The following is a 102,266-nucleotide window of genomic DNA, read 5'->3' on the forward strand; positions in this document are numbered from 1 at the left end:
CCACGCCTTTGTTGCCGCTGGACTTCACATCTGCGTCCGCCATCCTTGTGCCGACATCTCGCTTCACAGGTCCCGACATTGTGCGGCCTTGGAAGCGACGGGGGATACAGGACCGGGTCTGGCGGCTGCAACAGAGGATCGGACCAGAGCTCAGAAGCAGGCTCTGCATATCTTTTTGCTCATTTTTCGGAGTCTCACCCATTGCAATGATCCATCCTCTCCGTCCAATAAACTGCAATTTCCAGACCAATTTTCTATTCCAAATTCTAGGAAAGCTGGAAGACAATTGTAAGGGATGCGATGGTGTCCATGATGGTTGTCACCCAGCTTTCCCAGGAAGAGACAGAACTAAGAAATGGCAATGTGGTCACACAGCATCAGCCTCACCACATCCGGGCCGTGCTGACATTATACTGATTTACATCAGGTTTGTGTAATAACTCAGTCATCGGCTGAAACTAAGGTTTATTTTCTTACCTGTATTATTGTCCCATGTTCTCCGATTCTGTACAGATATTCTTCTGCTTTATTTAACGCCACAAGGAAAATAATTTTGTATATACGATATATAGAGTATACATGGCTTCCATCTTGCTTTATTATATTATGTCGCTTTGTTACGGCTTCCATCTTGCTTTATCACAGTATGTCGCTTTGTTACGGCTTCCATCTTGCTTTATCACAGTATGTCGCTTTGTTACGGCTTCCATCTTGCTTTATTATATTATGTCGCTTTGTTTCTGTTGTTGACTATTGCACATGGGAAGGTTTTCTTTACTGTTGCACCTTTTTGTAGTTTACAGAACATTTACACCTTTCCCCCTGGGTCTGAGGCTTGTACCTGGTGGCATATCTGGGTCTATGCCCGATGCCCTCGCGTAGGAGGAGCCGCAGTACCAGGCACATTTATATATACAGCACTGGAGGGCCACAGCCCCTCCATTCTGCTTATTGGTTTAGGCCACCAATGAAACAAAAACTTTAAATTGAATTAGTCACCATATTTTGTCTTATAAAGTTCATATACTATTAAATAAACCTGATGAGGCTGGTGTACTTACTAAGAAAATCCTTATCAGAATGGCTGTGTAATCTTGATAATAGGATGAGTCCAAGATGGACCTAGAGAGCTGGTCTCAGCTTATGAGGCCATTTAGATGTGGATTTTCTTAGTAAGCACACCAGCCTCATCCGGTCTTAAAGATCCACTTAAAGGGAACCGGTCACTAGATTTTTCCCTATTAAACTAAAAGAATTACCTGATGAGTTACCAGACTTTTCACTACAAACTGCATTCGTTAAGTAGAGTTTTGATCAGACTGGTGTACTTACACTAAGAAAATCCAGACCTGAATGGCTTTATAATCCCGAAAATAAGGTAAACTCCAGCTCTCTTCTTCGCCTTGTCTAGCTGAATTATACATACAGCTACTCTATGGCTTGTGTTAGTAAGTACACCAGCCTCATCAAGTCCAGGGGATAACTTAGTATTGTGAAATCTGGTAACAGATCCACTTTGACTTGTCTTATTCTGCCACGGCGTTGAAAAATATATTGTTTTCTAGGAAAGTTGGGTGACAGGCAATTTGTTTAGTTGGGCACAAATTTAGGAGTAGGGGGGATACACCAGTCCCTGGGATTAGGCCAGGTGCCGATGGTGCATTTCACGGACCATATACAGACTGCCATGAGCGGATTGACTAGGGGTCTCGGAGGTTGTCGGCCATGAATATGGCAATCTAGATACGGATTTCCACGGTCTGAAGAGGCCTGGATATCCTCAGTAGCTGCAGTAATGGGGACATAGCGGTCATCAGCCAGGAAACAGCCAAAGAGGACGGCAAGATGACAAAAGAAGACGACGCAAGAGTTATTTTTTTTGTTTCTCTTTCCTGTCCGTTATGGCCATTTTGTCTGCCGCTTAGCGGGTGATGGATGACCGATGATTGTTACCGCACTCGCCGGGATTGAAGCGTTGCTTTATCCGGATTGTTTTATTGTTTCTACTCTTAGTTTCTGTTCCTCCTGAGATGTTTGCTTTACGTTTTGTGTTTTGTAATTATTGTACATCTTAGATTGCTAAAAAATAAAGAGTTAACAAAAAAAAAATAACAAATGAAAGCCGCGCAGTGTTTGTCCAGATGTGGCGTTAATTTACTCCATTCTCACGTCTGGCACAAAATGGGGGAAAAGTGTCCAGAGATTGTCAGCAGCCGAGCTGCAGAGCATGGCTTCTCCCTACAGATCAGGTGTTGAACAAGGAGCTATTCTCTGTTTTTATTGAAAACCCCCTTTAAGAGGGGGAGGGGCTTACAGTTGGCAAACTCTGGGCCAGGATGCTGTGAATGTAGCAGACACTGCTTGTGACCGCTGGGCTGTAATACAGCAAAGTCACATGGAAATACAGACCCCCCCCCCCCCCAATGTGCACAGCAGACTGGGGTAACGGGATTGCACTGCTGCAGCGTCACTTTCTCACTATAAGGCCCGTTTCACACGTCAGTGAAAAACAGTGAAGAACGTCTGACGTGTAAAACACGCACATGTCCCTCCGTGATTCACGGCACACGTGGGTTGTCCATGTGCAATCCGTGATGTGTGATTGCATATGGACATTACTCACCTATCTTCACTACTGCTGTCCATGGTGCTGATCTCCTCGGGTCTGCAGCCTCCGCCCACCGCTCTCTGCACCTACTTCCTGGTCGGCTGTTCCTGCTTTCATGAATATTCATAAGCCAGGCAGGAGCTGCCGAGAGCGGAGGCTGCAGAGCGAATCGCAGGCAAAGTAAGTTGAAAATATTTAATATGTCCGTGATTTGCTGGTACGTGTTTCACTGATCACACACGGATCACACCATAGTGTGGTCCGTGGGTCATCAGTGATGCCATAAAAAAACTGACTTGTCTCCGTGCAGAATCACGGACACGCCTGTACGCTGCACGGAGACACGTTCAGTGAAAAATCACTAATGTGTGAGCAGACCCATTGATTAGAATGGGTTTGCGTATGTCAGCGATTCTGGTACATATAAAAAAAAAACAAAAAAAAACACATACGTACCAGAATCACTGACGTCTGAAAAAGGCCTAAAGAGCAATGACTTCTGGAGGCAAATCCAGAGTTACAGCCTGTACTACACTCCAGAGCTGCATTCATAATTCTGCATACTTTAGAACCAACATCTCAATGTTCCACACACTTTTTGATGTGATTTCTGGAAAGCAGCTTTTACTCTACAGTGAGGTAAACCTGTCTGTACTACTGTAATATAGGAGCTTAGAGTGTGGGGAATTTGTGTCTGATAACCATGAATACTAGCAAAATTACAAATACAGCTATAATTCAGTTTTAACACTAGAACTACTGAGGTAGTCATTTTGACTACTTTGCACCATGTATTTCTATATAGGTGTCACGAGTCCAGTAGTTCTAGTGTTAAAGGGAACCTGTCACTATATTTGGGGCCTATAAGCTGTGGTCACTACCACTCGGGTTTTATATACAGCATTCCAGAATAGTGTATATAAGAGCCCAGGCCGCTGTGTAGAACGTAAAAATCACGTTATAATACTCACCTAGAGGGGTGGGGCTGTGCCGACTGGTTGGATGGGTGTCTCCATTCTCTGGTACTGGCACCGTCTCTTTCTTTATCGTTCCTATGGGAGACCCAGACATTGGGGTGTATAGCTTCTGCCTCCGGAGGACACACAAAGTACTACACTAAAAAGTGTAGCTCCTCCCTCTGAGCATATACACTCCCCGGATAACCAAATCTAGCCAGTTCATTGCTTTGTGTTCAGGAGGCATACATCCACACATGCATTCTCATCTGATTTTTCATTTTTGGAAAGTTTTTGAAGAAAAGCGGGTCCAAGCCTGGACTCCCGGCATGTCCCTTCTCACCCCACTGTGTCGGCGGTGTTGTTAAGGTTGATTCCAGGGCTGGAGCCTTACATGCCGCGCTCCTTCACCATCCCTCTGGGCTCTGGCTTGAAGTGGGAGCCAGCACGGTTCTCCCTGCTTTGCAGGAGGCCGGTCTCCATCCGCAGCCCTTCAGGATCCTGCTGGACGGAGCACTCATCCCCAGGGACTTGAAACCCTGCGTCTCACAAGCTAAGTATCTGAGACGTTTATTTCTTTATCGCTCCTAATTGGGAGACCCAGACGATTGGGTGTATAGCTACTGCCTCCGGAGGCCACACAAAGCACTACACTTAAAAGTGTAAGGCCCCTCCCCTTCTGCCTATACACCCCCCGTGGGATCACGGGCTCCTCAGTTTTCATGCTTTGTGCGAAGGAGGTCAGACATCCACGCATAGCTCCACTGTTTAGTCAGCAGCAGCTGCTGACTATGTCGGATGGAAGAAAAGAGGGCCCATATAGGGCCCCCAGCATGCTCCCTTCTCACCCCACTTTTGTCGGCGGTGTTTGTTAAGGTTGAGGTACCCATTGCGGGTACGGAGGCTGGAGCCCACATGCTGCATCCTTCCCCATCCCTCTTAGGGCTCTGGGTGAAGTGGGATTTTACCGGTCTCCAGGCACTGAGACCGTGCTCCATCCACAGCCCCTGAAAGGAACTGCTGCATATGGAGCTGAGTATCGTCAGGGACAGGACCCTGCTTCATCAAGGTACTCTGTGTCCCCACACAGACGCAGACACACTGCAGCATTGCTGGGTGTGTTAGTGCGCCGGGGACAACAGCGCGCACGCTTGTGCCACTGCTCACTACAGCTCTGCTGAAGGAGTATATGTATTTGGAACTGCCGCGCCGGCCGCTGCTGTCAGTTTGCTGCGGCGCGACTGGGACTTGTGGTGCGCCGGGGACTTCCGCGCTGGCCGTGCATGTATGACGGCCGCGCTTATTACTCGAGTCCCCGGCTTTTGCGGCCTAGTTTCGTTTCGTTCCCGCCCCCAGGCCTGCCAGTCAGGGGAAGGGCGGGACGCTGTGCAGAATGTCAGCACAGAGGGCTGGAATCTACTTTACATACTCCAGCCCTCACACTGGGCACAGTGGGACACCAGTTTCCCGCACTTTGTCTGAGGCACGCCCACGGTCCGCCCCTCTTCACAGAACGCCGGCAGCCATTCCTGTGTGCAGTCTGAGCTGGAGAGGGGAGACAAGTTTTGGGAGACCCAGACACGGGATTCTGGCGACCACACACCCGCGTTTGAGCGGGCGGTAAGCGGCGCCTCTGGTGCTGAACCCACTAGTGCCGAAGTGTACATTTGTATTTTTATGCTTGTACGCTATACATTGCACTGTACGGTCGCTGGTGTTTCCTGGCTATATACCCTCCTAGATTGCGACAACAGCATGTCATCCGCAAAAAGCAAGGGTGCCAAGGCACAGGCTTTCTATGCTGCTTGTACCGCATGTGAGGCTTCTTTACCGGCAGGTTCCACTGACCCCCACTGTGTGCAGTGCTCGGCCCCTGTGGCAACTGCTCGGCCGGGGCCTCTGCTAGAGGTGACCCAGGGAGAACCACCTGTGAATACTGTCCAGGTGACTGGGACAGAGTTTGCAGCTTTCGCTGATAGATTGTCTGTGACTATGACTAGAATTCTAGAAACGTTGCAGTCTAGACCAGTAACTCAGACCATGGGCACTGTTCAATCATTGCCCCCTGGTCCCCCTCTGTTGGAACTGCCCCGGGCTCCGGGGGTGTCCCATGCATCCCAGTGTGACGGTTCGGACACGGACGACAGTCCCAGACAGCCTAAGCGAGCTCGCTATGAGCGGCCCTCGACTTCATCACACTGGTCAGGGTCCCAGCAGGAAGGCTCTCTGTGTGATGAGACGGAGGTGGCTGATCAGGATTCTGATCCTGAGACCGCTCTCAACTTGGATACACCTGATGGGGACGCCATAGTGAATGATCTGATAGCGTCCATCAATGGAATGCTGGATATTTCTCCCCCAGCTCCTCCGGTGGAGGAATCAGCTTCACAGCAGGAGAAATTCCATTTCAGATATCCCAAGCGTAAATTGAGTTCTTTTCTGGACCACTCTGACTTTAGAGAGTCAGTCCAGAAACACCACGCTTATCCAGATAAACGTTTCTCCAAACGACTTAAGGACACACGTTATCCCTTTCCTCCTGACGTGGTCAAAGGCTGGACCCAGTGTCCCAAGGTGGATCCCCCAATCTCCAGACTTGCGGCTAGATCCATAGTTGCAGTGGAGGATGGGGCTGAACTTAAAGATGCCACTGACAGACAGATGGAGCTCTGGTTGAAATCCATCTATGAAGCTATCGGCGCGTCGTTTGCTCCAGCATTCGCTGCCGTATGGGCACTCCAAGCTATTTCAGCTGGTCTTACACAGGTTGACACTGTCACACGTGCATCTGTGCCGCAGGTGGCATCCTTAACCTCTCAAATGTCTGCATTTGCGTCTTACGCGATTAATGCTGTTCTGGACTCTACGAGCCGTACGGCAGTGGCGTCCGCCAACTCCGTGGTTTTACGCAGAGCCTTGTGGTTAAGGGAATGGAAGGCAGATTCTGCTTCCAAAAAGTGCTTAACCAGTTTGCCATTCTCTGGTGACCGACTGTTTGGTGAGCGGTTGGATGAGATCATTAAACAGTCCAAGGGTAAGGATTCATCCTTACCTCAGCCCAGACAAACCAAACCCCAGCAGAGGAGGGGACAGTCGGGGTTTCGGTCCTTTCGAGGCTCCGGCAGGTCCCAATTCTCCTCGTCCAAAAGGATTCAAAAGAATCAGAGGAACTCAGATTCTTGGCGGGCTCAGTCACGCCCAAAAAAGACAGCCGGAAGACCCGCTACCAAGGCGGCTTCCTCATGACTTTCGGCCTCCTCTCTCCGCATCCTCGGTCAGTGGCAGGCTCTCCCGCTTTGGCGACATTTGGCTGCCACAGGTCCAAGACCGTTGGGTGAGAGACATTCTGTCTCACGGGTACAGGATAGAGTTCAGTTCTCGTCCCCCAACTCGATTCTTCAGAACGTCTCCGCCTCCCGACCGAGCCGATGCTCTTCTGCAGGCGGAGTGCACTCTAAAGGCAGAAGGTGTGGTGATCCCTGTCCCTCTTCAGGAGCAAGGTCACGGTTTTTACTCCAATTTGTTTGTGGTGCCAAAAAAGGACGGATCCTTCCGTCCCGTTCTGGACCTAAAACTTCTCAACAAGTACGTAAAAACCAGACGGTTCCGGATGGAATCCCTCCGCTCCGTCATCGCCTCAATGTCTCAAGGAGATTTCCTAGCATCAATAGACATCAAGGATGCTTATCTCCACGTGCCGATTTGCTCCAGAGCATCAGCGTTTTCTACGGTTCGTTATAGGAGACGAACACCTTCAGTTCGTAGCTCTGCCTTTCGTTCTGGCGACAGCCCCACGGGCCTTCACCAAGGTCATGGCAGCAGTAGTAGCAGTCCTGCACTCTCAGGGACACTCTGTGATCCCTTACTTAGACGATCTGCTTGTCAAGGCTCCCTCTCAAGAGGCATGCCAACACAGCCTGAATGTTGCACTGGAGACTCTCCAGAGTTTCGGGTGGATCATCAACTTTTCCAAGTCAAATCTGACCCCGACCCAATCGCTAACATATCTTGGCATGGAGTTTCATACTCTATCAGCGATAGTGAAGCTTCCGCTGGACAAACAGCGTTCACTACAGACAGGGGTGCGATCCCTCCTTCAAGACCAGTCACACCCCTTGAGACGCCTCATGCACTTCCTAGGGAAGATGGTAGCAGCAATGGAGGCAGTCCCTTTCGCGCAGTTTCATCTGCGTCCACTACAGTGGGACATTCTACGCCAATGGGACGGGAAGTCGACGTCCCTCGACAGGAACGTCTCCCTTTCTCAGGCGGCAAAGGAATCTCTTCAGTGGTGGCTTCTTCCCACCTCATTGTCAAAGGGAAAGTCCTTCCTACCCCCATCCTGGGCGGTGGTCACGACGGACGCGAGTCTGTCAGGGTGGGGAGCGGTTTTTCTCCACCACAGGGCTCAGGGTACGTGGACTCAGCAAGAGTCCACCCTTCAGATCAATGTTCTGGAAATCAGAGCAGTGTATCTTGCCCTACAAGCCTTCCAGCAGTGGCTGGAAGGGAAGCAGATCCGAATTCAGTCGGACAACTCCACAGCGGTGGCATACATCAACCACCAAGGAGGAACACGCAGTCGGCAAGCCTTCCAGGAAGTCCGGCGGATTCTGACGTGGGTGGAAGACACGGCATCCACCATATCAGCAGTTCACATCCCAGGCGTGGACAACTGGGAAGCAGATTTTCTCAGTCGCCAGGGTATGGACGCAGGGGAATGGTCTCTTCACCCGGACGTGTTTCAAGAGATCTGTCGCCGCTGGGGGATGCCGGACGTCGACCTAATGGCGTCCCGGCACAACAACAAGGTCCCAGCTTTCATGGCGAGGTCTCACGATCACCGAGCTCTGGCGGCAGACGCCTTAGTTCAAAATTGGTCGCAGTTCCGGCTCCCTTATGTGTTCCCACCTCTGGCACTGTTGCCCAGAGTGCTGCACAAGATCAGGTCCGACTGCCGCCGCGCCATCCTCGTCGCTCCAGACTGGCCGAGGAGGTCGTGGTACCCGGATCTGTGGCATCTCACGGTAGGCCAACCGTGGGCGCTACCAGACCGACCAGACTTGCTGTCTCAAGGGCCGTTTTTCCATCGGAATTCTGCTGCCCTGAACCTGACTGTGTGGCCATTGAGTCCTGGATCCTAGCGTATTCAGGATTATCTCAAGACGTCATTGCCACCATGAGACAAGTTAGAATACCAACCTCCGCCAAGATCTACCACAGGACGTGGAAGATATTCTTATCTTGGTGTTCTGCGCAGGGAGTTTCTCCCTGGCCATTTGCATTGCCTACTTTTCTTTCCTTTCTACAATCCGGTTTGGAAAAAGGTTTGTCTCTCAGCTCCCTTAAAGGACAAGTCTCAGCGCTATCTGTATTTTTTCAGAAGCGACTAGCACGGCTTCCTCAGGTACGCACGTTCCTGCAGGGGGTTTGTCATATCGTCCCTCCTTACAAGCGGCCGTTAGAGCCCTGGGATCTGAACAGGGTTCTACTTGCTCTCCAGAAGCTGCCTTTCGAGCCTATGAGGGATGTTTCCCTTTCTCGACTTTCACAGAAAGTGACTTTTCTAGTAGCGGTCACCTCGCTTCGGAGAGTGTCCGAGCTAGCAGCGCTCTCATGCAAATCTCCCTTCCTGGTGATTCACCAGGACAAGGTGGTTCTGCGCCCGATTCCGGAGTTTCTCCCTAAGGTGGTATCCCCCTTTCATCTCAATCAGGATATCTCCTTACCGTCTTTGTGTCCTTATCCAATTCATCAATGTGAGAAGGATTTGCATTTGTTGGATCTGGTGAGAGCACTCAGAATCTACATTTCCCGCACGGCGCCCCTGCGCCGCGCGGATGCACTCTTTGTCCTTGTCGCTGGTCAGCGTAAAGGGTTGCAAGCTTCCAAATCCACCTTGGCTCGGTGGATCAAGGAACCAATTCTTGAAGCCTACCGTTCTGCTGGGCTTCCGGTTCCCTCAGGGCTGAAGGCCCATTCTACCAGAGCCGTGGGTGCGTCCTGGGCATTACGGCACCAGGCTACGGCTCAGCAGGTGTGCCAGGCGGCTACCTGGTCGAGTCTGCACACTTTCACCAAGCATTATCAGGTGCATACCTACGCTTCGGCGGACGCCAGCCTAGGTAGACAAGTCCTTCAGGCGGCGGTTGCCCACCTGTAGGAAAGGACTGTTTTTACGGTCCTGTCACGAGGTGTTATTTTACCCACCCAGGGACTGCTTTTGGACGTCCCAATCGTCTGGATCTCCCAATTAGGAGCGATAAAGAAGAAGGGAATTTTGTTACTTACCGTAAATTCCTTTTCTTCTAGCTCCAATTGGGAGACCCAGCACCCGCCCTGTTTTCTTAGGGATTTTTGTTTTTTCGGGTACACATGTTGTTCATGTTAAATGGTTCAGTTCTCCGATGTTTCTTCGGATTGAATTTGTTTTTAAACCAGTTATTGGCTTTCCTCCTTCTTGCTTTTGCACTAAAACTGAGGAGCCCGTGATCCCACGGGGGGTGTATAGGCAGAAGGGGAGGGGCCTTACACTTTTAAGTGTAGTGCTTTGTGTGGCCTCCGGAGGCAGTAGCTATACACCCAATCGTCTGGGTCTCCCAATTGGAGCTAGAAGAAAAGGAATTTACGGTAAGTAACAAAATTCCCTTCATTCCGGGGGTTCCTTGTACTTTATTGTTGGGGAGAGTATGCTGTGTGACTGTTCTGACATTTCCGGCCGGTTCTCTGGTTGTCACCTGAGAACCGCGCCGATGGTGCCTGCGCGCCGGCCGCATCGCTTAAATTTAGGCCCCGGCTTCGCCTGAGGCCTAGTTTCGATTTCACTGCCCTTGCATGTCAATCATGCAGAGGGACAGTGCGGCTCCGCCCAGCGGCCGTTCGGCACAGGGGAGGGACACTCCTCTCTGAGTAAATGTCCCCTCCCCTGTAAATCTCATTGGCCCTCCAGATCCCGCTCTCAGAGTAGGCCCCGCCCCCTCTCCTCGCTCCAGCGCCATTTTATCAGCGTTCTCTCAGCGATCGGCGCTGACTGCAGCATCCCTGCTACCACTCCAGTTTTCAGGCCACTGTGACCAAGCCTAGGGCCTGTCCTGACAAACGCTTCCCAAAGCGTGGTTCTGATGACCATTTTCCCTTTCCACCTGAGGTGGTCAAGGAGTGGGCTCATTCACCAAAGGTAGACCCTCCGGTGTCTAGACTCTCAGCCCGGACCGTTGTATCAGTGGCTGATGGCACCTCTCTTAAGGATTCCACTGACCGCCAGGTTGACCTTCTGGCCAAATCTGTATATGAGGCGGCTGGGGCCTCGTTCTCCCCATCTTTTGCAGCAGTGTGGGCTCTCAAGGCCATCTCTGCTTCTCTAGAGGAGATGCATTCCCTCACCAGGGAATCTATGCCCGAAATGGTTGCCTTAACTTCCCAAGCTTCAGCTTTTTCATCCTATGCCATGTCTGCCATGCTGGAGGCTTCTCACCGCACTGCGGTGGCTTCGGCTAATTCCCTCACTATCCGCAGGATCTTGTGGCTTCGAGAGTGGAAGGCAGATGCTTCTTCAAAGAAGTACCTTGCTGGCCTCCCTTTTGCTGGATCCAGGCTATTCGGCGAACAACTGGATGAAATTATTAAGGAAGCTACTGGCGGGAAGAGTACTTCCATGCCACAAACTAAAACCAGGAAACCTGCCCAGGGTAGGAACCAGTCGAGGTTTCGTTCCTTTCGTACCTCCAACTGGTCATCCTCTAAGCCCTCGGCCTCGTCCACTAACTCAGCCAAGAACCAAAAACCCAACTGGCGCACGAAGCCGCGTCCTCAGAAGACCGCAGGAGCTGCTGCCACTAAGGCAGCCTCCTCTTGACTATCTGGCCGCGCCAGCAACGTCCTTAGTCAGTGGCAGGCTCTCCCACTTTGGCGACGTGTGGTTTCAACACGTCTCCGATCAGTGGGTGCGGGATATCATCTCCCACGGCTACAGGATAGAATTCTCTTCCAGCCCGCCAAACAGATTTTTTCTGTCAACTCCCCCCTGCTCCAAGGCCGCCGCCTTCTCTCAGGCCGTGGCATCCTTGCAGGCCAACGGAGTAATTGTACCGGTTCCCGCCCGGGAACGGTTCAGAGGTTTCTACTCAAATCTCTTCCTAGTCCCCAAAAAGGACGGTTCCTTCCGGCCCATCCTGGATCTCAAGCTTCTCAACAAGCATGTTCAGGTGCGGCATTTTCGCATGGAGTCTCTGCGATCAGTCATTTCCTCAATGACCCAAGGAGATTTCCTGGCATCCACCGACATCAGAGATGCCTATCTGCATGTGCCAATTGCAGTTTCACACCAGCGTTGGCTACGTTTTGCAATCGGAGAGGAACATTTCCAATTCGTGGCTCTCCCCTTCAGGTTAGCCACGGCCCCTCGAGTATTCACCAAGGTCATGGCAGCGGTGGTTGCGGTTCTGCACCTCCAGGGGTTGGCAGTGATTCCTTACCTGGACGACCTTCTAGTCAAGGCTTCATCCAGCGCAGACTGTCAGCGGAGTGTCTCGCTCACTCTCGCCACTCTAGTCCAATTCGGGTGGCTTGTCAATCTGCCCAAATCCACTCTGACTCCGACCCAGAGGCTCACGTACCTAGGGATGCAATTCGAGACTCTGCTGGCACTTGTGAAGCTGCCCTTAGTCAAACAGCAGTCCCTCCATCTGGCGGTGCGCTCTTTGCTGAGGCCCCGCCGTCATTCCATCAGGCACCTAATGCAGGTGCTGGGTCAGATGGTGGCGTCAATGGAGGCGGTTCCCTTTGCCCAGTTCCATCAGCGTCCTCTGCAGCTGGACATTCTCCGCTGTTGGGACAAGCGGACTTCCTCCTTGCACAGGTTAGTGGCTCTGTCGCCACAGACCAGGGGCTCCCTTCAGTGGTGGCTTCGGCCCCTCTCTCTGTCTCAGGGACGCTCCTTCCTGGCCCCGTCCTGGGTGATCTTCACCACGGATGCCAGTCTATCCGGCTGGGGAGCGGTATATCTCCACCACAGAGCGCAGGGCACTTGGACTCCGTCCGAATCAGCCCTCTCGATCAATGTGCTGGAAACCAGAGCTGTGCTTCTAGCTCTCTTAGCCTTTCACCACCTGTTGGCGGGCAAGCACATCCGAGTCCAGTCAGACAACGCGACAGCGGTTGCCTACATCAATCACCAAGGCGGGACACGCAGCCGTCTGGCAATGTTGGAGGTACAACGCATCCTTCAATGGGCGGAGGACTCCAAGTCCACCATATCTGCAGTCCACATCCCAGGCGTGGAAAACTGGGAAGCAGATTATCTCAGCCGTCAAACCGTGGACAGTGGCGAGTGGTCCCTGCATCCGGCAGTGTTTCGGTCAATCTGCCGCAAGTGGGGCACTCCGGAAGTGGATCTAATGGCATCCCGGCACAACAACAAGGTTCCGGGTTACGTGGCTCGCTCCCACGATCCTCAGGCCTTTGCAGCGGACGCTCTGGTTCAAGATTGGTCCCAGTTTCGTCTGTCCTACGTGTTTCCCCCTCTAGCTCTCTTACCCAGAGTCCTGTGCAAGATCAGAATGGAGTGCCGTCGGGTCATCCTCATTGCTCCGGACTGGCCCAGGCGAGCTTGGTACCCAGACCTGCTCCATCTGTCCGTAGAGGTGCCGTGGCATCTCCCGGACCGTCCAGACCTTCTCTCACAAGGTCCGTTTTTCCGCCAGAATTCTGCGGCTCTCAGATTGACGGCGTGGCTCTTGAGTCCTGGATCTTGAAGACTTCTGGTATTCCTCCTGAAGGCATCTCAACTATGACTCGGGCTCGGAAGTCTTCCTCGGCCAAAATCTATCACAGGACCTGGAGAATTTTCCTGTCCTGGTGTCGCTCTTCCGGCCATGCTCCTTGGCCTTTTTCCTTGCCGACCCTCCTGTCCTTTCTACAGTCCGGTCTGCAGCTAGGACTATCCCTCAATTCCCTCAATGGACAAGTCTCGGCTCTGTCGGTGTTGTTCCAGCGGCGTATCGCCCGGCTGGCTCAGGTGCGCACCTTCATGCAGGGCACGTCTCACATCATTCCGCCTTACCGGCGGCCCTTGGATCCCTGGGACCTTAATCTGGTCCTCACGGCCTTGCAGAAACCCCCCTTTGAGCCTCTTAGGGATGTTTCTTTGTCTAGTCTTTCACAGAAGGTGGTCTTTCTAGTGGCCATAACTTCCCTCAGGAGAGTCTCTGATTTGGCTGCGCTCTCTTCGGAGTCACCTTTTTTGGTTTTTCATCAAGACAAGGTGGTTCTCCGTCAGACTCCGGACTTTCTCCCTAAGGTGGTTTCTCCTTTCCACCTTAACCAGGACATTTCCCTGCCTTCCTTTTGTCCGGCTCCTGTTCATCGCTTTGAAAAAGCGTTGCATACTCTGGCTCTGGTGCGGGCGCTCCGGATCTATGTGTCTCGCACCGCTGTTCTTAGGCGGTGCATTTCTCTTTTTGTGCTGACCACAGGTCGGCGTAAGGGTATGTGCGCACGTTGCTTTTTACCTGCCTTTTTGCTGCTTTTTCTTCTGCGCTGTTTAATGCCAAAATGGATGTGTTCTTCTATTCAAGCAAAGTCTATGGGAATTTGGGTTTCTTGTTCACACTATGTTGTTCAAAATGCTGCCTTTTTGTGGCAGAACTTTGGTCAAAAACTCAGCTTTGCAGTGCAAAACCCAAATGGCAAAAACAATTGACATATTGCTTCTTTGAAAAGCTGAGTTTTTGACCAAAGTTCTGCCTCAAAAAGGCAGCATTTTGAACAACATAGTGTGAACAAGAAACCCAAATTCCCATAGACTTTGCTTGAATAGAAGAACACATCCATTTTGGCATTAAACAGCGCAGAAGAAAAAGCAGCAAAAAAGCAGGTAAAAAGCAACGTGCGCACATACCCTAAGGGCCTCTCGGCTTCTAAGCCGACCTTAGCTCGTTGGATTAGGTCGGCCATTTCCGATGCCTACCAGTGTACTCAGGTGCCTCCCCCGCCGGGGATCAAGGCACACTCGACCAGAGCTGTCGGTGCCTCTTGGGCTTTCAGGCACCAGGCTACGGCTCAGCAGGTCTGTCAGGCTGCCACTTGGACTAGTCTGCATACCTTTTCAAAGCACTACCAAGTGCATGCTCATGCTTCGGCAGATGCGAGCTTGGGCAGACGCATCCTTCAGGCGGCTGTCGCCCATTTGTGAAGTTAGGTATCGCCTACTTCTCAGTTTTCTGTTTATTCCCACCCATGGACTGCTTTGAGACATCCCAATGTCTGGGTCTCCCATAGGAACGATAAAGAAAAAGAGAATTTTGTTTACTTACCGTAAATTCTTTTTCTTATAGTTCCATAATGGGAGACCCAGCACCCTCCCTGTTGCCTGTTGGCAGTTTCTTGTTCCGCGTGTTATCACCGGCTGTTGTAGACAGAGGCTCCAGTTCTGGTTCTTGCTCTATCTCTACTTGTGGGTGGCTATTCTCCTTCAGCTTTTGCACTAAACTGGCTAAATTTGGTTATCCAGGGGGTGTATATGCTCAGAGGGAGGAGCTACACTTTTTAGTGTAGTACTTTGTGTGTCCTCCGGAGGCAGAAGCTATACACCCCAATGTCTGGGTCTCCCAATACGGAACTATAAGAGAAAGAATTTACGGTAAGTAAACAAAATTCTCTTTTTTTGGCCATCTTTGTCCCTCTTCTGAAGCCTGGGTGCATGATACGACTTACGTCATCCACACTCGCCAGCATTGAGGTCCTGCGCAGGTGCACTACAATACTTTGGTCTGATCTGACCAGGGCAGATCAAAGTGCGCCTGCGCAGGACCTCAATGCCGGCGAGTGTCAATGTCATAGGATGCGTCCTGCACCCCGGCTACAGGAGGACAAAGATGGCCAAAAGAGGAGGCGCTGGTATCTGAGAACAGAGACACCCATCCGACCAGTCTGCACCGCACCTTAGGTGAGTATTATAAAGTATTTTTTACATTCTACACAGCGGTCTGAGCTCTTATATGCAGCAATCTAGAATAGTGTATATAAGAGCCCACTGCTGGTGGCCGCAGCTTATAGGCCCCAAATCTGGTGACAGGTTCCCTTTAACAGCTCTGAATTGTGTTTTGAGTTTAATAAATTGAGGTCAGTGAGCCTGGATGAGAACCTTTTATTAATCAATAAAAAAAAGTGGGTGTAGGAGTTTTCTCTTTGACATTCCATATTGCTAAGTGCCTCATTTTAAGATTGTGGAGTAGTGACCTTTAAGGGGAATCAGTCAACGGAGATCCTGATTCCAGCGATGTCTCGCTTCCTGAGCTGTCTGCTGTCATTTTGATAAAATCAATGTTTCCTCTGCTGCAGATCTAGCAGTTATAAGGAGGTCATGAATATGCTGGACTATCTGAAGGATACCAAGTAGTCCTGTAATTATAATTACTGCTGATTATTAATCAGTTGATTGTATCAAAATTACACTAAGGCCCTGTGCGCACTCAAAAAAGGAATTTTCTTAAGAAAATTCCACAGGCACTGAAAGATTATCGCACCAGCGGAAAAAAAAAAAACCGCACCAAAATCCACTTGCGTTTTGGTGCGGTTTTTCTGCGGGTTCGTACATGTGTTAATGCAATAAAGCACTTAAAAGGAAATTTATTTATTTATTTTTTTTTAGATATAGAGAAATGGATAGATAATCAATAGCTTGATCTGTCCTCTATCAATCAATTGAGTCCATGTCAGCACACACTGCAGTTCTCACGGTCGGTAGGGTGTTCACATTACCGACCGTGGGAAATGACCTGTAGTTACATTTCTGCAGGTTCCTTACAAGGCTGCATTCAGTACAGTGTGTCAGTCGCAGCTGGATGCAAACGTCGTGGACCTGTGTGGATTACGCCGGAGCTGTGTGTTGGGAGGGGTTAATAAAAGGGTGAAAGAGGGGCTTTTTTTGTCTTTTATTTAAAATAAAGGATTTCTCATTGTGTGTTTATTCACTTCACTTACGAGTTAATCATGACAGCTGTATCATAGACGCTGCCATGATTAAGCCTGGACTTAAATGGCAGTGGATCGTTGCCGTTTAACTCCTTATTACCTGGATTGCTACCGCATCACGGCAATCTGAAAGAGCCAGGGACACTCCGGTACTGCCGCATAATGGATGCGACAGTCACTGGGGCAGCTGCGGGAGGAAGGGGGGGAGTGGATTAACCCTGGCCCTCGCCCTCCCCCTCCCCAGCCTGTGAATACCGGGCCGCCGCTGTGTGCTTACCTCGGCTGGACGGTAAAAATACAACGGAGCCCGCATGTGTTTTTTTTTTTTATATGTACGGTTGATTTCTATGTGTATTATGTCTGTTTTCTCACGGCTCCGCTTCCTGTCATAATGACATCACTTCCCTGCAAAACGCAGGCAGTGATGAACATTATGTCGTGAAATACTGGAGGGAATAACGCAGAAAGATGCAATGAACTGCACAGAATTTGCTGCCTGCGTTATTCCCTGTGGGATTTCACGATTACATTGCAGTCAATGGAGTGAAATCCCGCAGCTACCTGCGGAAAAGAAGTGACATGCAATTTTTTTTGCTGCGGGAATCCCACAGCAAAACATGCAGCTGTCAAAATCCGCATAGTGCGCACAGCATTTTTTTCCCCCCATAGGTTTTGCTGGTGAATCACTGCAGAGATCTTCTGAACATTTTCTGCAGCGAAACATGCAGCAAATCTGCAGGAAAAACGGCAAGTGCGCACAGGGCCTAAAGCAGGTCAGTAAGTGACACATTGCTGGAAACAGGATCTCTGCCTCTACATTATGCTGTTCTGAGATTAGGTGGCAAAAACCTGGTGACTGATTCTCTTTAAGCAGCCCCTTCTTAGGGTATGTGCGCACGTTGCTTTTTACCTGCTTTTTTGCTGCTTTTTCTTCTGCGCTGTTGAATGCCAAAATGGATGTGTTCTTCTATTCAAGCAAAGTCTATGGGAATTTGGGTTTCTTGTCCGCACTATGCTGTTCAAAATGCTGCCTTTTTGTGGCAGAACTTTGGTCAAAAACTCAGCTTTTCAAAGAAGCAACATGTCAATTGTTTTTGCCATTTGGGTTTTGCACTGCAAAGCTGAGTTTTTGACCAAAGTTCTGCCACAAAAAGGCAGCATTTTGAACAGCATAGTGTGAACAAGAAACCCAAATTCCCATAGACTTTGCTTGAATAGAAGAACACATCCATTTTGGCATTCAACAGCGCAGAAGAAAAAGCAGCAAAAAAGCAGGTAAAAAGCAGGTAAAAAGCAACGTGCGCACATACCCTTAGACTTTGAAGATGATTCCATGCACTGGCAGCAGGGACACCTATAGTTGCCTGCACAGCTGGCCCACCAGGATGATGCGGAGCAAGGAAAAGAATGTGAAAGGGCCACAGTGCTGAAGCAGCCCCATCAGGCAAGCACCCAAACGTGGGACCCCAGATCATACTGTGGTGGCCTGGACTAGCAATCTGCAACAACTTTATTTTACAGGAATGTTTTTTGTTGTTTGTTTTTTTTTAAGACATGGACAGTCAAGCTCTAGGGTGGTCTTCAGCCTATATCCAAGACTCTGCTGTGAACCCCTCCAATGGTTGTAATAGATCATTCCACACCTATGAAAATATCCTAGATTATTCACATCTGTACCCTCCTTCCAGGGACTAGCCCAAAATATGAAGCTATTCCCTATCCAAAGATAACTTAATCACTGGGGGCCCCACTGCTAAGATTCTCCCCTCCTCTCCCCCACATGATCCCAAGCATAGGGCTCTGCCATGTACAGTCTTGAATGGAGCAGAGGTTTCCACACACAATGTCCCCTGGAGTCATGATTAGTGTTGAGCGGACCCGGATCTGAAAAATCCGGATCCGCACGGTTCAAGGTTCCGATCCGAGTCTGACCAGTACCTGGGTGCACAATTTCTCATTCTCATTCATTTGCATAGGTGCGGATTCCGGATCGGATCCGGACTTCGGTGGCAACCAGATCCGGATCCGTCGGACCTGGATTATAGCCGATCCGCTCAACTCTAGTCATGATGGAAATTACTGTTCTGCTTTCTCCAGGAATCCCAATGAATGAAATAGCCTTGTTCCTGAGGTCAATGGGGACGGGGGGGGGGGATTGGGGTCCCAGCATTCAAACTGTGGCGCCCCTGACCTGGTCAGGCACCACTGAGTACTGCACCCATGCTGGGGACAGTACAATACAGGTAATCCAGAAGGCTGACAGGGGTGTGGAACACAGGCGCATAGTGACCAGGTCTCACACATGTACCCATGAGAGGACCCCTGGGGATCCCAGGAGGGGGCAAAGCCTATACCTCCACTGGAATAGTGGCAGGGGGTTAAAAAGCCTCCATCTCCTCTCAAGGGGTGTGGTGGAGAGTCTGGTTGCTAGGTGGCGTAGGCAAGAACAGGAGAGGAGGAGCAGTGAGTCAGTTAGAAGGAGAACTCCAGAGGGCTCAGTGAGGAGCAGACCTGTGGGGTTGATGCTGTCTAACAGCGCCCGCGCAGTGGCTACAGACGGGGGAGAACGGTCACCTAGGAGTGCTGCCTGAAAGCCAGCTTCAGCTAGCGAGTGCAACGGAGTGGGAAGTAAGGAGACTTCTAGAGAGCACCAGGCCCAACCGGGCGGCAGATCCCGAAGCGAGGATAGATTCACCTTTCCCTGCTAAACCTGCCGGTGTGGGGCTCTTACAGCCCACACCACAACAACCAAAAGCCGCAGCCACGTAACCGCAAGTAGGGCCCATAGGTCACAGGAGGCAAGAGGCTGGAGTGGCCTGGCCCGGGGAACAAGCACACGGCAAAACAAGAAGGGGAGAGAGGCTTGGAGCATCTTCCCTGGGTGACCCCCATAGGGACTCAAAGTCGGGGTCACCCCAAACCACCAAGGGCTAAGGAAGGCGAGTTTGTAGTCACCCTCATACAGTCAGCCGGAAGGATACCTGGTTCCCACCTGGTTCATCCCAGCTACGCCCGGGTTACTCACCCTGCCACCTGAAGTGAGTAAAAACCCTGAAAGACACTCTGCCTGTGTGTGGTCATTCTGCGACTTGTGGTACTACAGCTTTACAAAGGGCCCTGGGGCTTGCCTCACTCTCAGGAGGCTACTACACCCGACTGCACCCACCATCAGCCCCAGGTGTCCCCTAACCTGCAGTGGCGGTCCCCACTGACCGCAAATCTGAGAGTGGCGTCACGATCAAAACTGAAGATTCCCTACCTGTGACCAGCACCAGCTACGTGGAGTCCCTGAAGGTATGCACTGATACAACACCAGCGGGGCTTCACAAAACCACTAACAATCAGGAAGTAATATAGTGGGTGGGATGGTTGCACTTACATGGGGGGGGTCCAATAGGTTCTTTTAGCCCATGAAGCTTTATGCTTCTCAAGGACCAATAACAGGTAAGGGGAGCACGCTCTAACCTTGGCTCATCCAGTCCTGGCAAGAAACAGCCCAAGCCCCTGCAACATCTTGCATTCTACAGAATAAAGACATTCACAGTAAAGCAGACATTTGTGTTCCAGGTTCCGTGCCGGGTGCTAATCTTTTAGATTTCCTTGCTTGTAGAGTTGAGCGAGTATCTAACTCTTCGTACTCGCTATACTCATAACGAGTACTGTCTAAGGCCGGAATCACACTTATGCGTGTAAAATCTGTCCGAGTAGCAGGAAAAAAAGTCGACCGATTTCAGTTCAGTTTATGATCAGTGTGCAATATGTGTTTGATGCATATGGGATTTTTTTTTACTATGTCATCTGCCATTCAGCTCTGCTACATGGCCGCTGACAGCAGACACAGACAGCCATGTAGCAGAGCTGAATGGCCGCTGACAGCAGAGACAGACAGAGCCGCACGATCAGAATTAAGTCAGATAAACGTCACCCGACTTCATTGTCATCCCGCGGCTGTGTGTGGCATGGCCTGATTTTCGGTCACCAGTGAAGGTCTCACCGGTGACCGCAAAGAGCTGCGCTATCAGCGGTGCCGTCACTGAGGTTATCCGCGGCCACAGCTGAAGTCCTCCCGCTGAGATTTGTGACCGCGGATAACCTGAGTGATGCATTCTCTGATAGCGCGACTCACTTCAGTCGCTGCGGGGAGCTCACAGAGAGCGGTTGTGGTTTGTGACCGCTCTGTCAGCTTCCGATGTAGCAGAGCTGACAGCGTCAAGGGACCTCTGTGGATTACGTCGGACATGGAAGGGTATTTGGGGACTTGAATAAAGTGGTGAAAGAGGGTGGGTTTTTTGTTATTTCAAATAAAGGATTTTTTGGTGTATGTCTTCATTTGCTTAACCCCTTCACGGCCGGCCGATTTTTCGCTTTCCATTTTTTTTTTCACCATTCTTTTTCTGAGAGACATAACTTTTTTATTTTTCAGTCAATATGGTCATGTGAGGGCTCATTTTTTGCGGAACGAGCTGTACTTTTAAATGAAACAATCAGTTTTACCATATAGTGTACTGGAAAACGGCAAAAAAATTCCAAATGCAGAAAAATTGCAAAAAAAGTGCGATAGCACTATGGTTTTTGAGATATTTTATTCAGTGTTCACTATATGGTAAAACTGATGTGTGGGTGTGATGCCTCAGGTCAGTGCGAGTTCGTAGACACCAAACATGTATAGGTTTACTTTTATATAAGGGGTTAAAAAAAAAATCGGAAGTTTGTCCGCAAAAAGTGGCGCACGTTTTACACCATATTCCGTTGCCCGTAGCGTTCTCATTTTTCAGGATGTATGGCTCAGTGACGGCTTATTTTTTGCGTCTCGAGCTGACGTTTTTAACGGTACCATTTTTGCGCAGATACTACGTTTTGATTGCCTCTTATTGCATTTTGCGCAAACGTTGTGGCGACAAAAAAACGTTTCTTTGGCGCTCCATTGGGAGACCCAGACAATTGGGTGTATAGCTATGCCTCCGGAGGCCACACAAAGTATTACACTAAAAGTGTAAAGCCCCTCCCCTTCAGCCTATACACCCCCCGTGCTGCCACGGGCTCCTCAGTTTTTATGCTTTGTGCGAAGGAGGCAGACATCCACGCATAGCTCCACAGCTTAGTCAGCAGCAGCTGCTGACTATGTCGGATGGAAGAAAAGAGGGCCCATAACAGGGCCCCCAGCATGCTCCCTTCTCACCCCACTCTTGTCGGCGGTGTGGTTAAGGTTGAGGTATCCATTGCGGGTACGGAGACTGGAGCCCACATGCTGCTTTCCTTCCCCATCCCCCTTAGGGCTCTGGGTGAAGTGGGATCCTATCGGTCTCCAGGCACATGAGACCGTGCTCCAGCCACAGCTCCTGAGGACTCTGCTGGATAGGAGCCGAGTATCGTTCAGGGACATGGCCCTGCTACTTTGAGGTACTCTGTGTCCCCGTGGGGACCGCGCACAGCAACACTCCAGCATTACTGGGTGTGCTAGTGCACCGGGGACCGCGGCGCTGACTGTGTTTGTGCCTTTACACACTGCAGCGTCGCTGAGTGTGTTAGTGTATGGGGACTGCCGCGCTGACCGCCGCTGCCATTGTTATCACTGCGGCGCGGCTGGGACTGTTAGTGCGCCGGGGACTTCCGCGCCGACCGCGCTTATACGGCGGCCGCGCTTATAACTTTAGTCCCCGGCTTTTGCGGCCTAGTCTCATTCTTTTCCCGCCCCCAGGCCTGCCAGTCAGGGGAAGGGCGGGACGCTGTAAAGGACGTCAGCAACTGAGGCTGGAGCATGCTTTGCATACTCCACCCCCCTCACTGTGCACAGTGGGGCACCAGATTCCCGCACTTTCTAGGGCATGCCCACGGCCCCCTCCTCTCCTCAGGACGCCGGCAGCCATTCCTGTCAGCTCTGCTAACGCTGGAGAAGGGAGACAAGCTCAGGGAAACCCAGGCAGGAATTCTGGTGACCACACAACTGCATTGCGCGGGCGGTAAGCAGCACCTAGGTGCTGGCCCCACTGGTGCAGAAGTGTACTTATAGATTATATGATTATAGGCTATACTTTACACTGTATGGTGCACGGTTGTTTTTGGCTATATACCCTCCTGTATTGCTCAGAGGAGACAACAGCATGTCGTCCACAAATAGCAAGGGTGCCAAAGCACAGACTTACTATGGTGCCTGTGCAGCATGTACGGCTATACTGCCGGCAGGTTCCACTGACCCTCATTGTGTGCAATGCTCGGCCCCTGTGGCACTTACTCAGCCGGAGCCTCTGCTAAGGGTGGCCCAGGTGGAACCACCTGCTACCACTGTCCAGGTGACAGGGACGGAGTTTGCAGTTTTTACTGAAAGACTTTCTGAGACTATGGCTAAGATATTAGAAGCCTTGCAGTCCAGGCCGGCATCTCAAGCCATGGGCACTGTGGAATCATTGCCCCCTGGTTCCCCTCAGTTGGAACAACAATGTTCTCCCGGGGTGTCTCATAGATCCCAGGGTGAGGTCTCTGACACGGACCGCAGCCCCAGACCGACTAAGCGAGCTCGCTATGATATCCCCTCGACATCATCACATTGTTCAGGGTCTCAGCGAGAGGACTCTCTGTATGATGAAGCGGAGGTAGCTGATCAGGATTCTGATCCTGAAGCCGCTCTCAACCTTGATACTCCTGATGGGGACGCCATAGTGAATGATCTTATTGCGTCCATCAATCAAATGTTGGATATTTCTCCCTCAGCTCCTCCAGTGGAGGAGTCAGCTTCTCAGCAGGAGAAATTCCGTTTCAGGTTTCCTAAGCGTACAATGAGTATGTTTCTGGACCACTCTGACTTCAGAGAGGCAGTCCAGAAACACCGAGCTTGTCCAGATAAGCGTTTTTCCAAGCGCCTTAAGGATACACGTTACCCCTTCCCCCCTGACGTGGTCAAGGGCTGGACTCAGTGTCCCAAGGTGGATCCTCCAATCTCCAGACTGGCGGCTAGATCCATAGTTGCAGTGGAAGATGGAGCTTCACTCAAGGATGCCACTGACAGACAGATGGAGCTCTGGTTGAAATCCATCTATGAAGCTATCGGCGCGTCTTTTGCTCCAGCATTCGCAGCCGTATGGGCACTCCAAGCTATCTCAGCTGGTCAGGCGCAAATTGACGCACTCACACGTACGTCTGCGCCGCAGGTGGCGTCCATAACCTCTCAAACGTCGGCATTTGCGTCCTACGCTATTAATGCTGTCCTGGACTCTGCGAGCCGTACGGCGGTTGCAGCCGACAATTCGGTGGCAATACGCAGGGCCTTGTGGCTACGGGAATGGAAGGCAGATTCGGCTTCCAAAAAGTGCTTAACTGGTTTGCCATTTTCCGGCGACCGCTGGTTTGGTGAGAGATTGGATGAAATCATCAAACAATCCAAGGGAAAGGAAACATCCTTACCCCAGGCCAAACCAAAAACACCCCAACAGAGGAGGGGACAGTCGAGGTTTCGGTCCTTTCGGGGGGCGGGCAGGTCCCAATTCTCCTCGTCCAAAAGGCCTCAGAAGGATCAGAGGAACTCCGACGCATGGCGGTCCAAATCACGCCCTAAAAAGACCGCCGGAGGTGCCGCTACCAAGGCGGCTTCCTCATGACTTACGGCCTCCTCACACCGCATCCTCGGTCGGTGGCAGGCTCTCCCGCTTTTGCGACACCTGGCTGCCACAAGTAAAAGACCGTTGGGTGAGAGACATATTGTCTCACGGTTACAGGATAGAGTTCAGCTCTCGTCCTCCGACTCGATTCTTCAGAACATCTCCGCCTCCCGAGCGAGCCGAGGCTCTTCTGCAGGCGGTGGGCATTCTGAAGGCAGAAGGAGTGGTGGTCCCGGTTCCTCTTCAGCAACAGGGTCACGGTTTCTACTCCAACCTGTTTGTGGTTCCAAAGAAGGACGGGTCTTTCCGTCCTGTTTTGGATCTAAAACTGCTCAACAAACACGTAATGACCAGGCGGTTCCGGATGGAATCCCTCCGCTCCGTCATCGCCTCAATGTCCCAAGGAGATTTCCTAGCATCGATCGATATCAAAGATGCTTATCTCCACGTACCGATTGCTCCAGAGCATCAGCGCTTCCTGCGCTTCGCCATAGGAGACAAACACCTTCAGTTCGCGGCACTGCCGTTCGGCCTGGCGACAGCCCCAAGGGTTTTCACCAAGGTCATGGCTACAGTAGTTGCGGTCCTCCACTCTCAGGGTCACTCGGTGATACCTTACTTAGACGATCTGCTGGTCAAGGCACCCTCTCAAGAGGCATGCCAACACAGCCTCAACGTTACTCTGGAGACTCTCCAGAGTTTCGGGTGGATCATCAATTTTCCAAAGTCAAATCTGACACCGGTCCAATCGCTGACATATCTTGGCATGGAGTTTCATACTCTTCCAGCGATAGTGAAGCTTCCGCTGGACAAACAGCGTTCACTACAGACAGAGGTGCAATCTCTCCTTCAAGGTCGGTCACACCCCTTGAGGCGCCTCATGCACTTCCTGGGGAAGATGGTGGCAGCAATGGAGGCAGTTCCTTTCGCGCAGTTTCACCTGCGTCCTCTTCAATGGGACATCCTACGCAAATGGGACAGAATGCCGACGTCCCTAGACAGGAACGTCTCCCTCTCTCAGGCAACCAAAGCTTCCCTTCGGTGGTGGCTTCTTCCCACCTCATTATCGAAGGGGAAATCCTTCCTACCCCCATCCTGGGCGGTGGTCACGACGGACGCGAGTCTGTCAGGGTGGGGAGCAGTTTTTCTCCACCACAGGGCTCAGGGTACGTGGACTCAGCAAGAGTCCTCACTTCAGATCAATATTCTGGAGATCAGGGCAGTGTATCTTGCCCTAAAAGCGTTCCAGCAGTGGCTGGAAGGCAAGCAGATCCGAATTCAGTCGGACAACTCCACAGCGGTGGCTTACATCAACCACCAAGGTGGGACACGCAGTCGGCAAGCCTTCCAAGAAGTCCGGCGGATTTTGATGTGGGTGGAAGCCACGGCCTCCACCATCTCCGCAGTTCACATCCCGGGCGTAGAAAACTGGGAAGCAGACTTTCTCAGTCGCCAGGGCATGGACGCAGGGGAATGGTCCCTTCACCCGGACGTGTTTCAGGAGATCTGTTGCCGCTGGGGGATGCCGGACGTCGACCTAATGGCGTCACAGCACAACAACAAGGTCCCAACATTCATGGCTCGATCTCAAGATCACAGAGCTCTGGCGGCAGACGCCTTAGTTCAGGATTGGTCGCAGTTTCAGCTTCCTTATGTGTTTCCCCCTCTGGCACTGTTGCCCAGAGTGTTACGCAAGATCAGGGCCGACTGCCGCCGCGCCATCCTCGTCGCTCCAGACTGGCCGAGGAGGTCGTGGTACCCGGATCTGTAGCATCTCACGGTCGGCCAACCGTGGGCACTGCCAGACCGACCAGACTTGTTGTCTCAAGGGCCGTTTTTCCATCTGAATTCTGCGGCCCTCAACCTGACTGTGTGGCCATTGAGTCCTGGATCTTAGCGTCTTCAGGATTATCTCAAGAGGTCATTGCCACCATGAGACAGGCTAGGCAACCATCGTCCGCCAAGATCTACCACAGGACGTGGAAAATATTCCTGTCGTGGTGCTCTGCTCAGGGTTTCTCTCCCTGGCCCTTTGCCTTGCCCACTTTTCTGTCCTTTCTTCAATCCGGATTGGAAAAGGGTTTGTCGCTAGGCTCCCTTAAAGGACAAGTCTCTGCGCTCTCTGTGTTTTTTCAGAAGCGCCTGGCCAGACTCCCACAGGTACGCACGTTCCTGCAAGGGGTTTGTCACATCGTCCCTCCTTACAAGCGTCCGTTAGAACCCTGGGATCTGAACAGGGTGCTGATGGTCCTTCAGAAACCACCGTTCGAGCCAATGAGTGATATTTCGCTCGCACGCCTTTCGCAGAAAGTGGTTTTTCTAGTAGCAGTCACTTCACTTCGGAGAGTGTCTGAGCTAGCAGCGTTGTCATGCAAAGCTCCTTTCCTGGTGTTTCACCAGGACAAGGTGGTTCTGCGTCCGGTTCCGGAATTCCTCCCTAAGGTGGTATCCCCCTTTCATCTCAATCAGGATATCTCCTTACCTTCTTTTTGCCCTCATCCAGTTCACCAGTGTGAAAAGGATTTGCACTTGTTAGATCTGGTGAGAGCACTCAGGCTCTACATTTCTCGTACGGCGCCCCTGCGCCGCTCGGATGCACTCTTTGTCCTTGTCGCTGGCCAGCGTAAGGGGACACAAGCTTCCAAATCAACCCTGGCTCGGTGGATCAAGGAACCAATTCTCGAAGCTTATCGTTCCTCGGGGCTTCCGGTTCCCTCAGGGCTGAAGGCCCATTCTACCAGGGCCGTGGGAGCGTCCTGGGCCTTGCGACACCAGGCTACGGCTCAGCAGGTGTGTCAGGCAGCTACCTGGTCGAGCCTGCACACTTTCACGAAACACTATCAGGTGCATACCTATGCTTCGGCAGATGCCAGCCTAGGTAGGCAAGTCCTTCAGGCGGCGGTTGCCCACCTGTAGGACGGAGCCGTTACGGCTCTATTATGAGGTATTATTTACCCACCCAGGGACTGCTTTTGGACGTCCCAATTGTCTGGGTCTCCCAATGGAGCGCCAAAGAAGAAGGGAATTTTGTTTACTTACCGTAAATTCCTTTTCTTCTAGCTCCAATTGGGAGACCCAGCACCCGCCCCTGTTTTTGTGTACACATGTTGTTCACGTTGAATGGTTTCAGTTCTCCGATATTCCTTCGGATTGAATTTACTTTAAACCAGTTTATAATTTTTTCCTCCTTCTTGCTTTTGCACCAAAACTGAGGAGCCCGTGGCAGCACGGGGGGTGTATAGGCTGAAGGGGAGAGGCTTTACACTTTTAGTGTAATACTTTGTGTGGCCTCCGGAGGCAGTAGCTATACACCCAATTGTCTGGGTCTCCCAATTGGAGCTAGAAGAAAAGGAATTTACGGTAAGTAAACAAAATTCCCTTCTTTGGCGTTTGGAATTTTTTTTGCCGCTACGCCGTTTACTGACCAGATTAATTGATTTTATATTTTGATAGATTGGGCGTTTCTGGACGCGGCGATACCAAAAGTGTGTATATTTTTTTAACCCTTTCATTTTCAATGGGGGGTGATTTGAACTTAGGTTTTTTGTTTTTTTTAATTTTTTAAACTTTATTTTACTAGTCCCCCTAGGGGGCTATAGCAATCAGCAATCCGATCGCTCTGCAGTATTTGCTGATCACAGCTGCACAGCTGTAAACAGCAGATACGCTCTCTCTCTTTTGCTGTGCCGCGGGCACAGCGAAAGTGAAAGCAAGTCATCTGTAGTACAGGAGTCATCACATGACCCTGTGCTACCATGACAACTATAGGAAGTCACGTGATCGCATCACGTGACTTCCGGTATCGGGCAGTAAGTAAAAGTTTACCGCGACCGTGCTTATAATGGCGCTGTCACATATTGACAGCGCCATATAAGGGGTTAATCAGCACGAGCAGATAACGATTCTGCTCGTGCCTAGCAGGCACACATCTCAGCTGTGAAAAATCAGCTGAGTTGTGTGCCGATCGCGGCATGCTGCCGCCGGAGAACCGCGGGCAGTAACATTATGACATTTAGGACGTAATTTTACTGCCCGCGGTTGTTAAGGGGTTAAACTTACCCTGTATCTCAGGGAGACGCCTGATATGATTAATCTAGGACTTATTGGCAGCTGCCATTAACTCCATATTACCTCGATTGACACCGCACCAGGGCAATTTGGGATGAGCCGGGTACAGTGCTGGCTGATCTTGTTAGGGTGGGGGGGCTCTCCATCCTGACAATACTAGCCTTCAGCCATGTGGCTTTACCCTGGCTGGTATTAAAAATGGGGTGAACTGCACGCTGTTTTTTTTTTTTTAATTAATTTATTTATTTTACTGCAGCTGTCTCACTGCAACCAATCATCAGCGCTGGTGGGCAGTGAAAGCAGGAATGAGATTGAATAATGAGCGTCCGGGAGTGGAGATTGACAGACATTTTGAGACCTCACTCATTTCCAGTGTTTTGTGAAACATGCAATAAATGTATTTAGAAAAACGGATGTCACTAGGATGGTGTGAGTGCCGGTCCGTGTGACATCCATTTACTCGCTCCCATAGAGTTGCATTGGAGACACTAGCACGAGAAACTCTCCAAAACGCAGCATAGTGCGATTTTTCTCGCAGTCCAATTTTGACTGAGAAAAAAAATAGCAGATGGGAGCTGCCTCATTGATTAACATGTGTCCGAGAGCAATGCGAGAATTTCTCATATTGCACTACTGTGAGAAAATCGCAAGTGAGAAGCCGGCCTAATACTCGCGTATTCATTCCGAATAGTGTGTGCAATGCAAGTCAATGGGGAATACTCAAAGTAACAAGTAACCAGAATTCTGCACTATTCGCACGAATAGTACGGCATTCGGGTTACCCATTACTTTGCAAGATTTCCCCATTGACTTGCATTGCACACACTATTCAGAATGCAGTGAGTATTAGACAATACTCATTATGTGTATACCAAGTACGAATAGTTAGATACTCTCTCAACTCTACTTCCTTAGAATTAAGAGGGCAGCTGCATTAATATCCCCCCCCCAAAAAATTGGCTTGGCAGATTACACACACACACACACACACACACACAGTTTCCCCAAAAATAAGACCTAGCAGGAGTTTTCAGGGAGGCTTAAATATAAGACATCCCCTGAAAATAAGACCTAGCCACAGTCAATCAAGTGTTCGTGCAGCGGTAAAAAGTTAAAGATACTAAAGGACACTTCATTATAGACAGCAGACACCCCCTAAAGAAAGAAGAGAGAAGACCCCCGATCATACTCACTAGACACGGACCAGGAGAGCGCATCAACGACCTGCAGCAGAACACACACACACACACACACACACACCAGATCGCATATACACACTCACCACATCCAGCGATATCGCTTGCTTCTCGGCAAGTGTAAGACCCCATGACCCCGTGCAGTGAACTTCTGCTTTTTGTGGGGGGTTAAATTTACCCCCCAACCATGTCTCCTAGAGACTAAGACACCCCCTGAAAATAAGACTTTTTTTTTACACCGAAAAAGGCACTAAGACAGTGTCTTATTTTTGGGGTAACAGGGTATATATAAAAATAATTTTTTTGTGGGACAATCTGTGGTTATTGGTAGTAGGTACCATCCATTTTGGCCCATCATGTTCGGACATTACACAGACGAGATACCCAATAAGCTAACAATTTTCCTGTATTTTGGAGATCATGGAGGTAATCAACATTAATTTTTTATTTTAGTTAAAAAAAAAAACAAAACTCTCAACATGTTCATATTAGTCTCCACTTCCTCCCCCCTTAGGGGACACAAGTGACTGCTTATATAATACTGCAGTATAGCTGTCACATTGCTGCAGATTCAACCAGCCCCCTCCAAATTTATCACTGACATTTCTATTTTCCATCTGGAGAGCCCCTGTAATTCCCACCTGCACCACTAGAGGGAGCCAGCTGCCTGCTATGAACAAATTTAATGCTCAGCAGTTGCTCCCTCTAGTGGTGACTGCAGGAAAGCCGCATGATGTATCCTAAATGTATGAAGAGGTTTTGAGCAATGGATAAAAAAAAAAAACAAAAAAAAAAACCACACTACACAGTCAGAAAAAAAGCGCACAACGCAATGTACATTTCTCCATTTACTGAGAGGTTGTCAAGCAGGAAATCATAGTGTGACGTTCCACAAAACAGTCTCTTCTACACAATGCAACTAAATCCACTTTATAGAACCACACAAATATTGTGCACAGTCGTCGTTTGTGATTACTAGGCCGGGGTCCTTGTGGCGGGTGGGGGGGGAAGGGAATCCAGTGACTTCATCTCAATAGATCTATGTATATACAGATATTCACACATTTAACCGCTTCAAGTCCACGACGTTAAAAACTTGCAGATGAAAAAACAAAACAATCTCTGCTTTGGAAGTAGAAAAAAAAAAAATACAAAAATGTTTCGAGTCCTCTGAATGGGCAAAGAACAGAAAACCATAGAAAATGTTAAGACCGTCTAAGTCACAGCGTGATCTTCAGGAACGGACCGGGCAGCGCCACGTCTGCACATGTCGGAGGTTGTGGTTGCATTTTTTGGGCTAAAATTAAAAAAAAAAAAAGAGATTCAGCAGCTGCTAAAATACACAAAAGTAATATACCGAACAGCCACTAAGGCTATGTGCGCACGGTGCGTTTTTTCACGTTTTTCGGGTGCGTTTTTGGGCTCAAAACTGCATGACTTCATTTTTGTTGTCCGCAAACAACTTTTTTTTTGTTGCGTTTTTGAGCTGAAAAGAAAAAAAAACGGTCATGTCAATGCTTTTCTGCGTTTTCCACCCATGCAATGCATTGGACAAACGCATCAAAACGCGTGCGTTTTTTGCCATGGGTGCGTTTTTTGCCACAAAAACGCAGCGTCCAAAAAAAAAAAAAAAAAACGCAGTGTGCGCACATAGGCCAGTGCTTGTCTAACATCACGTGTCAAAGAGTGGAGCAAAAACATTCACAGCACCCCAGAGCAGCGACCACGGCAGTAGTCCACGGCCACCAGAGCAGAGCCCGGCCAGCCTCCCCGGCACCATGGCGCGCACACAATGTCAGTAGAGGTGACGGGAAGTTCCCAATGCTCTGATCTGGCGGTCATGGACGGCTGCACCAGGGTCGAGAAGCTTTTTCACACACCTCTATTCGCCATGTATCCAAGCCATTCTCCCTTAAAGTGACCTGCGGCCATTTAAACGTCTATGTTTGTTAGATACTTGTACCCATTATATGATCATGTCCTTGAAAACAGACATGTTGGATTTGCAGGTCAAAAACGTATTTTTTTTTCTATTTTACACCAAAAAACAAATTGCCACACCAATGGTAGAAAAAATGGATGAAATTCCGATCCAATATCCTGATGACAACACACTGACGTCTAAATGGAGCCAGAGCCTGAGCCGCCCGCAGTGGGAATGACACGGTCACCATCTCATCAGGAGCGATGTATGATCACAAGCACTGGCTCTGTCGCGGGTATTAGTAAACGCTTTATTTAAAGGGATTGTCCAGTCATAGAAAAGTCTCCAGCCGCCTGTGTAGTCATGAGTTCCCTGTGTGGGTGGGTGGTCTCGTGGCTATACCTGTGGTCACAGGCCAATTAGTCTCATCTGGCTTCGCTCAACAGCAGCTCAGGAGACCAGTTGGCTCGTGACCGCAGGTATGGAAGTCACCTAAAAGCATGAGCACCCCCTGTACGGGGAAATAGGGGGGACTAGTCACAGTGCACAAATCACACAGTCATGATTCAGCAGTCTGTAGTCACAAAGTAGCTGCAGACAATTATTCTGAGACCGGACGACCCTTTTAGATATATTGTTGGGTATTTTAAAGTGGCTGAAAAAAGAAAAAAAAAACTAAATTAGGAGGAAATAGAAGTGACCCATCGATCACCTGGCGTGGTGCCGGACTGGTCTAGTCTCTGGTTATGCACCTTGGCCAGATCTTCAAATTATATTTTTACTGAAACCACCAGAGTATACAGAAAAATATACTTTACTATGCTCAAGCAGTCAGTGGTTTGGGCACCATGATAAGATCCCTTTAAAGTTGGCCTTACACATTCGATGGCCGACATCTGGCCGACATCACCATGCACAGGAACATGGGCCAGTGTATATGTGATCCCAGAGGAGATCAGCTCCACAGAGAACACAAGGATCAGGCATGCCAACTCAACATGTCCGATCCTAACCTCCTCCATCATCATCATCACAGTGTCTTTTAGTGTGACCACACGAAATCCCAATCCCACCATAACTACTCTCCAAGCCCGGATATTGTGCACAGAGGCAGGTATACGGTCCGGGCAGCCCTGTGCACACGGTCCATCAGGAAGATTTGGGTGAAAATATACTTTCTTCTTAAATTATTGTCTCCCCTTGACATGTGTAGACGGAGCTGGAACAGCAATAGTGCAAAAATGTCCAATGACACGAATAGAGATTTTTTTGTTTTTGTCCTTCTGAAACCGAGCGGCTCAGAATGGTGAGATAAATTCATTGTCTACAACAAGCAACAAACACAAGAACTGCGGAAAAGAGTCAGAACCGAAGATCCGGAACGTAAACTACAGCAAAAACACAAAATGGGTCCTCAGATCCTGGAGACGGGAAAGGGTCTCCCTGTTTATTTCCCACCGCCCCCTCTAAAATATTTCGGTCCAGCCCGCTGGACCAGTCTGAACAGAAGAAAGAAAAAGAAAAAGTTCCTCGTCTTTGGGGTGATTTAATAGCATCCTTCTTTCCACGAGTCGTCATTGTCCAGAGGATTCGTCCGTGAAGAGAGGGATCTGCAGAAAAGAGAAGGAAGGAGTCAGGGTTTTAGAGGATAATATATATGTGTCAATATGGCACATGACTTATTTCTTCCAAAGACAATACTAAGGACCAGGGGGCATTCACTGCGAGTGGAAGAAAAGCGATTCTGATAGTTAAATAGGAAAGGGTTCTTTACAGTTAGAGCGGTCAGACTGTGGAATACCGACCACAAGAGGTAGTAACGACAGATACTATAACAGCTTTTATATCAGGGCTTTCCTCAGTACACACAACATTGTCGGTTATATATGACAAAATGTATCATTGGTGGAGGAGGGATGAACTAGATGGACCGAGGGCTTTTTTTCCACCTATGTAACCATCTGTTTTTGGGATTGTGATGTCCAATATCTGATTTTTCCAGCAGTTGAAACACTACAAGTCCCAGCATGCCCTGGCGAGTTGGTAGGTTTGCAACAGGCCACAGATTAGGAAGTGCTGGTTGTATAAGACCAAAACAGACCATCACTTAATGATGTTGGTCCATACCCTCAAGAGGCCAACAGTTATTCATTCTCTGTGTGTCCACCGCCATTAACTTGAGAGCGGCGGCAGCTATAGGCATAGAAGTGGTGTCTACGTATAGTAAAGTAGCCATGCGCTACGCAATGAAACCACCTATAGCGCCACCTGGTGGAAAACAACGGCATTAGCATTTTTATCTCAAAAAGAAACGAGATAGAGAAAAAAAGTGAATTACAAAGTTGTAGGGCATCATCAATTCAATACGGAGCGACACCTTGCATACAGAAATACTATGATTAGAACATGTAAACCTCACAAGGCTGTGGACGTGAAGCGATACCTCATGGAGACCTTCCTACAAGTCATTGGGTATGGTGGCTGTGTGGAGTGGCCTCCACGCTCACTTGACCCCATAGGACTTCTTTCTGTGAGGTCACATCAAACAGCAGGTGTATGCGACCCCTCCACCAACATTGCAGGACCTACGACGACGTATCACAGATGCTTGTGCAAACGTGTCACCTACCATATTGCACAACGTGCAGCAAGATACAGCATGCTGTGCAGAGCCCAGATGTGCATTGCAGCCGACGATAACCACTATGAGCATCAAAGTTATATGAGCGCCATATGTGTGACCATCATTCAATGTTTCCGGGGGGGGGGGTCATGGGTTTCATATCATAGCATTTCTGTATGCAAGGTGTCGATTCATATTGAATTGATGATGACCTACAACTTTGTAATTCACTTTTTTTCTCTAGCTCGTTCCGTTTGAGTTAAAAATGTTAACTCCGTTGTTTTCCACCAGGTGGCGCTATAGGTGGTTTCATTGCTTAGTGCATGGCTACTTTACTATACCTAGACACCACTTCTAAGCCTATAGCTGCCGCCGTTCTCAAGTTAATGGCGGTGGACACACTGTATATAAACACATACATATACCTCTTTTCTTTGTCGCTCCATTGGGAGACCCAGACAATTGGGGTGTATAGCTTCTGCCTCCGGAGGCCACACAAAGTATTACACTTTAAAAAGTGTAACCCCTCCCCTCTGCCTATACACCCTCCCGTGCATCACGGGCTCCTCAGTTTTATGCTTTGTGTGGAAGGAGGCACACATCCACTCATGCATTCTCATATTAGTTATGTCGGTTGGAAGAAAAGAGGGCCCCCACGGGGCCCCCGGCATGTTCCCTTCTCACCCCACTACGTCGGCGGTGTTGTTAAGGTTGAAGTACCCATTGCGGGTACAGAGGCTGGAGCCACATGCCGTCTCCTTCACCATCCCTTAAGCGGCTCTGGGAGAAGTGGGATCCTAAGCGGTCATCCATTTACTGGGACCGTGCTCCATCCGCAGCCCCTGTGGGAACCTGCCGGACCGGAGCCTCTTCAACCTCAGGGACCGGGCCCTGCAACTCAAAGGTACTCTGTGTCCCCATTGGGGACTGTGCAGGGAGCGCACCTTCTTCCCGGAAGCCGCGGCGGCTGCTGAATTCAGGAGGCCGGTGGACTTCCGCGCCGACCGTGCTTGCTTGTCGGGCGCGGTCTCAAATTTAGTCCCCGGCTTCATCGCGGCCTAGTCGCAAAAATCCCATCCCCGGGCCTGCCTGTCAGGGGTAAGGGCAGGATTACCGACCTGACGTCGGATGTGAGGGCTGGAGCATCCTGCATGTTTCCTCCCCCCTCACTGATCACTGTGGGGACCCCAGATTCCCGCACTTTCCTGGCGCCGCCCACGGCTCCACTCCTCCCCTGAGAGCTCCGGCAGCCATTTTTTGGAATTCTGCCGGTGGAGGATTCTCAGTGAACAGCTCTGCAGCTCCGGGGGATCCAAGGCAGGGAATCTGGAGGACACACTCCGCTCGTTAGCAGTCGGTAAGCCACACCGGTCACCCGGTGCTGGTCCCCCTAGGGTGCCGGATTAGATACGTATATATCTATATCTATCTGTTTGGTGGGCTGTATACCCCTTTCCCATATACCCTCAGTGATCACTCTCCTAGGAGACAACAGCATGTCGTCCACAAGGAGCAAAGCTGCTAAGGCACAGAGTTTTTTTGCGGCCTGTACCTCTTGTGGGGCTAGGTTACCTGCGGGTTCCACCTACCCTCACTGTGAGCAATGCTCGACCCCTGTTTCGCTTGCTCAGCCGGAGCCTCGGACACTGGTGGGCCCCTCGGCTCATGTAGATCCCCCTGCTCCCCCTGACCAGGCTGCAGGGACAGAGTTCGCCTCTTTTGCTGAGAAACTCTCTGAGTCACTTTCACAATCCATGGCTCAGTCTATGGACAAATGGTCTGCCAAGCTGCTAGAGGCTTTGCAGTCCAGACCGGACCTTTCACAGGCCCCGGCCCCTGTGGGCTCGTCGCCTCCAGGCCCCTCGCGGTCCGCGCCACAGCGCGCTCATAGGATGGCCCCTCGGTCTCAGGCGGAGGACTCCTGCCCGGACCGTAGTCCTAGACCGGCTAAGCGGCCTCGCTGGGACTCTTCCCCGACTTCCTCTCGCTGCTCGGGATCCCAGCTTGGGGACTCTCTGGAGGACGAGGCGGACGTCGCAGCTCAGGGCTCTGACCCTGATGTCGCCCTTAACCTTGATACACCTGAGGGGGACGCCTTAGTAAATGATCTTATCTCGTCCATCAACCAGGTGTTAGATCTCTCTCCCCCGCCGCCACCTGTAGAGGAGTCGGCGTCTCAGCAGGAGAAACACCAGTTTCGGTTCCCCAAACGTACACGCAATACGTTTTTTGATCACTAACTTCAGGGACGCTGTCCAGAAGCCCAGAGCGGTCCCGGACAAGCGCTTTACTAAGCGCCTCACTGACACGCGTTACCCCTTCCCCTCTGAAGTCGTTAAGGGTTGGGCTCAATGTCCCAAGGTGGATCCTCCAGTCTCTAGATTGGCGGCTAGATCCGTGGTGTCGGTTGCAGATGGCTCATCGCTAAAGGATGCCACTGACAGACAGATTGAACTCCTGGTGAAGTCCATCTATGAGGCCACGGGCGCGTCTTTCGCCCCGGCCTTTGCAGCCGTGTGGGCACTCCAAGCTATCTCAGCTTGTCTAACCGAGATTAATGCTGTCACACGTAATTCTGCTCCGCAAGTTGCGGCTTTGACCTCTCAGGCGTCAGCCTTTTCATCCTACGCCATGAACGCCGTCCTGGACTCTGCTAGCCGTACAGCTGTAGCGTCCGCTAACTCTGTGGCAGTCCGCAGGGCCATGTGGCTGCGCGAATGGAAGGCAGATTCGGCTTCCAAGAGGTTCTTAACCGGTTTGCCGTTTTCTGGCGACCGTTTGTTTGGCGAACTATTGGATGAGATTATTAAGGAGTCCAAGGGAAAGGATTCCTCCTTACCCCAGGCCAAACCTAAGAGACCTCAACAGAGAAAGGTTCAATCGAGATTTCGGTCCTTTCGTCCCTCCGCCAAGTCCCAATCCTCTTCGTCCAACAGGCCGGAGAAAGGCCAGAGGAACTCCTATGTGTGGCGATCCAAGTCTCGCCCACAAAAGGCCGCAGGAGGCACTGCCTCCAAGACGGCTTCCTCATGACTCGCGGCCTCCCCTGACCGCATCCTCGGTCGGTGGCAGGCTCTCCCGCTTTGGCGACGCCTGGTGGCCACATGTTCAAGACCGATGGGTGAGAGACATTCTGTCTCATGGTTACAGGATAGAGTTCAGCTCTCGTCCTGCGGCTCGCTTCTTCAGAACCTCTCCGCCCCCCGCTCAGGCCGACGCACTTTTTCAGGCAGTAGCCGCTCTAAAGATGGAAGGAGTTGTGATCCCCGTTCCCCTTCAGGAACGTGGTCGCGGATTTTACTCCAACTTGTTCGTGGTGCCAAAAAAGGACGGGTCATTCCGTCCCGTTCTGGACCTCAAGCTACTCAGACATGTGAGAACCAGACTGTTCCGGATGGAATCTCTCCGCTCGGTCATCGCCTCAATGTCACAAGGAGACTTCCTAGCTTCGATCGACATCAAGGATGCTTATCTCCATGTGCCGATCGCACCCGAACATCAACGTTTCCTGCGTTTCGCCATCGGGGACGAACACCTCCAGTTCGTGGCATTGCCTTTCGGCTTGGCGACAGCACCACGGGTTTTCACCAAAGTCATGGCATCCGTTGTGGCGGTCCTGCATTCTCAGGGCCACTCGGTGATTCCCTACTTGGACGATCTCCTAGTCAGGGCCCCGTCTCGGGTGGCGTGTCAACAAAGTCTGTCGCTCTGGCGACTCTCCAGCGGTTCGGGTGGATCATCAACTTCCCGAAATCCAAGTTGACACCGACCCAATCACTGACGTACCTTGGGATGTAGTTTCATACCCAGCAAGCGTTAGTCAAGCTTCCGAGCGACAAAAAGCTTTCTCTGCAGACAGGGGTGCAATCCCTTCTTCGGAGTCAGTCACACCCCTTAAGGCGCCTCATGCACTTCCTGGGGAAGATGGTGGCAGCGATGGAGGCAGTCCCGTTTGCGCAATTCCATCTGCGGCCACTCCAATGGGACATTCTCCGCAAATGGGACAGGAGGTCGGCTTCCCTCGACAGGAACGTCTCTCTTTCCCTTGCAACCAAGACGTCACTTCAATGGTGGCTCCTTCCCAACTCTGTCGCGGGGAAAATCCTTCCTACCCCCAGCCTGGGCTGTGGTCACCACGGACGCGAGCCTGTCAGGGTGGGGGGCGGTTTTTCTCCACCACAGGGCTCAGGGAACCTGGACTCCGATAGAGTCATCCCTTCAGATCAATATTCTGGAGATGAAGGGAATTTTGTTACTTACCGTAAATTCCTTTTCTTCTAGCTCTTATTGGGAGACCCAGACGATTGGGTGTATAGCACTGCCTCCGGAGGCCACACAAAGCAATTACACTAAAAAGTGTAAGGCCCCTCCCCTTCTGGCTATACACCCCCAGTGGGATCACTGGCTCACCAGTTTTAGTGCAAAAGCAAGAAGGAGGAAAGCCAATAACTGGTTTAAACAAATTCACTCCGAGTAACATCGGAGAACTGAAAACCGTTCAACATGAACAACATGTGTACCCGCAAACAAACCAACAATCCCGAAGGACAACAGGGCGGGTGCTGGGTCTCCCAATAAGAGCTAGAAGAAAAGGAATTTACGGTAAGTAACAAAATTCCCTTCTTCGGCGCTCTATTGGGAGACCCAGACGATTGGGACGTCCAAAAGCTGTCCCTGGGTGGGTAAAGAAATACCTTATGTTAGAGCTGCGAAGACAGCCCTCCCCTACGGGGAGGCAACTGCCGCCTGCAGGACTCTTCTACCTAGGCTGGCGTCCGCCGAAGCATAGGTATGCACCTGATAATGTTTGGTGAAAGTGTGCAGACTCGACCAGGTAGCTGCCTGGCACACCTGTTGAGCCGTAGCCTGGTGTCGCAATGCCCAGGACGCACCCACGGCTCTGGTAGAATGGGCCTTCAGCCCTGATGGAACCGGAAGCCCAGCAGAACGGTAGGCTTCAAGAATTGGTTCTTTGATCCATCGAGCCAGGGTGGCCTTAGAAGCCTGCGACCCTTTGCGCTGACCAGCGACAAGGACAAAGAGTGCATCCGAACGGCGCAAGGGCGCCGTGCGGGAAATGTAGATTCTGAGTGCTCTCACCAGATCTAACAAATGTAAATCCTTCTCATACCGATGAACTGCATGAGGACAAAACGAAGGCAAAAAGATATCCTGATTAAGATGAAAAGAGGATACCACCTTCGGGAGAAACTCCTGAATGGGGCGCAGCACTACCTTGTCCTGGTGGAAGACCAGGAAGGGAGCCTTGGAAGACAACGCTGCTAGCTCAGACACTCTCCGAAGAGATGTGATCGCTACCAGAAAAGCCACTTTCTGTGAAAGTCTAGAAAGTGAAACCTCCTTCAGAGGCTCGAAGGGCGGCTTCTGGAGGGCAACTAGTACCCTGTTCAGATCCCATGGATCTAACGGCCGCTTGTACGGGGGAACTATATGGCAAACCCCCTGTAGGAACGTGCGCACCTTAGAAAGTCGTGCTAGACGCTTCTGAAAAAAGACGGATAGCGCCGAGACTTGCCCTTTAAGGGAGCCGAGCGACAAACCTTTTTCTAACCCAGATTGGAGGAAAGAAAGAAGGGTAGGTAATGCAAATGGCCAGGGGGACACTCCCTGAGCAGAGCACCAGGATAAGAATATCCTCCACGTTCTGTGGTAGATCTTAGCAGACGTGGGCTTCCTAGCCTGTCTCATGGTGGCAACGACCCCTTGGGATAAGCCTGAAGACGCTAGGATCCAGGACTCAATGGCCACGCAGTCAGGTTGAGGGCCGCAGAATTCCGATGGAAAAACGGCCCTTGGAACAGTAAGTCTGGTCGGTCTGGTAGTGCCCACGGTTGGCCGACCGTGAGATGCCACAGATCCGGATACCACGCCCTCCTCGGCCAGTCTGGAGCGACGAGTATGACGCGGCTGCAGTCGGATCTGATCTTGCGTAGCACTCTGGGCAAGAGTGCCAGAGGTGGAAACACATAAGGGAGCCGGAACTGCGACCAATCTTGCACTAGGGCGTCTGCTGCTAGAGCTCTTTGATCGCGAGACCGTGCCATGAATGTTGGGACCTTGTTGTTGTGCCGGGACGCCATTAGGTCGACGTCCGGCCTTCCCCATCGGCGACAGATTTCCTGAAACACGTCCGGGTGAAGGGACCATTCCCCTGCGTCCATGCCCTGGCGACTGAGGAAGTCTGCTTCCCAGTTTTCTACGCCGGGGATGTGAACTGCGGATATGGTGGAGGCCGTGGCTTCCACCCACATCATAATGCGCCGGACTTCCTGGAAGGCTTGCCGACTGCGAGTCCCTCCTTGGTGATTGATGTATGCCACCGCTGTGGAGTTGTCCGATTGAATTCGGATCTGCTTCCCTTCCAGCCACTGCTGGAAGGCTAGTAGGGCAAGAAACACTGCTCTGATGTCCAGAACATTGATCTGAAGGGTGGACTCCTGCTGAGTCCACGTACCCTGAGCCCTGTGGTGAAGAAACACTGCTCCCCACCCTGACAGACTCGCGTCTGTCGTGACCACCGCCCAGGACGGTGGTAGGAAGGATCTTCCCTGTGATAATGAGGTGGACAGGAGCCACCACTGCAGAGAGTCCTTGGCCGTCTGGGAAAGGAAGACTTTCCTGTCCAGGGATGTCGACTTCCCGTCCCATTGGCGGAGAATGTCCCATTGAAGTGGACGCAGATGAAACTGCGCAAACGGAACCGCCTCTATTGCCGCCACCATCTTCCCGAGGAAGTGCATGAGGCGTCTTAAGGAGTGCGACTGACCTTGAAGGAGAGCCTGCACCCCTGTCTGTAGTGACCGCTGCTTGCTCAGCGGAAGCTTCACTATCGCTGAGAGAGTATGAAACTCCATGCCAAGATACGTTAGTGATTGGGTCGGTGACAGATTTGACTTTGGGAAGTTGATGATCCACCCGAACGCCTGGAGAGTCTCCAGTGCAAAATTCAGGCTGAGTTGGCATGCCTCCTGAGAGGGTGCCTTGACTAGTAGATCGTCCAAGTAAGGGATCACAGAGTGTCCGTGAGAGTGCAAGACTGCTACCACTGCTGCCATGATCTTGGTGAACACCCGGGGGGCTGTCGCCAGACCAAATGGCAGAGCCACGAACTGAAGATGTTCGTCTCCTATGACGAAGCGCAGAAAGCGTTGGTGTTCCGTAGCAATCGGCACGTGGAGATAAGCATCTTTGATGTCTATTGATGCTAGGAAATCTCCTTGGGACATTGAGGCAATGACTGAGCGGAGGGATTCCATCCGGAACCGCCTGGCGTTCACATGCTTGTTGAGCAGTTTTAGGTCCAGAACAGGACGGAAGGAGCCGTCCTTTTTTGGAACCACAAAGAGATTGGAGTAAAATCCTCGCCCCCCGTTCTAGAGGGGGGACAGGGATCACGACTCCTTCTGCTCTTAGAGAGTCCACCGCCTGCAGCAGGGCATCTGCTCGGTTGGGGTGTGGGGAGGTTCTGAAGAACCGAAGTGGAGGCCGAGAACTGAACTCGATTCTGTACCCGCGAGACAAAATGTCTGTTACCCACCGGTCTTTGACCTGAGACAGCCAAATGTCGCAAAAGCGGGAGAGCCTGCCACCGACCGAGGATGCGGAGGGAGGAGGCCGAAAGTCATGAGGTAGCCGCCTTGGAAGCGGTTCCTCCATTTGCTTTCCTGGGGCGTGAGTGAGCCCGCCAGGAATCTGAGCTCCCTTGTCCTTTCTGAGTCCCTTTGGACGAGGAGAATTGGGGCTTGCCCGAGCCTCGAAAGGACCGAAACCTCGACTGCCACTTTTTCTGTTGAGGTTTACTTGCTCTGGGCTGTGGTAAGGAAGAGTCCTTACCCTTGGACTGTTTTATGATTTCAGCCAATGGCTCACCAAACAGTCTGTCTCTAGATAATGGCAAGCTGGTTAAGCATTTTTTGGAACCAGCATCTGCTTTCCAGTCCTTTAACCATAAGGCTCTGCGCAAAACCACAGAATTGGCGGCCGCCATAGAGGTACGGCTCGTAGATTCTAGGACAGCATTGATAGCATAAGTCGCAAACGCAGACATTTGCGAAGTTAGGGACGCCACCTGCGGTACTGCTGGATGCATGATAGCATCCACCTGTGCCAGACCAGCTGAAATAGCTTGGAGTGCCCACACGGCCGCGAATGCTGGAGCAAACGACGCGCCGATAGCTTCATAGACAGATTTCAACCAAAGGTCCATCTGTCTGTCGTTGGCATCTTTAAGTGAAGCGCCATCCTCTACTGCGACTATAGATCTAGCCGCAAGCTTGGAAATTGGGGGATCCACCTTTGGACACTGGGTCCAGCGTTTGGCCACTTCAGAGGGAAAAGGATAACGGGTATCCTTAGAACGTTTAGAGAAACGCTTGTCTGGATGAGCGTCGTGCTTCTGGATTGATTCTCTGAAGTCAGAGTGGTCCAAAAAAGCACTTAATTTACGCTTGGGATATAGGAAATGGAACTTCTCCTGCTGTGCAGCTGCCTCCTCTGCAGAAGGGGCTGGGGGAGAAATATCCAACAGTCTATTAATCGCCGATATAAGGTCATTAACCATGGCGTCACCATCAGGGGCATCCAGATTGAGAGGGGCCTCAGGATTAGAATCCTGATCACCGTCCTCAGTCTCATCACAGAGAGATTCTTCTCGCTGAGACCCTGAGCAGTGTGATGACGTGAAGGGTCTTTCCCAGCGAGCTCGCTTAGGCTGCCTGGGACTGTCATCTGAGTCAGAGACTTCAGCTTGTGATGCTTGAGACCCCCTTGAAGTACGGATTAGTTCCAACTGAGGGGGACCAGAGAGCATAGCCACAGCATTGTCCATGGTCTGAGGAACTGGCCTGGCCTGCAAGGTCTCCAGGATTTTTGTCATAGCCTCAGACATTTTATCAGCAAACACTGCAAAGTCTGTCCCCGTCACCGGGGCAGGGTTCACAGGCGTCTCTGCCTGGGCTACCACCACAATAGGCTCTGGCTGACGAAGTGCCACTGGGACTGAACATTGCACACAATGTGAGTCTTTGGAGCCTGCCGGTAGATCAGCCCCACATGCAGCACAAACAGTGCACACAGCCCGTGCCTTGGCAGCCTTGCGTTTTGCGGATGACATGTTGCTGCCTCCTCAGAGCAGTACAGGGTGTCCAGCCAAGAAGCGACCTACAGTGCAACTATATATATATATATATATATATATATATATATATGGTACCAAGACAAAAGTACACTATATATCACTGATGCACTAGTGGGGCCAGCACTACTGTGCAGCTTACCGCCCGCTTAGGAGCGGTGTGTGGACGCCAGAAATCCCTCTAGTCTGGGTCTCCCAGAGCCTGCTGCCTCTCCCTAGCCAGATCGCATGTGTAATGGCTGCCGGCGTCCTTGTGGAGAGGGGGGGCGGGCCCTGGGCGTACACCGACGAAGAGCGGGAAGTCTGCTTCCCCTTGTGCCTAGTGAGAGGGCTGGAGCATGTAAATAAAGCTCCAGCCCTCGGCGCTGCCTATTGAGCAGCGTCTCTCCCCTACCCTGATTGACAGGGTGGGGGCGGGAACGAAGCGGCGCTAGGCCGCAGAAGCCGGGGGCTAAAGTTAGAAGCGCCGCCGCCGTAAAAGCGCGGTCGGCGCAAAGCCCCCGGCGCACCACAAGTCGCAGCTGCGCCGCCGCTCCAGGAGCGGTCGGCGCAGTAGTTCCCAATACACAACGTCACTCAGCAAAGCTGCAGTGACCTAACCCCCAGCGTACAGCGCCACTGTCCCCGGCGCACTACAACGCTCAGCAAGCCCTGAGAGTGTCCGTGCCTGCCGGGGACACAGAGTACCTGACAGTTGCAGGGCCTTGTCCCTGAACGGCACTCCCGCTCCACATCCAGCAGGTTCTATGGGTCTGTGGATGGAGCCCGGCCCCAGGGCTTGGGGGCCGGCAAGATCCCACTTCCACAGAGCCCTCCAGGGGATGTGGAAGGAAAACAGCATGTGGGCTCCAGCCTCCGTACCAGCAATAGGTACCTCAACCTTACAAGCACCAACCGCGGGTGAGAAGGGAGCATGCTGGGGGCCCTATATGGGCCCTCTTTTCTTCCATCCGATAGAGCCAGCAGCTACTGCTGACTACAAACAGTGGAGCTATGCGTGGATGTCTGACCTCCTTCGCACAAAGCAGAAAACTGGTGAGCCAGTGATCCCACTGGGGGTGTATAGCCAGAAGGGGAGGGGCCTTACACTTTTTAGTGTAATTGCTTTGTGTGGCCTCCGGAGGCAGTGCTATACACCCAATCGTCTGGGTCTCCCAATAGAGCGCCGAAGGGCAGTGTATCTAGCCCTATTGGCTTTTCATCGGTGGCTGGAGGGCAGGCAGATCCGTATCCAGTCGGACAACGCCACTGCCGTCGCATACATCAACCACCAAGGCGGCACTCGCAGTCGTCAAGCCTTCCAGGAAGTCCGGCGGATTCTGCAGTGGGTGGAAGCCACAGCTTCCACCATCTCCGCAGTTCACATCCCGGGCGTAGAAAACTGGGAAGCAGATTTTCTCAGTCGTCAGGGCATGGACGCGGGGGAATGGTCTCTGCACCCAGAAGCGTTTCGAGAGATCTGTCGCCGCTGGGGAACGCCGGACGTCGATCTCATGGCGTCACGGCACAACAACAAAGTCCCGGCATTCATGGCACGGTCTCAGGATCACAGAGCTCTGGCGGCGGACGCGTTAGTTCAGGATTGGTCGCAGTTTCGACTGCCCTATGTGTTTCCTCCTCTGGCGATGCTGCCCAGAGTGTTACGCAAGATCAGGTCCGACTGCCGTCGCGCCATTCTCGTCGCTCCAGACTGGCCGAGGCGATCGTGGTACCCGGATCTGTGGCATCTCACGGTGGGTCAACCGTGGGCGCTTCCAGACTGCCCAGACTTGCTGTCACAAGGCCCGTTTTTCCACCTGAATTCTGTGGCCCTCAACCTGACTGTGTGGCCATTGAGTCCTGGCTCCTAGCGTCTTCAGGGTTATCTCAGGATGTCATTGCCACCATGAGACAAGCCAGGAAACCAGCGTCCGCCAAGATCTATTACAGGTCTTGGCAAATCTTCCTATCCTGGTGCGCTAATAACGGTTTTACTCCCTGGCCTTTTGCCTTACCCACTTTTCTTTCATTCCTTCAATCCGGAATGGACAAGGGTTTGTCTCTCGGCTCTCTCAAGGGACAAGTATCGGCGCTCTCCGTGTTTTTTCAAAAGCGCCTAGCCAGGCTTCCGCAGGTCCGCACGTTCCTGCAGGGAGTTTGCCACATAGTCCCACCTTACAAGCGTCCACTGGAACCCTGGGACCTTAACAGGGTCCTGACGGCTCTTCAGAAACCACCTTTTGAGCCGCTGCGGGATGTCTCTCTCTCTCTATCACGTCTTTCGCAGAAGGTGGCCTTCCTAGTGGCAGTCACATCACTTCGGAGAGTGTCTGAGCTAGCAGCGCTGTCATGCAAGGCCCCCTTCCTGGTGTTTCACCAGGATAAGGTGGTTCTGCGTCCGGTCCCGGAATTTCTCCCTAAGGTGGTATCCCCTTTTCATCTCAATCAGGATATCTCCTTGCCTTCATTTTGCCCTAATCCAATTCACCAGTGTGAAAAGGATTTGCACTCTTTGGATCTTGTGAGAGCACTCCGGCTCTACGTGTCTCGCACGGCGCCCCTGCGCCGTTCAGATGCGCTCTTAGTCCTTGTCGCTGGCCAGCGTAAGGGTTCGCAGGCTTCCAAGTCAACCTTGGCTCGGTGGATCGAGGAACCGATTCTCGAAGCCTACCGTTCTTCTGGGCTTCCGCTTCCTTCAGGGCTGAAAGCCCATTTTACCAGAGCAGTGGGTGCATCCTGGGCATTGCGGCACCGGGCTACGGCTCAGCATGTGTGTCAGGCAGCTACGTGGTCTAGTCTGCACACTTTCACGAAACACTATCAGGTGCATACCTATGCTTCGGCAGACGCCAGTCTAGGTAGGCGAGTCCTTCAGGCGGCGGTTGCCCACCTGTAAGAGGGGGCCGTTTTTTCGGCTCTTTTTATTGAGGTATTCTTTTACCCACCCAGGGACTGCTCTTGGACGTCCCAATTGTCTGGGTCTCCCAATGGAGCGACAAAGAAGAAGGGAATTTTGTTTACTTACCGTAAATTCCTTTTCTTCTAGCTCCTATTGGGAGACCCAGCACCCGCCCCTGTTCCCTTTGGGCTGGTTGTTTTTTTGTGTACACATGTTGTTCATGTTAAATTGTTCTTTTGGTTCATGGTTTGCAGTTCTCCGAACATCCTTCGGATTGCATTTACCCTAGACCAATTTATAAGTTTTCTCCTTCCTGCTTTTGCACCAAAACTGAGGAGCCCGTGATGCACGGGAGGGTGTATAGGCAGAGGGGAGGGGTTACACTTTTTAAAGTGTAATACTTTGTGTGGCCTCCGGAGGCAGAAGCTATACACCCAATTGTCTGGGTCTCCCAATAGGAGCTAGAAGAAAAGGAATTTACGGTAAGTAAACAAAATTCCCTTCTTCAATCGCCCATCAGATCTGCTGTGGTTTTGTTTGTGTCTCAGCTCAGTAGTTTGAGCACACTACCCTCCAAACATGGCCCCGACCCTGGACTCTCACCTCCTGGAAGGCTGCACCATCTTGCTTTTCGGAGCAGCGTTTCCTGAAGACGTCTGAGATTTTGCCCCTGAGTGTTTCATGGATGGCGGAAGGTTACTGGTTCTTGAAGCCCCGGGAATCACTGGAGCTAAACCGGGTGAAGACATCTTACGGATCCCGCCTGATCCATTATAACCAGAGGATTTCATTGGCTGCCTGGAGTTCATAAGGGAGCTTGTGCTTAAACCAGTTTTCATGGGCTGGCGGACGCCGGCTGGATGGCTGGAGCCCGAACTGTACCGCATCTTATTCTGGGGGACACCTGCAATGAGAAGAAACCTCAACATTCTAGAACACAAGGAAAAAATATGTACAAAAACCTAAAGCTGTGCATGGCAAACAACGTAATGCAGCGCCTGCAGGGGGCGTCTGGTCACCCCCTCCAGGGAAAGAAAAAGCGGTCACCCTGCATTTCTGGCGTGCTCAGCTTCTCAGAGCAGGTTTCTGTCCGATCCAGCGTCACATGGCTTTACTCTGGTCACCCCTTTGCTGTATAACCCATGTGAGGAACTATTCCTGGTGTCCAGCCACCAATCCTCAGGCACTTGGTGGCTCCACTAACCTGGGCTATGACATTGAGACCCTACAAAGAACTACAAAATGAAAATGCAAGACACCTTCAGGCACCAACAGCGCATTCTCTGCCGTCTCTTCTCCACCCTCAGTATTTAGAGAATTTCTCTTGATCTGCACCAATAAATCCAAGTTATCCTCTGGATAGGGGGGGTAACTTTGCAACCACTGGGTGGGGGGCGGGGGGAGGGAGGGTGTCACCAGCGATCCTGAGATCGTGGCTTTGAAATGCCGAGAATGGGATTTGCGGCCACATCTTGATTGGAGAAGACGTGCGCAAGCTCGACCTCGGCTGCATTGATAGTGTATGAGACTGAAGGAAAAAGTCCCATACTTTGCACCCCGATAGCCAATGAATGGAGCGGAGGCCGAACATGTGCATTTCTGTTCCATTTAAAACAGGTTATCCACTACTTATACATTGATGGCCTGTCCTTAGGATAGGTCAATGTCTGATCAGCCGGAGTCAGACACCCCGGCACCCCGCCGATCAGCTGTTCTCGGTCCCCGTGGCGGCAGCAGCAAGCAGCTGGAAATGCTTTGTATAGCAGCCGAGGCCGAGTACTGCACATCCGCCTCCCATTTAAATCAATAGGCAGCGGATGTGCAGCACCCGGCCGCTATCAGAAGAAGGGGCAGCTCAAAAACTGAGCATTTCCAGCTGCTGCCACTGGCACCAAGAACAGCTGATGGGCTGGACCCCGGACTATCAGACATTGATGACCTATCCTAAGAATTGGCCATCAATGTACAAGTAGTGGCCAACCCCTTTAATCCAATGGGTACCACTTTTAGGTTTACATGACCACGTCACCTTTGCCGGATTATTGAAAGTTCAGTATAATCCTGGCATAAAAACGGAGCAGATTGCAATTTTTGTTTTCCCCCATATGCAGCTGCAGAGCCCCATTCTCATCATTTCAGATCCCCAATGTCGAGATCACCGGTCAGACCACAGCGTTCAGCAACATTTTTCATTTTTCCTATCCTAAGGCGATAAGGAGGGTGGGACCTTTTAACCCCTTCACGACCGCGGGGCCGTAAAATTACGTCCTATTTTAACGTGACTTAACGACCAGGGACGTAATTTTACGGCCTAAACTTCATTTGATTGCCGTGGCCATAGCAACGGCTTTCAAATGATGTCCCCTGCTGTTTCTTACAGCAGGGGACCTTTGCTTGACCCCAGGGGGGGTGGCATCGCCACCCCCTATCGACGATCGATGTGATTGGCTGTTCAAATCTGAACCGCCAACCACATCGATCGCACTAATTTCAGCAAAAATTATGCCCGAATTAGTGCGATCCTGTGAGATCCAGCTATGAGATGCCGCAGCTGCAGCAGCATATCATAGGTGGACCTCAAACATGCCGCCCCCAGCCCCTGCAGCACTGATTGGAGCGATCGTGCTATGACGCGCAATCGCTCCAATCAGTGTGCAGTGGGGCAGTCTGATCTGCCGGTGGCCGCCCTCCCCAGGCCTGTGCTGGCCTGCGAGCCCTCCCCCAACATGTCTGCAGCGTGGAGTGGCTGGTACTTTTGGTACCACGCCACCGCTGCTGCTGCCGCCGCCGCCCTCTGATGTCTCCGCCGCTGCAGCTCTAATGGTAAGTATTCCGCTCCCTGCGCGCTCCCGTGAAGGCCCCTGCGCGCTCCCGTGAAGGCCCCTGCCCGTGCCCCCCCCCGATCTGCCCCCCCTACGCCCCGATCTGCCACCCACCGCTGCTGCTGAGGTCACCGCTGCTGCTGCAAAGTGAGTACTGTGCTCACTTTGCAGCCCGTGCGCGCTCCCGCGGTGCCCCTGCGCGCTGCCGTGATAGCCCCTGCCGTGCCCCCCCCCCCCCCGTGATCTGCTCCCCCCCAACCACCCCCCCCCCCCGACATCCCGATCCGCCCCCCCCCGCGATCTGACTGCCTCCCCCATTATTTCTATTCTGCTTCTGCAGCTCCCTCTCCGGTCTCCCCCTCTGCTCTCCCCCCTCCCCCCTCTGCTCTCACCCCCCCCCCTCTGCTCACCCCCCCCCCTCTGCTCTCACCCCCCCCCCTCTGCTCTCACCCCCCCCCCCTCTCCCCCTCTGCTCTCACCCCCCCCCCTCTCCCCCTCTGCTCTCACCCCCCCCCTCCCCCTCTGCTCTCACCCCCCCCCCCTCTCCCCCTCTGCTCTCCCCCGACGTCCTCTTACCTGTCTTCACCGGCCTGATCACATCTGCGTCCATCGCTGGGTCCTTCCTGGGCATTCTGCTGATCTGCCTGCTGCTCCTGTAAAGCTGTCCATCTCTCTGCCATCTGTTCCTCTGCAGCTCTTCTGGTCAGTGATCCTCCTGCTAGTCCTCTGGGTACTGTGAGTATAACTTTTTTTTTTTTTTTTCCGTATCCCCTGTCCATTTTTACACCTCATCCGTCCGTGCGTCCCGCCAAGCGCTGATCAGGGATGCAGATAACGGATCGGCATCCCTGCTCAATTTTTGGCGTGACTTTTTTTTCCGTATCCCCGACGCTTTTTGTATCGCATCCGTCCGTGCGTCCCGCCGAGCGCTGATCAGGGATGCAGATAACGGATCGGCATCCATGGTCAATTTTTGGCGTGACTTTTTTTTCCGTATTCACGACGCTTTTTGTATCGCATCCGTCCGTGCGTCCCGCCAAGCGCTGATCAGGGATGCACATAACGGATCGGCATCCATGGTCAATTTTTGGCGTGACTTTTTTCCGTATTTGCGACGCTTTTTGTATCGCATCCGTCCGTGCGTCCCGCCAAGCGCTGATCAGGGATGCACATAACGGATCGGCATCCATGGTCAATTTTTGGCGTGACTTTTTTTTTTACGTATCCCCGACGCTTTTTTTTATCGCATCAGACCGTGCGTCCTGCAGCGGCCGATCAGTGCACTGCGTCTGTGCGTTTGAAAAGTCAAATGGCGCTCCTTCTCTTCTGAGCCCCGCCATGCGCTCAAACAATTACTTTCCACCACATGTGAGGTGTCTGTGTACTCAGGAGAAATTGCACAATACGTTTTATGGTGCATTTTTTCCTGTTACCCTTGTGAAAAAAAAAGCTACCTAGTTGAAGCAACCGTTTTGTGGTAAAAAAAAAAATTTTTCTTTTCACGGCTCAACGCTATAAACTTCTGTGAAGCCCCCAGGTGTTCAAAGTGCTCACCAAACATCTAGAAAAATTATTTGAGGGCTCTAGTTTCCAAAATGGTGTCACTTGTGGGGGAGCTCCACTGTTTAGGCACCATAGGGGGTCTCCAAACGTGACATGGCGTCCGCTAATGATTCCCACCAATTTTGCTGTCAAATGGCGCTCCTTCTCTTCTGAGCCCCGCCATGCGCCCAAACAATTACTTTCCACCACATATGAGGTATCTGCGTACTCAGGAGAAAATGCACAATACATTTTATGGTGCATTTTTTCCTGTTACCCTTGTGAAAAAAAAAGCTACCTAGTTGAAGCAACCGTTTTGTGGTAAAAAAAAATTTTTTTCTTTTCACGGCTCAACGCTATAAACTTTTGTGAAGCCCCCAGGGGTTCAAAGTGCTCACCAAACATCTAGAAAAATTATTTGAGGCCTCTAGTTTCCAAAATGGGGTCACTTGTGGGGGAGCTCCATTGTTTAGGCACCTCAGGGGGTCTTCAAACCCGACATGGCGTCCGCTAATGAGTGCAGCTAATTTTGCGTTCAAAAATTCAAATGGCGCTCCTTCCCTTCCGAGCTCTGCCGTGCGCCCAAACAATTGATTTTTACCACATATGGGGTATCAGCGTACTCAGGAGAACATGCACAATAAATTGTATTGTGTACTTTCTCTTTTCTCCCTTGTAAAAATGAAAATTTTATGGCTAAAGTAACATTTTTGTGTTAAAAAGTAAAATTTTCATTTTTTCCTTCCACATTGCTTTGGTTCCTGTGAAACACCTAAAGGGTTAATAATCTTATTGGATGTGGTTTTGAGCAGTGTGAGGGGTGTAGTTTTTAGAATGGGGTCACTTTTGGGTATTTTCTGTCACCTAGGCCTCTCAAAGTCACTTCAAATGTGATGTGGTCCCTAAAAAAATTATTTTGTAAATTTTGTTGGAAAAATGAGAATTTGCTGATGACCTTTGACCCCTTCTAACTTCCTAACGGAAAAAAAATTTGTTTCGAAAATTGCGCTGATGTAAAGTAGACAAGTGGGAAATGTTATTTAGTAACTATTTTGTGTGACATATCTCTCAGATTTATGGGCATAAATTTTCAAAGTTTGAAATTTGCGAAATTTTCAAAATTTTCGCCAAATTTCCTAAATTTTCACAAATAAACGCAAAACATATCGGCCTAAATTTACCACTGACATGAAGTACAATATGTCACGAAAAAACAATCTCAGAATCGCCAGGGTCCGTTGAAGCGTTCCAGAGTTATAACCTGTCAAAGTGACACTGGTCAAAATTGCAAAAAATGGCCCGGTCATTAGGGTGTTTTAGTGGCCGGGGGTGAAGGGGTTAAGAATCTTCAGGAAAATGCCAGTCACGACTTGCTGCAGTAATTAGTCTCTTCCGCTAGTGACGCCTTAATGTATATAGTTGCCTTATGTACAGCACCTCTGTCCCCCTACATAACCCCATGCTCAGTACATACTGCTTGTGGACGGCTGGATCCGGGTTAGTCTTCCACTCGGCCCCTGGAGATCAGACTCCAAACTGCGGCTGCTTCTCACGGCTTCCAAGGAACGGAGACTTGTTTTTGCAAGATTGGGCATGCTGTGTCTCAGGTCATCTTAAAAAAAAGAAAAAAATTAAATAAATTAATTATTCATAAATTAAATGATATACAATTAAGGCAACAGTTCTAAACCACATGAAAGAACATCTTACTTTTTTTTTTTTTTCTTCCTTGTTCAAATGATTTTTATTAGGTTTTGTAGTTAACAAATCTTGAAATCATGCGTTAAAATTTAAGGACATATAGATATTAATAACAAGGTTAAGAAAATTCACATATTTTGACCCCCCAGTTTGTTAGTGTTGATACATCAAGCAGTATATTTTGTTGGTCAAAACAATTGCTTATGAATTAACTTTTTGCAAAACATAACTAAACAAATAAAATCATCATCTTACTTTCTTATCCCTACGGGGGCAGTATTAGGCTAGTTTCAGACTTGCGTTCAGCGCATTCTGTCACTATGGAGAATAGCGCAGTCCGTTAACGCACTGCGCTATTCTCCATAGACTTGTATGGACGACGCACTGTAACGCAAGTGTCTGCGTTGCATCCGCTGGACGACGCAGCGTCGTTATTTTGACGCTGCGTCGGGCGGATGGAACGCAGCATGTAACGTTTTTCTGCGCTTGGCGGAGTGTCAAAAAAACGCAACCTGCAGGAATCCGTTAGGCGTCCGTTGTTTTTATAATGGACGCCTATGGTGGCGGATTCCGTTAGAATGCGTCATTTGACGGATTCCGTTAGCGCAGCTGTCTTTACACAACTGCGCATGCCCAGATGTGTAAAGTCAAGGAAAAAAACTATAACGGATTGCGTTATTTTGTACGATCTGTAGCATGCGTTGTGTCACTATATGCAACGCATCCATTGCATGCGTCACACAACGCAATGCTACGGATCCCGTCCAACGCAAGTGTGAAACTAGCCTTTCCGCGGTGAAAACAAGCATCGGGTGTCTGGTATGGTCGGATGGAGCAAGAGTAAAACCATACACAGTGGAACCTTGGATTAAGAGTAACTTGGTTTGAGAGCGTTTTGCAAGACAGTAAAGCTTTTTACAAACTTGTAACTTGGTTTAAGAGCAATGATTTGCAAAAAGAGCAAATCCTCACCGTGCACACGTCCGGTTCTGTCCTTTCACCGCGCTCTGATCCGCTCTGGAGGTAGCTTTCTGTACATTTGTACTGTATATTGTACACAGTATACCACTGCACAGTACAGTATATACTATATAGCATGTCTATCAGTTTGCATTAGTGGATACAGTATTGTACTTTCTTTCTGATAACCAGTGCAGCACATTGCTTATACTGTACCTCCCGCACACCAAAGAAGGGAATTTTGTTTACCGTAAATTCCTTTTCTTCTAGCTCCTATTGGGAGACCCAGACAATTGGGTGTATAGCTTCTGCCTCCGGAGGCCACACAAAGTATTACACTTTAAAAAGTGTAACCCCTCCCCTCTGCCTATACACCCCCCCGCGCATCACGGGCTCCTCAGTTTTGGTGCAAAAGCAGGAAGGAGGATACTTCTAAATTGGTCTAAGGTAAATTCAATCCGAAGGATGTTCGGAGAACTGAAGACCATGAACCAAAAGAACAATTCAACATGAACAACATGTGTACACAAAAGAACAACAGCCCGAAGGGAACAGGGGCGGGTGCTGGGTCTCCCAATAGGAGCTAGAAGAAAAGGAATTTACGGTAAACAAAATTCCCTTCTTCTTTGTCGCTCCATTGGGAGACCCAGACAATTGGGACGTCCAAAAGCAGTCCCTGGGTGGGTAAAAGAATACCCTGAGAAAAAGAGCCAACAACGGCCCTCCTCTTACAGGTGGGCAACCGCCGCCTGAAGGACTAGCCTACCTAGACTGGCATCCGCCGAAGCATAGGCATGCACCTGATAGTGTTTCGTGAAAGTGTGCAGACTAGACCAGGTAGCTGCCTGACACACCTGCTGAGCAGTCGCCCGGTGCCGCAATGCCCAGGACGCACCCACGGCTCTGGTAGAATGGGCTTTCAGCCCTGAAGGAATCGGAAGCCCAGAAGAACGGTAGGCTTCAAAAATCGGTTCCTTGATCCACCGAGCCAAGGTTGACTTGGAAGCCTGCGACCCCTTACGCTGGCCAGCGACAAGGACAAAGAGCGCATCAGAACGGCGCAGTGGCGTCGTGTGAGACACGTAGATCCGGAGTGCTCTCACTAGATCTAACAAATGCAAATCCTTTTCACATTGGTGAATTGGATGAGGGCAAAATGAAGGTAAGGAAATATCCTGATTGAGATGAAAAGGGGACACCACTTTGGGGAGAAAGTCCGGGACCGGACGCAGAACCACCTTATCCTGGTGAAATACCAGGAAGGGGGCTTTGCATGACAGCGCTGCAAGCTCTGACACTCTTCGGAGTGATGTGACTGCCACTAGAAATGCCACCTTCTGCGAAAGACGTGATAGAGAGACATCCTTCAGCGGCTCGAAAGGTGGTTTCTGAAGAGCCCGTAGAACCCTGTTGAGATCCCAGGGTTCCAGTGGACGCTTGTAAGGTGGAACTATGTGGCAAGCTCCCTGCAGGAACGTGCGGACCTGCGGAAGCCTGGCTAGACGCTTTTGAAAAAACACGGAAAGCGCCGAAACTTGTCCCTTGAGAGAGCCGAGAGACAAACCCTTGTCCATTCCGGATTGAAGGAAGGAAAGAAACGTGGGTAAGGCAAACGGCCAGGGGGTAAACCCCTTATCAGAGCACCAGGCTAAGAAGATCCTCCAAGCCCTGTGATAGATCTTGGCTGACGTTGGTTTCCTGGCCTGTCTCATAGTGGCAATGACCTCTTGAGATAACCCTGAGGACGCTAGGAGCCAGGACTCAATGGCCACACAGTCAGGTTGAGGGCCGCAGAATTCAGATGGAAAAATGGCCCTTGAGACAGCAAGTCTGGTCGGTCTGGGAGCGCCCACGGTTGACCCACCGTGAGGTGCCACAAGTCCGGGTACCACGACCTCCTCGGCCAGTCTGGAGCGACGAGGATGGCGCGGCAGTCGGACCTGATCTTGCGCAACACTCTGGGCAGCATTGCCAGAGGAGGGAATACATAAGGCAGTCGAAACTGCGACCAATCCTGAACTAAGGCATCCGCCGCCAGAGCTCTGTGATCCTGAGACCGTGCCATGAATGCCGGGACTTTGTTGTTGTGCCGAGACGCCATTAGATCGACGTCCGGCGTTCCCCAGCGGCAACAGATCTCTTGAAACACGTCCGGGTGAAGAGACCATTGCCCTGCGTCCATGCCCTGGCGACTGAGAAAGTCTGCTTCCCAGTTTTCTACGCCTGGGATGTGAACCGCGGAGATGGTGGAGGCTGTGGCCTCCGCCCACAGCAGAATCCGCCGAACTTCTTGGAAGGCTTGACGACTGCGAGTGCCGCCCTGGTGGTTGATGTACGCGACCGCCGTGGCGTTGTCAGACTGTATGCGGATCTGCCTGCCCTCCAGCCACCGATGGAACGCTTTTAGGGCTAGATACACTGCCCTTATCTCCAGAACATTGATCTGAAGGGAGGACTCTGTCGGAGACCAGGTTCCCTGAGCCTTGTGGTGGAGAAAAACCGCTCCCCACCCTGACAGACTCGCGTCCGTCGTGACCACAGCCCAGGATGGGGGCAGGAATGATTTTCCCTTCGACAGGGAAGTGGGAAGAAGCCACCACTGAAGAGAGGTCTTGGCTGCAAGGGAAAGAGAGACGTTCCTGTCTAAGGATGTCGACCTCTTGTCCCATTTGCTGAGAATGTCCCATTGGAGTGGACGCAGATGAAACTGCGCAAAGGGAACTGCCTCCATTGCTGCCACCATCTTCCCCAGGAAGTGCATGAGGCGCCTCAAGGGGTGTGACTGGGCCCGAAGGAGAGATTGCACCCCTGTTTGCAGCGAACGCTGTTTGTCCAGCGGTAGCTTGACTATCGCTGAGAGAGTATGAAACTCCATCCCGAGGTAAGTCAGTGATTGGGTCGGAGTCAATTTTGACTTTGGGAAATTGATGATCCACCCGAACCTCTGGAGCGTCTCCAGAGCCACGGTCAGACTGTGTTGACATGCCACCCGGGAGGGTGCCTTGACTAGGAGATCGTCTAAGTAAGGGATCACTGAGTGGCCCTGAGAATGTAGGACCGCCACCACGGATGCCATGACCTTGGTGAAGACCCGTGGGGCTGTCGCCAGGCCGAAATGCAGTGCCACAAACTGAAGGTGTTCGTCCCCAATGGCGAAACGCAGGAAGCGTTGATGCTCTGGAGCGATCGGCACGTGGAGATAGGCATCCCTGATGTCGATTGATGCCAGGAAGTCTCCTTGGGACATCGAGGCGATGACAGAGCGGAGGGATTCCATGCGAAACCGCCTGGTTCTCACGTGTCTGTTGAGTAGTTTGAGGTCCAGAACGGGACGGAACGAACCGTCCTTTTTTGGTACCACGAACAGGTTCGAGTAAAAGCCGCAACCACGTTCCTGAAGGGGAACGGGGATCACAACTCCTTCTGTCTTCAGAGTGTCCACCGCCTGAAAAAGTGCAACGGTTCGCTCGGGGGGCGGAGATGTTCTGAAAAAACGAGTCGGAGGACGAGAGCTGAACTCTATCCTGTAACCGTGAGACAGAATGTCCCTCACCCATCGGTCTTGGACATGTGGCCACCAGGCATCGCAAAAGCGAGAGAGCCTGCCACCGACCGAGGATGCGGTTTGGGGAGGCCGAAAGTCATGAGGAGGCCGCCTTGGAGACGGTGCCTCCGGCGGTCTTTGGAGGACGTGACTTAGACCGCCATGCAGAAGAGTTTCTCTGGCTCTTCTGTGGCCTGTTGGACGATGAGGATTGGGACCTGGCTGAGGGCCGAAAGGACCGAAACCTCGCTTGAATTTTTCGTTGCTGAGGTCTCTTTGGTTTGGGCTGGGGTAAGGACGAGTCCTTTCCCTTGGATTGCTTAATAATTTCATCCAATTGTTCGCCAAACAATCGGTCGCCAGAAAAGGGCAAACCGGTCAAGAACTTCTTGGAAGCAGAGTCTGCCTTCCATTCGCGTAGCCACATGGCCCTGCGGACTGCCACCGAATTGGCGGATGCTACCGCTGTACGGCTAGCCGAGTCCAGGACAGCATTCATGGCGTAGGATGAAAATACCGACGCCTGAGACGTTAAAGACGCTACTTGCGGAGCAGAGGTACGGGTGACTGCATTAATCTCAGACAGACAAGCTGAGATAGCCTGGAGTGCCCACACTGCTGCAAAGGCTGGGGCAAAGGACGCGCCTATGGCTTCATAGATGGATCTCATTAGGAGCTCTATCTGCCTGTCCGTGGCATCCTTGAGCGTTGAACCGTCAGCCACTGCTACTACGGATCTAGCCGCCAGTCTAGAGACTGGAGGATCCACCTTGGGACATTGAGCCCAACCCTTAACTACGTCAGAGGGGAAGGGGTAACGTGTGTCATTAAGGCGCTTAGTAAAGCGCTTGTCCGGAAATGCTCTGTGCTTCTGGACAGCATCTTTGAAGTTCGAGTGATCGAAGAAAAAACTCTAGTACGTTTGGGAAACCTAAATTGGTGTTTCTCCTGCTGTGCTGCCGACCCCTCTATAGGTGGAGGTGGGGGAGAAAGATCTAGCACCTGGTTGATGGACGCTATAAGGTCATTTACTATGGCGTCCCCTTCAGGTGTATCAAGATTGAGAGCAACGTCAGGGTCAGAGTCCTGGGCTGCGACCTCCGCCTCATCCTCTAGAGAGTCCTCAAGCTGAGACCCCGAACAGCGTGATGAAGTCGGGGAAGATTCTAAGCGAGCCCGCTTAGCCGGTCTGGGACTGCGGTCCGTGCCGGAGTCCTCCACGTAATAACTAGAGGCCACCCCAGGAGCACGCTTCGTCGCAGACCGAGAGGGGCCTGGGGGCGATCCCGCAGTGCCCGGGGCCTGTGTAAGGGCCGGTCTGGGCTGCAAAGCTTCTAGTATCTTAGCAGACCATTTGTCCATAGACTGAGCCATGGATTGTGAAAGTGACTCAGAGTTTCTCAGCAAAAGCTGCAAACTCTGTCCCTGCCGCCTGGACAGGGGAAGCCGGCGGTTCTACCTGGGCCGAGGGTCCCACCAGTGCCCCAGGCTCCGGCTGAGCGAGTGCCACATGGCCCGAGCATTGCTCACAGTGAGGGTAGGTGGAACCTGCAGGTAGCATAGCCGCACAAGAGGTACAGGTTGCAAAATAACCCTGTGTCTTGGCACCCTTGCTCCTTGTGAACGACATGCTGTAGTCTCCCAGGAGAGTGATCACTGAGGGATATAGCCACAAGCTAACAGTACAGCCGAACCGAGAAAATGTATACAAATTATATATATATATATATATATATATATATATATACACATACATATATACATACATACATATATACATACATATACATATATACATACATATATACATACATATATATACATATACATATATATACATATATATACACAGTTCAGCACTCTAGGGGGCCCAGCACCGGTGGGAAGAAGCCACCTGGCTTACCGACCGCTCAAGCAGTGTGTAGCCACCAGATTCCCTGCCTCGGGTCTCCCAGAGGTGCTGCCAGAAGTCCTCCACTGGCAGAATGTGCTTAAAACATGGCCGTCGGCGTTCACAGGGGAGGAGGGAGCCGTGGGCGTAACCACAAAAGTGCAGGAATCTGGTGCCCCAGAGTGAATAGTGAGGGGGGCGGAGGACAGCCAAGTGTGCTCCAGCCCTCACTGTCTGCGTCAGACCGACCGTCCCGCCCTTCCCCCTGACTGGCAGGCCTGGGGGCGGGAGTTTAAGGCACTAGGCCGCAAAAGCCGGGGACTAAAGTTAAAAACCGCGGCCGGCAAGCAGGCGCGGTCGGCGCGGTAGTCCCGGTCTCATACCAACAGCGCAGTCGCTGCAGCGTCTGAGGTCAAGGTGTTCCATGCACCGTCCCCAAGGGGACACAGAGTACCTGTAGATGCAGGGCCCTGTCCCTGATGATACTCAGTCTCCTGTCCGACAGAATCCCACAGGGGCTGCGGAGGGAGCCCGGTCCCAGTGCCTGGATGACCGGATAGGATCCCACTTCTCCCAGAGCCCCTAAGGGATGGGGAAGGAAAACGGCATGTGGCTCCGGCCTGTGTACCCGCAATGGGTACCTCAACCTTAACAACACCGCCGACTTAGTGGGGTGAGAAGGGAGCATGCCGGGGGCCCTGTTAGGGCCCTCTTTTCTTCCATCCGATACAATCAGCAGCTGCTGCTGACTAAAATGGGAGCATGAGTGCATGTGTGCCTCCTTCAACACAAAGCAAAAAACTGAGGAGCCCGTGATGCACGGGGGGGTGTATAGGCAGAGGGGAGGGGTTACACTTTTTAAAGTGTAATACTTTGTGTGGCCTCCGGAGGCAGAAGCTATACACCCAATTGTCTGGGTCTCCCAATGGAGCGACAAAGAAAAATCTATTGTAAGCTAAAGTGCAGTTTAATTTTCTATGTTTTTACTGTACAGTATTTTGTATTAGTGACTGTAATAATTTTATATGGATACAGGACATTATTTTGTATTACCGTAATAAGTTTATATAAATACAGTAAATATTTTTGGGTTGTGGAACGAATTGTCTACATTTCAATTATTTCCTATGGGAAAATTTGCTTTGATATAAGAGTAACTTTTTTTTTTATGAGCACACTCCCGGAAACCATTATGCTCCGAATCCAAGGTTCCACTGTATAAACTATACTAATGTAATTATTAGTCAAAGCGTCTGGGATAATAAATTGCAAAACCTGACTAGACATCCAATAATTTTGATCTCCATACAACATTTTAAAATGTTCTCACCCCCTACCAAGATCAGAGGTAGGCACACTCCCTGGCACGGCCTATATAGTATTACCTTCATATCCAGGGTATTTCATCCGCTCCTGCCCTTGATTTTGCATAGATCTGCGAGGAGGACGAATGCGGGAAGCTGCTGCTCTGCTGCTTTCACCTGTGGCTGAAGGCGACTGGCAACGTGGTGAGCTGAGGGGTGACGGGGAATAGCGGTGGGCACTGCGATAGGACAGAGAACAGTCGCAGTCGTCGTCGTCCTCCAGGCTGTAGGTGTCGAACTCCTGGTCACTGAATGTTCCTCTCCGCAGAGAATTGAGGGAGGCGCTAGAACTGCGACGGGAAACCGAGGCCGAGCTGGAAGCGTAGTCCTGCCGGAGACCTGCAAAGGCGCAAAGGTTAGACTCGCCTTGTAAAAAGCCCAAATATGCACAGCAGCATTGCCCCAATATACCGTATTTTTTTGATTATAAGACGCAGTTTTCCTCTCAAAAATTTGGGAGGGAAATTAGGGATGCGTCTTATAATCCGAATGTAGCTTACCGGGAGGTGGTGGAGAGGTGTAGCAGGTGGCAAGGGCAATGCTGCAGGCGCTGTTCTGGGTCTATCTTTAGGTTGGCGGTGCAGCTTCAAATAATGGTGCCCGGAGTCGGCGCATTAGCAGATGAAGCTCTCGGCTCAAGATCTCATCTGCGCATGCACCACCTCCAGCCCAGCAGCGGACTTCTGAAAAATGGCGCCATTCTCCTTAAGTCCGCTGCTGGGCTGGAGGTGGTGCATGCGCAGATGAGATCTTGAGCCGAGAGCTTCATCTGCGCATGCGCCGACTCCGGGCGCCATTATTTGAAGCCGCACCGCCGACCTAAAGATAGCACCAGCCGCCAGCATTACCCTGCCTCCTGCGACCCCTCTCTACCACCTCACGGTAAGCTACATTCGTGTTATAAGACACACCCCTCATTTTCCTCCCAAATTTTTGTGAGGAAAACTGCGTCTTATAATCCAAAAAATGCGTGCGCAGATGAAATCTCGGCTTGTCATTGAGCCAACAGTTCAATCTGCACACGCGCCGATTGAGGGAGCCATTTCTTTGAAGCACCGCCGACCTAAGGATGGCCCCTGCCTCACCTCACAGCACAGTGGCCCAGAACGGTTTTTGGATCTTGCCTGCCTCAAGCCGCTCGCAGCGAGCATCTGGGACACCTGCCGCACCATCGCCCCTGCAACCCTGCTCCACCACCTCTGCCGCCCCCCCTCTCAGATAAGACACCACCGTATTATAAAAAGAAAATCCCCTTTTTTTCTCTAAATTTGGGGTACGTCTTCAAATCCGTTGCACCTTATAAACCTAACAATACGGTAAGTCTTGTACAAGAACACTTCATCCAGTTTATGTCTGCAGAATACAGCCACCATGAGAGGCCGCCCCAGCAGCATCAACGCTTTTGGTGACCAGTTGATTGCTGCTAGTAACACTAATGGAGGGGGGTCCTGTTGGGTCCAAATCTTTAAGACAAGCCTACGTTCTGCAGCCAGGAGTTCCAGAACATGTGGCTTTCCAGCTATTGCAGAACCACAACTCCCATTATATGCGAGACTCAGGGTGGGACGCTACACAATATAGACCATACAGGTCCTACCGCGATAACGGGCCTCAATACACGGCCTTGTCATCTGTGAGCCAATGACAGGAGCTAGTCATCGTATTGTTAATAAAATGTGAGGTGTTCGACTTCTGATCCACCAGCTGATATAGTGTCATGGCGGCGTGCAGGCCTCATACTGTATAATACGGCAGCTATGGACTCACTTTCCTCCTGCAGTCTGGCCATAACCTGGACATCGGTCAGATCCTGGAGCTTGTACCCCATAGAGATGGAGTCATCGGATGTGCTTAATTCACTGTCCACAGAGGACTGAGAGCTGAGGGCAGAATGGACGCTCATGTAACCTGGAAGGAAAAAAAAAAATACAGAACTGATCATCAGCATATAAATGTGTATAAGGAGCGTACATGGCAGAGACCACCATAGGAGGAGGACCTGCACCGCTCACACGGAGGAGGGCAACCATCACTACCCAGTTGCCTGCAGCCATGGTGCGTTATGGAGAATATGTATGTGGACCCTGATACGTGATAATGGTGACCATAAGTGACACAAAACATCTCACAAACACGTGTCCACCACACCTGATCAGTGCACAGTAAACCGCACCAGAATCAACAGTACAACAGGGATCAGCAAACATCGGCACCAGCTGCTGCGACAGACTGTGACCGCCGGGAGCTGTAACAGCCGGATGTGTGACCTCCGGCGGTGGAAAAAGAAGCCATAACATCTGGCAATCACCTACAGGATCCTCTGACCTCATATGTTATCACATTTTCTACCTTTCACCTGCCTCTCGATTTTTCCCCCTTTTTAGGTTCAAATGTAGGTTTCATTTATTCAGGGTCAATGTGTTCTCCAGAAGATAAAAATAAAATAAAAAAATAAATAAATAAATAAATAAAATATAGCCCGTGTAATCCTCCCCCACTTTGCTGGTCAGCAATGTTCTGTTCATATGTCGTTTACACAGGACTGCCTTATGTATCCCTGGCCTTTACTCCTTAAATTTGATGATATTTCCTGCTCTCAGTAAGTGTAATCTTACTACTTGATACATGGGCAGGCTCCTCCTTGTGTGATCCTCCGATCAATAAGATTAAACCCCCAGGCTGCAGTACACATCATAGACACTGAGAAACTGCAGCTGCATCTCCCTCCTCCATTACACTTCACAGATTTTAGGGAAGAGCAAGTTTATGAATATATACAGAAAAGGGAGTGACCGGAAAGAGTTAATGGAAGAAGGAAGAGAAGGAAAGGAGGTGAGGAAAGAGAGGTGGTGGAAGGGAGGAAAAAAGGGGGAAAGGATGAGGGGAGGGAGAAAAAGGGGACAAGAGAAAGGAAGGAAAAAAGGGGGAAAGGATGAGGGGAGGGAGATAAAAGGGGAAAAGGGGACAAGCGAAAGGGATGAAAAAGAAGGGAATTTTGTTACTTACCGTAAATTCCTTTTCTTCTAGCTCCTATTGGGAGACCCAGACGATTGGGTGTATAGCACTGCCTCCGGAGGCCACACAAAGCATTACACTAAAAAAAGTGTAAGGCCCCTCCCCTTCTGGCTATACACCCCCAGTGAGATCACTGGCTGCTCAGTTTTAGTGCTAAAGCAAGAAGGAGGAAAGCCAATAACTGGTTTAAACAAATTCACTCCGAAGTAACATCGGAGAACTGAAAACCGTTCAACATGAACAACATGTGTACCCGAAAAAACCAACAATCCCGAAGGACAACAGGGCGGGTGCTGGGTCTCCCAATAGGAGCTAGAAGAAAAGGAATTTACGGTAAGTAACAAAATTCCCTTCTTCTTCGGCGCTCCATTGGGAGACCCAGACGATTGGGACGTCCAAAAGCAGTCCCTGGGTGGGTAAAGAAATACCTCATGTTAGAGCTGCGAAGACAGCCTTCCCCTACGGGGAGGCAACTGCCGCCTGCAGGACTCTTCTACCTAGGCTGGCGTCCGCCGAAGCATAGGTATGCACCTGATAATGTTTGGTGAAAGTGTGCAGACTCGACCAGGTAGCTGCCTGGCACACCTGTTGAGCCGTAGCCTGGTGTCGTAATGCCCAGGACGCACCCACGGCTCTGGTAGAGTGGGCCTTCAGCCCTGATGGAACCGGAAGCCCCGCAGAACGGTAGGCTTCAAGAATTGGTTCTTTGATCCATCGAGCCAGGGTGGCTTTTGAAGCCTGCGACCCTTTGCGCTTACCAGCGACAAGGACAAAGAGTGCATCCGAGCGGCGCAGGGGCGCCGTGCGGGAAATGTAGATTCTGAGTGCTCTCACCAGATCTAACAAATGTAAATCCTTTTCATACCGAAGAACTGGATGAGGACAAAAGGAAGGCAAGGAGATATCCTGATTAAGATGAAAAGAGGATACCACCTTAGGGAGAAACTCCTGAATGGGGCGCAGCACTACCTTGTCCTGGTGGAACACCAGGAAGGGAGCCTTGGATGACAGCGCTGCTAGCTCAGACACTCTCCGAAGAGACGTGACCGCCACTAGAAAGACCACTTTCTGTGAGACGAGAAAGTGAAACATCCCTCAGAGGCTCGAAGGGCGGCTTCTGGAGAGCAACTAGTACCCTGTTTAGATCCCATGGATCTAACGGCCGCTTGTACGGAGGGACGATATGACAAACCCCCTGCAGGAACGTGCGCACCTGAGAAAGTCGTGCTAGACGCTTCTGAAAAAACACGGATAGTGCCGAGACTTGCCCTTTAAGGGAGCCGAGCGACAAGCCCTTTTCCAACCCAGATTGCAGGAAGGAAAGAAAAGTAGGTAACGCGAATGGCCAGGGGGATACTCCTTGTGCAGAGCACCAGGATAAGAAGAAGGGAATTTTGTTACTTACCGTAAATTCCTTTTCTTCTAGCTCTTATTGGGAGACCCAGACGATTGGGGTATAGCTACTGCCTCCGGAGGCCACACAAAGCACTACACTAAAAAGTGCAAGGCCCCTCCCCTTCTGGCTATACCCCCCCGTGGTATCACGGGTTCTCCAGTTTTAGTGCCAAAGCAAGAAGGAGGAAAGCCAATAACTGGTTTAAACAAATTAACTCCGAGTAACATCGGAGAACTGAAAAACCGTTCAACATGAAGAACATGTGTACCCGCAAACAACAAAAACATCCCGAAGGACAACAGGGCGGGTGCTGGGTCTCCCAATAAGAGCTAGAAGAAAAGGAATTTACGGTAAGTAACAAAATTCCCTTCTTCTTCAGCGCTCTATTGGGAGACCCAGACGATTGGGACGTCCAAAAGCTGTCCCTGGGTGGGTAAAGAAATACCTCATGTTAGGGCTGCAAAACAGCCCTCCCCTACGGGGGTGTCACTGCCGCCTGCAGGACTCTTCTACCTAAGCTGGCATCCGCCGAAGCATAGGTATGCACCTGATAATGCTTGGTGAAAGTGTGCAGACTGTACCAGGTAGCTGCCTGGCACACTTGTTGAGCCGAAGCCTGGTGTCGTAATGCCCAGGACGCACCCACGGCTCTGGTTGAGTGGGCTTTTAGCCCTGAAGGAACCGGAAGCCCCGCAGAACGGTAGGCCTCTAGAATTGGTTCTTTGATCCATCGAGCCAGGGTGGCTTTAGAAGCCTGCAACCCCTTGCGCGGACAAGCGACAAGGACAAAAAGTGCATCGGAACGGCGCATGGGCGCCGTGCGGGAAATGTAGATTCTGAGTGCTCTCACCAGATCTAACAAACGTAAGTCCTTTTCATACCGGTGAACCGGATGAGGACAAAAGGAAGGCAAGGATATATCCTGATTAAGATGAAATGAGGATACGACCTTAGGGAGAAACTCCGGAATGGGGCGCAGCACTACCTTGTCCTGGTGGAACACCAGGAAGGGAGCCTTGGATGACAGAGCTGCCAGCTCAGACACTCGCCGAAGCGATGTGATCGCAACGAGAAACGCCACCTTCTGTGACAGGCGAGAAAGGAAACTTCCTTCAGAGGCTCGAAAGGCGGCTTCTGGAGAGCAACTAATACCCTGTTGAGATCCCATGGATCTAACGGCCGCTTGTACGGGGGTACGATATGACAGACCCCCTGTAGGAACGTGCGCACCTTAGAAAGACGTGCTAGACGCTTCTGAAAAAACACGGATAGTGCCGAGACTTCCCCCTTAAGGGAGCCGAGCGACAAGCCCTTTTCTAACCCCGATTGCAGGAAGGAAAGAAAAGTAGGCAATGCAAATGGCCAGGGAGACACTCCCTGAGCCGAGCACCAGGTTAAGAAAATCTTCCACGTTCTGTGGTAGATCGTAGCAGAGGTGGACTTCCTAGCCTGTTTCATGGTGGCAACGACCCCTTGGGATAATCCTGAAGACGCTAGGATCCAGGACTCAATGGCCACACAGTCAGGTTCAGGGCCGCAGAATTCCGATGGAAAAACGGCCCTTGGGACAGTAAGTCTGGCCGGCCTGGTAGTGACCACGGTCGGCCGACCGTGAGATGCCACAGATCCGGGTACCACGATCTCCTCGGCCAGTCTGGGGCGACGAGTATGACGCGGCTGCAATCGGATCTGATTTTTTGCGCAGTACTCTGGGCAAGAGTGCCAGAGGTGGAAACACATATGTGAGCCGGAACTGCGACCAATCTTGCACTAAGGCGTCTGCCGCCAGAGCTCTGTGATCGCGCGATCGTGCCATAAATGCCGGGACCTTGTTGTTGTGCCGAGACGCCATTAGGTCGACGTCCGGCACCCCCCAGCGGCGACAGATTTCCTGAAACACGTCCGGGTGAAGGGACCATTCCCCTGCATCCATACCCTGGCGACTGAGGAAGTCTGCTTCCCAGTTTTCTACGCCCGGGATGTGAACTGCGGATATGGTGGATGCTGTGTCCTCCACCCACATGAGGATTCGCCGAACTTCCTGGAAGGCTTGCCGACTGCGCGTCCCTCCTTGGTGGTTGATGTATGCCACCGCTGTGGAGTTGTCCGACTGGATTCGGATCTGCTCTCTTTCTAGCCACTGCTGGAAAGCTAGTAGGGTAAGATACCCTGCCCCGATTTCCAGAACATTGATCTGAAGGGTGGACTCCTGCTGAGTCCACGTCCCCTGAGCCCTGTGGCGGAGACAAACTGCTCCCCACCCTGACAGACTCGTATCTGTCGTGACCACTGCCCAGGATGGGGGTAGGAAGGATCTTCACTGTGACAATGAGGTGGGAATAAGCCACCATTGCAGAGAGTCCTTGGCCGTCTGGGAAAGGGAGACTTTCCTGTCCAGGGAGGTTGACTGCCCGTCCCATTGGCGGAGAATGTCCCCTTGCAGTTGGCGCAGATGAAACTGCGCAAAGGGAACTGCCACCATGGCTGCCACCATCTTCCCTAGGAAGTGCATGAGGCGCCTTAAGGGGTGCGACTGGCCTTGAAGGAGAGACTGCACCTCTGTTTGCAGTGAACGCTGCTTGTTCAGCGGAAGCTTCACTATCGCTGATAGAGTGTGAAACTCCATGCCGAGATACGTTAGTGATTGAGTCGGTGACAGATTTAACCTTGCCAAATTGATGATCCACCCGAAAGTCTGGAGAGTCTCCAGCGTAACATTCAGGCTGCGTTGTCATGCCTCTTGAGAGGGTGCTTTGACGAGTAGATCGTCCAAGTAAGGGATCACCGGGTGTCCCTGAGAGTGCAAGACTGCTACCACTGCTGCCATGACCTTGGTGAACACCCGTGGGGCTGTCGCCAGACCGAATGGCAGGGCTACGAACTGAAGATGGTCGTCTCCTATCACAAAACGTAGAAAACGTTGGTGCTCCGTAGCAATTGGCACGTGGAGATAGGCATCTTTGATGTCTGTTGAGGCAAGGAAATCTCCTCGAGACATTGAAGTAATGACGGATCGGAGGGATTCCATCCGGAACCGCCTGGCGTTCGCATGCTTGTTGAGCAGTTTTAGGTCCAGAACAGGACGGAAGGAGCCGTCCTTTTTTGGAGCCACAAAGAGATTGGAGTACAAACCCTCGCCCTCGTTCCTGAGGGGGGACAGGGATCACCACTCCTTCTGCTCTTAGAGCGTCCACCGCCTGCAGCAGGGCATCTGCTCGGAGGGGAGGTGGGGCCGTTCTGAAGGATGGAGTCGGAGGACGAGAACAGAACACTGTCCTGTGCACGTGAGCACAATGTCCGTCACCCACCGGTCTGTGACCTGTGGCAGCTAAATGTCGCCAAAGGCGGGGGAGTCTGCCATCAACCGCGGATGCGGAGAGAGAGAGAGAGCTGAGAGACATGAGGAGACCGCCTTGGTAGCGGTTCCTCCGGCTGCCTTCCTTGGGCGTGATTGAGCCCGGCCGGAATCTGAGCCCGTCTGAGGTTTTGTAGCCCTTTTGCACGAGGACAATTGGGACCTGCCCGAGCTTGGGAAGGACCGAAACCTCGACTGTACTTTTAGGACAGCATTAATAGGGTAAGTCGCAGTGCACACATTACGGGGTTACGGACGCCTCTGCGGTACAGATGTACATGTGCTCAAGGCCAGCTGCGCAAGAACAGCTGAAAAGGTTAGGTTGCCTATACGGCTGTGAATGCCGGAGCAACCGACACGCCGATAGCCTCCTAGACAGATTTCAACCAGAGTCCATCTGTCTGTGAATGGCATCTTTAATTGAAGCCCCATCTCCAGTGCAACTATGGCTCTAGACGCAAGCCTGGAGAGTGGAGAATCCACCTTTGGACCCTAGGTCCAGCGCTTGACCACGTCAGGGGAAAAGGGATAACGTGTATCTTAAAACACGTTTGGAGAAGACGCTTATCTGGTAAGCGTGGTGTTTCTGGACTGCTTCTCTGAAGTCAGCGTGGCCAGAAAAATACTCAATATCCGTTTGAGATACTGAAAAGGGACTTCTCCTGCTGTGAAGCTGACTCCTCCACTGGGGGAGCTGAGGGAGAAAGATCCAACCCTCCATTGATGGACGCTATAGGATCATTCCGTATGGCGTTACCATCCGGTGTATCCGGATCGATAGCGATGTCAGGATCAAAGTCCTGGAGAGCTGCCTTATCATACAGAGAGTCCTCCTGGGACCCCCCCCGTTCCAAATGAGGTTGGTCAGGAAGATTGCCCATGGCCTGTCTGGACTGCAAATCTCTATCTTATGACAATATATCTGTCGAAACTGCAACTCCGTCCCTGTCCTTGGACAGGGATGACAGGTGGTTTCTTTGGCCACGACTAGTAGAGACCCCGGCAGACGAAGTGCTAGAGACCCCGGCAGACGAAGTGCTACAGGGGAGCATGCACACAATGGGACGGTGTCATGAACAGCATCCCATGTAGTAAAAACAGCACTGAAAATCTGTGTTGCTTTTTTGCCGCTGCCGACTAGCCATCTAGAAGTATATAGCCAAGATTGGTGACCGTACAGTGCAATGTATAGCATACAAGCATAAAGTACAAATGGACACTGCAGCACAAGCAATACAAGCAGCATAGAAGCCTGTGCCCTGGCACCTCTGCTCTTCTGCTGCTGTAGACTAGTCATCTAGGGGAATATAGCCCAGAAGAGTGACCATACAGTGCAATGTATAGCATACAAGCACAAGTACAAATGCACACTGCAGCCCATGCAATACAAGCAGCATAGAAAAAAACCTGTGCCCCAGCACCCTTGGTTTTCAGCTGCTGTAGTCTAGCCATTCCAGGAGAATATAGCTAAGACTAGCGACTGTACAGTGCAATGTATAGCATACAAGTATAAACACAAATGAACACTTCAGTACGTGCAATACAAGCAGCCTAGAAAGCCTGTGCCTTAGCACACCTGCTTTCCTGCTGCTGATGTGTCGCTCTCCAAGCGGGCATATAGCGACCTATGCAGTTAAAATACACATGTACACACTGCAGTATATATTGGGGTCAGCACTATGTGTGCCGCTTACCGCCCGCCTATAAGCGGGTGTATGGTCGCCACCGTCCTGCCTGGTTGCCGAAAGTCCGAGCTCGGACTGCAGTAATGGCTGCCGGCGTCTTCCCCAGCTCGTGTGAGTAGGGGCGGGCCGTGGGTGTGCCCCAAGTCAGAGCGGGAATCCGGCGCCCGACAGTGTGCAGTGAGAGGGCTGGAGCATGTAAATAAAGCTCCAGCCCTCGGCGCTGCTGATTGCTCAGCGTCTGTCTCCTTCCCTGAGTGACAGGGAGGGGGCGGGAACGAAGCGGCACTAGGCCGCAGAAGCCGGGGACTGGATTTATAAGCGCCGCCGCCGTAAAAGCGCGGTCGGCGCCCAGTCCCCGGCGAACTACAAGTCCCAGCCGCGCCGCCGCTCCCGGAGCGTCCGGCGCGGTAGTTCCCAATACACAAAGTCACTCAGCAAAGCTGCAGTGACTGTAACCCTTTACTGTCCCCGGCGCACTAGCACACCCAGCAAGTCTGGAGTGTGCTGTGCCTGTGTGTCCGGGGACACAGAGTACCTGTAATGGTGCAGGGCCATGTCCCTGAACGGTACTCCAGCTCCGTATCCATCAGGTTCAAATGGGTCTGTGGATGGAGCCCGGCGTCAGAGCTTTGAGGCCGGCAGGATCCCACTTCCTCAGAGCCCCCCAGGGGGATGTGGAAGGAAAGCAGCATGTGGGCTCCAGCCTCCGTACCAGCAATAGGTACCTCAACCTTACAACACCATCAACGGGTGAGAAGGGAGCATGCTGGGAGCCCTATATGGGCCCTCTTTTCTTCCATCCGAAATAGTCAGCAGCTACTGCTGACTAAAATCTGTGGAGCTATGCATGGATGTCTGACCTCCTTCGCACAAAGCTTGAAAACTGGAGAACCCGTGATACCACGGGGGGGTATAGCCAGAAGGGGAGGGGCCTTGCACTTTTTAGTGTAGTGCTTTGTGTGGCCTCCGGAGGCAGTAGCTATACCCCAATCGTCTGGGTCTCCCAATAGAGCGCTGAAGAAAATCCTCCACGTTCTGTGGTAGATCTTAGCAGAAGTGGACTTCCTAGCCTGTCTCATGGTGGCAACGACTCCTTGGGATAATCCTGAAGACGCTAGGATCCAGGACTCAATGGCCACACAGTCAGGTTCAGGGCCGCAGAATTCCGATGGAAAAACGGCCCTTGGGACAGTAAGTCTGGACGGTCTGGTAGTGCCCACGGTTGGCCGACCGTGAGATGCCACAGATCCGGGTACCACGACCTCCTCGGCCAGTCTGGGGCGACGAGTATGACGCGGCTGCAATCGGATCTGATCTTGCGTAGCACTCTGGGCAAGAGTGCCAGAGGTGGGAACACATAAGGGAGCCGGAACTGCGACCAATCTTGCACTAAGGCGTCTGCCGCCAGAGCTCTTTGATCGCGAGACCGCGCCATGAACGTCGGGACCTTGTTGTTGTGCCGCGACGCCATTAGGTCGACGTCCGGCACCCCCCAGCGGCGACAGATTTCCTGAAACACGTCCGGGTGAAGGGACCATTCCCCTGCGTCCATACCCTGGCGACTGAGGAAGTCTGCTTCCCAGTTTTCTACGCCCGGGATGTGAACCGCTGATATGGTGGATGCTCTGTCCTCCACCCACAGCAGAATCCGCCGGACTTCCTGGAAGGCTTGCCGACTGCGTGTCCCTCCCTGGTGGTTGATGTATGCCACCGCTGTGGAGTTGTCCGACTGAATTCGGATCTGCTTTCCTTCCAGCCACTGCTGTAAGGCTAGTAGGGCTAGATACACTGCCCTGATTTCCAGAACATTGATCTGAAGGGTGGACTCCTGCTGAGTCCACGTCCCTTGAGCCCTGTGGTGGAGAAAAACTGCTCCCCACCCTGACAGACTTGCGTCTGTCGTGACCACTGCCCAGGATGGGGGCAGGAATGATCTTCCCTGTGATAATGAGGTGGGAAGAAGCCACCATTGCAGAGAGTCCTTGGCCGTCTGGGAAAGGGAGACTTTCCTGTCCAGGGAAGTTGACTTCCCGTCCCATTGGCGGAGAATGTCCCATTGAAGTGGGCGCAGATGAAACTGTGCAAACGGGACTGCTTCCATTGCTGCCACCATCTTCCCTAGGAAGTGCATGAGGCGCCTTAAGGAGTGCGACTGACCGTGAAGGAGAGACTGTACCCCTGTCTGTAGTGACCGCTGCTTGTCCAGCGGAAGCTTCACTATCGCTGGCAGAGTATGAAACTCCATGCCAAGATACGTTAGTGATTGAGTCGGTGACAGATTTGACTTTGAAAAGTTGATGATCCACCCGAAAGTCTGGAGAGTCTCCAGCGCAACATTCAGGCTGTGTTGGCACGCCTCTTGAGAGGGTGCTTTGACAAGTAGATCGTCCAAGTAAGGGATCACCGAGTGTCCCTGGGAGTGCAAGACTGCTACCACTGCCGCCATGACCTTGGTGAAAACCCGTGGGGCTGTCGCCAGACCAAATGGCAGAGCTACGAACTGGAGATGTTCGTGACCTATCACAAAACGTAGAAAACGTTGGTGCTCTGTAGCAATCGGCACGTGGAGATAAGCATCTTTGATGTCTATTGATGCAAGGAAATCTCCTTGAGACATTGAGGCAATGACGGAGCGGAGGGATTCCATCCGGAACCGCCTGGCGTTCACATGCTTGTTGAGCAGCTTTAGGTCCAGAACAGGACGGAACGAGCCGTCCTTTTTTGGAACCACGAAGAGATTGGAGTAAAAACCTTGCCCTTGTTCCTGAAGAGGAACAGGGATCACCACTCCTTCTGCTCTTAGTGAGCCCACCGCCTGCAGAAGAGCCTCTGCTCGGTCGGGATGTGGGGAAGTTCTGAAGAACCGAGGCGGAGGACGAGAACTGAACTCTATCCTGTACCCGTGAGACAAAATGTCTGTTACCCACCGGTCCTTGACCTGTGGCAGCCAAATGTCGCAAAAGCGGGAGAGCCTGCCACCGACCGAGGATGCGGAGGGAGGAGGCCGAAAGTCATGAGGCAGCCGCCTTGGAAGCGGTTCCTCCGGTTGCTTTCTTGGGGCGTGAGTGAGCCCGCCAGGAATCTGAGCCCTTTTGCTCTGAGTCCCTTTGGACGAGGAGAATTGGGCCTTGCCAGAGCCTCGAAAGGACCGAAACCTCGACTGCCACCTCCTTTGTTGAGGTTTGCTTGATCTGGGCTGGGGTAAGGAGGAGTCTTTACCCTTGGACTGTTTAATGATTTCAGCCAATTGCTCACCAAACAGTCTGTCTACAGATAGTGGCAAGCTGGTTAAACATTTTTTGGAAGCAGAATCCGCTTTCCATTCTTTTAACCACAAGGCTCTGCGCAAAACCACCGAGTTGGCAGACGCCATTGAGGTACGGCTCGTAGAGTCCAGGACAGCGTTGATAGCATAAGTCGCAAACGCAGACATTTGCGAAGTTAAGGACTTCACTTGCGGCACTGCTGGACGTATGATAGAGTCCACCTGTGCCAGACCAGCTGAAATGGCTTGGAGTGCCCACACGGCCGCGAATGCTGGAGCAAATGACGCGCCGATAGCTTCATAGACAGATTTCAACCAAAGGTCCATCTGTCTGTCATTGGCATCTTTAAGTGAAGCCCCATCCTCCACTGCAACTATGGATCTAGCCGCAAGCCTGGAGATTGGGGGATCCACCTTTGGACACTGGGTCCAGCGTTTGACCACGTCAGGGGGAAAGGGATAATGTGTATCCTTAAGACGTTTGGAGAAACGCTTGTCTGGATAAGCGTGGTGTTTCTGGACTGATTCTCTGAAGTCAGCGTGGTCCAGAAAAGTACTCAGTTTACGCTTGGGATACCTGAAATGGAACTTCTCCTGCTCTGCAGCTGCCTCTTCTGCTGAAGGGGCTGGGGGAGAAATATCCAACAGTCTATTGATGGCCGCTATAAGGTCATTTACCATGGCGTCACCATCAGGAGTATCCAGATTGAGAGCGGTGTCAGGATTAGACTCCTGATCACCCTCCTCTGTCTCATCACGCAGAGACTCTTCTCCCTGAGACCCTGATCCGCGTGATGACGTGGAGGGTCTCTCCCAGCGAGCTCGCTTAGGCTGCCTGGGACTGTCATCTGAGTCAGAGCCTTCAGCCTGAGATGCCTGGGACCCCCTTGAAGCACGGATTAACTCCAACTGAGGGGGACCGGGGAACATTGACGCAGCAGTGTCCATGGTCTGAGTGACCGGCCTGGCCTGCAAGGTCTCTAGGATTTTTGTCATAGTGACAGACATCTTGTCAGCAAAAACTGCAAACTCTGTCCCCGTCACCGGGACAGGGTTCACCGGTGACTCTGCCTGGGCCACTACCACCATAGACTCCGGCTGACGAAGTGGCACAGGGACCGAACATTGCACACAATGGGGGTCTTTGGAACCTGCCAGTAGATCAGCCCCACAAGCGGCACAAGCAGCGTATACAGCCTGTGTCTTGGCACCCTTGCGTTTTGCGGATGACATGTTGTCGTCTCCTCAGAGCAATATAGGGTATACAGCCAAGAAGCGACCTTACAGTGCAATATATATATATATATGGTATAGAGAAAAAAATACACAAATATCACACTGTGGCACTAGTGGGGCCAGCACTAATGTGCAGCTTACCGCCCGCTTAACGCGGGTGTGTGGTCGCCAGAAATCCCTTGTCTGGGTCTCCCAGAGCCTGTGTCCGTTCTCCAGCCAGACTGCATGTAGGAATGGCTGCCGGCGTCCTGTGGAGAGGGGCGGGCCCTGGGCGTGCTGCCGACAAAGAGCGGGAACTGGCGTCCCACTGTGCCCAGTGAGAGGGCTGGAGTATGTAAAACAGACTCCAGCCCTCGGCGCTGACTACCGTACAGCGTCTCTCCCTTGCCCTGATTGACAGGGTGGGGGCGGGAACGAAGCGGAGCTAGGCCGCAAAAGCCGGGGACTAGATTTATAAGCGCCGCCGTCGTAAAAGCACGGTCGGCGCTAAGTCCCCGGCGCACCACAAGTCTCAGCCGCGCCGCCGCTCCAGGGGCGGCCGGCGCGGTAGTCCCCAACACATAAAGTCCCTCAGAGAAACTGCAGTGACTGTAACCCCAGCGCGCAGCGCTACTGTCCCCGGCGCACTAGCACACCCAGCAAGTCTGGAGTGTGCGCGGCCTGTCCCTACGGGGACACAGAGTACCTGAAAGTCGCAGGACCTTGTCCCTGAACGGTACCCAGCTCCGTATCCAGCAGGTTCTACGGGTCTGTGGATGGAGCCCGGCCTCAGGGCTTGGGGGCCGGTAAGATCCCACTTCCTCAGTGCCCTCAGGGGGATGGGGAAGGAAAGCAGCATGTGGGCTCCAGCCTCCGTACCCACAATGGGTACCTCAACCTTAACAAACACCGCCAATAGGAATGGGGTGAGAAGGGAGCATGCTGGGGGCCCTAGTATGGGCCCTCTTTTCTTCCATCCGATATAGTCAGCAGCTACTGCTGACTAAACAGTGGAGCTATGCGTGGATGTCTGACCTCCTTCGCACAAAGCTTGAAAACTGAGCAGCCAGTGATCTCACTGGGGGTGTATAGCCAGAAGGGGAGGGGCCTTACACTTTTTAGTGTAATGCTTTGTGTTGCCTCCGGAGGCAGTGCTATACACCCAATCGGCTGGGTCTCCCAATGGAGCGCCGAAGAAAAAGAGGGGTGAGGACAACAGGAGTGAGAAAAAAAAGAAAGAAAGAAAGAAAAAGGGAGTGGAGGGAGAGAGAAAAGAGGGAGAAGGGGGAAGGGTTGGAGAAGAGAGAAAAGTGGGTGAAGAGGAACGGAGGGTGAAAAGAGAAAGGGTGAGGAGAATAGGAGGGAGATAAAAAGAAAAAGGGGGAGTGGACGGGGGAGAAAAAAAAGGGGGGAGAAGAGGAAGGATTGGAGAAAAGAGAAAAAAGGGGGCAAGGAGGAAGGAAGGGAGGGAGGAAGGGAAGGAGAAAAGTGAGAAGGGGGGAGAAGGAAGGGAGGGAAAATAGAAAAAGTGGATGGGAGGAAGGGAAAAGAACGGAGGAAGGGATAAAAGCGTGAGGGGAGGAAGGGAGAAACGGGAAAGGGGGTAGAAATGGGAGAAAAAAAAAGGGGGGGTGGGTTGGGACGACCAAAATGATATTTATAGGCATACTTTATTGTTCAATTCAGCTTTGTGAGTCCAGATAAATGGACATTATGGAGAGTATGGCCTGTGACTTCAGGGATGACAGTGTCTCCTGAGACAAACACACCGGCCTCAGAGGCATATATGAGGCTTTGATTCCAGATCAGGAGACCGACTGTCAGGATTTGCTCACACGAGCGCTACCTAATGTTTCATCGGATACACTCACACCTATAGCGCACTGCCGACTAGCTCCATGCTGTAATTGGCAGCATACTGTATATCGGACATGTACAAACAGTCATCACAGTGTGAGGCTGACACAGACAATGGAGAAGATGGAGAAATTATTCTCTCCCTATTCTCAGCACCGGTGCTCCAATTCTCACATGCGAGAGAATCAGAGCACAGTAGAGGACACTCCGCTCACACTCACAGCAGAGTCTGAGCCAAGGTCGTTTGTATTTAGCGCCCGATCCTTGCGCATTAGCGAATCATCGGACGCTATATGCCAGTGTGAGCGGACGCTATATGCCAGTGTGAGCGGACACTCAGCCCTGAAGTCGCGGGACGTACGCTGACACTTGGATTCAACCTAAGATGCAGCAAATGCAATAAAATACAAAATGCGACCGTACTCACCAGCCCCACTCTGGTGGTCCAGTACCTGCGATACTTCTCTGGTGGGGTTTGTGTAGATGCTGCACCAGCATGTGTCCCCCCCTCCCACACCCTCCTCCCCCCGTAGCCGAGGACGACCATCAGATGGCATCCCCACAGCCTCTATTAATCTGTTATTTTATTACATTTGCTGCCAGGTGTTATTTTTATGATTTATACACTATATGGTGTAAAGCCTAACACACGATAACAGTCCGTCCTGTGAGTTTTTGGATTCTGTGCAGACATTATAAACAATTAGGCGGTGTATGTTAGGAAACGTGCCATTCACAACATGCCGTACCTGAGCTGCCACAGGTTAGTAGTGCTTTGTTAGTGGATTTCAGGCACCCCGGTGAGTTTAGTGTATTGCTACAACAGCTGCTCTCGTGGTTGGCGTTATATGCGCTCGGCGATGCCAGCGGGCTGCAGTACAGGCTTTTCCATCTACTCGCTACAATGACAGATTGAAAAGCATAACAGTATTAGAAGAAAGGAGAGAAGAGGTGCAACGCCGCGACACAGGACAGACAGCTGCCGGGAAACGGAGGATGCCGGGGGTCTTACCTGCTGCTGCCTGATCATACTGCAAAGAAAGAAGGTTTACATGGATGGAGATCAGGTGTGTACAGTGACCTACACATGGATACATTGCGGTGCACTATGGTGGTCAGGAGCCAGACCGAGCACCCCAAGGGACAAGCCGTCACAATGAGAAGAAAAAAAAAAAAAAAAAAAACACAAGCCGAAAATGTAGATGGCACTGGCTAATTTGTAGGCACATTTGTCCCACAGCTCCTGGGATTTATTGTGTACAGATATAATCCAGATTAATCTCCTTCATACGTCTACATGAGGACGTTAAGGAGGGGATGTGAGTCTCCTATAACCCTGCACAACAAACCCTTATGGAAGAAAACATCTACATAGTGTTCCCTGTCAGTGATACCCTGCAGGCGAGGAGAGGGTATCCAAAATTAACCCGCTAAGAAGGACCGGTCTGCTCTCCACACCAAATAATACTTGTAATAACTCTGCACTGTGGTGATATATATATATGCATTGCCCACCTTGATCAAGCTTTCCAATCAATGTCCTGCAGGCGGCTTCCGTCTCTGGGCTGTGGTGGTCCAAAACTTGCCTGCACCATTTTAAAGGAGAATCTGGCTTCTGTTCGGCACTCGCCAGCTTGTTTGGCGACACGTAAAGCCTATTAAAATAAAATAAAATAAAATAAAAAAAAAAAAAACACAAGTCTATAATCCATGCACGCTGGATAAAGGGATATCAGACAGTGTTCCTACGTACTCTGAGGCCACCCATTGGATGGATGTGGGGAGAAACTGTCAGACACAGCCAGACTCCCCACAGAGAAGACAATCGTTTATTACAGCCTCTGCCTGCCTCATGGCTATATACACTGTTGGATCCTGGAAGACCCAGTCAGCTCTGCAGCCCGAAAGCGGTATTTCCAATGTAACTGGAGCTAATATACGAAAATATTAACCAACATCTTATGTAATTCATACATCTGGTTTTTCCCTTTTATTGCACATTTTTCCATTTTTATGCAGACAGGCCTTTTTAGTTTCGGACAGGTAAATTGGGGCGTCTGTCCTTGTGCGGTGCACTTATATAGTGCCAATCGAATAGTATGGATGTCACTAACAGGCTGTAAGCCAGACACTGTGCACCACGTCTTTTTAATGCGTTTATTTACATTTTCTAAAAAGATTAAATATGCACATGTGAGATCTCTCTCTCTCTCTCTTAAATGACTGATAAATATAAGCCCCTGTGTGTAACCAAGTCTCCGTATAAATGCTCCTGCTCTGTGATAGTCTCAGTGTTCTGTATAAAGCACATAGAGCATCATGAAGACCAAGGAACACAACAGGCAGGTCCGTGATACTGTTGTGGAGACGTTTAAAGCTGGATTTGGTTACAAAAAGATTTCCACAACTTTAAACATCCCACGAGGCACTGTGCAAGCGATCATATGGAAATGGAAGGAATATCATACCACTGCAAATCTACCAAGACCCGGCCGTCCATCCAAACTTTCATCTCAGACAAGGAGAAGACTGATCAGAGATGCAGCCAAGAGGCCCATGATCACTCAGGATGAACTGCAGAGATCTACAGCTGAGGTGGGAGAGTCTGTCCATAGGACAACAATCAGTCGTACACTGCACAAATCTGGCCTTTATGGAAGAGTGGCAAGGAGAAAGCCATTTCTCAAAGATATCCATAAAAGTTTCATCTAAAGTTTGCCACAAGCCACCTGGGAGACACCAAACATGTGGAAGAAGGTGCTGTGGTCAGATGAAACCAAAATCAAACTATTTGGGCACAATGCCAAACGATATGTTTGGCGTAAAAGCAACACAGCTCATCCCCCTGAACACACCATCCCCACTGTCAAACATGGTGGTGGCAGCATCATGGTTTGACCTGCTTTTCTTCAGCTGGGACAGGGAAGATTGTTAAAATTGATGGAAAGATGGAGCCAAATACAGGAGCATTCTTGAAGAAAACCTGTTGGGAGTCTGCAAAAAACCCGTGACTGGGATGGAGATTTGTCTTCCAACAAGACAATGATCCCAAACAGAAAGCAAAATCTACAATGGAATGGTTCACAAATAAACGTATCAAGGTGTTAGAATGGCCAAGTCACAGTCCAGACCTGAACCCAATCGAGAATCTGTGGAAAGAGCTGAAATCTGCTGTTCACAAACACTCTCCATCCAACCTCACTCAGCTCCAGCTGTTTACAAAGAAAGAATGGGCAAGAATTTCAGCCTCTCGATGTGCAAAACCGATAGACACATACCCCAAGCGACTGCAGCTGTAATCACAGCAAAAGGTGGCGCTACAAAGTATTAACGTAAAGGGGATGAATAATATTGCACGCCCCAATTTTCAGTTTATTATTTTTTTAAAAAGTTTAAAATAAGCAATAAATTTTGTTCAATTTCACACTTGTGTCCCACTTGTTGTTGATTCTTCACCAGAACATTAACATTTTTATCTTTATGTTTGAAGCCTGAAATGTGTGAAAAGGTTGAAAAATTCAAGGGGCTGAATACTTTCACAAGGCACTGTATGTCTTAGAATATAATACATTTATTATTGTACTAAACACAGACACAATTATATACATTTAGTATGTATTACAATATTTAAATATTAAAAAAAACTCTTCAAATATTTACTTTTGAAATATTGTATGTATATGTATAAGTATTAAAAAAAAAAAAAAAAAAAAAACATCCCTGTGTATCATTGAAAAAATAAAATAAATAAATAAGTTTCAATACCTGAAAAAAAAAAAATAAAAATTAAAAACCGCTAAAAGTTTATGTACAACTAACAAAATAAAGTGCCAATAGACCCCAGTGATGAATTTGCAATCACCTTTACTTGGTGGAACCACTTAAGGGGTTGTATGAGGTTTGACAAATACCTATTTTTTCCCCTAGATTACACCTCTCCTCTATGGGCTGTATCTGGTAGAAGGCTCAGGTCCATGTGAAAGAATAAGGCTAGGCTGCAATACCCCCACCGGCCATTGGGAAGGAGTGGCGCTGTTTCCCAAACATATGAGCCTTTTTTATGCACCCCCTTTAATAATCTTATAGGGACTTAGGTCTTTGCCTTCCTATTGGCCAGACATGATAAATGTTTCCTTCTACAAAAGGGATGTATAAAGCAATCCATACTGCAATACAGGTTTACAAGCAAACTATACACTACCCAGGAATGCAGCCCAAGAAAAAGACAGAACTATGTAGGTCGCGGCTGTTTATCCCCGCGCTGCGCAGGAGCGGCTTAAATATTTCAGAGCAGTAAATTGCTTCTGCATACTGGATATTTCCAGCCTCAATATTAGTCGGTCTACTCAGAGCTTTGGTTAATCTGTCCGGTGACATGTAAAGGGTCAGGCGCCCGATATGCCCCCGTACACATGCACATACCAGCAGTCCTCGTCGTCCTCGCTGCACGAGCCCAGCTCCAGGACCTCCACCTCATCGAGAGCCGTCTCATCCAAGAGCCCCACTAGATCTGCGCTGGAGCTCCCCTCCGACATCTTGCCCACACCGTCCTCTGTTCTCCCGCTGAGGTCCAGGCTGAAGAAGGCGCTGTCGTCGGGGTCACAGTGATTGCCGTCCTTACTGCTCGGCTTGGCGTCGGGACACACCTTGTCATACTGCACCTGTGCGTCCACCCGCAGCCGGGGGATGTTCTCCTTCTCGGAGTGGATCTGCTCCAGCTTACTGTGCAGGTCCGGGATGATTTGCAGATCTCCCATCTCCGGATGGATGTTCATGCTGTTCATGACCCCGGAGGCGTGCAGAGCGGAGAGGTGCGGGTCCACGCCGGGCTCATGGCTTGTGCCCTGCAGGTTCTTCTTCACACGTAACTGCTGGTTCTGGATCTCCAGCCTTCTCACCAATTCATGCAGTTTGCGGACTTCTTTCAGGTCGGAACTAGCGTCGGCTTTGCTTTCTCCGTCCATCATACCATCGCTTCTCATTCGCTCATGCTGAATGCCAGGGGAACTGTCAGGGACCACCATTGTCAAATGGGCTCTGCAAAGAGAAGGAAGAATATTCAGAGGGAAGACTAAAGCATTGCAATGTCAGGGTCTAACATCCAATTCCTACCGCCATGTAGTCACACATCGGCTATACTACAGGAACAGCAGCCTGCACTATTTACTGTGTGCGGATGTGCAGCACTGCAGGGCATTGTACTGGAGCCAGGACACACACGGCTACTGTCATCTGTTTGTATAAGGCGGGCCCAACATGCGCTCGTCCTGCAGAGGCGATGGAGCAAACAGCAGAAAAGCTCAGTCACCACCGCTCCAACACTGACAAGTGCTGGGTACACAGGCGGCAAGTGGGGGGCGAGCACAAACAAAAGGAGTGTCCTCCACTATGGTAAATTATGGGCCACTCAATGAAATGTGCACCCATTTAGGCAGTGTTTTTCTGAATTTGTATTATATACACACACACAATAGAAAGATTCTCATATATATTATTATACACACACACATATATATATATATATATATATATATATACATATACATACATATATATATATATATATATATACACACACACACACACACACACACAATATATATATATATATATATATATATATATACACACATACATACACATATACATACACACAGTTAGGTCGGGAAATATTTGGACAGTGACACAATTTTCGCGAGTTGGGCTCTGCATGCCACCACATTGGATTTGAAATGAAACCTCTACAACAGAATTCAAGTGCAGATTGTAACGTTTAATTTGAAGGTTTGAACAAAATTATCAGATAGAAATTGTAGGAATTGTACACATTTCTTTACAAACACTCCACATTTTAGGAGGTCAAAAGTAATTGGACAAATAAACCAAATCCAAACAAAATATTTTTATTTTCAATATTTTGTTGCGAATCCTTTGGAGGCAATCACTGCCTTAAGTCTGGAACCCATGGACATCACCAAACGCTGGGTTTCCTCCTTCTTAATGCTTTGCCAGGCCTTTACATCCGCAGCCTTCAGGTCTTGCTTGTTTGTGGGTCTTTCCGTCTTAAGTCTGGATTTGAGCAAGTGAAATGCATGCTCAATTGGGTTAAGATCTGGTGATTGACTTGGCCATTGCAGAATGTTCCACTTTTTTGCACTCATGAACTCCTGGGTAGCTTTGGCTGTATGCTTGGGGTCATTGTCCATCTGTACTATGAAGCGCCGTCCGATCAACTTTGCGGCATTTGGCTGAATCTGGGCTGAAAGTATATCCCGGTACACTTCAGAATTCATCCGGCTACTCTTGTCTGCTGTTATGTCATCAATAAACACAAGTGACCCAGTGCCATTGAAAGCCATGCATGCCCATGCCATCACGTTGCCTCCACCATGTTTTACAGAGGATGTGGTGTGCCTTGGATCATGTGCCGTTCCCTTTCTTCTCCAAACTTTTTTCTTCCCATCATTCTGGTACAGGTTGATCTTTGTCTCATCTGTTCATAGAATACTTTTCCAGAACTGAGCTGGCTTCATGAGGTGTTTTTCAGCAAATTTAACTCTGGCCTCTCTATTTTTGGAATTGATGAATGGTTTGCATCTAGATGTGAACCCTTTGTATTTACTTTCATGGAGTCTTCTCTTTACTGTTGACTTAGAGACAGATACACCTACTTCACTGAGAGTGTTCTGGACTTCAGTTGATGTTATGAACGGGTTCTTCTTCACCAAAGAAAGTATGCGGCGATCATCCACCACTGTTGTCATCCGTGGACGCCCAGGCCTTTTTGAGTTCCCAAGCTCACCAGTCAATTCCTTTTTTCTCAGAATGTACCCGACTGTTGATTTTGCTACTCCAAGCATGTCTGCTATCTCTCTGATGGATTTTTTCTTTTTTTTCAGCCTCAGGATGTTCTGCTTCACCTCAATTGAGAGTTCCTTAGACCGCATGTTGTCTGGTCACAGCAACAGCTTCCAAATGCAAAACCACACACCTGTAATCAACCCCAGACCTTTTAACTACTTCATTGATTACAGGTTAACGAGGGAGACGCCTTCAGAGTTAATTGCAGCCCTTAAGAGTCCCTTGTCCAATTACTTTTGGTCCCTTAAAAAAGAGGAGGCTATGCATTACAGAGCTATGATTCCTAAACCCTTTCTCCGATTTGGATGTGAAAACTCTCATATTGCAGCTGGGAGTGTGCACTTTCAGCCCATATTATATATATAATTGTATTTCTGAACATGTTTTTGTAAACAGCTAAAATAACAAAACTTGTGTCACTGTCCAAATATTTCTGGCCCTGACTGTATATATTATATAATATATATATTTTACACATACACATTTATACATACATTTACACACACACACACACACACACACACGCATATATACATACATGTACACACATACATATACACACACACACACACACACACACACACACACAATAGAAAGATTCTCATATACATTATACACATATACAAACATATATAATATATATATATTTTACACACACACACGTACACATTTATACATACACACACATACATATGCATATATACATACATGTACACATGTACACACACACACACACACACACACACACAACTCTCTCAAGGAGCGGTGGCATCTCATTTAGGAGGATAATAGCTATTTATCCATCTTGAGATTTTAGTCAATCCTTCTAAGAACTTAATGTTCCTCAAAAAGGTGTGCTACAAAGTGAATAAGGATAATCCATTGCTATTCTCCTGAACAAATAGAAATTTACACAGAAAAAATAAAAATTAAAATGCTTGAAAAGTCGCATGTGCTGTGTGCACAGGTTGCGTTTTTAATCACATTTTTTGTTGCATTTTTGCGTGTAGATGTCACAAAACCTGAATGAGAATCCAAGTTTTCTGGACACGCTGAGGATTGTATTTTTCAAACCATAAGACGCACGATTGTTTTAGAGGAGGAAAATAAAATTTTAAGCAAAAAATGTGGTCATGACATTGTTATGGGGGTAATGTCCCCAAATTCTCTGCTAATATAGCCCATCCTGGTAATGATCTTCCTGCCTTGTAAATGATCCCCATCCTTCATACAATATACACTGCTGGCCAAAAGTATTGGCACCCCTGCTATTCTGTCAGATAATACTCAGTTTCTTCCTGAAAATGATTGCAATCACAAATTCTTTGGTATTATTATCTTCATTTATTTTGCTTGCAATGAAAAAACACAAAAGAGAATGAAACAAAAAATCAAATCATTGATCATTTCACACAAAACTCCAAAAATGGCCCAGACAAAAGTATTGGCACCCTTAGCCTAATACTTGGTTGCACAACCTTTAGCCAAAATAACTGCGAACAACCGCTTCCTGTAACCATCCATGAGTTTCTCACAATGCTCTGCTGGAATTTTAGACCATTCTTCTCTGGCAAACTGCTCCAGGTCCCTGAGATGTGAAGGGGCCTTCTCCAAACTGCCATTGTGAGATCTCTCCACAGATGCTCTATGGGGTTCAGGTCTGGACTCATTGCTGGCCACTTTAGTAGTCTCCATTGCTTTCTCTCAAACCATTTTCTAGTGCTTTTTGAAGTGTGTTTTGGGTCATTGTCCTGCTGGAAGACCCATGACCTCTGAGGGAGACCCAGCTTTCTCACACTGGGCCCTACATTATGCTGCAAAATTTGTTTGTAGTCTTCAGACTTCATAATGCCATGCACACTGTCAAGCAGTCCAGTGCCAGAGGCAGCAAAGCAACCCCAAAACATCAGGGAACCTCCGCCATGTTTAACTGTAGGGACCGTGTTCTTTTCATTGAATGCCTCTTTTTTTTCCCTGTAAACTCTATGTTGATGGCTTTTCCCAAAAAGCTCTACTTTTGTCTCATCTGACCAGAGAACATTCTCCCAAAACGTTTTAGGCTTTCTCAGGTAAGTTTTGGCAAACTCCAGCCTGGCTTTTTTATGTCTCGGGGTTAGAAGTGGGGTCTTCCTGGGTATCCTACCATACAGTCCCTTTTCATTCAGATGCCGACGGATAGTACGGGTTGGCACTGTTGTACCCTCGGACTGCAGGGCAGCTTGAACTTGTTTGGATGTTAGTTGAGGTTCTTTATCCACCATCCGCACAATCTTGCGTTGAAATCTCTCGTCAATTTTTCTTTTCCTTCCACATCTAGGGAGGTTAGCCACAGTGCCATGGGCTTTACACTTCTTGATGACACTGCGCACCGTAGACACAGGAACTTTCAGGTCTTTGGAGATTGACTTGTAGCCTTGAGATTGCTCATGCTTCCTCACAATTTGGATTCTCAAGTCATCAGACAGTTCTTTGGTCTTCTTTCTTTTCTCCATGCTCAATGTGGTGGACACAGGACAGAGTTTGAGTCAACTTTAATCCATGTCAACCGGCTGCAAGTGTGATTTATTATTGCCAACACCTGTTAGGTGCCACAGGTAAGTTACAGGTGCTGTTATTACACAAATTAGAGAAGCATCACATGATTTTTCAAACAGTGCCAATACTTTTGTCCACCCCCTTTTTTATGTTTGGTGTGGAATTATATCCAATTTGGCTTTATGACAATTTTTTAAATTTTTTTTTTCATTGAAGACAAATTAAATGAAGATAATACCAAAGAATTTGTGATTGCAATCATTTTCAAGAAGAAACTGAGTATTATCTGACAGAATTGCAGGGGTGCCAATACTTTTGGCCAGCACTGTATATATGGCCCACATCCTGATATATGATCCTCCTGCCTTTTATATATGTCCACCATCCTGATATGTGGCCCCGCATCCTGTGGCACACAAAAAAAATAAATGTTTATCCTCCCCTTTCCTCACTCCACACAGCATCGCTCGTCCTCCTGTCTGTGCCAGCAGCAGCAGCGCCGCTGACCTGTGTGGAGCCGTGCGCTCAGCGGGCCGGCAGACAGGAGGACATTGCGATGCCGCAGAAAACTGTGACCGGTGAGTTTCCGTACTTATTGACTGCACCCCGCGCTGATGATGATGCGCTGGGGACAGTGAATATAGCCGCACATGATCACGCCAGGCTGTAGTTGCCAGGGGTGATCACGCGGGCCGGCTGTTTACTATGCGCGCACCCCTCGCCCATCATCCCGCCCACTTGTCAGTGCCGGCTTCAGCGCTGAGAGATGATAGGCGTCGGGATACATATGAAAAGAGGCTAATGAGCAGGCGCACGTGGTCATGGCAGGCGCTGCTACAGCCTGCTCCTGCCTCTGATGACCCGCTCCACCCTCATTCCCTGTAGCATACATTTGGACTATAAGACGCACCCCCCACTTCACCCAACATTTGGCTAGCTCCCCTCAGCGGCAGCGGTGTCCAGAGATTTGGTTTACTCGGTTGTCGGTGTCTGCTTAATGGACTGAGTGAGTACAAGAGTGATCCCTGCATCCCACGGCCTTATTCCCCACACACCGAGTCCCGGGGCATTCCCCCCTACCCGTGGAGGGTTCTAACACCTTGCTGCCCCGTTCCATCATCCCCGGGTACTCCCAACTGCAGCGGTGGTACTCCTAAGCACCCCCCACTTCACCCAACATTTGGGGGGAAAAAAGTGCGTCTTTACGTGAATAAAAACAGTTTTTGCCTCTTTTTCCTGCCAGGAGATGCAGAAATGCACCAAATCCCAAATGTTTGCATGTACCCTTATAATAAAAAGTCAACGTTAAGGCCATGTGCGCACTAGAAAATGACTAAGGAAAAACCGGACCCTCTGAAAGAATCCCGCACTCGCGGTAAAAAACTGCAACGAAATCGGCATGCGGTTTGGCTGTGCTTTGGTGCGGAATTTCTGTGGTTTTGCCGCAGGTTGGTCCCTGCGTGTTTTTACCAATAATTAATGGCAAAACCGCAAGGACCTGCAGAGAAGAAGTGATATGCCCATTAATTCAGCAGCGGGAATTCCGCGGGTAAATCCGTAGGGACAAAAAAAAAACAAAAAAAAAAAACCACACAGTGTGCACACAGCTTTTTTTTTTAATCCCCATAGGTTTTGATGGAGAAGGACTGCGGAAATGTTATAAACATTTTCTGCAGCATTTCTGCAGCGAAATCCGTGGCAATTTCGCGGGTAAATCCGCAGCGTGCGCACAGGGCCTAAAGGAGTTTCCTGAGACTGTCATCAATATCGGATCTCCCTGATAGAGGGGGCTGTGTGCGGCCCCTGCACAGTGTTACGCGCCATCCCATTTACTTCACAGTGATCGCTCATGAGCAGAGCGAGGATGTAAGCGCTCATTCAGACTAGCAGATAATGTTGACCGCGCAGCATTCGTTGCACTGGTTGATCCTTTATGTAAAATATGCCAGAAGTCACTCGGCAAACAAGCAAAATGCTAATTGGGTCATTGTTGCTGGAATTCGAATAATCCTTCCCGGCAGCACATTGTCCTGTGTGACCCTGGAATGTGCTGTCAATTAGTGTATCGCAGTAATAATGCGCTGTCTGCTTAAGGCCCCTTCCACACATCAGTTTTTTTGCCTTCAATCACAATCCGTTCGAAAAACTGATGCGATGGATCAGTCGAAAAAAGGGATCAGTCGCATCAGTTTTTTTCCATCCGTTACTTGCGTTGGGATACTGAGCATGCTCAGTTTAAAAAAACCGGAATCCGTCGCCGGATTCCATAATATGACGGATGACGACAGATCCTGCACCCATAGGCTTCTATTACAACAAACGACGAACCCGTCACTGTACGTTTTTTCGACGCACACAAATAAAACGTTAGTATGGACGTCGTCTCCGTAACACTTGGCGTCAAATCCGTTGTACGACGGATGTAACGCGAGGCCATCCGTCGCTAATGTGACGCCCTGGGACCTGGGGGGGGGGGTGAGGATCAGACCTGGGCGAGGATCAGACCTGGGCGAGGATCAGACCTGGGCGAGGATCAGACCTGGGCGAGGATCAGACCTGGGCGAGGATCAGACCTGGGCGAGGATCAGACCTGGGCGAGGATCAGACCTGGGCGAGGATCAGACCTGGGCGAGGATCAGACCTGGGCGAGGATCAGACCTGGGCGAGGATCAGACCTGGGCGAGGATCAGACCTGGGCGAGGATCAGACCTGGGCAAGGAGCGGGTGGCCTGGGAGGTGTGGGTAGACAGCGGAACAGTCAGTTTAGAAAAAGTGAGAGAAGTTGGAGGAAGAGAGTGAGGAGGAAGTAAAGTAGGTGAAAGTGAGCAGTCGTAAGAAAGGTGTCAAGACGGACAAAGGAATCTTGAGACACAGGGAAAGAGTAGCAGAAAGACACAGCAAGGACCTGAGGAGAAATATCAGCCACTCAGGGGAGAAAGTAACGAGAGAGCAAGCTCCAAGGACAGTGGAATCCTGTGGTGGTGGAAATCCAGGGCTCACAGTACTTTGCACGCACGGGGTGCAGATCCCAGAACAGACCAGGACTTCAAGCTGTTAACTCTGCCAGGCAGGTGGGTTTCCAGGACTCATCTCCCAGCACTAGCGTCCGAGGCATCAGCAACAAAGAGGGGACCGGGACATATTCCCTTAAATAGTCCAAGCTGCCTGCGGCAGGACCCAGACACCAGGAGGACCTCCAGGAGCTCCATTCCAGGGGGGACCCACACACACACCAGAGTGCATCGGTGGGCGAGTGGCACTAGGTTAGCTGGCAGAGCTATAGAGGACTCAGGCACACTTGGGATCCAGTATGTCCCCAGAGTGCGAACCCAGCTGTAAGTAAAAGCAACCAAACTGCACTCCCCTGTCTGGACTGATTTATTGCCCTGCACCTCCATGTTGACCCTTACCTACACCCCTGGGGAAAAGCCCTACTCACAGAGGGCTCCACCATCCACGAAGCCCCATCCATCACCCCCAGGGAAGACTGGCGGCCCTACTATCCCTGGCCGCGCACCGCGAGTGGCGTAGTCTGTCTATTTTTATTATTTTTTTTCCTTTTCATTTAAAAACTGTTTGATGGTGCCCCCGGGTCCAGACCCCTCGAGCCACGGACCGCTGGATCCGAGCTGCTCGGCTGCCCTGGGGCGCGACAGCTTTAAATACAAGTCAATGAGAAAAAAAAAAATGGATCCAGCGCTGGATCTGGGTTTTTTTTCACAACTCAACGGATTGTGACTGATGACTAAAAACTAATATGTGAAAGGGGCCTAAATCTTGGCCGTTAAAAAACCTCCGGCACGGTGGCTCAGTGGTTAGCACTGCAGCCTTGCAGCGCTGGGGTCCTGGGTTCAAATCCCATTATGGACACCATCTGCACGGAGTTTGTATGTTCTCTCCATGTTTGCGTGGGTTTCCTCCCACACTCCAAAAAAGATACTGATAGGGAATTTAGATTGTGAGCCCCAATGGGGACAGTGTTGCCATTGTATGTAAAGTGCTGTGGAATTAACAGCACTATATAAATGAAAAAATATATTATATTGGATTGTGAATTGACAGCCATGGTCGGATGATCCAGGTAGGACCTCTACCAGCGGTTGTGCCTCATCATCAGTAATAGGGGTCAGGTTGGTATTAGATCTTCCTTCCCCCCTAATGTGAAGCTTCACATAGGAATATAATGGCTCCAGCTCTTTATCTTGTGTAGCATTAGATGGCAGGACACATAAAGGGGCCATAAAGCGGCTCCATCTGTGCGGTCACCAGCTACCTGCTCCCATTGTTTGTGGAGTCCGGGGCGGGGACAGAACAGCCTTTGGCAATCACGGAAACTGAACGCCTTGTGCACAATATAAACACTCGCAAGGGAAAAGTAAGAGTAGAGGGAAGCACAGCACGCCGCCTCCCCCCGCCTGCTTCCTCCAGACTCCATCAAAACTCTACACAGAAGAAACACCTTCCCTGGAGATGAGAAATGTGCGCCTATAATATTACAGGGGATACAACGCAGGAAAGCTCAGCCCACGGCTTGGAAAAGCGGAGAATGACTTTCTCACAATCTTAATAAACAAACGCCCCCGACACCTAACCAACAATGCTCAAGGAGCAAACCAAACCCACCTAAGCAGCACCTTCAGGAAAAGGGAAAGTGGGCTCAGTCAAGACAAGAGCGGACAAAGATCTGGTCTGTAACCACAAGGGGGCATCCTCTATGTGCATCATCAGACGGGATTCTTTACTGTACGAGCAGTGTGCGCTGTCACACACAAATCACTGGGGGTCCTCCTCCTACATGGAGGGTGGTGACCCTTATAAATACAGTTTGAGCGGTTGCCTGTTAGAAAACCCATTCTCAGACAGTGGGGACCTACTGGGACCCCCATTACTTAGAGCCCACATTTATGAACCAGGGCAGAGAGCAGCTCGAAACATCAGTGCACCGACAGCACATTGGATTCACTGGACACTGTGCAATGCTTCATGTTCCCTGTGGGGGCGCTGCAGTAGCATCATACACTACTCCATGCAGTGTGCAGGGCACTGGTTATATACGGTCTGTATAGGAGGCAGAGCACACGCAGCGCAGTGTATGATAGCGTCCATGTGGTGCGCAGTGCACTGAATTGTATATAAAAGGTCTTATTTATAACCTTGGGCGTTGAACCCATTTTTGTACTAAAAGTACTTCATGCATACAGTATATAATTATTTTAATAGGGTGGGGGGTGCAGTGGACCTACAGTGTATACAGAGTGGGGGGTACAAAATATATACAGGGTGGAGGTGCAGTGTATACGCTGCATATACAGGGTGGGTGAGTGCAAGCGAATACGCTGTATATACAGGGTGGGGGGGGTGCAAGCGTATATGCTGCATATACAGGGTGAGGGTGAAAGTGTATATACAGGGTGGAGAAGGTGCATCTACAGTGTATACATGGTGGGGGTGCAGTACATACAGGATAGAGGTGCAGTGTATATACAGTGTATACCCCAGTTGGGGGGGCAGTGTGTACATTGCATAAATGGCAGAGATGCAATGTATATAGTGTGAAGGTGAAGTAAATACAGGACAGGTGCACTATATATACAAGGTAGAGTGTATACAGTATATGGCAGAGGTGCAGTTTATACAGTGTATACATGGCAGAGGTGCAGTGTATACAGTATACACAGGGTGGGGGTAGTGTATACAGTATACACAGGGTGGGGAGCAGTGTATATATGGCAGAGGTGCAGTGTGTACAGTATACACAGGGTGAGGGTAGTGTGTACAGTATACACAGGGTGGGAGGCAGTGTATACATGGCAGAGGTGCAGTGTATACAGTATACACAGGGTGGGGAGCAGTGTATATATGGCAGAGGTGCAGTGTGTACAGTATACACAGGGTGAGGGTAGTGTGTACAGTATACACAGGGTGGGAGGCAGTGTATACATGGCAGAGGTGCAGTGTATACAGTATACACAGGGTGGAGATCAGTGTATATATGGCAGAGGTGCAGTGTATACAGTATACACAGGGTGGGGGAGCAGTGTATATATGGCAGAGGTGCAGTGTATACAGTATACACAGGGTGGGGAGCAGTGTATACATGGCAGAGGTGCAGTGTATACAGTATACGCAGGGTGGGGGAGCAGAGTATACATGGCAGAGGTGCAGTGTATACAGTATACGCAGGATGGGGAGCAGTGTATATATGGCAGAGGTGCAGTGTATACAGTATACACAGGGTGGGGAGCAGTGTATACATGGCAGAGGGGCAGTGTATACAGTATATGCAGGGTGGGGAGCAGTGTATATATGGCAGAGGTGCAGTGTATACAGTATACACAGGGTGGGGGAGCAGTGTATACAGTATACACAGGGTGGGGGAGCAGAGTATACATGGCAGAGGTGCAGTGTATACAGTATACGCAGGATGGGGAGCAGTGTATATATGGCAGAGGTGCAGTGTATATATGGCAGAGGTGCAGTGTATACAGTATACACAGGGTGGGGGGAGCAGTGTATACAGTATACACAGGGTGGGGGGAGCAGTGTATACAGTATACACAGGGTGGGGGGAGCAGTGTATACAGTATACACAGGGTGGGGAGCAGTGTATACATGGCAGAGGTGCAGTGTATACAGTATACGCAGGGTGGGGGAGCAGAGTATACATGGCAGAGGTGCAGTGTATACAGTATACGCAGGATGGGGAGCAGTGTATATATGGCAGAGGTGCAGTGTATACAGTATACACAGGGTGGGGAGCAGTGTATACATGGCAGAGGGGCAGTGTATACAGTATATGCAGGGTGGGGAGCAGTGTATATATGGCAGAGGTGCAGTGTATACAGTATACACAGGGTGGGGGAGCAGTGTATACAGTATACACAGGGTGGGGGAGCAGAGTATACATGGCAGAGGTGCAGTGTATACAGTATACGCAGGATGGGGAGCAGTGTATATATGGCAGAGGTGCAGTGTATATATGGCAGAGGTGCAGTGTATACAGTATACACAGGGTGGGGGGGAGCAGTGTATACAGTATACACAGGGTGGGGGGGAGCAGTGTATACAGTATACACAGGGTGGGGGGGAGCAGTGTATACAGTATACACAGGGTGGGGGGGAGCAGTGTATACAGTATACACAGGGTGGGGGGGAGCAGTGTATACAGTATACACAGGGTGGGGGGGAGCAGTGTATACAGTATACACAGGGTGGGGGGGAGCAGTGTATACAGTATACACAGGGTGGGGGGAGCAGTGTATACAGTATACACAGGGTGGGGGGAGCAGTGTATACAGTATACACAGGGTGGGGGGAGCAGTGTATACAGTATACACAGGGTGGGGGAGCAGTGCATACAGTATACACAGGGTGGGGGAGCAGTGTATACAGTATACACAGGGTGGGGGAGCAGTGTATACAGTATACACAGGGTGGGGGAGCAGTGTATACAGTATACACAGGGTGGGGGAGCAGTGTATACAGTATACGCAGGGTGAAGGAGCAGTGTATACATGGCAGAGGTGCAGTGTATACAGTATACACAGGGTGGGGAGCAGTGTATATATGGCAGAGGTGCAGTGTATACAGTATACACAGGGTGGGGAGCAGTGTATATATGGCAGAGGTGCAGTGTATACAGTATACACAGGGTGGGGAGAAGTGTATATATGGCAGAGGTGCAGTGTATACAGTATACACAGGGAGGGGAGCAGTGTATATATGGCAGAGGTGCAGTGTGTACAGTATACACAGGGTGGGGGAGCAGTGTATACAGTATACACAGGGTGGGGAGCAGTGTATATATGGCAGAGGTGCAGTGTGTACAGTATACACAGGGTGGGGGAGCAGTGTATATATGGCAGAGGTGCAGTGTATACAGTATACACAGGGTGGGGAGCAGTGTATATATGGCAGAGGTGCAGTGTGTACAGTATACACAGGGTGGGGAGCAGTGTATATATGGCAGAGGTGCAGTGTGTACAGTATACACAGGGTGGGGGTAGTGTTTACAGTATACACAGGGTGGGGGGCAGTGTATACATGGCAGAAGTGCAGTGTATACAGTATACACAGGGTGGGGAGCAGTGTATATATGGCAGAGGTGCAGTGTATACAGTATACACAGGGTGGGGGGCAGTGTATACATGGCAGAGGTGCAGTGTATACAGTATACACAGGGTGGGGAGCAGTGTATATATGGCAGAGGTGCAGTGTGTACAGTATACACAGGGTGGGGAGCAGTGTATATATGGCAGAGGTGCAGTGTATACAGTATACACAGGGTGGGGAGCAGTGTATACAGTATACACAGGGTGGGGAGCAGTGTATATATGGCAGAGGTGCAGTGTATACAGTATACACAGGGTGGGGAGCAGTGTATATATGGCAGAGGTGCAGTGTATACAGTATACACAGGGTGGGGGGAGCAGTGTATACAGTATACACAGGGTGGGGAGCAGTGTATATATGGCAGAGGTGCAGTGTGTACAGTATACACAGGGTGGGGGTAGTGTATACAGTATACACAGGGTGGGGGAGCAGTGTATACAGTATACACAGGGTGGGGGAGCAGTGTATACAGTATACACAGGGTGGGGGAGCAGTGTATACAGTATACACAGGGTGGGGGAGCAGTGTATATATGGCAGAGGTGCAGTGTATACAGTATACACAGGGTGGGGGAGCAGTGTATACATGGCAGACGTGCAGTGTATACAGTATACATAGGGTGGGGGAGCAGTGTATACATGGCAGAGGTGCAGTGTATACAGTATACCTAGGGTGGGGGGGGCAGTGTATACATGGCAGAGGTGCAGTGTATACAGTATACACAGGGTGGGGGAGCAGTGTATACAGGGGGGGGCAGTGTATACAGTGTGGGGGAGCAGTGTATACAGTATATACAGGGTGGAGGGGCAGTGTATATAGTGTGTGGGGGGGGGCAGTGTATATATGGCAGAGGTGCAGTGTGTACAGTATACACAGGGTGGGGGTAGTGTATACAGTATACACAGGGTGGGGGGCAGTGTATACATGGCAGAGGTGCAGTGTATACAGTATACACAGGGTGGGGAGCAGTGTATATATGGCAGAGGTGCAGTGTATACAGTATACATGGCAGAGTATATATGGCAGAGGTGCAGTGTATACAGTATACACAGGGTGGGGAGCAGTGTATATATGGCAGAGGTGCAGTGTGTACAGTATACACAGGGTGGGGGGCAGTGTATATATGGCAGAGGTGCAGTGTATACAGTATACACAGGGTGGGTGGCAGTGTATATATGGCAGAGGTGCAGTGTATACAGTATACACAGGGTGGGGGGGCAGTGTATATATGGCAGAGGTGCAGTGTATACAGTATACACAGGGTGGGGGGCAGTGTATATATGGCAGAGGTGCAGTGTATACAGTATACACAGGGTGGGGAGCAGTGTATATATGGCAGAGGTGCAGTGTATACAGTATACACAGGGTGGGGGGCAGTGTATACATGGCAGAGGTGCAGTGTGTACAGTATACACAGGGTGGGGGGCAGTGTATACATGGCAGAGGTGCAGTGTGTACAGTATACACAGGGTGGGGGGCAGTGTATATATGGCAGAGGTGCAGTGTATACAGTATACACAGGGTGGGGGGCAGTGTATATATGGCAGAGGTGCAGTGTATACAGTATACACAGGGTGGGGAGCAGTGTATATATGGCAGAGGTGCAGTGTATACAGTATACACAGGGTGGGTGGCAGTGTATATATGGCAGAGGTACAGAGTATACAGTATACACAGGGTGGGGGGGCAGTGTATATATGGCAGAGGTGCAGTGTACAGTATACACAGGGTGGGTGGCAGTGTATATATGGCAGAGGTGCAGTGTATACAGTATACACAGGGTGGGGGGCAGTGTATATATGGCAGAGGTGCAGTGTATACAGTATACACAGGGTGGGGAGCAGTGTATATATGGCAGAGGTGCAGTGTATACAGTATACACAGGGTGGGGGGCAGTGTATATATGGCAGAGGTGCAGTGTGTACAGTATACACAGGGTGGGGAGCAGTGTATACATGGCAGAGGTGCAGTGTATACAGTATACACAGGGTGGGGAGCAGTGTATACATGGCAGAGGTGCAGTGTATACAGTATACACAGGGTGGGGAGCAGTGTATACATGGCAGAGGTGCAGTGTGTACAGTATACACAGGGTGGGGAGCAGTGTATATATGGCAGAGGTGCAGTGTATACAGTATACACAGGGTGGGGGGCAGTGTATATATGGCAGAGGTGCAGTGTGTACAGTATACACAGGGTGGGGAGCAGTGTATATATGGCAGAGGTGCAGTGTGTACAGTATACACAGGGTGGGGAGCAGTGTATACATGGCAGAGGTGCAGTGTATACAGTATACACAGGGTGGGGGGCAGTGTATATATGGCAGAGGTGCAGTGTGTACAGTATACACAGGGTGGGGAGCAGTGTATACATGGCAGAGGTGCAGTGTGTACAGTATACACAGGGTGGGGAGCAGTGTATACATGGCAGAGGTGCAGTGTATACAGTATACACAGGGTGGGGAACAGTGTATACATGGCAGAGGTGCAGTGTATACAGTATACACAGGGTGGGGGGCAGTGTATATATGGCAGAGGTGCAGTGTGTACAGTATACACAGGGTGGGGGGCAGTGTATACATGGCAGAGGTGCAGTGTGTACAGTATACACAGGGTGGGGGGCAGTGTATACATGGCAGAGGTGCAGTGTATACAGTATACACAGGGTGGGGAGCAGTGTATACATGGCAGAGGTGCAGTGTATACAGTATACACAGGGTGGGGAGCAGTGTATATATGGCAGAGGTGCAGTGTATACAGTATACACAGGGTGGGGAGCAGTGTATATATGGCAGAGGTGCAGTGTATACAGTATACACAGGGTGGGGAGCAGTGTATATATGGCAGAGGTGCAGTGTATATAGTATATACAGGGTGGGGAGCAGTGTATATATGGCAGAGGTGCAGTGTGTACAGTATACACAGGGTGGGGGGCAGTGTATATATGGCAGAGGTGCAGTGTATACAGTATACACAGGGTGGGGGGCAGTGTATATATGGCAGAGGTGCAGTGTGTACAGTATACACAGGGTGGGGAGCAGTGTATACATGGCAGAGGTGCAGTGTATACAGTATACACAGGGTGGGGAGCAGTGTATATATGGCAGAGGTGCAGTGTATACAGTATACACAGGGTGGGGGGCAGTGTATATATGGCAGAGGTGCAGTGTATACAGTATACACAGGGTGGGGGCAGTGTATATATGGCAGAGGTGCAGTGTGTACAGTATACACAGGGTGGGGGGGCAGTGTATATATGGCAGAGGTGCAGTGTATACAGTATACACAGGGTGGGGGGCAGTGTATATATGGCAGAGGTGCAGTGTGTACAGTATACACAGGGTGGGGAGCAGTGTATACATGGCAGAGGTGCAGTGTATACAGTATACACAGGGTGGGGGGCAGTGTATATATGGCAGAGGTGCAGTGTATACAGTATACACAGGGTGGGGAGCAGTGTATACATGGCAGAGGTGCAGTGTATACAGTATACACAGGGTGGGGGGCAGTGTATACATGGCAGAGGTGCAGTGTGTACAGTATACACAGGGTGGGGAGCAGTGTATACATGGCAGAGGTGCAGTGTATACAGTATACACAGGGTGGGGGCAGTGTATATATGGCAGAGGTGCAGTCTATACAGTATATACAGGGTGGGGGTGCAGTGTATACAGTGGGGGGGGGCAGTGTATACAGTATACACAGGGTGGGGGGCAGTGTATATATGGCAGAGGTGCAGTGTGTACAGTATACACAGGGTGGGGGGCAGTGTATACAGTATACACAGGGTGGGGAGCAGTGTATACATGGCAGAGGTGCAGTGTATACAGTATACACAGGGTGGGGGGCAGTGTATATATGGCAGAGGTGCAGTGTGTACAGTATACACAGGGTGGGGAGCAGTGTATACATGGCAGAGGTGCAGTGTGTACAGTATACACAGGGTGGGGAGCAGTGTATACATGGCAGAGATGCAGTGTATACAGTATACACAGGGTGGGGAGCAGTGTATACATGGCAGAGGTGCAGTGTGTACAGTATACACAGGGTGGGGAGCAGTGTATATATGGCAGAGGTGCAGTGTATACAGTATACACAGGGTGGGGAGCAGTGTATATATGGCAGAGGTGCAGTGTGTACAGTATACACAGGGTGGGGAGCAGTGTATATATGGCAGAGGTGCAGTGTATACAGTATACACAGGGTGGGGGGCAGTGTATATATGGCAGAGGTGCAGTGTATACAGTATACACAGGGTGGGGAGCAGTGTATATATGGCAGAGGTGCAGTGTATACAGTATATACAGGGTGGGGGGCAGTGTATATATGGCAGAGGTGCAGTGTATACAGTATACACAGGGTGGGGGGCAGTGTATATATGGCAGAGGTGCAGTGTATACAGTATACACAGGGTGGGGGGCAGTGTATATATGGCAGAGGTGCAGTGTATACAGTATACACAGGGTGGGGGGCAGTGTATATATGGCAGAGGTGCAGTGTGTACAGTATACACAGGGTGGGGGGCAATGTATATATGGCAGAGGTGCAGTGTGTACAGTATACACAGGGTGGGGAGCAGTGTATATATGGCAGAGGTGCAGTGTATACAGTATACACAGGGTGGGGGGCAGTGTATATATGGCAGAGGTGCAGTGTGTACAGTATACACAGGGTGGGGAGCAGTGTATATATGGCAGAGGTGCAGTGTATACAGTATATACAGGGTGGGGGAGCAGTGTATATATGGCAGAGGTGCAGTGTATACAGTATACACAGGGTGGGGGGCAGTGTACACAGTATGGGGGGCAGTGTGTACAGTATACACAGGGTGGGGGGCAGTGTATATATGGCAGAGGTGCAGTGTGTACAGTATACACAGGGTGGGGAGCAGTGTATATATGGCAGAGGTGCAGTGTATACAGTATACACAGGGTGGGGGGCAGTGTATATATGGCAGAGGTGCAGTGTGTACAGTATACACAGGGTGGGGAGCAGTGTATATATGGCAGAGGTGCAGTGTATACAGTATATACAGGGTGGGGGAGCAGTGTATATATGGCAGAGGTGCAGTGTATACAGTATATACAGGGTGGGGGAGCAGTGTATATATGGCAGAGGTGCAGTGTATACAGTATACACAGGGTGGGGGGCAGTGTATATATGGCAGAGGTGCAGTGTATACAGTATACACAGGGTGGGGAGCAGTGTATATATGGCAGAGGTGCAGTGTATACAGTATATACAGGGTGGGGAGCAGTGTATATATGGCAGAGGTGCAGTGTATACAGTATACACAGGGTGGGGGGCAGTGTATATATGGCAGAGGTGCAGTGTGTACAGTATACACAGGGTGGGGAGCAGTGTATATATGGCAGAGGTGCAGTGTATACAGTATATACAGGGTGGGGGAGCAGTGTATATATGGCAGAGGTGCAGTGTATACAGTATACACAGGGTGGGGGGCAGTGTATATATGGCAGAGGTGCAGTGTATACAGTATATACAGGGTGGGGAGCAGTGTATATATGGCAGAGGTGCAGTGTATACAGTATACACAGGGTGGGGGGCAGTGTATATATGGCAGAGGTGCAGTGTATACAGTATATACAGGGTGGGGAGCAGTGTATATATGGCAGAGGTGCAGTGTATACAGTATACACAGGGTGGGGGGCAGTGTATATATGGCAGAGGTGCAGTGTATACAGTATATACAGGGTGGGGAGCAGTGTATATATGGCAGAGGTGCAGTGTGTACAGTATACACAGGGTGGGGGGCAGTGTATATATGGCAGAGGTGCAGTGTATACAGTATACACAGGGTGGGGGGCAGTGTATATATGGCAGAGGTGCAGTGTGTACAGTATACACAGGGTGGGGGGGGCAGTGTATATATGGCAGAGGTGCAGTGTATACAGTATACACAGGGTGGGGGGCAGTGTATATATGGCAGAGGTGCAGTGTATACAGTATACACAGGGTGGGGGGCAGTGTATATATGGCAGAGGTGCAGTGTATACAGTATATACAGGGTGGGGAGCAGTGTATATATGGCAGAGGTGCAGTGTATACAGTATACACAGGGTGGGGGGCAGTGTATATATGGCAGAGGTGCAGTGTATACAGTATACACAGGGTGGGGAGCAGTGTATATATGGCAGAGGTGCAGTGTGTACAGTATACACAGGGTGGGGGGCAGTGTATATATGGCAGAGGTGCAGTGTATACAGTATACACAGGGTGGGGGGCAGTGTATATATGGCAGAGGTGCAGTGTGTACAGTATACACAGGGTGGGGGGCAGTGTATATATGGCAGAGGTGCAGTGTGTACAGTATACACAGGGTGGGGGGCAGTGTATATATGGCAGAGGTGCAGTGTGTACAGTATACACAGGGTGGGGAGCAGTGTATATATGGCAGAGGTGCAGTGTATACAGTATACACAGGGTGGGGGGCAGTGTATATATGGCAGAGGTGCAGTGTATACAGTATACACAGGGTGGGGGGCAGTGTATATATGGCAGAGGTGCAGTGTATACAGTATACACAGGGTGGGGGGCAGTGTATATATGGCAGAGGTGCAGTGTATACAGTATATACAGGGTGGGGAGCAGTGTATATATGGCAGAGGTGCAGTGTATACAGTATACACAGGGTGGGGGGCAGTGTATATATGGCAGAGGTGCAGTGTATACAGTATATACAGGGTGGGGAGCAGTGTATATATGGCAGAGGTGCAGTGTATACAGTATACACAGGGGGTGGGGAGCAGTGTATATATGGCAGAGGTGCAGTGTATACAGTATACACAGGGTGGGGGGCAGTGTATATATGGCAGAGGTGCAGTGTGTACAGTATACACAGGGTGGGGGGCAGTGTATACATGGCAGAGGTGCAGTGTGTACAGTATACACAGGGTGGGGGGCAGTGTATATATGGCAGAGGTGCAGTGTGTACAGTATACACAGGGTGGGGGGGGCAGTGTATATATGGCAGAGGTGCAGTGTATACAGTATACACAGGGTGGGGGGCAGTGTATATATGGCAGAGGTGCAGTGTATACAGTATACACAGGGTGGGGGGCAGTGTATATATGGCAGAGGTGCAGTGTATACAGTATATACAGGGTGGGGAGCAGTGTATATATGGCAGAGGTGCAGTGTATACAGTATACACAGGGGGTGGGGAGCAGTGTATATATGGCAGAGGTGCAGTGTATACAGTATATACAGGGTGGGGAGCAGTGTATATATGGCAGAGGTGCAGTGTATACAGTATACACAGGGGGTGGGGGTGCAGTGTATACAGTATACACAGGGGGTGGGGGTGCAGTGTATACAGTATACACAGGGTGGGGAGCAGTGTATATATGGCAGAGGTGCAGTGTGTACAGTATACACAGGGTGGGGGGCAGTGTATATATGGCAGAGGTGCAGTGTATACAGTATACACAGGGTGGGGGGCAGTGTATATATGGCAGAGGTGCAGTGTGTACAGTATACACAGGGTGGGGGGCAGTGTATATATGGCAGAGGTGCAGTGTGTACAGTATACACAGGGTGGGGGGCAGTGTATATATGGCAGAGGTGCAGTGTGTACAGTATACACAGGGTGGGGAGCAGTGTATATATGGCAGAGGTGCAGTGTATACAGTATACACAGGGTGGGGGGCAGTGTATATATGGCAGAGGTGCAGTGTATACAGTATACACAGGGTGGGGGGCAGTGTATATATGGCAGAGGTGCAGTGTATACAGTATACACAGGGTGGGGGGCAGTGTATATATGGCAGAGGTGCAGTGTATACAGTATATACAGGGTGGGGAGCAGTGTATATATGGCAGAGGTGCAGTGTATACAGTATACACAGGGTGGGGGGCAGTGTATATATGGCAGAGGTGCAGTGTATACAGTATATACAGGGTGGGGAGCAGTGTATATATGGCAGAGGTGCAGTGTATACAGTATACACAGGGGGTGGGGAGCAGTGTATATATGGCAGAGGTGCAGTGTATACAGTATATACAGGGTGGGGAGCAGTGTATATATGGCAGAGGTGCAGTGTATACAGTATATACAGGGTGGGGGAGCAGTGTATATATGGCAGAGGTGCAGTGTATACAGTATACACAGGGGGTGGGGAGCAGTGTATACATGGCAGAGGTGCAGTGTATACAGTAGATACAGGGTGGGGGCAGTGTATACAGTATACACAGGGTGGGGGGCAGTGTATACATGGCAGAGGTGCAGTGTATACAGTATACACAGGGTGGGGGGCAGTGTATACAGTATACACAGGGTGGGGGCAGTGTATACAGTATACACAGGGTGGGGGGCAGTGTATACATGGCAGAGGTGCAGTGTATACAGTATACACAGGGTGGGGGGCAGTGTATACAGTATACACAGGGTGGGGGGCAGTGTATACAGTGGGGGGGGGGGGGGCAGTGCTCTGTATGCATACTGTACACACACCGGTAGACACAAGATGGAGATCCAGGCAGTGCACTGCGCCCCCTCCCCGTGCTCCGGCCCCGTCCTCCGCCCTCGGTCCCGGGTAGGGTGAGCGGAGGAGCCGGATGCAGACAATGGGAGCACAGGAGGCCTGGCTCCGGGAGATAACGCCGCCGGCTACACATGGAGACAAAAGCTAACGGCTCTGCCGCCGCGGCCGCGCATCCTCCCTACCTGCCGGTGCTGCGCTCATCTCCCCGGGCGGCCTCCTCCGTCCGCCGCTCCCCTCCACCTGTCACCGGGCGCGCTCCCCCTTACCTCGCGCTCAGCTCGGATGCAGCATCTCTCGGGGCCGCGCTCTCCTCGTCTCTCACAGCGGCAGGATCCTCCGCGAACGGCTGGGGGGCGGGGCTACTAAGAACACGACGAGGAAAGGAGACGGGCGGGGCCTGCCTGGAATCCGCCAATGACAATGCAGCTTAGAGGCGGAGCCGGTCAGATTCCTTTAGATGTGTAATGAGATGGGCGGAGCTCTGGAGAGGGGGGCGATTGTTATCAGAATCACAAACAAGAGGGGGCGGTCCGCTGAGCTTTGGGGCGTGGCCAGTGCACAGTGAGCAGGTGCCTGGAGGTGCTGATCCCGCTGCTGACCTCTAGCAGTGCCTGTTCACACTGCGCTCCTGTTACGTTTCTTCTATGCTTCATTTTATTAGTATTTCTTTAT

The 102,266-nt window shown here is 50.6% G+C and overlaps 1 protein-coding gene across 5 annotated transcripts; it reads right to left on the reverse strand.

Annotated features, from left to right (window-relative positions):
- Window positions 1–30,227: 30,227 nt before the first annotated feature.
- Window positions 30,228–101,964, reverse strand: LOC142251160 (SLAIN motif-containing protein-like). Of its 5 annotated transcripts, XR_012725290.1 has the most exons (10): window positions 101,861–101,939; window positions 80,006–80,620; window positions 77,099–77,238; window positions 76,333–76,482; window positions 61,563–61,703; window positions 59,817–60,134; window positions 51,810–51,947; window positions 46,575–46,875; window positions 32,195–32,926; window positions 30,228–30,689 (listed from the first exon to the last, which is right to left on the reverse strand). XR_012725290.1 is itself a non-coding variant. In XM_075323695.1 (9 exons), exons 2-9 carry the CDS (start codon window positions 80,605–80,607, stop codon window positions 32,863–32,865), a joined length of 1,854 nt encoding a protein of 617 aa, XP_075179810.1. In that variant the 5' UTR covers window positions 80,608–80,620; window positions 101,861–101,964; the 3' UTR covers window positions 30,228–32,862. The 5 variants fall into 5 exon arrangements, 4 of the variants coding, with proteins under 4 accessions (XP_075179810.1, XP_075179807.1, XP_075179808.1 ...); XM_075323695.1 differs by having other exon boundaries at window positions 30,228–32,926; window positions 101,861–101,964; XM_075323692.1 differs by lacking the exon at window positions 101,861–101,939 and adding an exon at window positions 101,777–101,855 and having other exon boundaries at window positions 30,228–32,926.
- Window positions 101,965–102,266: the final 302 nt, after the last annotated feature.

Source organism: Anomaloglossus baeobatrachus, chromosome 9 (genome assembly GCF_048569485.1).
Source record: "Anomaloglossus baeobatrachus isolate aAnoBae1 chromosome 9, aAnoBae1.hap1, whole genome shotgun sequence".
NCBI classification, from domain to species: Eukaryota; Metazoa; Chordata; class Amphibia; order Anura; family Aromobatidae; genus Anomaloglossus; species Anomaloglossus baeobatrachus.

Bases quoted from the DNA above. Each gene is read 5' to 3' on its own strand.
- LOC142251160 (XM_075323695.1), bottom strand. From the start codon at position 80,607: ATGGTGGTCCCTGACAGTTCCCCTGGCATTCAGCATGAGCGAATGAGA. The intron at 46,876-51,809 runs GTATGTACTGAG...TTCTCATTGCAG, and splicing joins GATCCAGCCGTCCACAAGCA to GTGTCCCCCAGAATAAGATG. The intron at 32,927-46,574 runs GTGAGAGTCCAG...TCTTTTCTGCAG, and splicing joins ATGGTGCAGCCTTCCAGGAG to ATCCCTCTCTTCACGGACGA.